At 39.7% G+C, this 127,049-nt stretch overlaps 1 protein-coding gene and 1 long non-coding RNA gene across 3 annotated transcripts; one reads left to right on the top strand and one right to left on the bottom strand.

Moving 5' to 3' along the window:
• Window positions 1–9,191: 9,191 nt before the first annotated feature.
• PDGFC (platelet derived growth factor C) lies at window positions 9,192–107,998 on the bottom strand. Its single transcript, XM_081209047.1, has 6 exons — window positions 106,631–107,998; window positions 51,806–52,001; window positions 32,687–32,867; window positions 17,485–17,686; window positions 12,221–12,438; window positions 9,192–11,059 (listed from the first exon to the last, which is right to left on the bottom strand). Exons 1-6 carry the CDS (start codon window positions 106,746–106,748, stop codon window positions 10,943–10,945), a joined length of 1,032 nt encoding a protein of 343 aa, XP_081065173.1. The 5' UTR covers window positions 106,749–107,998; the 3' UTR covers window positions 9,192–10,942.
• On the top strand, window positions 39,203–54,978 carry LOC308595203. 2 transcript variants are annotated; one of them, XR_014011910.1, is made up of 3 exons: window positions 39,203–39,389; window positions 52,431–52,638; window positions 54,789–54,978. It is a non-coding gene; the product is annotated as an uncharacterized lncRNA (long non-coding RNA). The 2 variants fall into 2 exon arrangements; XR_014011911.1 differs by lacking the exon at window positions 54,789–54,978 and adding an exon at window positions 53,748–53,955.
• Window positions 107,999–127,049: the final 19,051 nt, after the last annotated feature.

The following is a 127,049-nucleotide window of genomic DNA, read 5'->3' as shown; positions in this document are numbered from 1 at the left end:
TCACATATAGTGTTTAAATATAGCTATTTGAATTATTTTAAGGTGGCTAATATTTTGTTCAAGAAGAACCCCGCAAAACTCCTTCAATATTTTCTCCTATGACCTGGCTAGCAGACCCCTCATTATTGCTGACACTACCCTCTGCCCATGTTACAGTTTGTTCAGAACTGGGGGGAAATATTCCAGATGAGATCTGACCAGGTAAATAAGGCCAGAATTGTTAACATTTTAACAATCAATCAATCAATCTTTATTTCAGTCAAAGACCATACAGCAAAGTTAACAACAACAACACATGCCCTATCCACATGAAGAAGCAGATGCAAGTACAGTCATACCTTGGTTTTCAAACAGCTTATTTCTCCAACGTTTTGGATCCCAAATGCTGCAAACCCGGAAGTTTTGTGAACTATTTTTGGAAGCCAAATGTCCGACGGGGCTTCTGCAGCTTCCGATTGGCTGCAGGAGCTTCCTGTAGCCAATCAGAAGTTGTGCTTTGATTTCCGAACGTTTTGGAAGTCAAATGGACTTCCGGAATGGATTCTGTTCATCTTCCAAGGTACTCTAAAATCTGGAGAGAAATGCAAACATGCTCTCCCTCTGCTTACGTAACTTGATACGTATACACTGCTAGAAATAAGTGCATTTCTAAATAAGTCCAAATATCTTTAGCGGATATTTTAACATGCATCAGCCTTTCAGAACTTTTCTTGAAGCATGAATGCTATTCGGATGGAATGAGGACCAAACACATTAGAAGAGATGGCTGACCACAGCCCTTGACCATCCATCATGGCTTTACAGTAATTTCTCCCCCTCCCTTTTGTTTCACAAGCTATTCTACTTTTCACAATATATATTTTGTTATAAAGAGAAGAAACATAGGTGGGGTTTGACAGATCAAAGCCATGCCCAAACCTTGAGTTAATGCTTGTTGGATTTATGGATTTGCTTTGGTAATCTTTACTTTCTAGGCCAAAAAAAAAGCGGCCAGGTGTTGTAAGAACTATATCATTTATAGCAATTAGATTACAGGTGGTTTTTCATTGTTCATTCTTCACTAATAATCACCACGAGATATAATACATTGAAAGACAGAATGACTTTCTTTGACTGTGATCTTAAGCACACGTACTTAAAAGTCAATTCCATGGAAACAAATGGGATTTACTGCCAATTAAGAATCAAGGTAGCAGCTGTAATCTTCAAACCATTTACCCAAGGTAGCCCCATTAAATTAACCCAGAGTAAATGGTTTCAGGGCAACAGCTCTGAGCAAGTCCCAAATTAATGGGCTCTTAGCTGAGACTTAGCTGAGGCTTGGAAATATTTTTGAGACAACCATGTTACTCCTAGTGTTTGTAACAAAATATAATATTACTTTAGTTCACGTTATATGTTAGATATAGCCATGTACTCTGGCTTAATTTAATGGGGCTACTTTGAAGTTTACAGCTGTTATCTTGCAGCATCCCTGTTTTTCCAATATTCTTGTAGAGTGTGCATATTATTGTACCTAATAATACAGCACGCTCTACAGCTTTCTCACACTCATGACATTTGTAGGTGATGAACCTGATGAGATTATTTAGTCTCTCTTCAGGGAATGGAACTGAAATAGCTTCAGGCCCTAAGAATGCAGTGGCAGCAGAAAGGCAAATGGTGGTGGCCCTCCAGATGTTGTTGAACTTCCATCATACCCAATCATTGACCATGCAGCCTGGGGCTGGTGGGAGTTGACAACATCTAGAGTGCCACAGATTTCCCATCCCGACAGCTGAAAGTTGCCCATCGTACCCTTTTTGCACACTGTGGACCTTTGCGCTCATCACCTGCAGTGATCAACTTTCATCCTAACAGTATACCCAAGCCTGGTGTTTCAGTGTCCTTCTTTCCCTCCAAGGTAAATTCCTCCCCTACATGATACAAACAACACCTTAGTCTTTCATGGGATCTTTTCTAGCCTGGTTTGTGTTAATCCTAGTCAGCTCTTCTGCCCTTCCAGCCTTCTCTTCCCCTGGTATTCCACACCTCCCTTCTGTCTCTGTTATTTTTATTTATTTTTTATGTTTCAGTTAAGGTGTTAGGGGAATGTACAGCCTTGTAGCCTCCCCAAAGCCTCTACTTAGGAAAGCATTTTATGGCTTAAGGCTCCAGCGATGTGCAGCATTCCACAGGTCCCCGTGTTACTATCACAAACAACTAAGCCAATCTATCAGCATACTCCCTTGAAGAATCATTTCCCCCACTTTTCTTTAGGAGAAGTAATATCTGCAGTTTGGTTTTCTCTTTCCTACTCTGTTTTGGTCTCTCTAATTCCCCGAGAAAGGTAGCCATATGTGATGAAGGGGCGGGTGAAATGAGCTCCTGGGTTCCCTTAGTGTTCAAAGAATCAATTTAATAAGCGGCTTTCTAAGTAGAAAATGCACCAAACATTAAACTGATAAGAACAGTTCAATTAAGAAAAGTGTTTCATGTTACAAGTTTACAAAACGCCCATGCAGCAGTAGCTACAATTACATATAGAGCAACAATTGCAGACTTTGATCATTATAGATCAGAGTCTTAGTTCCATGTACAGTGGTACCTCGCAAGACGAATGCCTCGCAAGACAAAAAACTCGCTAGACGAAAGGTTTTTCCATTTTCAATTTGCCTCGCAAGACGAAATTTCCCTATGGGCTTGCTTCGCAAGACGAAAACGTCTTGCGGCTTTGTTTCCTTTGTCTAAAAACAAAGACATGTTTTGTTTATAAAGTTAATTTATTTTCCCTTCAATTTTTGAACTGCTCTTTACAGTATGTGTGACTGTAAAGAGCAGTTAATAAACTGTTGTTGTACCAAATTTGGCTTTGTTTCGACTTTTTTCGACCATAGGAACGCATTAATTGATTTTCAATGCATTCCTATGGGATTTCGTGCTTCGCAAGACGAAAAATTCGCTAGACGACAAAAATTGCGGAACGAATTAATTTTGTCTTGCGGGGCACCACTGTACAGATACACCATAAGCTACAAGCATGAATTTGTAAGCCCAAGTCCAGGCTCAGAGAAGAAGAAAACCAGCAGGACCCGAAGCTCAAGTATTCTAACATACTGTAAAATATGAATGTAGACAAATAATATTCAACCAGAATGCTTGGCGTGCTCATTTTAGGTTAAAAAGAAAATGCTCCCTAATTCTATTACAGTGTCAACAGTAGTAATATTAGGAAAACAGAAAGGCTTTTTATTCCACACAACTCTGGCCTAGTTTATCATGGGCGCTTTGGGACTGGACCCTTGACGTGAACTTTTACATCACTCCAAAAGTCAGGCAGCCCAAGCTAATCCATGTAGGCTTCAGTTAAGCTCTGTTACAAAACCGATATCCATTGGCCCAGAAAACTCATACGCTATCTTATCTCCAGTGCTGATTAATATCTACATGAAGCCACTGGGAGCAGTCATTAAGAGTTGGGAGGCAAGCTGCCATCAGGATTCTGATGACACTCAGTTCTCTTTCTCCATAACTTCTGAATCAGGAGAGGCTGTGCAGTCCCTGGGCCATAGCTTGGATGCAGTGGTGAGATGGATGAGGAAAAACAAGCTGAGCTTGAATCCTGGAAAGACAGTGACACTGTGGGTGAGTAATTCCCCTGTCCAAGAAATTGGTCAACTGCCTACCCTGAATGGTGCTGCACGCCCCCTAAGGGACAAGGTTTGCAGCGTGCTGGTGTTTCTGTATCCAGCTCTGACACTGGAGCCTTAGATAACCTCAGTGGCTAGACGTGCTTTTGACCAACAGCAATTGGTTTGACAGGTATGGCAATTACTGAACCAGTAAAGCTTGGTCTCAGTAGTTCTTGCATTGGTTTCCTCAAGACTAGAATAGTGCAATGTGCTTCCCTTGCATTTGATCTGGAAGTGTTGCAGTTAGTACTGAAGGCTGCAGCATGATTGCTGACAGGATTGAGGCCTGTGCTCAAGAGATATGCACTGGCTGCCGATCTTCTACCATGCCAAGTTCAAGGCATTACTATTAGTATATAAAGCCCTTAACAACGGGGCCAGTTTACCTACAAGATTGCCCACATTTATGCCCACTTGACTGCTTTGATTGGCAAAGCGCATACAGGTACCACAAAATACCCGTTCTGCATTTGTAAGAACTCAATCTTTTAGCATGGCAGCACCTTCACTTTGGAACTCCCCAACTATTGAAATTATACAGACACCTTTGCTGCACTCTTTGCAATGCAGGCGTTTAGATATACCTACCCAGATGTCATTGGGTTGTTGTTTTTATTTTGGTTATATATATTGTGGTTTTTAGGTTGATCTTTTCTGTGAACCACCCTGAGACATCCGGGTATATGGTGGTATATAAATTCAATAATGATGATGATGATGGTGGTGTTTTAAAAAATAATGCAAATGTTTAATTTTCTTAGTCTATTGTTATTTTAACTTTTTCAAAATCTCGTTGTTAATATTTCTTATTTGATTGCTTTATGGTTTTTGTAAAACGCTTGAGGATTTTTACAATCAAGCAGTGTATTTCATGAAATAAATGAATAAAACATACATTGATAAATACTGTTTTTATGACGCACTAAAGGTACATTAAATTGATGCAATTGTGTCATTGATCTTCATGAACCATAGATTTTGCTCATGACAAACTGGACTATCCTACTGTACATCAAATCATTCTTCCAATGGTCATTTCTGTGAGTAGCATGTTGATAATTATGAAAATTCAGCTAACTGGTTACCATTTCCCAAATCATCATAAGCTCCAACTCCTGACTTCTGAATGAAAACCAAAAGACTTAAGTGTGCAATCCTTACCCTTTGAAGTAAATAAAAATACAATTGAGCAACACTGTTTTGAATTGCACCCTATATTTTCTTTGTTTTCTGTGTTCTTATTTTCCATTTTGGAGCAGAATTGCATGGAAGTCATTGGCAACAGTTCAAATACTATCTTTCCTTCTAGAAACCTGAGCCAGGTTGAAAAATAAAGGTGTGATTTCACAAAGGATTATTTTTCTAGGCACAGGTCTTTTACTATCATGTGGCCGCCCTGTAATCTCACATTCTTATCTTTAAGTTTTAACTCTAGAGTAATGATTAACAAAGCAGATACACAGAACAGAAGGATATTGCAAGCAAAACTGAAGAAAAGCCTTCTGCAGCTATCAGATCACAAACATTACCAGGTAACTGAATACTCAAATTCTGTCGTCGCCCCCCCCCCCCAGTTAAGGAACAAAAAAGAAAGAAAATAATTTCCAGTACTAATTCATAACCCCTTTAAAGTTTATTTATTTCATGGCATAAAGCTGCAAATTCATTTTTTTGCAAGTCAATAATATTCAAAAGTGTGCAGATCATTTGCAACATTGTTGACCTATTCAAAAACTTGTTCTTACCTGATAACTGTTATAAGAGCTTTCTCTTGCAATTCTGCATTCACTGGCTGTTAAGCTTATGTATTGCTAATGTAGATAATTGATTTACATTTGAGCAATTCCCCCCACCCCCAAAAAATATTTCAAATAAAGCTAAGTACTATGATGCTAAATATGTTGTGTCATGAACTGGCAGCACAACAGGGAGGAGGAAGAGGTTCCCGGCGAGGGGTGTAGCTAGGACTGGGAAACACCAGAGCAAGCAGGGGATGGCGAAGGAAGTACTCACAGGGTGATGGATGTTGGCGAGGGGATGGAGGTCAGTGCACAGGAACCAGAGAAGCAGGACCCATCAGCAGAACCAGTGGCATCCCTGTCCCCACAGCGGGCTCTGAGGTGCAGGGAGCAGCGACAGTGGCACTCTAAGAGGCTGAGGCAAGCAAAGGTCCAGAGCCCAGCTCTCTAGCTGGCCAGGTGGACCTTGCTAGCTCTAGGAGGAGAGGTGTGATTCCTCAGCTGGAGGAGGCTTGGAACAGGTGAGGGTCACATGTCTCATCAAGCCCAGATGCTGGAATCCCCAATGCCAAGTACAAAAGGGAAGCAGAGCTGAGGTGCTGTGTTAATGGACCTTGGCTTGGATGCTCCTGGACCTCTAAGGGATTAGGTTTGGCTCTGGACTGTATTTAGTCTGCTGAACTTCTGACTTGGCTACTTGGATTGACCCTGGACTGTGTTTCCTGACCTCTGGACTTCGCTTGTGTGACTTGACCCCCAGACTTGGACTTTGGTCTTGACACCTTGACTTGCTGCTAGGTAGGCCAGGGATTCAGGACATGCTGTGTTACACTGTACCATGTTTTGCACACATGCAGATGCTTAATCCTGAATATGTACGTAATTGGCAAGCTTTTTGAAATCTGCTTCCTAAAAAAGTGGAATAAGCAGCATTTAATTACTGGACTGCTTTAACTACTGCATTTCTCTGGAATATTTTGATACAGTTAAGTTTTACTGCCTTTCATAAACAACAGATACAGTGCAAGAATAATTGTTTCTTTCTCATTTTTGTAGTTTTCTCAAACCATGGGAAAAGCTGTATGCTGTGGCCTTCATGATTAGGGAAGGAAAGGGAGGGCACAAGTACAAGGACAATAAGAGATGAGACCTCAATGATAAGCTAAAAATGTAGATGTTCTCAAGGGAAAAATGTTTAATCCATTCAAAGAGTATATAAAGTTGTCTTCTATGCTATCTTGGAGATCACAAAGTAGCATTTTTAGAAGAAATAATCTCATTTTAGAACTCCTCTTCTTTTCACAATGACATTCCCAAAGAAGTCTATCAACTTTACTAAATAGATAGGGTGCTTGAATAAATTGTTAATTACCAAATGTGAAATTGTGATGATGCTGCAGAAATGTTTCACTGTATTGCAGGCAGTTATATCAGTGCAGGTCTTCAAAACTGCAAACAAATCTTTTGCAGATCCAGTAGAATTGGTACATTTGCATGCATCACTTCTTAGCAGCGTTTAATACCTAAACATCATTTTTAAAAGAATCTTTAATACTTAACTGCCATTCACTTTTAAAAATATATATTCAAAATGAACGGGTACAAGTCTAGCTCCAGTGAAGTCAGGAAAACTGAACTGCTCCAGTGAAGTCAGTAAAACTGAACTGCTTTTAATGCATTTAAGCAAGGTGTGGATTTTAAGTTCTGTAACAACTGAATCCTATACAATTCTACTCAGAAGAAAGACTTATTAAATTACATGGAATTTACCCTTAGGTAAACGTGTGCTCAGGATTTTAACCAAGTATTTAACCAATATAAATATCACTGTAGCTTAAAGTTTTGGGAATGAAAGCAGTAAACCTTCCTGAACACATTGGTACTTCCTTTCACGTAAAAATGCAATTGATTGTACTGCAATTGTGCCTTCATATAATCTGTCTATGATGGTTTGCACAATTATATTTTGATAATTGGCATAGGTTTTGAAGATAGGAAAGCTGAAAGCCCACTGTGATGGCCATGCATTCATCTTGGTGCAGAAAACAGAGCAACAAAAATCTCCTACACATATTTCAAAACATTTCAGTATCGTATTTCTCCATATCAGCTGGATTGTGACTCATCAAATCTGGAAAATAAATGGGAATAGTTTCCCATGATATTTTAAAGCTAAATCATATATATTACTTGCATATTGACACTGGGATGATTTAAATTATCAATCAATTCATCACAGGCCACTGGAACAATGAAAGCACAACTCGTCAATCCTAAACAACACATCATTAATGGGAATAGCATCTGGACCACATCTTTCTTTTTTCTTTAAAATAACCCTCCAGACTCCACTGGCATTACTAACATGTGCTCCAGATTTCTGATTTGGGTGAATTCTACGTTTTGACAAAGGCACCTTATAGCTGCATGGAGATATAAAATATTGAACCAAGAGCCCATTGTTGATCCTTTTTTGGACAAATGTTCAGCCCTCCTAAAATAACAAGAACAGAATGAAAAAGAGTGAAAATACTGAGGTCTGCAGAACATATCAAGAATACCAGATTCTAGCTAATTCTAATACAAAACATCACTCAGAGAGGAAGGCTAGATATATGATTACCACAAGGACCAAATAACCTGCACTCCACACAGTTAGCATCTGAACACAGGAACTCTTTTCACTCCTTGGGTGAGAGAACTCTCTTCACTTCTTAGGCTGAATTTCAATATGGACAACTTTCTGGGGGTAACAAGCCAGGAATGTGGGTGAGTACTTCATATAAGTATAGGGAATGGGTAAAATTTACTGCATGAACACCCTTTTATTCCATCAGCTTTGGGGAAAACTTTTTTTTTAAAAAAAGCTGAAGCCCATGGAGCAAAGGGCCAAAGTCCATGCATGTTCCCAAGCCAGATATATTTTGTCACCAGCAAAAAGGTGAGCAGGAAAATAGAACTCATTACACAACAATATACTGCATGGAGACTGGTGGGGAGGTGGTTTGGTATGCACGCTAAAATGTCAAACATTTAAGGGCCCAAAACTGTAAAATACTAAAGATTTCTACTTGATGTTTTGTCTTCTTGAAAAGTTATAATTTCACTGAGGCTAAAATTAAGATGCAACAATAAACTATAAAAGCAGCAGAAGCAGCAGCAGCAACCTTCAGTGTGTTTCCATGAAGGAATTTGTACCATTGGTAAATATCTAAATGAGTACTTTGTATAAGTACAGGGAATGGGTGAAATCTGTGGCATAAACTCCTTTGCATTCAATCAACTTTGGAAACAACATTATTTTAAGCTGAAGGCTCACCTAGCACATGGAGCAAAAGCAAATGTTTGTGCAATTATGAAGAGTCTAAGAGTACCATGTCTTAATTTTATAATGCTAATCTGATACCCATTTATTAGCACAGCAATAGCCACTGTTATGCCCTCCATATGATGTTGGACTACAACTCCCATCAGACTCTGCTAGCATGGCTAATGATCAGGAAAGATGGAGGGTAGCACACTGGGGCTGCCCCTGTATTAGGCCACAATTCCATGAGAACCATACAATGCTGTTCTGTTCCTACAATGTTACTCCGATATCCATTTTTATTCTTTAACAAGCATATGGAAGTTCAGAAGATTGGACTGTTAGATAGTTATTAAATGCCATATAGGGATATGGGAAGTATTTCTTCTGTCTCCCAATAAGCACCGTTACTTTGTAGAATCATTAAATACATAAAACAATAAATAGAAACACAGAACACAGCACTGGACAGTATTGAAGCATTTTACAAGCAAAATATTTTACTGCTTTTTCCTAGTTGGGCAAAGGGTGGGATAAATGTGCTGGTTTACATAAAGACTGTACATCAGCAAAACCACATTTTATCAAAACTGTACTTTACATCATTAAGATATTGGAAGCCCACTGCCCTTTACAAGGAAATAACTGGCATTCATAACATTAAAAAACCCTTACACCTGCAGCAATAAATATGTGCGACTTGTTCATGACCCCATTTTATTATGGGTGCAAGAGCACACTGAAATGTCAGCAGTGGTGGTGCTCTTGTCAAGATCTTTCACCTTCTAATTAAACAGTGAAGTGTTTACTAAGAAGTAAGTGGTCCCATTGAACTGGACATCACTCTGAATTTATCTGTTTAGGGTCTGTCTGTTTTGGATTTATGACTGTTTTGAAGAAACCTACACTGTGATCCATCACTAGTACATGTAAAAAGGACATTTATGCATAAATTATTGCATCAGAATGTGCATTCGAATGCACACAAATATCCAATCCATTGAAAATAATGCAGTATGGACAGGGAACATCTGCCTTATGATGCTTATCAGAATTATGCCACTTGCCCCTGATGCAAAATGTGATATGTATGTATGTGCAACCTTGTTTCTGTGCACATACCTCCTTATTTGGATTGAGGCACTAGGTTATGATGAAGAGAGTTTTAACAGCTATTATATTTACTCTTTTTATCCCAGCATCATGGAGCTAGTAACACACACCTGTAAATTCAGACTAACCTATCTTGTTTATCTTTTTACGTGCAAATGCACCTTTTAGCTCCTTGCTTTGCAGAAAAAGAATTCTATCTTCCTTCCCTCTTTCTATAACTCTGATTCCAAAGCCTTACAAAATGAAAAAGCAGTTTATCTAGGCTGCAATAATAATAAAAAAGAATATTAAATACCTTTGGCAAAAAATAGATATATTTAACAAGATTAGAAAAGCAAATAGTTATGCTGTCAAAAAGAGTATAAAAATGTACACAATAAAAAATATAAACAAACGCAATACTTGCAGGTCATAGTGAGAAGGATAAAGGCACTTCTTGGTTTCTGACCCTTTCCTCTTTTCTCACATATACTGACCATTCAGGTTTTCTAAACAACAGACACTTTACTGGAAGAAACCAAGAGAATGTGTCCGGTCATTTCGACTTGCATCAGTGAAAAATTGAGTTTAACTCAGAGTAAGACAGTCTGTAGGACAATTAACACTTTGATTTGAAATGTACAGGAGTTGCTGAGCCGAGTTAAGAGAGATTCCAGATGTTCTGAACTGTAAGAGAAGTAAGAGACTTGCAGAAGCAAGACCACCAGGAGAGTCCAGGCCCTGCCTAAGCACTGCCTTTTCCTATATTTCTAAAACTTAAACGTTTTAAATTCAATACGAGTAAGAGAGATGATATTATATCTATATATCTATATCTCTATATAGATATAAATATAGCTATAGACATAGGTATAGAATTGGGGTGGGAGAGTAATCCCTCATTGAAGCCTTCTGTTCATCCTTAGTAGTGGGCCTTCAGGTTACTGCTGTTACATTGCATACATCTCAGTTTGATTTCTTCTTTCTTTTTCTCCCCCAGAACTGTCAGTCCTGAACACTGAAGATTCTCAAAAGCAGACAACTGAGATTACAGAAGGAGATTAATGCACAAGCCCCAGAAGAGAATCAGCCACTGAGTGAACGTGCTGTAAAAGAAGCATACGAAGTTCCTTTTATCCTTCTGTATTTCCTTTACATACACAGTCACACTCCTCGTGATGGTCCAAAGGTACATCCGTCAAAGATTTATGCAATCCTTTTACGCCGCTCCTGGGCTTCAGCTGCAGGACCTGCAAAAGGAGGGTTCAATATAATCTTTTAAAAAGCCATGAAGTTCCTTCATTGCTAGACAGAATCTACAGTATTCCTTATTAGTAAACTGGAAGCCATCAGTGCATAACAGACAAACTCATGCTGGCTGCGCAAACTCATGCTGTAACCGTTACATGGTGTGTTACCTATGGGTGTTACACAGGCTGCTTCTAAAGGTGAGAATGTCTCTTGTTCACAGAAACGGGTCTGCTGAATGCTTCTGATATATGTCACATTCTCCAAACAGTGAGGTTTCTTCACTGCTTCTTGCAGTTCTCTATCAAAGCCAAAAATTACAATACAGTGGTACCTCCGGTTACGAACTTAATTCGTTCCGGAGGTCCTTTCTTAAGCCGAAACCGTTCTTAACATAAGGCATGCTTTCGCTAATGGGGCCTCCTGCTGCTGTCACACTGCCAGCGTGTGACTTTTGCACGCATCCAGGGCAAAGTTTGCAACTAGGGGCAACTACTTCCGGGTTAGCAGAGCTCGTTACCAGAAGCAGTCGTAAGGAGGAAGGTACGTAACCTGAGGTTCCACTGGAGCTGTGTAAGGCACAGTTTTTATCCACACAAGTCTGCAAAAGCTTCATCAATGCCATCTTAATATGGAAACAACCTACAAGCTTAAGCTTAACCTGAAGTGAAGCACAATGCAACCATGACTGAACATCCACCAAGGCCCATGGCCCAGCAGGAGGTGTTAGGTGTTACCACTGCTGCTGTTTGCTGTTGCCACATGTTTACACATCTACCCTCTGCACACCTAGAAGGAATGTGCAAATGAGCAGTGACAACAGCAAGGATGAACAGCAACAGTTGTCACCACCACTTACTTTCTGGCTATCTCCCTAGCAAGCAAACAGCATCAAATGAGATCAGAAGTATGAAAGCCCACTAAAGTAGAAGGGTACAAGTTGACAATATCTTGCCTAAAGGTCATGAAAAAATGGAGATGACACTGGCTTAATACCACAGCTGGGCTGAGAGGTCTTTTTCTTATAACCTCTCTGAAGAAGCATTGTTTGTGGCTTGAAATCTCAGGTGCCGCAATGTAAACATTTGTCCTAATAAAATTATTCTGCTAGAATATATGTGTGTGAAATTTTAAACACTTTAAAATAAGAAATAACACTATACCTCATGGTATTTTTTGGTAACCTTGGTAGGGACACACTGGCACTCACTGCAAGCATGCTGACAGCAGCCACAGTTTCCACCACAACGCTTAACCAGCAGGCAAAGTGGCCAAAAGATGGTGTCTGTTCGCTTCAGCTCTTCCCGTAGTGACACTGAGTAGTTGCGTGGAGTACAGCTGTACATTCGTACCTCCTCCTTCAGAAGATTCAGATCTACAACTGAAGCATTTAAAAAGGCAAACATCTTTGTCATTTATTCATCAAGTTTCAACAATAAAAATACCTGCTGCAAGTGAAGAACATCAAGCTGTTTTTAGGAGACAACAACCTGTCCTCAATGCCACCAAACCTTTCATTGAGTTACTGGACTAGTGGATTTCCACTGCAGAGCTTATGAAGTCTAAATTCTGGTAACACAAATGTTTTTTCTAAGTTAAGCTATAATCCTGGTCTATAAAGTCACAATTCTCAGTATTGAGTATATGTTCACTACCTGAAGGCTGAGTAGTTAAGCCTTTTATTGGGATGGATGGAAACCTCCAAATTACTAAGGGCCAACTGCAACTTTTAGAATTAGGAAACAACTTTCCTTCCATTTAAAAATGGCCAGACACTCTCATTGAGTGTTTCAAGATGTTACTTGAATCATGCAGCTTTGGGCCAATGTTAGAAACTGAGATACAAAAGCTAGGAGCTAAATGGCACCTTCAACCTAGGTTATGTGTGCAACAATGGAATGTCTAGGCACTTTTTTATAACAAGAATACAAAGCTCAAAACGAATGAACTGCAGCTAAAATATTATGTTCATTTCCCCCATGGTCTAGTCTTTCCCCTGCCCACCCCCCTAATATTCCTAAGAGGGTCTCTTCTCCAGTCTTCAGAGAGTAGGTGGAAGAGGGGAGGCAGAAAAAGGCCCTCCTTTCCTTCCACTCTGCTCTTTTAATCTAGCTGACACTTGTCTGTCTGACTCTAATTATTCAGCATGACTTTGATTAGATCGCTAGTCATATTCTGAACGTTAAACTAAGCTTTTGGGGCTATGCATTTTATCGAAATTGTAATAACCTTAACAGAGTTTAAACCAATAGACAGACTCTGCATTATACTATTTGTATTTGGAAAACCAGATGACATCACCTTGTCAAAGCACATTATTATAATACAATATGCACCTTTCTATGATACTACACTTTACATGAATAGGTTACCAGCAGTTTCACATTGTGAATGTATAATCAAGTCTTTGAAGTGAAAAAATTCCTGCATCCCTCTTTTCCTTTCCCATATCTGTCTTGCTCAAACTATGCTTTAACACATTGTCGGGCATAAGGCTAGTTGAAAAAGTGTGTGTGTGTGTGTATTCCTTTACAATGTTTACTTAACCAAAAGAAAAGGTTATATGGATCTATTAAGTGAACTGAGCTACAAAACCTATTATAATTTGGAAATTTAAACACCCTTTGAACTGGGCTTCCATTCATTCATCAACTTTGACACAGTAGTCAAAAGAACGTTTCAGAAAAACCTCAGAAAGAACACAGGGTTGTTTGCAATGGCAAAGTAACTGCATGAATCAAAGCTATTACCTGAAAAACAAATCCAACCCAAACAGGGAAATGCTTAGACTGGGTGGCTTCAAATAAAAATGTTTGTCACTAACGCTAATTACTAAAAACAAATTTCTGCAAGTGGAATACATAAAAGCTTTGGCACACAGAAAAAGCTTTAGTAAGAATAAACTAGTAAGATTTGCAATAAGGTTTATTTTTATTTTTTTTGAAATGCCCTTAAAATGGGAAAAAAGAAAAAAAAAAGAAAAATGAAACTTAATTGTAACTAACAGTTGGTATCCACAAGAAAGCTTCTATATGATGGTGCTTTTATTGCCATGCAGGATTCTAGCCTACTGCATATTGTATTTCATAACAAGTGTGGGAAGGAAACAGTTGCATGTTTGTTTGTATTAGAACTTTCTGATTATCCAGTTATTTTCCAATGAAGCCTGGGAATTCGCCTTTACAGGATTTTGCTTTCATTCCAAGGCAGAAAACTTCCTCCTTTCATAATGGGTCAAGGACTGTCTCCCTCATTAAACATGGTAGCTAAATGAAAAACAAGTTACTAATCTACTTCTAAAAGTCATAGATCTTTAAGAGCTCCGCAACTTCCAGAATAATAAAAACAGGAAAAATAAAAACGTATGCATCATGATGACTTCTTAAGAATATGCTAGTCTTGCCATGAAATATACCCCAAGGAGTGATATTCTCACTGGGCAGAGAAAAACTATAATTCAAGGTACAGGAACCACTAAATCCAAAACCCTGTCAGGCTTCTGCTACCAAGGCAGAAGATGGGAAGAGAAGGAAGCAGTTGTTCCTTTGCCTCATTTCCCTTGATGTTTTTTTTAAAAAGATCCCCACTTGGAACACCTTCTTTTTGCCCCCTATGCTGTTGGAACATTCGCAGTGGAAGAGCCATAGTTGCAGACCCTCCTGGGGCAATTGGAGGAGGCTTCCAAAAGCAGGCATCCTGGATTGTGCTCTTAGTACAGCTTGACCATGGCACTCTTCCAGATATAAAGAGGTAACAACTGATCTGTGGCTGGGCACAGGACGTTCCACCTTGATAGGATTTAAAGGATGTAAAGAGTCTGAATCCATGGGCATCTATCTTACAAGTTCCATGGAGTATTGCTGACTTTTGAATTAGACAAAGCATGCAATATCTGAAAGAAAACCATCCCTCCTGTCCCTATCCTAATTTCATTCAAACTGAAAAAGGGGTTGCCTATTAAGGCTAGAATTAAGGTATTTTGATATTAGTATTTATGTGAATTTATATAAATCGTGTCCTCCCTAAAAGAGGGCATGTGTTGCAGTGACACCTGGAGATCGAACTCCAGGGTGGGTAAGATTGGATAGCCACAACACCTGATTGGTAGGTCCCTCAATGTTGGGTTCAATCTGGCCAATGGGGCGCAGTCCAAATGGATCGATGGACCTATATATACCCATGCAAGTGCCCAGAGCTTCCTGTTTTGGCTTGTGCATTCGGAACAGCTAAACAGCGTGTCCTCAGCGTTGCCTGAAAGGTTGCAGGGAGCTAGTTGAACCAGAGCCTATGCAACCACTCACCTTCTGTAATCAAGAAAGATGTGGCCTAAATTCTGCCAAAAACCAAAACTAAAATTTGAGTCAAGTGTGACTTTATTTAGTGGGGAGGTCTCTGGGTCTGAACACAAAACTAGGGAAACACAATGTTGTATGGACCTGAACTTGTTATGGTTTCTGCCAGAAGCATCATAATATAATCCATTGCTTGGATAATAGCAAGTAACAAAATCTACAGCATTTGCAACAAAGATGGGTGCACACACCCAGTATAATTCATCCAGGTTTATTTTCACTGCTGCCAACAATAGTTGTTATAAAATTATTTACTATATCAAACAATAATGTTTAAAGCTGAAGTTGTATTTTCTGTTAAATAACATTTTCCACTTTAGTGAGATTTTTCAAAAAGGCATCACATGGTATTAAAAACCAAACACTGCATTTCTGCAACAATTATGAATGTCTACAGCAAATACCATGTCGTCTCAATGGGACACATTTTCTGCCTTAGGCTGTTGCATACTCTCGTAATGCAATCTGAGGGTGGTCCTTTTAAGATGGATATGACTATACTCAGTATGCGTTTATTTAACAGCAATTCTAATTTAGTGTCCAATTAAAACTCTTTAAAAAGTTTTATGCTGATGGTGTTTTCTTTGTTGGGGTGGGGTGTTCACAGTTTTCCTGGATTTGGTTTTGTGTAGATGCCATCCAATGATGGGATTTTGATTTATCTAAGGTTTTAAAATATATATATTGGGAGGGGACTAGAAAGATGAAAATGAATATTCTAATCCTAATAAATAAATAAACAGAAAATGAATATTCTAATCTTAATAAATCCTATCGCGTGTCCACACATAGGATACTGAAGTTACATTTTACATGCTGCAAGCAAAAAAGGACAGAGGCAGACATCTATGCTGTGTTCTAGGGATCAGATCAAACAAATGAAATAGGTTCTTGAAAGATTCAGCCTAGATCCAGTCTTAGCATATCCTTGCAATTATCAAAACCCTATATTTAACACTATTCAAGCAGTCATAGTTATGCTTGATTATCCTCTATGACAATGCATGAGAAGGGCAGGAATATTGTCTATTCCCTATCATTAAATATCAAATGCATTTAAAATTATAGCAGTTAGTGCCTAACAGCTAAATCAGATTTAGTCTGATACTAAATTCAAAGGGAAGTGAAAGGAAACTCTTTTTCAGTACTGCTCTCATGTAAGAAAACAGGTTCTAACACGAAAATTCAACTCTACTGGTTAAACAATTTAATTGCCCACTATTGTTTTGATAAGATAGAAGAGCAGAACTAAATAAATCTGCCCTTGAGGTTTAATTCAGCTGTTATTTTACCTTTCTCCCTTTCTACCCCCAGAAAGGTTAATTGCTTCACTAGTCAACAGAGCTTTAATTGGCATTTAGGAGCATAAGAGTTGCCTAGTTGGGTCACAGTACAGGAGATTTAGTCCATTCACAGCACAATCACAGTATATGTGGAAGTAAGTGCCACTGAATTCAATGAAGCTTATGCCACAATGTGGGTACAGGATTGCAGTCTACTAGATCTCAACCACAAAATGGTTTTCAACAAGCCATGCAAAGCACTGACCATCACCTATTACAGATTACATAGGAAATGGCAAGAATGCAAATACATTTGCTGACATTCTGAATGAGACAGAACTATGTTCATTAAAGGACCGCTCCTGTTGTTTTCCAAAATGCTCACTTTTTAATCTTATTTTCTACTTGCTACAACAATCACACTAGAAGCTATGAGTGATCATCATAACTAGTCTCTGTTGTGCCTATACAAAACATAGCTCGTCCACCGGTATTTGATATGAGGACAGCCCAGTTTCCCAATCACATTGAGTTACTTTGTTTAACCTCCATTCTAGTAAATGTTGGTGAATCAAGAACACTCAGTTAAAAGAGTAAAATAAGAAGAAATGTAGTTCCAGAAAGTCCACAAAGCAATTTAATACTTGCATGCAATTTAATACTTGCATCAGCTGCTGGGTAACGACTGTGCAACTGTAATCAATACAAATAAAGAATACTTCATGCAAATTCCAACGAAAGAATAACATTAGCATGCCAAAACAAAGCACAAGAGATAAATCCGCTGGTTACCTCTAGATTTTCTTCCATGAATGTATGCTTTTCCAAGGAGCTGCCAGGTTGGTCTGTACAGGTCTTCCAAATCTAATTGCCATCTGTCTGGTTCAAGGTACTTGATAAGTTCCTCCACAGTACTAAATCCAGCAACAGCATTGTTTAGCAGCTCTAATGGTAAAGCTGAAGGTGGTAATATTGTTGGGCTGGCAGATTCTGTCTGATGTTGTAAGGAGAAAAACAAGCATCTTAGGTGCATACAATGATAGTAGTTAATCTCTCTCTCTCTCTCTCTCTCTCTCTCTCTCTCTCTCACACACACACACACACACACACACACACACACACACACCATGATATCTGTTGAGACCAATATACCTTTAATCTATGGAAAAGCCTTCCTAGAGAAGTTTGCCTAGAACCATATTTATGATCTTTTTTGCCCCCAGGTGAAGCCTTATAATTCACCAACACCTTAAAAACTCCTGGGCTTTTCATTCTATGGCTTGCGTTTTGCTATATATCTGCCAGAAATAACATTTGTTATGCTTTTTTATTGTTCTATGTTGTATTTTGGTCTTTAAATTTCTACAAGGCAATCAGACAACATATTTTTTTGGGGGGGGAGTTTTCATACAAACGCTGTCAATAAATGCAAAGTCAAGTGAAAAATAGTGATAATCTAGGACTAGTCTGATCATCTCCATGTTTTCTTAGGCATTTTACTGTTCTCAATGGGGCTTACTCCTAGATAAATCTGCATAAGATTGCAGCATATTTATTTTGCTTATTACATACAGTTTCCTCTTATTTTCATCACACAGTTCACTCTTACCAAAGCTGGGTTATAAAACAAACTATTGTACAACTTTGGCAAATATACTCAATAGACTGACACAAAATGATAAATGGTATGTCAGTAAACAATTAAAGTTAATGGCACTCTGAGGCTTTGAAGGAAAAACATAATTCCATTACATGCAATTAATCCCTGCAAAAATGCCAACACATACATTTGTCATGTATTTAGCATTAGTAAAAGCTGTTTTGATGAGTGAGCAGAATTGGTCTATATATTTTGTTGAGCAATTATATGAAAATACCAGCAGTAAGAGAGACAATATTCTCAGTAATAGAAACCTAGATTGCAATATGCCAACTGTTATGTACTGAAGTTCTCACCCTGGGCCAGCAGGGGAATACTGTAGATAGTTATGCAAATGAAGGATCGAAAGTGACATTCAGTGATTGGATAGTTTTAGAAATTTGCTACAGTTACATTGTTCTGGAGCTCTATATAAGCAGGCTGACTGAGCTCTTCAGTTCAGTTCAGTTCTGTTCTGGCCTCGGAATAAACAAGAGCTGTTTGAAGAATCGCTGTGTTGCCTGATATGTTCACCCACAACTTAACACCAACAATTGAAAGCAACCGTGGCTCGTGGCTATTACAGTTATGAATGATATGCATTCAAGATTCCCCATTCCAGTTTCAAAAGAGCTGTTCAAAATCTATTACTGCCAACAGAAGTAACCATCGGTATAGGCATGGTTCTGGATCACAAGAACTGCTACTTCTACCGTTAGAGCCTGACATCCATTTTTGCCTGGTCAATGGCAGCTTGATTTCTGTACTCCCAGCTCCAGCTCAAGCCCAGCTAAAGGACGATTCTCAATCCCTAACTCCAGGTTGAAGAATACACATGCCATGTCTGAATTCTGGGAAGATTCACCTACACTGAGCCTTGGAAAAAATCCAGTGTTTCTGCTTTCAGGATTCTTAAATATAGAATATTGCTTTGTAAGGATTTTCACATAACTCTATGAAGATATTAAGGGACGCGGGTGGTGCTGTGGGTTAAACCACAGAGCCTAGGACTTGCCGATCAGAAGGTCGGCGGTTCAAATCCCTGCGACTGGGTGAGCTCCCATTGTTCGGTCCCTGCTCCTGCCAACCTAGCAGTTTGAAAGCACGTCAAAGTGCAAGTAGATAAATAGGTACCGCTCCAGCAGGAAGGTAAATGGCATTTCTGTGTGCTGCTCTGGTTCGCCAGAAGCAGCTTAGTCATGCTGGCCACATGAACCAGAAGCTGTACGCCGGCTCCCTCGGCCAATAAAGAGAGATGAGCACCGCAACCCCAGAGTCGGTCACGACTGGACCTAATGGTCAGGGGTCCCTTTACCTTTACCTTTATGAAGATATTGAATATTTGTTTACACACAAACATGCATGCCTTATGTGGGCACCCCTAAATTTCAAAGATCCAGCCTTGCCCAGGAAGATGACCGATTTCTTTCTTTATATTTCACTTTACAGTTTGGGAAATATCTGATCACAATTCTCAGTTCTTGTCATTACTGAAAAGACAGGTAGTGGAAGTCATAGTGAGAAGAAGCTCACTGGATGAGTCAATTCAGTATGTTGTGGGGGCAAAAGAGGCAAAGCCTGTGATAGAAAAGGCTACAGGAGAGCAACTGAAAATAAAGCAGTAGTCAACAGGGCATCCTGATTTTTGCCAATTAGGGCAGGATGCAATAAAAATATATACCCAGAAATCTATTTACATTCATTTAAAACATCTTTAAATACTAGATAGTTCCGAATATTTTATCTCCGCCATAGTACTGTATGGGAATAGGAGAGCAAACTATAAGTCATGTATAAATACTTTAGGTCTGCCGCTGCCTTATAGTGAAGCCAAAAATGACAATTAGTATTGGATCAAGTGGAATTTCCTGTTCTGCTATTTATACGGCATTTTCCTGCACACATTTGAAGCTATCAAAATATAGTTGGCTTCAATGCAGAGAAAACCTTTTCCTGCAAGACCTTTGTGCTTTCATTGAGGGCAATAAAAACTATGCTCTGAAAACCTAAACGGAGCAAAAATATTAAAATAAAGATTGTCTTGATTATTTGTACAGGAAAACCCTTCAGAGCAAATAAAGATTCTGCCATTAGCAGCTTTTAATGAAACAGTCAAAGGACAAGGACATAATTCATTACTCCACCAATTCTGTAAGTCATATTGAAGACACCACCACTATGCTGGAAGACATTATTAGGACAAGGCAACTATGTATCTTGGAAACTTAGTTTTTTATTTCAAAGAGATGCAAGGATGATAATATTCCTGTATTGCAGGAGCCTGGACTCAGTGACCCCCATAGTCCCATCCAACTCTACAATTCTACGATTCAATGACTAGTTTTGTAACACCTCTACAACCCACTCCTCTGCCTTCATTGCATACTCAAGTAGCTGTCTAGTTGAACTTTTTGTATTGCTCAGGTTTTAACATCTAGTCCAGAAAATGGAGTTTTAGATCTCCCTGCGACTCATTTACAAGGCACTTTGAGGTTAAAGTTGCTTGCCTCCCTAACAATCTTGTTGCCATATTTACATTCACTGCAGTCTCCAGTGAGGACTAGCACAGCATCACATTGGAGTAGATCAATGTACTCCATTGTGGGGCTGCCCTCAAGGTTGGCCTAGAAGCTGCAGCTAGTGCAAAATACAGTGGCATAACTGCTCACTGGGACAGACTATTGCCCCTATGTTATGTGACTGCTGAAAGAAGTGCATTGGCTGCCAACTAGCTGCTGAGTTAAGTTCAAGGTGTAGGTGCACAAAGCCCTACAAAGCTTGGGACTAGGGTAGCTAAAAGATGGTCTTGCCCCATATACACCCAGCTGATCACTATACTCTGCAGGAGTCAGCCTTCTACAGATGACATCTCAACAGTAGGTCAGCTTCTTATGATATATGAGCTGAGCCTTTATTGTGGCAGCACCTGCTCTTTGGAACTCCTTGCTATATATCAAACAGGAGGTGTCTCTATTGCTTTTTGGTACCTAATGAAGACCCTCCTTGTTCAACAAGTCTTAAGTGGAGATCTTTATTTCAGCCTGTATCTGTACTGGATTTCATTTCATTTATTTTTACATATGATTTTTAAAAAGGTTTTATGGTTGATATTTTTACTGTGAAATCATGCCAATATATTTTCTCTGCAGCAAATAATAAATGAATGCAATATATTTATAATGGTAAAAATTGGCTTTTCAATCTGGAAAGAACCACTCTGTAGCATACCTAGATGTTGGCAAAGTGTGTACGAAAAGAGTTTCTCAGCATATAATCCTGCAAGCTGAGAATTTGATCTATGTGATCCCAGCTGCTATCCTCACCTGGAAGCAAGTCCCATTGAATTCAATGACGCTCACTTCTCAATAGACATGTATTTAATTTCTCTGTAAGGTGGTAATATGTAGTTCTGAAACTGACACACAAACTAGTGTAAAAAAGATAAAAATAGGAAGCAGTGCTGCCTAAGGTCAAATTTCAGTGGCTTCATTGAAAAGAGATCGATGTGATCATGGCCAAAAATAGACTTGAATAAATATGTCAGTGTTGTAGGAGTGAATTAACAAAGATGCTTCCTGCCATTTTTCATTTAAGCTTTTTATCACCAAGAAGTTCAACAGTAAATTGCAAAAATTAATTACTTAATAAATATATCTTTATTCTTTAATGAAAGAGCCCAATTTTCTATTTGCAGCTAATAATATCTGAATTATTACTGCTTTCAAAACAGTTTTGCTTATCTTCTGGTAAGTACGTGGCCATATATTAGCTATTTTCTTGCCAATATAAATTCAAATATTTCTCATTTACAGTGAGTCGTTCTTTCCCGCTCCAGACGTACACATACTCTTCTCAGAGAATGTAAGTTTACCTTGTGTGTCCTAGCAACACATGCAAAATATTTTAGTCTCTGAACTTCAAAAAGAAAAAAAGCCTCAGCTTTCCTAAGCCAAATATATACAGCAAGTTAAAAACTGATAAGATGGCTTTTCACCCAGCACATAACTCCAGCATGGTTAGTTAGGAATGTTTATTGCGCTTACTGTACTTTTATACAGTAAGAAATATTAATTCAGCATGGCGAGGGGGGGGGAGTGTCTTCCAAGTTCATCTTAATGAAATATATCTATATTCCCATTTAGCTATACCAAAGCTTTATGCATTAATCTGAATGTTAAATATTTTAAGAAGATGGAGAACTGGCATTTCTGGCAGGAACAACATTGCTGGACACACTAATGCCATGGAATAATTTATTTAACATGGGGTTTTTTTATACTCACAACTAACTAAAACATTTCATTTAGAAAAGCTTGCAATAAGGAGTTGCTTTATGCTATTCCTTTTAAGTAAGAGTGATGGAAGGAGGGAAGACTGGATATATGTTGTGCTTTTATAATGGAATATGGAGGATCTTTACAGAAAATGCACACTTATTCTAAGTAACAAAGTGAAAGGATAACCTAGAAATAAAATCTGTGACAAGGTTGAAACTGCAGGAATTTGATGCTTATAAAATGTATCCTAACAAGCCTTGGCACTGTCAAGTACAGTTCACTCAAAGTTCTAAAGAGGTTCCAGTAAATTGTGATCTCATATCTTAAACCAAGCCAGATACCATCTTTTTCATTAGAAATCATTATATATCTATGCATACAACAATTAACATGCAGTTTGAGCACAAAATTCTTATTTCACTTGGGGAGGGGATAAACAGGCTGTTATAGCCATGTAAATCACATCCCATTAAGATGTTGGCGTCAACCTCATAAATAGATTTTAAACAAATTCTGGACTGGTGTCTAAGCAGAAAACTCCAGCTGTCTATGCTCAGGCAATGAAACATATCTAGACAATCACCTCTTAATCCAAACCCATGCAGGAGAATTTTGTTACCAATGTTGTTGGTAAGAAGGCTAACAACCCAAGGAACTAAGGAAAACTAAAAGTAAGTACTTTCTTAAAGTATTTGTAAAGCCATCAACTATTTGCTCAAATAAGAATAATTATAAAGAAGCAAAGTATGGATGGAATAAAAAACAGGATTAATGCCAAATCATCGGGATAAAATGTGCAGCAACTGCACTCAGGAAACATGCCATTTATACACACACATCTCAGGCCCAGAACATATCTTTAGATACCAGCCCCATCTCTATTACCATTAACACATAAATTCTTTTCCCAACATAAACAAGCCATTCAATGCTTCCCTTTCACTTTCCTAGCAGAAAACAAAACTTTTTTTTTCTTTCACAGCTGCCCCTCCTTCTTGCTATAGCAAAAGTTCTCCATCCCAAACATTTCCTAGACTTAATTTATGCTAAGGCTCAATAAACCTCAGCTCAGAAATCTGTTTTCAACATCAGCGCTGAGTTCTGGAATGGGGGGCAGTACTTATGAGCATGTGCAAAGTGCTTTCCACTTTCCTCCAAACTACTGTCTATTGACCCACTTGGCATTTAATAGTCGGTTGTCGTCAAGCTTGTTCTTAGCAGCGGTTTTCATGAAAAGGGGCTGAAGCCACAATAATTCTCCTCAATAATGTAGCACACACTTCAACATCCCGATTCATAAAATAAAGATGCATTTTCTCTCTTTTTAAACATATTTTATTAACATAGTGGAAGGAAGAACTTTCATTTTAAAATGTTCATCGACTAGTAAATTAAGAGAGGTCAAGCAAGGACTTCCCTTTTCTAGACTCCTCTTCCTTCTGTGTACCAGCCCTATAAGTTTCTGCTGCAACTTCCTTCCTTCCCTTTAACCAATTAACAAATCAGTTATCTCTTATCACCTGCCTCTTCCTTGGGTCCCTCCCTTTTTTTTAACAAACTTTGTAAATTTTGAAGAAATAAAGACAATTAGCCAATACTCAATGCACCCATTTTGCATTAAGTACTTTGGGAAGCTTTGGAATGAAAAGTTCAAAGAAGGAGAATTTGACATTTGCTTTTAAAATAACACATTTTATACCAGTCTCAGGGAAGTATATTAAGAATGCAGAGGTTTGTATAGAACTTTTGTAGACAGTGTCTTCATGATGCTAATTCCTGGGCTACAGCTTTAGCTAACATAGGTATGTATTATGAGAGAGAGGGGGGAAAAACATACAGCTGAGGCAGAAAAGTTTATAAATATAAATCTTTATCTCTATTTCACAGAGAACATTTAAAAGCTTACCAGAACAAACAATCCGAGATACCACTTTATTATCCTAAAAGGCTGTACCCAGTAGTAACAAAGTCTTTGCGTACTTATATGATGGGGATGTGGTCAGCCACAATTAAAGGATGCTTTCCTTTCAAGAGCTTTAAAAAAAACTACTCATATGAATCAAAATATGGGAAACTTTATCAAAGCTAAACCAAAAGTAAGTGGCTAGCTGCAATGTGCTTGGAGTCTGAGAACATGTTTGTCTTTCTCAGATTTCACATAGCAGCCTGCTTGTGAACTGATTACTTTGCAGTGCCACTGGGAGAGAGTGATCAATGTATCATATACCACAGGAAGGATGCAGTCATCTCTGAGCACTCATCTCAACATAAAATTGAAAATTAATTGCACTTGGCACATCCTTCTAAGAGAGCCACTATATATCGAGTTAGGCATTAATCAGCTCTAACCGTAAATCTATTTGTGAAATCCACTTCACAGAACTGTATCAGGGAGCAGGTGACAAATAGTTTATGAACTATATGTGATCTTTGGTGTACTTTCTAGAACTACTGAGATTCTTGAAACCACACTTTTATTTGTTTTTGTTTTTAAAATAATGATTGGTTTTCAAGTACTGTATTGTGTGTTACTGTTGCTTTAGGAATGGAATATGTTTGTTGGAAACAACCCTGAGGTAACTCTGTGTGATGAATGGTGGTCTGTTATTTGGTAAATAAATAAATAAAAGTGTAGTGCAGCAGTGCAGGAAAAAAAGCCCTGAAACATTAAAGAGCATCAGCTGATTTCATCCAAAGGCCCTGGATAAAAGGTATGTATTTACTTGGTGGTAGAAGTTAGTCAAAGGGAATTCCATAGCCAGTGGAACTCTCTTCAAGACTTTCATTTCCAGGACAGATAACCATATATATGCCTATTGTACATAACACATGAAAGGAAGAACAGCCTCCTTTTGTTTCAACATCTGCTACTGTGCATTGAGGTTTCACCAAAATGGTTCATAGCCACTGTTAGATCTATCTTCCACAAGTTTGCCTGCTGTTTCCCCCCCCAAAAGCAATCTAAATTACAATGCATTCCATGTATTGAATTCTCCCTCTCTTCTCCTCCTACCAACTCCATTGGCTGATCACAAGTTCCTAGAGTTACATATGATTTAGGAGCGTTTCTCTGTATCCACTCTTTCAATTATCCACTATTAATTTGTCTAATATTTTTTCAGAGCCACATTTGGAACTGAAATCAGAGCACGCAGTGGAAATGAATTTTGTAAGTTTATTCTTCACTCAAGACTCTCTTTTTGCCTCCCTTGAACCTACTACCAATACATTACATGGATAACCTGGATTTCTAGTATAAAAAGCATATATGTAAATCATATGTAATCAAAGCATTTAGCTATCTCCTGTGCCAACTTGCTTCATTTCACACTTATTTTGCACTTTAGCTGCTAAACTAGCAAATCTTATACTAACAGAATTGAAAGACTAACTGGAAAACAATAAAAAAATCAGCTCAGAATTAATGTTATGGGTGATGTAACATAGTGCAGATTAACAATAATATTCAGGAACTCTTAGGCAAGGATATGGGACTTCAGATCAGCCACTGTGTAAAAGCAGGAGAAAAGGTGCAAAGCCCAAGTCTCCTACCCTTCTTCAGCTATCTTTACAGCATGAAAGGACAAGAAGTTTAAAAGGATCTGGGGACTACTGAAAAAGTTTGAAAGGAAACACACGAAGGACTTTGTTTAAAAGATTAATTTGAATGTCATTGTGTTTGCCTTCCTAGGCGGGAAAAGAAAAACGATTTATGAAGTCTTGAGCAATAAGGGTCTGGGTCATGACATATTTTCATTCAGAAACTATTCTTGATCATCGTTCATAGAAGACTTTTTATGTTTGGTCCCTACTCCCTCCCCGTTTGGCTGTAAAAGCCAAATGTTTCTAGTGGTTTGGCAATTAATTCTAAGTATAGTAGTATACCCCTAGTGATATGGCTTCCTATGGCCTACTTCCATGCAACCCGGTATGCGTCTCTCTCCTACACTGAGGCGGGTTAAAACACTGCTTCTAAAAACATACATGTATTTTTCAGATAGTTTAAAACAGTTTTGGATCCTCAGTAGACTAGATGTGTTAATTCACATTATGGATATGCAGTACTCACACGTATTTCACATACCACAGTTGGCCAACACAGCAATACTGTTACCTACTCCCTTCTCTACTGAATCAGTCTCCACTGCACATGGTCACATTAGTTCCCTAGGCTTCTGTTCTCACAGTTGTTTTTTGAGGTTCTGAGAAGCAAGCTCAAATGTTTGTTTCTCCCTACATATTCTCAGACTGGTAGCTGTACTGCTACCCCTGGCAGGAAAAAGATGCTTCATCAAGGCCTACAGTGCCTGCCACCACATACCCCTGTATTGTCCCAATAGAAATTACTTGCAAAGGAAGGCAGTAGAAGACTCTTTGGATTTTTGAAAGTATCTTTATCTAACCACTATTGGGACAGGCCTTGCATGGCATTTGAGCCAATGCTCTCATGACCTAAGTGAGAATGAGACTCCTAAACCAACAAGTCAGTTGGTTTTATAGACTATTTACTATATACTGCTCTGAGGTTTTAATGAACTATCCCTGCTGGTTCTTATTTTTGCCAATAGAGTTGAACAGTGATTGGCCTCGACTAGAAACAAATTATTACCACATATTTTCTGAACAAACTTAGCATTATTATGACCAAAATGAGAAACAAATAACCTGGGTGACGGCTTAAAAAACCCCTCAAAAACAAATGGCAACTGCGTTACAAAATTAACTGATCTATTTCTGGTTATCCTTCTGTCTCAGCTTTCAAGTTAAAACTTTTTTTCCCACCACAAAAATACTTATACATTCAGTATACCCACAGATTTATTCCTAATGACCTTTAAGGCATATGCTCCAAGAGAGTTGGAGACTTTAATGCTAGTGCCATTTCCCCCCATTCAGGTCATAACATGTTCTGTAATGTGTAAAATTTTATAAAGCAATGAGTCGCCTAGTAAAACTTTCTCCTTCACTGAATACCTCAAGGCATACTCCTTCCCTCATCAGTCCCAATATCTGGTCTTGTGTTAGTTGAACCCATTTATTTCTTTAAGGTATTTTTTCTTTTTAATTTTATACAAACCACCTACTGAATTTTTTTTATTAAAGGGGCTTATAAAAGTATTTTAAATAAATAAGTATTTCAACTTCAGAAGTGCCTTAAAGACTTTTAAAAAATAAGTGTATAATTAAATTAATCATAAAATTAATGGTCTAGCAGCATATACAGAACTTGATCAAGGACAAGAAGTAAAAAAGTAAATGTACATAAAATTAAATTAAATTATAAAACTCACACAAAATACACTGAGGAACTGAGCACCTTTACTTGTAACACTAAAGATACAACAATATCTTGCAGAACCAGGCCAAGGGAAGAAATAAGAGACAGGACATCAGTACTGGATGAAATAGGTCACAACTATTATTGATTACAGATTTAAGTAGGCTTTGGCAAAGACACTAGGAATGTATGTGGCATCAATGTATCTGGCTGGTTGATAAAAAAAAAGGCTGGGTCAATCCTGGACTGACACTTGCTCTATGACATACATCAATGGGGCAATCCCATCAGGATCCCATTTGGAAGGATACTATGGCCCATCAGTCCTCATGTGGACTCCTAGAAAGAGACACCCCTTTCTGGGCCCCTTTAGTGGGGTACCCAACAGGCTAAGGATCCAACTCAATTCTTTATCCCCGTCAAGTTGTGACAATTGCTATGAGGTGGGCTAAGACTGGCTAATTTTGATCTTGTTGATCACAGCAGGTAGCACAAAAGCTCAGTAGAGTTAATATTATCTAGAGAAGTAGTTACTAACCTGTGGCCTTCCAGGTATTGTTGGGCTTCAAATTCCACCAGCCCCAGCTATCATGGCCAGTGGTATAGCATTATGGCAGATGTAACCCAGGAACAGCTGGTGGGGGCACAGGTTAGCCACCCCCTTTTTTCTAGGAAGAAAACAATTTTGTTACTACAACTTTTACAAATACCTCTCAATATATTGTAGTAACACAATTGTTTTCTTCCTAAAAGAACGACAGATTTTCATGCCAACAAAGTACTACATTTCAAAAATGAATTGTGTAAAAATAAGCAATTAAAATAATTTCTATTGATTCATATTTCATGTAGAATAATCAGGGAATTACTGAACCAAACAGAAGAGACATTCTTGGCTGAGACATGTCCTTGGAGTTTAAACACTTTTTTTTTTTTGCTTTTTCAAAACACCCTCGTATTTCATAAGAAGAAATCTCTATAATGTGTTATAAAAACATGTTATGAAATATTAATCTATTTTCATAGACAAGTCTGCTAGAGCTACGTAAAAAATATCTGTGTTCAGAGCCATTTTAACAAATATTGAACATGTTCTATTATGCTTACATCCCTGCTCTCAGAGCACTGAACACATAACTCTAAAGTACATCAGGGATGCTTTTTAAAATTCCTAGTAGCCCATCCCCCAATTTTCATTGGGATTACAGTAGTGAGGGATGGTTTAACGCTTTGCTTGTGAACCATAATCCCAACAAATTTATTCCTTCCTTGTTTATTATTAGTCATGGAAAGGGATGCTCCCTTTGGCACTAATTAGAGCTCTTGCCCTTGGGTAATAGCCGTGTGTGTGTGAATTGGACTAGAAATATTATATAATATCAGACTGATACAGCTAATCAACTTATTAAAAAAATGAGGAAAATGCATATACCATGTCTGTGTTTATTAGACTTGGCAAATCACATGAATTCACAATGAATTCACAATGGCATATGGCATATAAACTGATAAAAATGCAAAACTGATAAAAATGCAAATAAAAGTTGTTTAATGAAGAAGTGTATATCTTTAAGGCAAATATTTTCTTTTTATAAAGAAGACAGTTCCACTGCCTTAAGTTCTAGTAGTAAGGAGTGACTAATTAGCTTTATACTGAATATCTGCATTAAACTACAGCTCCAGTTGCCTCAGGCTGAGAAATGTTTCTTAAGCCAATAATAACAACCCAGCGCAAATTGCTATCTTTCTAAGTGAATGTCTGGTACATATACAAAGCTCAAAACATTTCAGAAAATACATTTCAAACTTGGTTGGTCATTCAGAAGCTTCTTGGATTTCCATCTTCCATCTCAGCTTCCATGCAAGAGGGGTAAAGTGAGTTTCTTGTAAAGAAAATTTGGCATGATCTTGAATGACAAATGACATACTACCAGGTGCCAAGATAGACTGGGGGGGGGGATATAGCCACCCCCCCCAACTTCAGCTTCAACTGGAGCTGCTTTGTTCTCAGTGCCCCGAATAATTAATAACTCCTTTGGCAATCAGTCATGCATTCCTTAATGGCACTTCAGGCATCAAGTGTCCCATTCACCCGCTCCCCCCCACCCAAGTAACAATAGACTTTACTACACTGGGTGGGTGTTCTATGCCAAGCTTGTAACTGACATAATTTAAACTAAACAAGTCGATAGAAGGAATATTACCCAGACCCAAATTGGAATTTTTTATCACGTCTGTTTACATAGCATACTGTTGCTATGTAAATCATATCAGTATCGAAGAGACTTGGGCTAGACTTTCTTAATGTAATTTTTTGGCAAGTCACTTCCTTCCTTGCATACCGAGGGAACCTATGTACACTAATGCTATTATGTACCCCAAGACTTAAAATGATTGCGTGGATCCAAAGATGGGTAATATGTCACCATATTTTTTGTCAGTATATAAAATACTGTTTCCAAAGACCTTTATATTCGAAGTGATGTTTTCAGGAATGCATTACCAATGAAATGCTAGGATGAGCTTGTGGTAGAAAATAAAACGTTTCTATTTCTCATTTATTCACAATATTATTATGAATGTTAATATTCTTAGATCAGGTGGGTTTCCTTATAAGTGTAAATGCTTAGAGGAGAAAGCAATGAAATATTGTTGCAAAATAATGACCAAAATTTAGTGACCTCTGCTCTGCTCATTTTCCTTCTGTCTGCACTAAGTTGGCTGATTTACCAATTATCCTTCAGATGCTTAATGGACTTAGAAGTTGTTCTTCAAGAACAGTTTACTAAAATTAAAAATATTGTAGCAGATACTTTTCTTTTTTTAAAAAACCCACACTTTCCAGTTCTGAAAGTGGTGGAAGATGTTCTTTTCACTGTGTGTGGTCTCCAATAACAAATAAAAATGCACACTGTTCAATTTCATTTTTCTTAGTTTGTCTTTAGTCTATTTTCTCTCAATCTATTCTGTCTTTTCATCTTCAAGAATTTAAGCAGGAAGTGATGTTTTACCAGTTAGGGACAATTCATTAAAATGTGTTTCTTTTTTTAAAAAAATGTTATTGACATATTTATGTTATGTTTATGTTATAAATATGTTATGTTTAACATTTCAAAATAAACATTTTACATAATATCATATAATCAATGACTTCCCTCATTCCCCTTCCATGGTTCATTTTGTTTGTCTATTACACCTGCATATTTTAATATGACAATTTTAGTCAGTTCTCCAATCGTACAACACTCAAATATTAATTACACAGTAGGATTTATCTTAATGCTGCCAGCATTTTCAACTGTGTACAGTTATTTTCCACATACTCAACAAAAGATTCCCACTCCTCTTTAAATACATGTTCTTCTTGCTCTCTTATTCTGTACGCTAGACCTGCTAGTTCCGTATATTCTATCATCTTAAGTGGCCAGTCCTCCTTACAAGGGACCTCCTGCACTTCCCATTTTTGGGCTAACAAAACTAGAGCCACTATTGTTACATACATAAATAAGTTTTTCTAACACCTGGGAACTTCTGCCTGAACTAATCCTAACAATAACGCCTCTGGGCTTTTTGGGAAAGTTATATTAAACATTTTTTTAATCTCATCATAAATCATTTCCCAATACTCTTTAACCTTTTTATATGACCAACACAAAATATGTTTCAAACACTTTATAATGTGGTGAAGAAAATGTTGAAGATTCATTTTGTGAGAAAACCAGAAACTTTTCTTTTAGGTATAATGGGTGGGGATGTACCTACTGAATGGGGGGGGGGGTTGTTTATGTATGCTACCACAGCTGCTTGAATGATTTCTGCCCAAAGATGGAAGGAAGAAACAGTTCCGATTAAGGAAGATTGGCAGCTAATGGAATATGCAGAAATGGCAAAACTCATCGGAAGAATAAGAAATCAAGAAGAAAGACTTTTAAAAATAGAATGGGGAAAGTTTATTTATTATTTAAGGACATACTGTAAACAAATTAAAACATTAGCAGGATTGATATAATCATTAAATTTGAAATGATTTTGTTCTTTTTGTCTAAAATGTTTGTAAAAATTGAAAATGAAAAAATGTTTCAAACACACTTCAGCTCTCTTTCATCATAATTCTGTGGTTCCTGTGTGGGATGCATATCCCAGAGGCCATAGGATCCATCAGAACCTCCTCTCAGAGAGAGAGGGGTGTGTCCTCTGAAATGGAGATCCAGTGTAAGATGCCTGCTATGTGAAGCTATAGAAAGGTCCATCACCAGTTCCCCTCTACTGTTGGAGGTCTGACTTTGGACAGGGTGAAGAGAACAAAGAGGGTGCGTTCCAGAGCCATGCCTAGAGAAAGATTCATAGCTCTCCCTGGAATGGGGAGCATAGAATGCGAGGCTGGAGATACTGTAGTTTACACCCTTTCAGTGAAACTGGCTCTCAAAAAAATAAAAACCTAGACTGCAGAGCATCACACACACACAACCTAATTTTTTGCTCTGCTAACATGAGTCTAGCAGGGGACAGGAAAAGGTTTGCCTGCCATTCATTTTCCCTCCTCCTGTCATTTTTGATTGCTCTGCTCTTAACAATTTTATCTTTACAGCAGTTCTCAAATGTTGTTGTTTTTTCCATTCAAGTCCCTCCTTGTAAACTTACTCATGCTTCTGCCCCATTCCTGAGGCAGAAGCACTTCTAAGCGGATTACAAGAAACATTATACAGCATATAACGTATTGTTACACTTATTATTATTTTTCTTTATCATTACATCTTGGAAGTCTAAGAGCTAGAAATACAAGAGGGTAGAAATACTTACTGGTACGAGGAGAGTATAATGGATACAGAATCCAGGTTCAGAAGGAAAATATTCATCAGAAACGAATCGTATTCTGATCTGGTTTCCTTTGGAAATCTGTTTTCCTGGAACGGTAGTGGAGCCACACCACCGTCCTAAAATAGTGCCATCGCTGGGCTCTTCAACTTCTACAAAGTCATATCTACAATGAAAAAATAGACACTGTTCACTTGGTGATTTACTTTCTATAGAATCTTTATACGACAGAATTATATAAGAAGAAATACATAAGCTAACAATAAAACACACTACTCACTTTTCCTGGGAAAGTTGAATCTTATCTCACCAGAGTCATACAGAAGTAGAGAAGAAGAGTTTGGATTTGATATCCCGCTTTATCACTACCCTAAGGAGTCTCAAAGCGGCTAACATTCTCCTTTCCCTTCCCCCCCACAACAAACACTCTGTGAGGTGAGTGAGGCTGAGATACTTCAAAGAAGTGTGACTGGCCCAAGGTCACCCAGCAGCTGCATGTGGTGGAGCGGAGATGCAAACCCAGTTCCCCAGATTACGAGACTACCGCTCTTAACCACTACACCACACTGGCTTTAATCACCATACAGGCTTTAATCACCTCCATGCTTTATTACTGTGTGGTCCTAGCTACTGTAGGGTCCACTACTGAAAAGTGTCCATAAACTTGGAACTTGTACATATTTCTGCTGCCAAGTTGTTGGCTAGAGCTGCTTGGTTGGGTTAGAGCACATCAGCCCATTTCTTGTTGTTGTTGTTGTTGTTCTACATTAGCTACCTACTTGTTTCAGGTTTCCATTAAAGGGCCTTAGATGGCTTGGGACACCTCATTGCATCACCTCATGCCCTGCTTTCAACACTAGAAATCTTGCTACAGGTGCATCCTCCAGATGTGCAATGATGTCCACAGGATTTGTGTTCAACTACTACACAGTTTTTAGGGACACGGGTGGCTCTGTGGGTTAAACCACAGAGCCTAGGACTTGCTGATCAGAAGGTCGGCAGTTCGAATCCCCATGATGGGGTGAGCTTCCATTGCTTGGTCCCTGCTCCTGCTAACCTAGCAGTTCGAAAGCAGGTCAAAGTGCAAGTAGATAAATAGGTACCGCTCCGGCGGGAAGGTAAATGGTGTTTCCGTGCACTATTCTGGTTCACCAGAGGCGGCTTAGTCATGCTGGCCACATGACCCGGAAGCTGTACACCGGCTCCCTCAGCCAATAAAGCGAGATGAGCGCCACAACCCCAGAGTCGGTCACAACTGGACCTAATGGTCAGGGGTCCCTTTACTTTACTTTACTACACAGTTTTAGTACCAGATGAAATGCTGACACTTTTGGGTGACTGTTAAACTGAATTTGCTTCTGTCTTTAGTTTAGCCTTGTTTTTGTTATGGCTATCATTATGGATATTTACCCTGTTATTCATTCTTGCTTTTTTTTTTTTTTTTTTGCTTATGTTTGTAGTTTATCTTTTCCTCCGCTGATTGTAGCTTATATTCTTTTAATTGATTTGTTCTTGGTTGTTTTAATATTTGTATTTTGTAAACTGCCTTGAGTTATTTTTAAAAACTTAGTAAGCAAAGCTGTAATTTTGTTTTTAAACAACTCTGAATAAATAAAATGCAACTAAACTGAGGATTCCATTTTTGTGTTTTCTCTCTTCCAAAGAGAGGAAAAAGACTTGCAGAACAGTTCTCCTGTCTACTTGGATGGGGCTGGGAATAATATTAGATAAGACAAAGGAATTCTGCCACAGCATGTGGGGATGGTCGAGTAGATACTTTGCATACTCAAAGTTCTAGGCTGAATTTACACAACTCCACCTGGAAAAGAATATCAGGTAGTGGGACTGGAAATACCTCCACCTGAATTAGAGTAGTTGACTACATAGACAATAATCTGACTTGGTATAAAGCAGTTTCCTATGTTCCTAGTTCCTTTGCAATTAACGTGGAATGAAAAGCAATAGCAATCAGCAATTATTAGTTGTGCCTCACACCCTGCAATTTCAAGAGACTTGCCCTTCTCACCCTTTGCATTTTGCAAAGGATGCAATGTAGAGAAGGCACAAGAGCTGCTTCCCAGAGTTCTAGGAATCAGAAGTACTTAGTAAATCTTTTTAACTCCATTTTTAAAAAAGTATTATTTTGGATTTAATAAATGACACCAGTATTTTCAAAATAGTGGTAGTTCTGAGGGCTACAGAAGGTGGGGTACAATGACTTGAAAACACACCTTTGTTCCCTATATACATAGGACACAGTAGCTTTGGTCCTCACTTTTATTCCACAAATAGAATAGGGTTCACATTTGTGCCTTCTACATACGCCAAAAATCTACTCCTGAATATTGGAAGGTCCTTGGGAATCATTTTAGCTATGAAGAGGGGGTACAGCTGGTGGAAATCACCCCTACCCTTTACGTGAACAAAGGAGAACTCTGAATCCTAGCAAGTTAATATAATATTTCTTCAAAGATTGCAGATGTCTGGCAAAAGTTTTCTTTTGAAAATTGCAAGAAAATGAATGTATTGATTTGAAAATAGTGATTAACTAAAATATTGTAAATATAGATTAATGTTATGCCTGACAAATGTGCCTCTCATTATACTATTAACACTATTTATTTCAACAATACAGATTACAGGACATAAAAGATGAATAACTCAAATAAGAAAAGACAGCAAAGTATATTGTCAAGCAAAATGAAAGTTGAGAACTGTTAAATATGCAAAACTGGCTCATGAGCTAGTCTTTGCCTGACTTACAACACTACTGGCAAAAATAGTTTTTGATTATCCATGTAAATTATTGTTCTTTATTCATTGCAAATCTGCTTTTCAAAGTAGCATGTAGAGATCAAACACACATTGAATCAATAAAAGTCCAGGGAAATGGAAAAGTGATATGACAGAACACCTGACACACAAAGTGAAATGAACTATCACTGACAAGAGAACCCCACATGTCCCCAGGTGATCATTTCAGAGACTTTGTAATCCCTGTAATATACCCACTGGTATTGTATTGCACAGTCCAAATCAGCATTTAAAGGATTTACTAAACCTGCTTTATTGGCTAATCAAATGTGAGTTTCTCACAGCAACATGATACAGTACATGTATAACTAAGTGGCTTATAATGACTACTTCTCAGACTTATTCTTGGGAACTTACAAAGGATTTATTTTTCTTTCATATTTTACAAACAAGTCTGGTTTTTTTTAAAATTATAAACACAGTGTCTTTTGTCATTAAGCACATTTATGCTTCTGGTTTTGTTTTAATAAAGCTCTAAAAAGATACTGGGCCTACCCTGTCAAAAGTGCCTCCCAGAGTATCCATCAGTTAAGAACAATGAAACAAAAGCATGCTAAGCGGCTGCTTTTGAACTCTTGACAGTTTTTCATCCTGGGGGTACACTACCATGAACTGCAGAATTTTGCAGGGGGAGGGATCATGTTTTTAACGGCCTGGCAAATTTATAAATTTTGGGTTCCTTCGGTTTCTCATTTTCCCAAACTTAAGTTCAGTTCTCAATATTTCATCATGAGTTGTGTGTGTGTGTGTGTGTGTGTGTGTGTGTGTGTGTAGTCCTCATGAACGTTCATCAGTATTTTAGTGCATTTCCCCCTAATTTACACATTTTAATATTTTAAATGCAACTGTTTTCGAATAAGTGCATGCTATTTTTGCCAATTATATGCACTTTAATGCATACTTGACCCTAACATATACCTTCTAGTCCACGTTACTTGGCAGGAGAACTGCACTGCAAAATTCAGAGAAGTACAAAGTTTGAAGAATGGCTGTGGTTTGATTCTCATTGTTTTGGAAAGTGTGAATCAGGTAGATTTGTATTTAAATGCAAACCAAATCAGGTCTCTAACTCATTCCTACAGGTAACCAAACCATACAGCTGAATATTTCTATTTTAAACTCTGTGGTACATAAATTAAAGTGACTTATGCTCCCTGTAACTAACAGTGAGAAAAAAAGAAAAGAATTAAAAGGAAAAAACTTTTGCCTGTGGTAGCTGGCACCTCCAGAAATTCGGATACTACAAGTATCCATCACACCCTTCCATCAGCTCCACCCATTCAAGCCTGATTGGTCCTCAAGACTCAAATGGAGGAACAGACAAGGAATAACTCCTAGAAAACCCACATTGCACAACCTTACTAAAACTCTGGTCCATATGTATCTCCTTAGTAACAACTGAAGGGCAAAAATCTCACAGTAAGGTTTTCAAGATTTTTGCCCTTCAGTGTGGTTAGTGTGCTGCACACACTGAATGATATGATATAAGACATGAACTGTCTATTTCACAAGAAAATGCATTTACAGTATGAAGTGGCACTTTGCCCATTCGCTAAATGTATTTTGACAGCCTGCCAACTGAATCAGATGTCCACCACAACTCTCCTTGTACTGCACATGCTGACTGAAATCTAAGCTGCTGTGAAAGATCATGAAGCAGGTGAAATTGCAAAGGTGCTCAGGTGTTTACAGAAACCCTGTGATGCTGGTTAAAGCACAGCATGGAAGCTAGATATGACTGGTCTGAACAACAGACATAGCCAAAAATATATATACAGTAACCAAGAGACAGAGACTTGTCAATCAGTAGTAAGTGGTAAATTCTTTATTGCAATATCTTGTAGCTTATTTTATATAATGAAAATGTATAGTGAATGCAGGGTTGAGTGCATCAATCAATATATGTTATTGTCTAGTACATATTTTGGAAAGTTGTTTCTTTGTACGTTCACTATGCATTTAGACACAACACATTGTAGCCAAATTTTGAATGAATTTTCCTGAGTTCAAAGAGCAGGTTTTGTCTATGTTTGGATTTAATTTGATATCATTTTGAATCAAGATGGTGGACCGAACCTTTCAAAGCTGCACCGATTTTTTTGGTTTCTTAGAATTCCCTAACAATGCTAGGTATGAGGTTGCTAATATGCTATAGAATAATTTCAAGATAACCACTTTATTTACCCTTCTGCTAAGGGAGACAATATAAGGAGAGCTTCTTATTTTGCATTTGTTGCTGATGAGGAATAGGCTTGCTTGACAGATCACCTGAGAAGAAACTATTTCTCCATAGTATGGAAATTATCAAAAATGCCTCAGTGTCTCTCAAGAACCTTCCTCTGTCTCATAAAACTTAAATCAAATGATGAACCATTAAAAGTACTTTCTTAAGATATAAACTTTCCTCCAACCTTGAATTTTATTTATTTCATTTTTTAAAAGAATGGTTTTCATTTGTTAAATCTGTTGGGACAGACTGCTTACCTTGGCTTGCAGTTCAATACTCATTGTGTAACATTAACCTTCTATGAACTTAAAAAGAAGCTAATGGATATAAAACACAGGAACTCATAATAGTTCCTGTTTACATCCAAAGCTATGTTCAGATAGAACAGAAACTATATTTAGGTTCATCCATCCCAGTTTAATAATTTGAAAACTCTGCCTCAAAGTACTTTGGTGTAATAAAAGGCCATATAATTACTTCATCTAGGTTGCTGTTCCTGGCACACTTCACTAGGACTTCAATGGAATTTACTTCTGAGTAGACATATGTAGCGAAAAAGACAATATGGCCCAACCTATACTTTGTGTAGGACTGCACTATCAGAACTGCCTTGTATATAGTAATATAGAAAGGCAGCATGAAAATCAAAAGTGAAATGAAATGAAATACAGAGCCAATCATTTAGCAGTTGTTGTTGGCATCTCTCTGTATCAAGAAATAATGGAGTGCACCTCTGGGGATGAAGTCAAACTGCTGCACTAGCAGCACCAAAGTAACTTCCCTGAAATGCAAGACTAGGCAGAGCGTACGGAGGTCCTGGGCTGCCCAGATGACAAGGCCTCGCTGATGTGGTCCAAACAGAGCAATACCTCTGGCACCAGCTTGGCTACAATAGTTGCCAAAAGGATGCATAGAAGGCACCACAGTTGCTTTGTTCCTCCCCAGTACTTTTAGTTCAGTGCTATGCAGCAACTAAACCAAGGTTTAGCTTAGCAGTTAAGCGCTCACTTCCTTAACCATAAGCCGTAACCAAGCACAAAACATTAGCCACAACTTATGGTTAGTGAAGGGACGCGGGTGGCGCTGTGGGTAAAAGCCTCAGCGCCTAGGGCTTGCCGATCGAAAGGTCGGCGGTTCGAATCCCCGCGGCGGGGTGTGCTCCCGTTGCTCGGTCCCAGCGCCTGCCAACCTAGCAGTTCGAAAGCACCCCCGGGTGCAAGTAGATAAATAGGGACCGCTTACTGGCGGGAAGGTAAATGGCGTTTCCGTGTGCGGCTCTGGCTCACCAGATGCAGCTTTGTCACGCTGGCCACGTGACCTGGAAGTGTCTCCGGACAGCGCTGGCCCTCGGCCTCTTGAGTGAGATGGGTGCACAACCCTAGAGTCTGTCAAGACTGGCCCGTATGGGCAGGGGTACCTTTACCTTTATGGTTAGTGAGGAACAAGTTTAATAACAAACCTATCATCCTTGACTAAGCTAGTTACAGTTGGTGGGAGTTGAGTTCAGCCATATCTGGAGGGCCACAGGTTCCCCACTATTAAATTAAATGACACATGTTAGGTGGGTCTTCTTGCTAGTGACATCAATTATGGCAGTTAGAAACAGTTAGCTTCCTGACTCTACTATACACCAGTGATATTTTAAAGGTAAGATATCGCAATTTACTATTAAAAATCAAATATTCAGATCTTTTAAAAACACCCTGCTTCATTATCTACAATCTCTGAGGACTTCATATCAGATTCATACTAATAAAATATACCTTAATTAAATTCACTTTCACATAGTTCAAGTCTGGGTAATTTGCCTTAATATCTAATTTACTCAGTTCACGTAATTTGTTTCCTCTGTCTTTGTATAAATGAAATTAAAATGAAACCCAAACTAATTTAGCAGAAACTATTATGTTAGTCATTCATGCAAATAATCTGCCCTTCAGAATGTGATTCATTATCAACCAATCATAAGTATGTAAATACATTATGTAACACCAAATATGAACTCAAAATTCCACTTCATTTTGTCATCTCAAATTGAAATGTTTCAGCACATTCTCTATTCATATTAAAAGAGCTTGGTTTGCACCATTTCAATCTGCTATCTTACCAGTGAGTCTTTCATGGTCCAACAACTGTTAAATTATTGCACTCCCCCTCTCCTCTGTATCCACATGTTTTCTCAAAATTAAGTCCTACTGATTTCAAAGCAATTTACTTCCCAGTAAATATACTTAAAATTGTAGCCTTAAGCAACTGTTTGACACTTCAGCTTTTTTAAAAAAAATATTCATGCAGTGTTAGTGTATTATTTGTTATTTCTGTCTAGTTGCCAAGTAGAGAATTGCCCTCAATACCAATGACACCATCATAATACCCCCCTCCCCATTTTTAAAGCAGCCTTCCAGTTAGCCAGTCACCTGAGGCAAATAATTCCTTTTGGATGAGCATTCTTGGGAGACCCAGCAATCAGAGTGCACTGCAATAAACAGGAACAGGGAAGTAGGCAGGTATAAGGTAAATGTGATTTAGGGTTTGGGAATCTTTTAGTTATGTCCTGCATTACTGCATTAAAAGGAAGATGAAATCTTAACAAGCCATGAGAGAGACCAACACCAGTACAAACAAGGAATGAAAGTGGGAAACGGAATAAAAATGCTTGAGAAGATCAGGATTAAGTAAAATGAACAAACAGGGATGATTTATACGAAGCAGAAGGGTAGGGAACCTGTGGCCCTCCAGTTGTTGGATTCAAACTCCCATCATCCTCAGTCAACACTGGACTGAGAGCAGCAGTCCAACAACATATGGAGGGCCACAGTTTCTCCATCCCCACCTATTTAATGTTGAGGGATATTCATAAATACAATACAGTGGTACCTCTGGTTACGTACTTAATTTGTTCCAGAGGTTTGTTCTTAACCTGAAACTGTTCTTAACCTGAAGCACCACTTTAGCTAATGGGGCCTCCCGCTGCCACCGCTGCGCAATTTCTCTTCTCATCCTGAAGCAAAGTTCTTAACCTGAAGCTCTATTTCTGGGGTAGCGGAGTCTGTAACCTGAAGCGTCTGTAACCTGAAGCGTATGTAACCCAAGGTACCACTGTACCAGATAGTGAGGATGAAATCGGCTCCAAATGACAAATTCCTTCACTCTATTACACCAAAGGCAAAAAGGTACTATCCAAGAAAGCCTGGGGCAATAATGTCACCCTTATTCTGGGTTGCTAGTGTACAACACCTCTGTCTCTCATCTGGATTAAAGTTCAGCTTCTTTGCCCTCATCAGCTCCAAAACTGACCAGACACCCATTCAGGGGGGAACCATCTAAAGGTATTCTGCCCCTCTATGGCTGTCTTTAATGGAAAGGAACTGCCACCCAGAAACCACAAATCTTACTTCCTTCAAATCCCTCAATCCCAGAAAGTCTTTTGAACAACCACATATACCCAATTCCGTTGTAAATAAGCCAAAGTCAGTTTTAAAAGTCACATATTCTTCTTCTGTTTACTGTAGTTTCCTTGTACGTATATGCTTTTAGACTGCATTCCCCTTGGAGCAAGAACATTACACCATGTAAAGCAACATGTACCTTGCAAAGCACCAGGTACGTAAACAGCAGCATCCAACCACCACCAACACCATCTTGCTTTTACAGATGCTGAGACAACCTGAAGGACATGTTTTGAGTTTAGACATTCTAAATATTATTTTATTAAGTACATAAATTCATACAGACTCCTCTGTGGAATAAAATAAAAATGATTCGACAGCACCAAACCCTTACTCCATATTGAACAGATTTTCTATTTACACAATATTCTGCCCCCATAGCATAGCAGCCTTAGAAAATATTTTAAAATCAAATAAATCTAGCTACTGTTATTTTCTTAGATTACTTAACCTGAGTTTAAGAGGAAAAATAACACAGAAATCTAATATGCCACTGCATCTTCTTAGCTCCTTATGGTGTACTCTTGCACCCACAAGTACCAAAAATGGCCACAAAATAAGACGGCCTAAACATTCCATATATTAAATCAATATTTAATTCATCGTGCAATGGGGGTTAAGAGCGTAAAAGGGCTCTGCTGAATCACACTAACAGTCAAATCCATCATCTTTCTGACAGAGGCCAAGAACTCTCATGTCCAAAGTGAGAATTGTGCCCAGTCTTCTTCAATCTCATGCCTTCCAAATGCTTTGGATTATAATTTATCCCTACTGTTGGCCATGCTACTTGGGGCTGATGGGAGTTGGGCCCAAAACATCCAGAAAGCACCAGGTTGGGGGGAAGGCTGTTATTGAAATCTGATGTTGAATATATCGTACTATTTGGTGCAAAATTTAACATTCCAGACTGGAACTTTTTTTTATGACTAAACTAGTTCCTGGCTTTATGCCATGCAGACACATATTAAATAAACCTTTAAAAGACATTCATATGGGGGAAATTTCCAGTGCAAACAGGGGCCCTCAAAAGCAAACAACTCCATATTAATTTTTAGTTAAGGATATCTCCATGTTTCATTATGAAAGATCATCATTACTAGCATCCAAATTATTTTACTCCTGCCCCAGTATAGTCACTATATTGAGATGACAGCAATGATAGTTCTATGCAACTAGATAAGCAGTGCTGAATATTGGAAAAAAGAGAAGTGTTTGTAAGAAATGAAAAGTAAGGGGGGGACCTGGGAATGGGACAGGAAACAACTGTCTCTAGGACTAGGTGCCTGCTGTTTATGCTAATTAAACAGCAGAACAAACTTACTTCTAGAGGTAAATCTGCTATTGGTAGGACATTTATACTATAATGAAAATATCGTGCCCAATATGTGCATAAATTGTGTCTAGAGCCCATACATAGTGCGCTTTTATTATGGCTCTTTCTATAAAACTGCTTGCTTTTAACTCTTTTCTTCACCATTTACGAATTCACACAGAAGGACCTGAATTCTTGGTTACAGACCTACGTGTTCAGGTTTGCAGTGTACAACTAAAATACATAACCCAGAATAGAGTGTGGGCTTTTGTCCCTTTGCTGCACTCGTGCTACTTTTAGTAACGAAGAAAGAAAATGCTCTATCAACATTAATTTTCCCCAGAATCCACTTGACAGAAACAAGATCTGAGAGTGCACCAGTCATTTCAAAGGGAAAATAACCCTATTAAAAACAAAGTCAGCAAAAGTAACATGAAACAATTTTAGAAGCAATACAGTTTGGATTAGGTTCATTTAGCAAAATATTTTGATACTGAAAACTAGTTTACTTCATTTGAATGGGCTGTTCAGCAGAGAACACCCGAGTGATGTGTTTTAAGAAATATAAAACATTATCCAAACCAGATCTGCAGATACAGATCCTGCAGATACTATAAAAGAAATAAAACACTAACAGTACAATCCTATTCATGTCTACTCAGAAGTACACTGCTTCCAAACCTACACGGTGAAGAGCAGGATACAATTTTTAAAAATAAGAAATAAGGGGGGGGGACCCTACTAAGTTCAGAGGGACTTGCTCTCAGGTAAATAAGTACAGAACTGCAGCCTATCATAGTATAACCCTTGCTGACCTAGATGCTAACCTTACATTGGCTGTGAGAACAGTTGTTCAAATAAATAAGGCACAGCTGTGAGCAGCAAGCTTTTAAATATTGACAGTGACGTAAGTGGGTCACTAATATGTTTCTCTAAAATTAACCTTTCTGAAAATGTAAGTGATCTTTTCTTTAAGTTACAATTCTGTTTATAGACATTTTTAATATTGCTTGTTTGTTTATGAATTGGAAAGTTGATTACGTTATGAAGACTGCATTACAAATCAGCACAAAATTGACTGGTCTAAAAATTAACTAATGACAAAGGTAGGGGCCTGGATACGTAGGAAATATTTTCTGTCTCGTTCCCAGAACCCCATTAGGGCTCACCATCTAGAATCCCAATCTCCAATCTATCAGGCTGTGCCAAACTCACGCCCACCTGAGAGGTGATGGAACTGAGTTCCAGTGAGTTCCAGATGCAAAAAAGCCCTGCTCAGGGTTTCCAAACTTGAGTCTCCAGCTGTTTTTGGACTACAACCCCTATCTTCCCTAGCTAGCAGAACCAATAGTCAGGGATGATGGGAAAACAGCTGGAGATCCAAGTTTGGGAAACCCTGCGTGATCTCCCATTTTTTAGGCATATGTTACCACTTCAAACCTGGTTCACAGCTTGCAAAGTATGAAACCTCTGTGTACAACTTGATTCATAGGACCTACCAAATAAATCTAACCCCCAAACTAAACATCTTCATCCAGAAGATTCTAAAAACATCTAAGGGACTCTTTTGAAATCTGAACAGTGATTAGGTAAAGGTTAAAGATAAAGGACTCCTGGACGGTTAAGTCCAGTCAAAGGTGATTATCAGGTGCAGCGTTCATGTCGCTTCAGGCTGAGGGAGACGGCCTTTGCCCACGGACAGCTTTCCAGGTCATGTGTCCAACATGACTAAACCGCTTCTGGCACAACGGAACACCGTGACGGAAGCCAGAGCACATGGAAACGCCATTTACCTTCCCACCACAGTGGTAACTATTTATCTGTTTGCACTGGTATGCTTTCAAATTGCTAGGTTAGCAGAATACAGTGATTAAACACCAACAACATGGAGGAAGGCTGTCTGAAACTGTATCTTTTTTAAAAAACAACAACTTTAAAAAGCAGTATATGGAAAGTTGGTTATAAACCCCCTCATCTTTTCCTAGGCATTGTAGGGCCACTTCATTCATGACAATCCCAACAAGAGATCTTCTGAAAATCATTTCTCAAAGGCATATGTAATACTCTTACTACACTTTGAGGCTTCATTATAATCAAGCAGTAGTTTATTGTTTAAATATTCCCACACATTAAAATAGACATTCTATGAAGTGTTCATTAAATATAACAAAATATTAGATGAATGAACTCAATCTAAATATTGGACTGGCACTCATGTAATCCATTCTAATCAGGTATTATACATATGTAGCTACCAAAAAAATTGTCCTTTGTTTCCTTGGCTGTGCTTTCAAACTAACCCTAATCTAATCTTACTTTTATTTGCATATGACTAGGAAAATCATACAAGGGGGTGGGGGAGAAACACCACTTCGAAGCAGACACATGGTATTCTCCAAATCCCAGGATAGTTGGTCCCTAAATCTAATAAAATGTCTTGGTAGCTGCTGGTATAAAACATCAATCAAGACAGCATATGCTATAAGTGGCTAATAAATGTTATAACCCTACATGGAGCACTGCCACATGAAAGCAGTTTTTGGCAGACTTCATATGGAGAATATAATACATGAAACAGCCCTTTTTCCATTTTAAAAATCCAGATAAAAATCAAAATTAAAGAATTAGAGCTGGATGGGTCTAGGAGACAATCAAACAGAGACCTATGACAGAATACATTGAGAAATACCTTCCTAACTTTTTGGGAATCTTCAAAGAAGTGAATTCCATAATCTCCTTGAGCATCTTATTCTATTACTAAACTACTATTGTAATCAGGACACATTCTTTAATCCTTAATATATGTCTACATCCTGCACTCTAAATATCATTGCTTTATTTTCTTTTATCCATGGATAAAGGCACTCACTCTCTGGAATCCTTTTCAGTAACTGAAAGCTGGCAGTATGTTAACACTTAATCTTTTCTTCAGGCAAAGAATATTCACTTTCATCACTCTTGGCTATGAGCATCTCCTATTATGACTTTTATACATTTTATCAGATGTGTAATTAGCTCTTCACCTACACACCTGGGACATACAGCAATTGCCACAGATGAGATGTAGACAACGGAGCCCATAGTTGAAAAGGCTACCACAGCATATGGCTTTGATAGTTTTTTGCTAGTTTTAACTGGGATTATTTATTCACAGCAATGTCTGGTAGGGATGTACAATTTCGATCAAGAAACCTGAATTTCCCAGTCCAGAGGATTGGCTTTAGAAAAACAGAAGCACTTGGGATTCAACTAAACATGCACACACACACACACATTGATACGCAATATATTGCCAGGTCAAAAATTATGAAACCAATATTACGATATGGACTTCAAACCAGTTTTGGATGATATATCGATATAGCACCCAGCCCTAGTGCTTGCACTGATGGAATGATTATAATAGTGTTGTGCTGAATATTCTTCCCTAGAAAAGCAAATCATGGATCTACTCCTTCAAAATACAGGAAACAAAAAAGTGTGCTAAGGGAGAAATCAGAGACTGCAGAAGCCTAACTTAACTTTCTCAAGAAGGGATTTGAGGAACTGAGGCAAATAATGATGGTGAGAGACAAATTACAAAAAATAACAAATCACTGGGTCCAGATAGCACCCGAGAGTTCTTAAAGATAGTTGTCAAATTTGAACTTTTTGTACTTCTAAGGGCTGCTCCACATGAACTGTTTATTCTGTGTTCACCCTGATTTTCTTGCACAAAGCTAACATGGGGGTTCAACTAACTAACATTTCTCCTGATTTTTTTATTTTTTTTTACAGGGCAGTAGTATCCTGATTTGCTTGTGGTGCGTTTACATGTTTTCTGGTTATTGACCTGTTTCAATACATTTTACTTTCACTTTCTAAACTGCCCAAAGTTGTCTTCTTCTTCTTCTTGGATTTGTTGTGCTATGGTAACAGTGCTTATATCCACTTTAATTGTTTAAACCTAAAGTTTTCGTATGTGCATGAATATTGACAATCTGAAGATACACCCCCCAAAAAAAAATTGTCCCTAAAATCAATCTCCGTCTCTCATGACTGGAAAGTAGCTAATGCAACATCATTTTTTTAATTTAAAAAAAAACTGATCTAAGGGTGACCCAGGAAATCACAAGTTGGTTGGCTTAACATCTGTTCAGGGAAAATAATAGAATTCTCAAGCACGTAGAATAACTGGTTTTGCTGCAGCACAGCTAGGATGCCTCCTGCAAGGGTAAGTCCTATCTTACTGACCTATTAAAATTATTTGAGAGTATAAACAAGCATATAGAGAGAGGTTATCCAATTGATATTGCATACTTAAGGGACGTGGGTGGCGCTGTGGTCTAAACCACTGTGCCTAATAATTGCCGATCAGGAAGGTCGCCGACTCGAATCCCCGTGACAGGGTGAGCTCCTGTTGCTCAGTCCCAGCTCCTGCCAACCTAGCAGTTCGAAAGCACATCAAGTGCAAGTAGATAAATAGGTACCACTCTGGCAGGAAGACAAACGGCATTTCCGTGTGCTGCTCTGGTTTCGCCAGAAGCGGCTTAGTCATGCTGGCCACATGACCCAGAAAAACTGTCTGCGGACAAACGTCGGCTCCCTTGGCCAGTAAAGCGAGATGAGCGCTGCAATCCCAGAGTCATTCGCGACTGGACTTAACTGGACTTAACTTTACCTTTACCTTTACTGAAGACTTTCAAAAAGCTTGATGACGTAGCTTACCAAAGGCTTTTCCTTTACAGCCATTTTTCTTCTTTTAAGTAGCAGAGAGGAGGTGCAAATATGACTTCACTGTTCAGCAACAATGAATGCCTCCTAACAAATTGTTAAGAGGGGTTTTTTTTTGGGGGGGGAGTAAGCTATATGCCTTGGCCCCAGATTTGATTCCTGGAATAGCTAGACAAGCTTCCTGGTAAGGTAATGGCCTAAGTATGGGTTGTTAAGTAGGTCTGTGCCACAGTGGGCCCACCTCCCTCAACCACCTGGTACTTAGAAAGCCAAAGCCAGAGCTGAGTTGTGTGAGCTAGAAGGTGAGCTGGCAGGCAGCGGGCTGTGCAGCTGGGAGACAGAACCATGCCTGATTCCTGTTTGAAGGCTATGGCTATGGGAGAAGCAAGACCCACGTGGGGTGTTAATGCTGTGAATCCCTCCATTGTAGGCTCAGGTTGTCAATATGTGTAAATAAACTATATATCATAAAGATACCGCAGTCTCCACTGCATCTGATTCCACATACCCTGTGTAAGTGCCTGGAACCCCTGGTGTCTTGCACTGCTCAGAGGTTGAGATGGCTTATACTTAGCAAAACACCAAGTAGACTCCAGCTACCTCATCCTTCCTTATTCCTGCTTGTGGTGGAACCATAAGAGAGATAACTTAAGAGGGACTCCAGAAAGCTGTGTCTCACATGCATGTAAAAGATGCCACACCCCGGAAAATAGGTGGGAAATAATAGATAGGGGTTACTAACTTTGCTCAATCAACAAGAAGAGAGAACTCTGGCTTTCCAGTTTGAGATCTTGTTAAGATTCTCAGATATACACTGATGTATTCAGCATGAAAGGCTTAGCTCATATGTTTTTTATAATCCTTTGCTACAGTGAGCCCTCAGATATCCCAATGTTTAGTCTATTTATTATGTTTATCATAACTCACAACTCCATAGTACTCATTCAATGAACTCCATAGCTAAGCAAATAACTTTCCACTGTGTAAGTACATACTTCAAAGGAAAGCAAAGTAGTTGCTATTGTTTCTGTCTGAAATATTTGTATCACTATTCAGGGATGAGAAGCAGCTCCAGAAGCACTCTTGATCATTTTCTAAACCAATTATTAAAATGAATTGGTAATAAGGTGACGTAATTTCTAAAATGACCGTTTCATGACTGCCAGAAAAAGGAATAAATGACTCTCTCTTTCCCAACGACAGGTTATTCAAAATGCTCAATGCAAATATTTTTCCTGCAGCTCTTTTGCATCATCTGAATTTTCTACATTAGTGCTTTCTAATTTCCTTTATGCTGCAATATCTCATTTTTTTAAAGTCAAGACTCTCTACACATCTTAGACCCCATTATTATATAGCTCTGGTAGCTGCAATGGCATCCTCTGCTGGGCAAACAGGCAAATCCATCAGACAACATGCACTGTTATTGCAATGGCCAGTGCAGTAGTGCTGAATGCAACATTGCACCAGCAAAATAAGCTTAAGGCACAGAGCATTTGAGCCACTGGTCTACTCCAATACTACTCTTAGCTGCTAGCCATTCACTTGACCTCCTGCCATTGAACTTATTCCTTGTGCTCAGTGATTTTTTTCCAGCGGGTACTCAAGGGTATACAGTACTGGCACCTCTTTTTGTTGTTAAAAAGTGTGGTATGTACTGTAACAACTTCATGGTGAATACCAGCACCTATTTTTCTAGTGGAAAAAAGCACTGCTTGTACTATTGTTAAACAAGCTAAACTCTCTCTCTCTCTCTCTCTCTCTCTCTCTCTCTCTCTCTTTACTGGTAGAAAAACCTTTATAAGCCAGTCCACCTGCATCATTTTCTATCAGCCATCTTCTCCTACATATTGATTTGGTTACCCAATGATTCTAACCCATTTCTTTCGCTGAGGTTATCTTTTCCAGGTATCACTTGTTTTCAGTGGAACACACAAATCAATAATCAATTCCAAAATATATCATGTTTTTCTTAGTCAATTATCCAAACATCTTGTACTTTTAATTGCATTCAGTCTCATTTTCCTCACATGGAGAGTTACAGAAAAAGAAAACTGAAGACAGTGAATGAGTTTCAGGCATGCTCCTGGAACTAGAAGGGGAAAATTCAAGCCTACAAAAAGAATGTGATGATTACAGTGACTATAATATGACTGATTTTATATTGTGCTTCTATAAAGTGACCAACGTAATCTATGGGAGAGGTTTATCAGCATTTTAAATTTTAAAAAAGGGGGGGGAACTTAATAAAATGGAATCTTCCATACTGTACTGACTTCAAAGATATTATTGTGGATATTGATGTCATTCACTGGACCAATCTTCCAACTTTGGTTTTATTACATGTCTTTACAAAAATTGGCTAAGGACCACAAAACACTCTTTGAAGTAGCATCAAAGAGGGGAATTTTCCTAGACTCAAAGTCTGAAATAATTTCCTTAACTCTCATGTGCTCTGTGTCTTACTGAATGTGGCTCAGTGGGAAGAAAGAAGTGCGGTGCACCTGCTTCAATCCCATCTTGACTCATGGTGACAAGTGATCAAGAATCTATATAATTTTTACATTAACCAAGAACTTTCACTCACAGTTGATAGGAACATATTTTCACTAAATTCCAAGATGCATATGGGAATGCTGCCTTGGGCAGCCAACTGGGACCCCCAGATTGAAATGTCCACTCAAACTAGAGGCTCACTGTGTGATCTTGGGCTCGTCAACAGCTCAGAGTCTAATTAGGATTGTTGTGAAGATAAAGAGCACTTTGAACTCATTAGAGTAAATGTGGACTATAAATGCAAATAAAATAAATAAACCACTTCTGATCTATCAAGGGAATCTATATTTGTCCTTTTTTCAGTTTTTCCATTCCTTTTCTGGCCTACCCTATTATGAGAACACACTTATGCAGTTTGATTGGGAAAGGAAGCATTAGTGACCACTTTTTCCACCCTAATGATGCAGAAATGAAGTGGAACAAGAAGACCATTTTGCGGAATTTTCACTTGATATTCTGCACCATCTGTGTATGTGTGACCACCACACCATGTCCCATCAACTCACAAGCAATGCCCCCAGAACAAAATCGAGGTCTGCTGCATAACAGTGAATGCAAAATGGCAGTTGGACTGCTAACCCAGTTGCTATTGCTGTCACTTGCAGCAGAAGCACAACAGAAAAAGAAGACAAAAAACAGAAAGAAAAAACAGTGGGCCCCATCCACAAGAAACTGTTGAATTATACCCCTCTCCCCCCAAATTAAGTGAAATGGTCCTCCCAATTTTTCTGTGCAGTATTAGGGTGAAGATTTTGTGCACAGCTGTCCTTTGAGATGAATTCATGATATGCACTACCAATGTCCCATGTTAAACAGATTTTGAATTATGCCAGATCTATGTAAGTGCAGCCCATAACTCCAGCTGCAAACTGTCAAATTATTCATAAGGTGCTTACCCTATGAAACAGATGCCTTCTCTCACAAGGGGCCTCAGTACCCTCTGTTTTTATACTTAGGCACATTGTAAATATGAGCAGTGACTGACTTTCGGGGTGGAGAATTAAAGGTGTAATCAGATTATTATTATTTTTAAGCTTTTCCCCCATTACATTGGGCATGCAGAGTCTTAGATTACAGTGCATTTGTACAGCGTATTTCAGTCCTAACCACTGGTTTACTGATTCAAACCTAAGACAGTGTGTGTGTGTGAAAGAAAGAAAACATTAACCCATATTTATCTGCATCCTTTTCTGATTAAATGATTCAGGTACAATATGCACAAATCCATTAAAGGTGGTGCATGATTTAGTAACCTTGATATAAATGGAATTGATATGTATATAATTCTTTTTGAATTGCACCCAGTTGCAAGTCTCTTTCATATATAAGCTGTGGATATTTCATCAAAGGCCATTTAGCAATTTATAGATTTACTTATAAACAGGTGTGTAAACAATACAGGAGAACCCATTTTCTTGCATCAGGGATAATCTGAAAATATGGATGATGTGAATTCATTGTGTCTGTAGCACACAGTCATCTGAATTATATATCAGTCACTCTTCCGGTTATCTAAATTTTTAACTATTCAGAGGTTTTATGTACCTACTGTGTAATGTGATGCACTACAGAACTTTCTCAAAGGTGTTAATTATTTCTTCAGCAATAATTTAATTTTAATGGTACACAGCCATCTGAAATAACACTGATGAGTAATCTCATTAAACCAGCAGGTCTGCTGAATAATCAGGTTATGCCCTGAAATACTTAACATATTTAACTCTTTGACTTCACGCATTCTGCAAGAAAGGATTATTGTATACGTAAGCAATTTTAACTCCATTGTGAAGGTTATATCAATGCTTTGCAGAATTGAAAGTTACCCACAAATACCAACAGATATTATTGTGTTGGTTTTTTTAAAAAAAATATGGCACCGGGTTTATATACATAAAGGTTTGTAGATGCTATGCAGGGTGCAGAGGTCTAATTAAAAATCTGAAATGACAGACCATTGTTGAGGGCAAAGTTTGTAGTACGTCATCCATCACCACTTCTAATAGGCTTATATGAACTCAGCAATAGTAACTTACTTGCATATGTCATCTTCTGGGTCCTCAAGCCCAAACCTTTCATCAAAAGTGAGCTGTATCAACACATTCTCCTCAACTGCTACTAATCGCCACACCAGTACTGTGTTACGGGGATAAGTATATGGGAACTTTGGGCTGTGAATACTTCCATTAGCAGACACTGTAATAATCTTCTCATGTTGTGGTTCTTGTACTCCTATAACAAAAAGAAATACACAAAAAATAGAAGCATCAATGATTTGTACAATGAAGAATACACTGAACAAGATGATCCAGAAAACTACTTTAGATGCACTTAATGGGATTTTGAATTTTCCTTTTCACTTGTAGACACCAAACCATATCAATTTCCCACTTTCAAAATAGGTTTAAGATGCTTCTTGAGAATTAAGTCCAAATTTCTCCTGGATGTTCAGAACATGTCCCACTGTTTTTAGAATTAAAGATGGCATTACCACATATAAAATAGACAGAAATAGAAAACTTCTCCCTTTGTTTCTTAAAAGATGGGGATATATTACCGAAAACATAAATGCAAATACTAATATTTACATGATAAAGGAACTATAATACTCAGATAACAGTGCTGATCATCAAATAAATTATGTTTCCTGTCTCTACTCAGATAATTTAGTAGTACGAAGAAATTCTAAGCAATTTAGGTTATTTGAGAGAACATTTGTTTCCATGTCAACCTGCTGTTCTGTTCCATGGAGATGCCCACCACTACAGATGGGTGATGGCCAAAGCAGCAAGGAGGTCAACAGTCCTAAGGATCCAGGCAGTCAGGGTGGTGAGGCAAAGCAGGATCAGCACTTTGGAGAGAGACCAAGGTAAGGATTTCAGGACCACGGTTAGTGAGCTTGCAGCTGAGACAGAACATGCAAGTTGTCTCAGTGGTGTCTCAGTGGTATCCTTTCTTATCACAGCTCTACATGGGACAGATTAGGGAATGGATCCATCTCCAGCTGCCTTAATTGTTGGACTGCACCTGAGGATTCCTGGTCTGTGGCCATGATACTGCAGCTATTTTAATTTCCTATGTATGACCTACACAGCAAGACACAGTAATGTTAGGGTTCCTTAGAATATGAAGTCAGGATCAGATGACATAGCTTCTTCCTGGCCAACAAGATATATCAGAATGGGATTGTTACATCTGAGCTGATCCAGTGATACTTGGTGTCAGGAACAGTAATTATTTGTTTCAGTGGTTATTGGTATCAGGAATAGTCAATTTAAGAATTCTTAACTCTGGCATTTAGTTATAACATTGTCAACCTCCAATCTCTAACCACAGCACTCTCTCAAAAAGGGTTATCGTACTCTCACTTGACAATAGCAGAATGCAGTGTTTTACTTACCTTTCATTATTTTATTTTTTTAGTTAACATGAAGCATAAAATTACACTGAGAGAAATAAAAAGCAACATCTCTACTGATTTATATATCTGCCTCAGCTGACATAACATGTCAGCATATTTATGTTACTTGGTTACAGATAATCTATAACAAAAAGGCAGTCATTCCTAGGTCAGAAATCCAAGGAGCTACTTTACCTCTTGGTCAGAAAAATGCAGCATCAAATTCATCTTTTGCCAGCTCAATGATTGAACAGTCTTACAATAGCTTTGATGGCATACTTATGGCTGTGAATTAGCCCCAGGCCACAACTTTATCCAGGATGATAGAATAATAGGTCAGGCTTGTCATCACAGGTAATACACATCTGGGTGTTTTGAAACCATCTGGGGTTATCAGAAATAATTGTGAGGAGTGTAGCCTGACCATTAGAACTTGTATGGCATAGAACACATTTACAGAGGATTATATGCAACTTAAGTATATTAGTAATGCTAAAACCTTAAAGTGAAACTCAGGAAAACTAATAAAGCTAAACTTGTTTCTGTATTAAGTACTAATTTAGTATTAATTTTTCCAGAAATGAAACATTAATTGAGAAAATGTATATAGGATTTGTTGACCCCTGCACAAACTACCGGCAATATTTCTTGGAACACATCATACGAAAATTGTCTGATGCAAATTAAGAATGCTGAGTTTTTAATTTCTTGGCTCAGAATACAGACTTGGTAACTAATACAATGAAAAGATATTAAGCCTCCAAGTGGACTCCAATACAAGAATTATTTTCCCCACCTTAATAATAATAATGTGTGCAAGGAAAGAGGAAAAACTCCTCTGTGTACGCCAAGTACCCTGGAAAAGCTACATTTCCTAGACCTTCTGGTGCCAGGAATGTTTTCTTACAGGATTCTAGGTGCCAGGAAGAAGGAAAGAGGGAGACATACACACATGAAGACCTCCCTCCTGTATGAACAACCATCACTAGTTAAAGATATAATATAGGGGCTCATCAACTATAAAACCAATTTACAAGTCTCAATGAAAATGAGAACTTCTTCCTAAGCATTCTCTGCTTTTAGTTGTAATTACTCATGTCAATCTCAACTGATCCTGGGGCAGTTCACCTGTCACTATTGCATATATATCCTTGGTTAACCTAAGTAGTATCAAGGTCCTGTTCATACAGGCATGCCATCAAATGGTGATGAATTTACATCCACATGTGAAGGAGCCTTTAGAAAGAAAGCTCAGTGAGCAGCAATTCAGTAAGCCAACACAAGGTTTCCCTTTAAGATACTCTGGTATAATTATAACTAGGGCAAAATGTGGGGGCCACAGAGGTTATGAGAGTTATAGACAAAACACATACAAGTTCCATTTTAACAGAATTTCACTGGTTGCCAGTTTTCTGTGCCCATTGAAGATCCTTACATTGATGCTTAGAGCTCTGGTACCAACCTGCCCCCATGCCTTAAGGTCTGCGGAGAAGCCCAACTAAGGGTCCTTGAGTAGGATGAAAAGTATAGGTGCCCTTTTTAGTGGTGGTTCTAGTTCTATGGAATGTTCTCCCTACTGTGGTGTACCTAGCCACATCATTGTTTTGTTTTGGAAACAGGTGAAGATTCATGTCTTCCAGCATGCTGCTGGAAGAAGGAAACTGTGACTGAGTAATTTATGGATAGTTTTGATGCTGCTGCTTTTATTATGAGCTGTACTAAAATGTTTTTGTTTTGTTTTTTAAGTTCTTGTGTTCTGCCCTTTGCTGTTTATTATGTTGTAATCCAACTTTGTGGTCTTTTGGTGAAGGGGGCATATAAGTTCTTAATAAATAAATAGAAATTAAATAAATAAATAACAGATCATATTTGCATGTGTGATCCAACCTCAGTTTCACTGAAGTAGTGTGGATATATGAAAAAGAAAATAAACCACTAAGGCCCCTGTGGAAATAAATTACTTCAGGATTGTAGCGCAAGGCTGGTATTAAGTGTGTTGTTCAGCATGTCATCATCAATTCCATTAGGAACAAGTCTGAGACACAGGTAAACACAAATCCATCAAGAGTTTTCCAGAATGCTCATATAATCTGTTATTCTATTGCAATTGGAGCCAGTATTTAATGTGGAAATATTAGCTTAAATATCTTCTGAAGAAATGTTTGACAAATTTGACAGGTACAAAGCAAATGAGGTACCTAAATTAAGAATCTCCTCCTTGTACTCTGTTTTTGCTTCATAGGCAATATTATTTTAGTTGTTTAGCTTAAGGCCATCTGTGTGCATGCTGAGAAAACCAATTCTTTAGGTAGAAAACACTTCTTAACCTGAAAGCAGCACAAAAAATAAGGTTGCCACATGTCCTCTTTTTCTAGGACACGTCCTCTTTTTCATGGGTATGTAAAATGAGAGTCATCATAGTGATCCATTGTTAAAAGTAGAATGGCAAATGTGTCCTCTTTTTCGCTCTTCAGAATATGGCAACCCTGTAAAAATGATCCTTAGAGTTCTAGCAAATATCTTAGTGACCTATTTTAATGTAATCAAGGTATCTGGTTTCGGCATTTCAACACTTGTCCTGTACATACTGGTAAACAAGCACACAAACACAACACACCTGCGAGCACTAAGTATGCTTGGGGAAAGGCCTTAGAGCAGTGGTGGCACATCTGATTTGCATGCAGAATGTCATAAGTCCAATCACCAGCAGCTCCAGGTAGGGAAAAACGCTACGTCTGAAACCCTAGAGAGCCACTAGCAGTCTGTGCAGACTATACAGAGCTAGATAGACAAATAGTATTACTCAGTTTGAGATACACTGAAGATTAATGCTGCAATCTTATGCATACTTCTCTGACAATAAGCCCCGCTGAAAACAGTGGGCCTTACTTTAAACGAGCATGCATAAAATTACACTGGTAAGAAAGGAATGAAATATTTGAAAACTGAAAGGCAGATATATTATGCCAATATAAATCCTGAGATGGAGGGGGGAAATGCAGTGATGCCATTTCTACTGGTGACTAGACTGAAAGGAAACCTACTTTCCATCCAAATAGCAGCTTTTCTTTTCAGAACAAGTGACAAGGGGACTTTTGTAGGTACAGCATATATCACTGAAACCACTTTGGAATTTCTTTAAAGCACTATTACACATTGGCTCCATAACCAAGCAAAGAAAACTGGAATCATGTCAGGTAACAGAATTAGATAAGCCTTGCTATCGTAAACAAAAGCTGAAAACCTTAACTGGGCAAGTATAGTCATGTCAATCTCAAAGTAGGTCTCTTCCCCCTTAGGCACCATTTATTTCAGAAAGAACAGGCCTCATATTTGGAAAGACAAACAGCCATTGTCATCCTATATAATCATTATAATCCTCATTATAATTCTATGAGGATTATGGTGACAACTCCTGAAAGTATATCAACCCTGTTATGAAGCTAAGGTTGAATTTGTGAGAATATAAGATGGAAAAGATACTTCACAGTATGAAAGTGGATATATTAATGAATATGCATTTTAAAGTATTTTAGAGCATTTCTGAACTGGATTTTTTTTTAAATGGCAAAACACAGGCTAATATTTATGTTTTGTGGTATAAAAGTGACGATTTGGATTTTTACATCGTACAATAACTCCAACAAGGAATGGTCAGGAATTACAAGAATGTTCCTTATCTTATCTTAATTCAAATAAGAGTATTTGTGTACTGTTCCTAAGAAACAGTTCATGTGGATGTGGCAAACCATTTCTATGTCATGACCTGCAATTTTATGTGGATGTGGCAAACCATTTCTATGTCATGACCTGCAATTTTACCACCACACTGCACCGCTCTGTGTGTGCGTTGATAAACTGTGGCACAGTTAAAGATTCAATGACCCCATGAGAGATCTTCACACATTACAATCAGTGTGCAATGCTGTACAATTAAACTTTATCTGATGTGTTGGGTGCCAAGGCAAACATAGATACAACATGTGTAGAGTATTTATCCCACATCCACCAGCAAACAACAGATTTTCTCCCTTATTTCCAAAATAGAAACTGTTTGTATAATTTGTTGAGAAATCTATCCCTAGAAGAATTCTATATAGAAGAATGCAGTCCATAATGAACAAGAATTTTAACATCACCCTAGCCACGGATACAGACATGTTATGCCATATACCCTATCCAAATATGATGAGGGCATAATTTCAAATCTCAGCGCTATGTATGTTTTCCTCAATGCACCAACTTAATTCAAAAAAGTAATATGGAAGACCAGAATCAGATTTCATTCTAAGTAGATACGCATGCACCCATTGGCTGAGGCACACTGGCTGTCATTCCATCCACTTTTAATGAAATAGTGGAAAGAGGATCCTGGTTGCCCCCTGTGGGGACAGATCTTCTGCTGTGACTTCCCTTTCTCAAATGTGTGACTTCCTAAGTCAATGATAAGATTGTCTCCGTTTCCTATTCTGAATCTGAAGCAAACTCTGGACAATACATGGAAGGGAAACACTTTTTTAAAAATATCCTTAGCTAAAAAGTGTGTTTTCACTTGCTACAGAGGCTCACCTTTGACAACCCCTTGATTTAGATCATGCTTATTACTAGAAAAACAAACAACTTGCCTTTTGATTCCAGGTAGTAAAATTAACCAAAATGAGCCTAAAATGTGCAACTTTTAAATGTGTTGCCAACTTTCACCTTATTTTCTGGCTTTCCCTCAAAGAAAAGGAGGGCAATCAAAACAGGGTTTCATAACAGTCCTCCAATAAAGTAACAGCTCAAGGTGATTCCAAACCAAATTCTTTTGAAAAACTATTCTTTTGAAAAACTATTTCAGCCCAAAGGTCCCCAACATTTCCCCCCTTAGATAATACATAATATTTGCTACATTTAGGCATTTTGTGTGCATGTGATGTGGCACATTATACACAACTAGAGCAACCATGGCTTAGCAATGAAAAAGCAAACATGAAAGCTATCAGAGAAAAACACAGCCACTTTGCTCCTCCACTTAAATGCAGCAAAGCACACACCCCAGCCAGCCGGGTTGGATGGCTGTAGGTGTGACGCAGGCCGGCACTCCCAATGACACCGGGGGCTTGTCATGCCCCCACTACACGTGGGAGAGTGTGGGGCCAGTCCACAACCCCACCGTCCTGTGAAGGAGAGCAGCTTTCTCTCATGCTCCCCCTAGGCTAGTGATTTCCCAAGACTGATTTTAGGTTAATCACTTGCCCACATCTGTAAAATGGGACCAATGTCCTCCAGATTATACAAATGCAATATACTCCATACATGTTTTGTATGTATTTTAGTACAGACTACACTGACTTTATCTGCTGTGCCCCTCTTCATCTTTAATTTTCTACATTTTGTTTTTAATGGTGTTGTGTTTTTGACCTACTAGAAACTATCCTGAGCATTGTATACATTCAGGCAGGCAGGCATTTTCCTTGCACCTTTCCTCATATTGAGTCATCTGCTTGCTGCCAGTTTTATCAGTCACTTTCTGCTTGTTGGCTCCATCACTGTTTGCCAAGACAAACTGCTCACAAACAGGGCAGTCTCTCTCAATTTTCATTTGTGACGTTTGAGTGAATGCTGCAATAAGCATGCCATAGAAACAAGACAATCCATACAATAATTCTAGACGGGTTTGCAAAAGACTGGCATCATTTTAGTGTACTTAGTTCTCAATGCAACAGCTGTTTATTAATGTTGCTTATTAGTTAACAACTGTAATGCATTTTCTGCAAGAAGAACATTATTAGTATATAAGTTATAACCATTTTGTTTAACTGACTAGTAATTCATTTTATTGTATCAATGGAAGGAGGGAATCCACCATCTTTCCTGCATTACAGCTGACATCTCTTTATGCCAGCTGCTTTAATCTCAATTAGTTTTTAATGACAGATCTGTCAAACGGGATTACGGTAACAGGACACACAAATTCTGAAATCAATGACTGCTTCATTGTTTCTCTCTAGAGAGCTGTATAAATATAAAACAATTGCCTCAAATTTCAACAATGTGTGTTCCAAATCAGCTATGGGTTGTCACTTTAAATATGAATGTGGAAAAGCTGGAAAGGCCTCATTTGTCCATATTAAAAGTGGCCATCTACATATATACAGCAACAGTGCAAGCTTCACAAGCTGCTTCTGCCATTTCCAGACAATGACTGGTTACCAATTAGTTGATGCTGACATATTCTAGACTAGAGCTGCAAATAAGTCCTCAGAAAATACTAGCCCACAGTTTTCCCTAGCCTGCTGGTATATTATATAGAAGTGTTAGGTCTTTCATAGTCCTCGTGTAACAACTGCTGCTGCTACTACTTTTGGAAAGTTTAACTTGTTTTCTGGAAGCAACTTGTTATTACTGTCAGTGACCAGAAATGTGACTGTTTACAAGCTTACTTAGAATATAATGAAATGAACACAGTTTAGTTCTGCATTCAACCAGAAGTGGATTGTTTTGGTCCTCTCTCTCATGTGTACTGGCTGTATTGACATAACAATAAGTTAAGAGCATTGTGCAATAAACTTTGCCAGTGCATGCAACCCCATTGTTCCTCCTTCTGCATGAATTGCTAAAAAAGCCAGAAAGTGGATAGCTTAAAATGATGTTTGCACCCAGGATCACAAAATGAAACACACACTCCTCTTTATCCTGGCTTTTGACAGGTGAGATGCGTATCTTTAGGATTCACCTGATTCCTGCGATTGTAAGTTGTTTGACACTGTTTTCAACATAAGAGTTTTAATAGTTGTAATCCACTCCGCAACATTAAGATCAGGCTTCCTCAACCTCAGCCCTCCAGATGTTTTGAGACTACAGTTCCCATCATCCCTGACCACTGGTCCTGCTAGCTAGGGATCATGGGAGTTGTAGGCCAAAAACATATGGAAAGCCGAGGTTGAGGAAGCCTGATTAAGATGAAGAGAGGCTAAAGAATGATGATGATGATGAGTCTATCTTAAACTAAGAATCAGTTTTGTCTTATGAATCCTGCCCTTTTAGGGAGAAACATACCATAATCCCAAGTACTTGGCTTGTGTGACTGCAGCCAGTGGCAACCCTAAAGCACAGCACAACAAGTAGCATTTATAGAAAGAGAGCAAGCAAGGTAGCTGCACATCATTCTTGTATTTGATTACCAACCTTCTGCAGCAGAATGCAACCCTTTTATCATAACGGGAGAGGATGTGGGTGAGGAAGGAGGGACTGAATCACCCTTAGAACACAAGCATCTAATAAACTTTTATACCTTACTTTTGTTTACACAATCCACCATGGCACTGCATGAAAGAATCCCGGGCATTTCAAAATATTTAAGAGCAGATCTGAAACAATTATTAGGTTGCGTACATAACTGAACCAAACATTTTATTTCCAAAATACCACAAAGTCAGTTTCATTTTAAAAAATAAAATGAAAATCAGAGAGCTAAAAGCTATAACAGCTGTTTAAAGTAGGAGGCTTCAAGAAGGGATTGTAATATGCCACATTAAAGCAAGGTATTATCTATACTTCAAAGCACTGCTGTCAAGAAAGAAATATGAAGTGCTGGATGCCAAATCTACTCTGTCTGAATCATAAATTGGGGGCAGGAACTAGACTGCCCAAGCAAAAGGTTTGTTAATGGCAGTTTTTAAAAAATTAAACAATGTATTTGCATTAAAACCAAATGAAAATATACATAACCTCCTGGGCTCTAATATAAGGGGAAAGCTCTAGTAAACATTGTTGTAAAGTTTATTTTTGTCCCCATTTGCTTTTACTCTTTTTCACAATAATTTCAGAGAAAGGTTTTTATTGTTGTTGTTTATTGTATTTCTTTTGTAAAATAGAAAACAGAAAATACAAATCATTTCTAACAGATACTTTTGTAAACAAATAAGTACACTGTATATTTATGAACACAGGTGGCGTTGCCGATCAAAAGGTCGGCGCTTCAAATCCCCGCGACGGTGTGAGCTCCCGTTGCTCAGTCCCAGCTCCTGCCAACCTAGCAGTTTGAAAGCATGAAGTGCAAGTAGATAAATAGGTACCACTCCGGCGGGAAGGTAAATAGTGTTTCTGTGTTCTGCTCTGGTTCACCAGAAGTGGCATAGTCATGTTGGCCACATGACCCGGAAGCTGTATGCCGACTCCCTCGGCCAGTAAAGCGAGATGAGATGAGTGTCGCAACCCCAGAGTCATTCGCGATTGGACTTAACTGTCGGGGGTACTTTACTTATATTTATGACTATCCTAAGATATTTGAAAAATGACATTTTATTGAAGCAACGATTTCCCCCACAACAATCAATTGTAAACTTTCAAATCAGTACCCATATTTTTGTACTTGTCAATTTAGCCATAAGAGTCAAAGACCACATATTGGCTAGCCATTCTCTTCCTGGTGATACTTTTGGATTCTTTTTGATAAAGTGTTACTTTGTTTCACTTACATGATATTTTTGTTTCACTTACATGAGATTTAGAAGGACTGAATATTAGACATTTATATACACAAATCCATATTTTATAGCCATCTACAGATATATGGAGATACACACATGGTATCCTGAGCCCTGTCTGATTTGATTTCCTTGCTACAGTTGAAGGGATAAACATGGATATTTTAATAATTATTAATCTTTTCCTACAAAAAGTATGGCTCCTTTATTTATTTATTGCATCAATATCACTGCTTATTCAGGCAGTTCACCCTTCCATTTTTATTGAAATATATTGTTTTATTTTTCTCCAAACAATTTCAAACTGTTTGGTTCATACAGCCAACTCCTGATCTGAATTGAAAACTTGCTGCATGACTTGCTGTTGTGTTCCCTGGTTGTCAGTTTAGGATCCGTTTAGAGTATCTATGTCTCTGAGCAGGGAACAGTACAACAGGCAGATGAATAAAATGCTCTTTGATTTTAATACTACCACTACCCAAAAGCAGCTTTTTTATTAAAAAAAAGTTTCCCCAAGCAGATTTTATACAGCCTGTATTTGGTTTTGGGTTTTTTTGAGGGTTGTGTATGTATGTAACTTCAAAGTTTTTTGTTTTTTTTTTTAAAGCAAACCCAACCCTTATCCCTAGTACCTACCAGGCCAACTGCTCTTAGGGCCTCTTGACGCATATATTAATGCTCAAACAGGCTCATAGGTTTGTAGGCCTATATAATAAAATAAGTCATAGCAGCAGGCTGCTTTGCTCTCTACTCTGCCTGACTCTTTGGTGGCTACAGTAAGGTATTGGTAATTTAATCAACATTTGCCCCTTGCAAAGTGCTATTTCCTCTTGGCAAAGACAGATAATCCACCTATATTTGCACCTAGGCAAGTAAAGCAATGCATATTAGGAAACCAGGAACAGGCAAACTAACACCCTTCCTGAGGCATGGATTAATCTCTACCCCAATCATGAAAGAAAATCTTATTTGAGGAAACCACCCAGTTCCTAATAGGAAACTGACTAGTATGGAGTAAACCCCAGCCCGCCTTCTAGATGACTGGAGAAAGCCTTGTCCTACTGTACAATACAGGGACTTTGGCCACTTCTTCTCCACTGGAGAAGGCCACCTTACTTGCAAGGAGATGGGACCAGGAAGTGCTAAGGTAAAGAATTTCATTGCCTAGCTGTATTCCTAACTTGGAGTAACTGCATGGCACAGTTGAGGATCACACAAAAACCTTAAAAACAAAATTCCTCGCTCACACTGTTGGTTCTTCCCAACATGCACACAACACTGCTTCAAAAGCATGTCCAAACACAGGATAGGAAATGTTATACTCTATTCTATCTCCTCCTAAACATCTGTTCAGGGTTTTAGCAGCTTAGCTCTACCTACCTTTTCTACTATCTAGAAAACTGGTATCTAAAATGCCTCCTGCATAGTGATCAGACCATACATTATTACATTTCTCTCTCACACACACACTGACCAAACACCCTTCACTCCCTCTTTAGAACATCTACCCTCCCAGTCATTCATTTTCACAGACTGACACACAAAGCTTTCTCACACAGACCACACACAGAGACCTCTCTCCTCCCCCTCTGCCCAAGTGCATCTCTCTCCCACCCCTTTCATATAAGCACACACCTCCCTCCTCTCTCTGTAAGTACCCCATCTTTACATGGAAACCAGTTTGGTGGCATAACAAACAAAAAGCAGTAGATGCAAACCTCAAGAAGGAAGGAAGGAAGGAAGGAAGGAAGGAAGGAAGGAAGGAAGGAATCTAATGATGCATTGACCACTGCCAATATTCATACTGCAAATCCAGCCTTGACTGATTTCATTGCCAGGAAAGACAAGCATCTAAGGGAGAAGATGGTAGGCCTCCAGCCTCCAGGAAGCATTTCATTTTGTGCAACCTGAGGAGGCTGACAAGTATCTTTGACAAGACCAGAAGGTGTCATGGCTACATACATCTCTAGCTCTATTTTCCAAGTAACAGCAGATATGAACAATTACAAAACACAATACAAATTTGTCAGAGTAGGTCTTTGGGGGTAAGCCTCTTCCCACCCAAATTCTCTTAATGACCAAGCATAAATTTGGTCTTTCATTCCTACAGAGGGTAGAGACAATTTGTAACTCAAACTTGAGCACAGAGTGATATCTTCATAACAAGAGTCATGAACAGCCCCAAATCATGTTTCCCAGTTTTAGTACAGAATACTTTTGCTAGGCAGGGAACTACTATATAATTTGTACATCTGAGAATGATGGTTACAGCGGGTAGAAGTGTGCATGTATGCAGAAATGAAATATGTTTAATGAGATATTCTAAGGATCTAGGAGAAAGGAACAAGATTGTGAACAAATGTGTCAGCTGCTCCTGCCTGCCTTGTTGATTGTGTGTCATGCCATTAGGTAAAGGTAAAGGGACCCCTGACCATTAGGTCCAGTTGTGGCTGACTCTGGGGTTGCGGAGCTCATCTCGCTTTATTGGCCGAGGGAGCTGGTGTACAGCTTCTGGGTCATGTGGCCAGCATTACTAAGCCACTTCTGGCGAACCAGAGCAGCGCACAGAAACGCCATTTACCTTCCCGCCGGAGCGGTACCTATTTATCTACTTGCACTTTGACATGCTTTCAAACTGCTAGGTTGGCAGGAGCAGGGACCAAGCAACGAGAGCTCATCCCGTCACGGGGATTTGAACCGCAGACCTTCTGATTGGCAAGTTCTAGGCTCTGTGATTTAACCCACAGCACCACCCGTGTCCCATCATGCCACTACTATGTTTTAAATAACACATAATTGAAAAGGGGAGGGGTGAAGGGGAGCATGAACAAGATCTTATTAGAGTGTGCTGGCTGAAGTCTCTGAAACACATTACTCAGTAACTGCTTATGATTTTCATCCACATTTTGTACAAGAGGTCTAGATAGGGAGGGAATTATAAAACGCCAAGATAACCATTGTACAGTTAAAACATTACCAATTAACGGTGGAGCAGATGCAAACCTGGACTCTTTAGAGTGGCATTTTCCCACCAGAAATTCCCATCACAACAAGAGGAAAACACCACTGTAGCCTTCATAACACTACATATTTATTTTGTTGTAGTTTAGTTGGCTTTGAAATTGTTCTGTGGGCTGCTATGGGAGCCTTTGGCAAGGAAGCATCTCAAAAATAGTGTCAGGTAAACTGTTGTAGTCACAGATAAAGCAAGTGTCCACAGAGATTCCTTTCAACTCTGTGAGTTTAATGGTTATTTACCTCTGAAGAAAGGAAAGCTTGAAAAATTAATTGAAGATTGAAACTATCACCCACTCTTCTGAAATTCCTATGTACACTGCCCATGAGTTCACAATCTGCCTGGGCTTGCAGATATTTATTAAAACAATAAATAATTAGCGAAATAATAGTTCTAGCCTACAGAGCTATTTCCCTATCAATACCTGAATGTTTAGGCTAGCCTCATAAGTTTGATGACACAACTTACTGGAATCCCTCTCATCTGCCATTGTTTTCTTTTATTCCATTTACACTACAGCTGGTACTGTGGATGCATTCCAGATGTCACATAAAACACAGCTGCAAAAACTGGCCTGTGTCTGTTCAAAGTCTCAAAGCATACTCCTCAGCAAAGGAGTGTATTAATTCTATATATGGTAAATTAAAAGAAAACTGATAACAAGGGTCAATTTTAAAAGGACACACAGGTTGTATGTAATGTGATATTAAGGCAGTAACCTAACTCAAGATTTAATTTAAATTGCATACATTGGATGCAAGGAGAAAAGTAAACACAGGATCTAAACCTGTGTCCACAGTTTGCAAAATGCTGAAAAATACCCTTTAAGAGCTAAATACTGCTATAGCTCTGGCTCCAGTTAGTAAACCCAGCTGAATTAAATCCAAGTATTCAAATTTTATGGAGAGGATATAGTAGTCTGTAGGGATGCTGACAGTTAAGGAGCTCAGGTGGTTTCAGTGACAAGAAAGGGAATCCTACAAAGAGTAGGTGGGATTTTCCCACCCAAATATAAATCTAGATGACTGCCCGAGTTGGTGATAAGGCCCCCAGTATTATCTTGGGCCAAAGGAATGCCAAGACACTTGGATGACCTTAAAGGTTTACATGAAAGTTGCATCAGGGATGCCTATGAACAAAATCTACATAGTGCATAACACAGAAAAACGTAGACCTATCTTTTTTGTATTGGGGAAGGGGACAAAACAGCAACACATTCTTACATCATATGAAATAAATGCTTATTACACGCATCCAACTTGAGGCTAGGAAAAATTAAGACATTTTTCATTAGACCTGCTCAACATCCACCATTCATCTTTACATGAATCAAATTTCAAATTTTGGACACTGCTGCATAATCCCATAGCTGCCCATACCACATATTGCCCTCCTTGCAGTATTTTACAAAATTCTAGCTGCTACAATCCCAGCAGTCAGCAAAAAGTTGACAGTGTAATTCAATACATGTCTGATTTAATGGAACCTACTCCTAGATAAGTATAAACTGCAGCCTAGCATAACATCGTGATCATCCTATAGAGATACAAATAAGTTATTAGTAGTATTAATGGCAGAACAAACCTATGATAATGGTGGGAGCAAAACCATAGTGGAGATATGACCACTTGCTAGCTCTTTGCAGCTGAATGTGTGACTGTTTTCCCCCTCCCTTCTCCATATTTTTATTTTTAAATTCATCCCATTGACATGGCTGGAGGAACTATACTAGTCCCAGGACTGGTGTAGTTAGTAGCCATTTTGAGGTGTATGGATTCAAGACTGCCTCTGACATTACCTTTTCCCTCACTTCTGGCTCTTGAAGGGTTTGTGATGGTGGTGGGGTGCTCCTCAGGGATGTATGTGAACCTCATCAGCAAAGTCTTGTGTCTTCCAAGTTATTTAACATCTTTATGAAGCCATTTTGCAAGGCCATCAGGAGGCTTGGACTAAGACATCACCAATATGCTGATGACGTGCAACTCTGTTTCTCTTTGCTACGTGAATCAGGCTGCTCAGGAGCTAGGCTAATGCTTAAATCTGGTAATTCACTAGATGAGAGACAATAAGCTGAAGTGAATCCTGTCAAGACAGAAGCATCAATCCTCTGACATTCCTTAGAAACAATCATACATGGAACGCTCTTGGGACTGTATCTTGGTTCCAAAATGCACAACTATTTTAACTATGTGGGTGTGCTTGTACATTAATTCCTGCTTCTCAACAAAATATTTTTTTTAATCTTGAAAGAGATCAGAGAGAATAGAAAACGAAAGAACAGATGTGTAAACCCTGAATTATTTTTTCTGTATTCAATGATGTTTTTATAAGTGCCGTGCAGAAAAGGTCTACATTTTTTCACATTCTCCATCAATAACTGAGAGAAGTTGTTGCATCTGAAAATATCACAGGTTTCTGAGGTTCTGCATCATGTCTGTGTGCCAACGCAGGTGTACAAATGGATTTCCTCCTTGTATACCCCCTGCCAACGCTGACAGTGACCAATAATGTAGACATGGTAAGGCTAAAGGAAGACTTTAAATTCCTGAATGAATTTAAATGCTGAATGAACAGCAGGCACAATTAATTTTTAAAAAATATTTCATCTTTCACCCTGTTGGGAAAAAGAGAGGCAATTACCCTTCAAACCTCTGACTCAACCATTCTGTTGATAAATATCAACAGAATTTCTTATTCTGTCTTACTTATCATGATCCCCCCCTCCACATCAGATATTGAGGATGCACAATGTCTGGCTTTGATTGTGTGTAATTTGTATTCAAATCCAGAGAATAGACAAGTGATTCTGCAGGTGTGATATCTCCCAACTGCCCAAGTGATTTCCTGTTTGAGCTGGTAGGGATAAATTTGGATGTTGTGTTACAGGGTTGATCATTCTGTATAAGTTAGGTTGATCATTCTGTATAAGTTCAATATTTATCTCTAGACACCTTGCATGGCACAGCTCAGAACTTTATAGGAGTCCCCCATCCAAGGTTGAATTGGGCTCTGCACATGTTAAAAGGATATGCTCTGGGCTTGCTTTTTTGTACAGGTTGGATTCTGGAATTCCAGTAGTTGGTGAGTATTGATACAGGTAAATCGATGTCATGGTTACATCATCCAAACTCCTTACAGCTTCTGAAAATGGTTTTCATGTCTCTGTTATCTCTCTCCCTATCCTTGAGTTTTTTAACTTTTTATGATGCTCTGCATTAAATGAAATTGTATTGTCTAGACCTTAGAAAATACCTCTTTAGGGTCATTTGCTAGCTCCCTCTGAGCTTTGCCCAAGGATTAAACAAAAACAGTATTAAACTAAAAACACATTCTGCACATGTGCAGGATCTCATTTTTCATTCCAAGCTGTAGAAGAACTAAGGGCAATTATATGTTATTAATTATACATGCAGACATTACAAGACAGGCAGATCTGTATTCCCAGTGCAGGCAATTGCCAGGTTTGACAGAATGATCTTCCTCTCTAAAAGCTAACAGTCCTCTGCTAAAATGCCATGGCTTGCCATGCTCTGAATTACACCTCCATCCAAATTACCCACATTTTCAGAGTTAAGGATAAATTCTGATGCAGACTATGATCTGGGAGACCAGGGTTCAAATCCCCGCTCTGCCAGAAAGCTCACTGGCTGACCTTGAGCCAGTCATTATCACTCAGCCTAACCTACCTCACAGGGTTGTTGTGAGGATCAAATGAGGAGGAGGAACCATGTATGCCGTCTTAAGCTCCTTGGAGGAAAAGCTGGATATGGATCTTGACCAATCTGTGCAATTAACTATTTTTGACATAGATTGATATAGTTCCGATAGCATCCTTTTACTAGTTGATTAATAATCATTTCAAATTTCTTCTCAGTTCCTAAAATGCTTTTTACTTATCAGATACCTTTATTTCCATAATGAAAATGATGTTTCATGCCGTTACATATTTCTGAGATCAGTACAGTGGTACCTTGGGTTACAGACGCTTCAATTACAGACTCCGCTAACCCAGAAATAGTACCTCGGGTTAAGAACTTTGCTTCAGGATGAGAACAGAAATCGTGCTCTGGCGGCACAGCAGCAGTGGGATACCCCATTAGCTAAAGTGGTGCTTCAGGTTAAGAACAGTTTCAGATTAAGAACGGACCTCCAGAACAAATTAAGTACTTAACCCGAGGTACCACTGTACTTTTAAGCGGATGTAGAACATTATGTCACTTTTTTCCTATGTATCTAATAAAGACTTACCTAATTTGAACTGACACCAACCTACTCTGAGCACTATCTGTAATTATATAAAATTAATGGCCCCGTTAACCTATGCCTTTTTAGAGCCTAATACTATGCATGTCTAACTAGAAGGAAGTCCCATTGAGTTCAACATGGGACTCCCATCTAAGTACATAAATGACTGAAATTTTTAAAAAGTGGCAAGTTGCAGTTTTTAAATCTATTTGTCTTATGGGGGGTGAACTTTATCTTTAAACTTAAAAGCAAAGCAACACTTACTACTAGCTCCACTATTCTATGCTGAGTTTATGAACACCTTTAAATAAGGTAAAAGTGAAAGCTGAAAAGAAAACCTATTGCTATTTTCTAACACTCAATATTTATATCATTGGGAAGCTGTTAACTGCAATATAAGGTCTGCATATTGGCCTGTGGCCTACAACTGCCAGAGTGCAGACATTTTGATATCCATTTTGGGAGCTTAAACTCGGTTTGACTTTTCCCCTGTATAATGTAGTTCACAGAACAAGCAATTACTTTGAAGAGAGACTCAAATAAGCAGCAGAAAAACACACCTAACTGTGCTGAAGAAATGGGGGTGGCAATAAAAGGCTTTGTTCTCCGAAGCAAAATTGTACTGTGAAACAAACACATGAACCAACTTGCTCATCAACAGACCTTTAAATTATATTGACATAAACAATGCAATTCATCAAATGGAGCTTTATATGAGGAACAGAAGAAAAATTCTCAAATAAAATGTTGCTTAAATCTCTGTTTATTTTTTTCTCTCACAGACACACCCCTCAAGAGTTTAAAACGTTCAAGTTCTTAATCTGTCCTCTTCTCCAAATATACAACCAAATAGTGAGCTTAAGATCTAACATTATAGGACAGTTAAGGGAATCACAATGGCATATAATTAATACTGTGCTAATAACTGCTTTCCTCTCTCTCGTACTAAAAAAAAATAAAATCTAGAGTAGGAGCTGTGTTAGTTTTCTGCTGCAAAATCACAGCATCTTGTGGCATGTCTTAAAAGGTGTTTTTAAGGTTCCAGAGGACTTTGTGTTGTGTTACTTCTTGTTCAGTGCAATGATGTAATAAGTCACCCAAGGCAATTTGCTCCTGAATGGCAGACTATAACTTTAACACTTGGGAGTGCCACCTTCTTCTTCTTTCCATTTCCTACGCCATCCGATTCCCACCCCCAAAATATAACCAAAACACACTTCTGCCACCATCCATCATATTAAATGTACACTCACTCACAAATGGGGAAAACATATTTTGATGACAGAATTGTACCGTCTGACAAAATGATAGACATGTTGCATATTGTCGGTCTCTGGTAAGAAAGGGTAGTTTGCAGCTGTTGTGATCAAAAAGCCATAGTCACTGAAACTACTGTAAACACATTCATCAGATGCTGACAGCTGGAAGATGAGTTCCATGTTAAAATGTTCCATTCACTGCAAAGGCTGTGCAAATATTTCATTATAAGACCAAGTTACCATAAGTGCAACATTTATGTTGGAGAGTCAAATCACCCTTCTGCGTGCAAATGTCCAAGCTCCTATTCAAGACAACATCATTATATCAACTGGGGAAGTGTTTTGGTTTGTTTTTTTAAAAAAACAACAACTGCAAGCATATTTGCAAAAGAAAGAAGGGTCTGAAATGGTTTGAAATTGAATGGGGCACCGTGTGTTGAGATTCCAATTCTACAATTCTGGATTCTATGATTTCCACCACTGTCTTGCTACTACGGTGGTACCTCGGGTTACATACGCTTCAGATTACATACGCTTCAGGTTACAGACTCTGCTAACCCAGAAATATTACCTCGGGTTAATAACTTTGCTTCAGGATATCGTGCTCCGGCAGCGCAGCAGCAGCAGGAAACCCCATTAGCTAAAGTGGTGCTTCAGGTTAAGAACAGTTTCAGCTTAAGAACGGACCTCCGGAACGAATTAAGTACTTAACCAGAGGTACCACTGTTCTTCAGTTTGGCAAAATGATCCAGTAATGAAACTAAGTGCATTTATTTACATAAACTTTTAATTGCACATTTATAGCAAGTTCTTATAGTGAAAGCTATAGGTAGGTTAGCTACCACCATTGGTTTCAGTGTCACAATCATTGATGTGGACTAAAGTCAGACACTCCACTAATAAGCATCCATAAATACCCTGGCTGTATGGATGAACAGGTAAGCAGAATGTGTTAGCATCTGCATGTCATTCTGAACATTTTCAACTACATTAAAAAAATAAAACAGTGCTGACCCTTTTGTCACATCTTTTTGTCGCACTGTGCATTACAATCCTACAACAACAAAGTTGTTGAATATTAAAAAGTACACTATTCTTCCTATCTCTTATCATGCTCAAATTCATATGCTAATACTTTGTAATGGAGCCAAACGTAAATTTGCTGGTACAAAGCTAAACAAAATGAACAACAGGAAATTACAAAGTCTGAGGTTACTTTATAATGAACCACTGACCACTCTGCAAAGTAGACAAAACAAAACTTCTTAGACCTGTAGTCGCTGCAACCATGCCCCATTAAACATGGGAGAACAGAAATGTTCTTCAATCAGCTTCACTTAGATTTTATTTCCCTGAAATCCAATTAGTGGTTAAATAAACACACATTTTGAAGGTTACTGTATGCATAACAGCTATGAGTGTGAACTACAGTTCTACTTTGTGTTAGGAACTGTGTTATGCTGCTCAGTTTGTATCATTTTATTGAAATTGTCTTTTGTTTTTTTCTGTTTGTAATGTTCTATGATATTTGTAAACTACTTTGAGAGTTGCCAAAAATATAAAGTGGTATGCAAATTAAATAAGTAAAATAGCAAAATTCAAAGAAGTGTGTCACCCCACTGGTAGCTGCATTCTGAACATAAATTTAAGACTGGCATATAAGGCCAGTTGACTTTAAAATGTGGACTAAACAGATTTCTCCTATGTCCCTGTTTATAACTCTTCTTATTGAGATGCACAGGGAGACTAGCAAAGACATTGGCAGAACATACCCTTACACAATTCTTCATACTCCTCTCACTCTGAAAGCAATATATTTAGCTGAAATGAGCATGAAAGAAGAGTAGATACGTTTAAATAGATTTGTCTTCTACTTAAATGATGATAATGACGACAGCACATATAAAAATTTCTAGAGAATCATGTACATAATTTAACACTGATCAATATACATAAACTGCTTAATGTGCCTAGCATCAAATATTTGTAAACCACAATATTTGGAGATTTAAAAAATCATCAGCACCGCTTTGCTACCATACTACTTTTCCAAAGTTTCAGTGTATGAATATAGCCTCTCATTTTCCAGTGTCAGTTTAGATTATGAAGCATGTCATTTTACACTTTCAGAAGATTAATTACATGACAGTTGCTGAAATGGGACCTTTTCCTACATTAAACTAATTATGTATTTGATCTGTAAATGAAAGCATATTTTTCTCATAGATGTACTTCATTCTTTGTAAGCCTGGCTATTTCTTAATATTTTGCCATTCTTAGTACTTTCCCAACAAATCTGTGAGATACTCATCATGCAACTCTGATTACTAAAAGGTCATAATAAGCATGCTTTAATCTGATCAATCTTTCCATAGAGCTTAGTCCTGATAATTCAGTGTTCCTTCTCTCTTCTCCCTTCATACACTTATGGGCAAGCCCAAAATGAGCAACTCAGGCAGAAAATGTTTCTGTATGGCTTACAATGCCAATATAACAAAACTACATGCAAAAAAAGATGTTAGTTTTGACATATTGATATCCATTTTGAAAACTTTACGGTATGCATGTGTTTGAAATCATACATTTTGATTCTTGTGTTTGGAGATAAAATACTTAAAAATATATCTGAACATCCCTTGTGGGCCAATTGTCAATTACATCTGAATAAATCCCTGTCTCTTTCACTAAGTTACTAGGTATACTTTTCCACATAGGCCACAAGCCAGATAACTTCTTTTTAAGGTGTTGTACAAGACTGATGCTTTTGGCATTTCTTGGAAAATGTTCCGACCGTATTAGTATTAATGACCAGCTTATGGAGCTGCTTAGTATGGTGCTTCCAGGGCCTAGCAGGTGCCACCTGCTAAACACTGAGCAGTGATGGTAGATGCTCACATGCCTACAGCTTCTCTTCATGGGAAGATGGTTTTGCCTCTCTTCACGACAACTTGGGTGAAGGAGTTGGGTGAGGTGGCCTAGAAGCAGGAAGTTGATTTTCTGCCTGCTAGCACAAGGTTACGCCTGTCCACATTTCCATTTGATTTGGTTCAAGTCTTCCTTGTTATGTTTTAATAGATGTATCATTGATATGTATCCCTGCCTCAATTCTTCTTTCTTTGTATGGGGCAAGAAACTGCCTAGAAAATGAAATAAACCAAAATACCGGTAGTTTTTAAAAACCAGCATCTGCTATGGAAAGCAAGTTTAACAAGGTCATATCATGAGAGCTTATCTTGTTTATAGCAGGGGTGAGGAAATATACTGTGGCTCTAAAAGTGAACCACAATTTCCAAGTGGTGCAAATTGTTCATAACAAGGGTTGGCAACCATTTCAGGTTAAAGGCTATATTCAATGCTAGCATTCCAAGGGCTGCAGTCTACACACATTCTACACACATACAAGAATGCTACATTCATCCCCTTCACAGTGCTAGGCTGAGAGCCCAGTGCTACAACATAGAGGAAAGTAGACACCTCTCAAGAGCAGAGGCCAGTATGTCACTGGGAGGAAAAAGATTGTGGCTGGTGGGCTGCCCTGACCTAGCATTCATGGTCGGCTTGTTCCTGTTTGTATACAACAGTCATCTGTTCCCAAGCTTGAAGCAAATTCATAGTTTGAGGGGATGCTGGTACGGTGGTACCTCGGGTTACTACGCTTCAGGTTACATACGCTTCAGGTTACAGACTTCACTAACTCAGAAATCGTGCTTCAGGTAAAGAACTTTGCTTCAGGATGAGAAGAGAAATCGTGCTCCAGCGGCGCAGCGGCAGCGAGAGGCCCCATTAGCTAAAGTGGTGCTTTAGGTTAAGAACAGTTTCAGGTTAAGTACAGACCTCTGGAACGAATTAAGTACTTAACCCAAGGTACCACTGTATAGCTAGCTAGCTTCAACAGTATGGTGTCAAGCTTAAAATGTTTCTCACATGTCCAAAAACATCCAACATGTGAATCAACCCCCAAATAATCCAGTATTGAAGCATAATCCTCAATCATAGGAAACATACTTTAGGAAGGACTTGGAAAGGAGTCAGAGAACAAGTCATTTGGGACAGTCCCGGGTCATCATGGTGTGCTACTTTGCTCCTTTCCTGTATGTTAAAATGATCAGTCCAAAAATATGCAAAATTGGTCAAAAGCTGACAACCACCAAGTAACACTGGTACTTGAATAAACATGTCCAATTACACCAAGTCCAACAAGACATATGACAAAGTTTCTGTGAATATGGATGAGCACAGCCAATGCATAAAACAGGGAGTGTGTGTCTCCAGAGGTACGTGTGATTTAACACTTACCTCACTCAAACATGTCTCTAGCATAATTAAAATAACATTTTTAGAATCACAAAAATGTCTTCAAGCATAAAGAAAATAACTTCCAAATGCAATCTAAATTCAAACCAGTCATCAGTCATATTAGCACATGAAAGTGTAACTGCAAGCCCATGTTGGAAGAGAATAATTTGGAATATGTGTTACACTACAGGGGAAACAAGCTATGTTTGGTATACATTTTATAAACTGCATGTTGCCCTTGATACTCAACATTTACAGAACAGCATTTAGACAAACTAAAGTGATACATTTGTTGAAAATGGGAACAAAAAATTACTGTAGGATGAAGAAACAAATAATTGGATCTGTGAATACTAATATCCACAATTACTCAGCATTAAGTTGAATGTATTACTACTCAAGACATTCTACTCTAAACTAGGTTGTAATTTCAGTTTCGGCCAATATGATTTATACCCAAGTCCGGCAGCTCTTGACCTGCACATTTTTCAGTTCGCTCTATAACCTGAAACTACATTTTTAGAAAGAGATTTTGCTCAGTAATTTCAACTGCAGGAAACATTTAGTATACTACTCATTAACATATGCCCTAGACCACAAAAAGCAGAGGAAAACCATCACTTTCTAATTAGATACCACATTTATATGCCATTTTGTGAACCATGCCATTAGCTTTGCCCGGTGCAGCTTATCCTTCTCATCAAGTCAAACACATCAAGTGGAATCTTTTCATTCCCCTCTAGCACATTTTATTGGGTACAGCTATAACATGGCTGGCCTGTTTGGATGGGGAAAGAAGCCTAACATTTCAGTAACCCTTTATAAGACCAGAAGAGCTTTATGTTCAAGTAATTAATGCTTATAGTCAAGTTATGCAACTGCATCTCACTCTCTCACACATTTTGCTGCGTGAACACAAAGGTCATTCAGGGAGCCTCCTGATCCCAGATCGCACCAGCCTCAGTCTGTCACAACACCCTAACAGCCATATTGCCCTGCCTTTATTACTACTGTCACCCAGTAAGCTCAGTGGTTGAATGGGAATTTAAACTAAGGTCTCCCCAGTCCTAGTCTGACACTCAAGCCACTATACAACACTGGTTCTTGAAACTGCATCACCAGTAGCACTTTAGGTGCTTCTTTGCTACAGAAAGATGCTTCACTAAAGTGCCTAAATCAGGGAACAAGGATAGGGCCAGTCAGCAGCGGAGCAAGCCGATTGGGCACCTGGGGTGGCACTCATGCCCTGCACCCAGGGGTGGGGCCAGCTGCCTGCGGGATGGGGCAAGCCAGAGCAGGACGTTCCGCAGGGCCTCCGATGAGTCTGCCTGCCTCCTCCCACTCAGCCACCCTGCTGCTGAGGGGGAGGCAGCAGGAGGACCGTTTGGGTTAGTAGGGAGCCTGCGGGCGCACAAGCCACCACATCACTCCCAGGAGAGATGTGTGGCTTGGGCACGCTGCAGGCCCTGCGGTGAGTGCTGCCCGCCATTTTGTCACCCCCCTCAGTGATGACACCCGGGGTGGCTTGCACCCACCACACACCCCTTCCTCTGCCCCTGGGGCCAGTCCTGTCATTAGATAGACTTAGCCAGTTTCCTTAGGCAACACATTATGGAAACAGTGATAGCACCCTCAAAAAAAATGAGGGAGAGGTCTAAAAGAATAGCGTAGTGGCTTTTTTCATTACAAAAATGCTGAGTGAGTGTTTTTCACTAATAAAGTACTCACTGGCACAAGCAAATTAATTATTATTAGCATGCTGGTGGTTATTTGGCTGTGTTTCCTCTGTTTAAAAGAAGTTTCAGAATCAGCCAGGTAACCCCCGGCATGGATACACAAATTGATTCATTTTATGTGATAAAGGAACACTACTAGCTAAAAAAGAACTACAGAAGGAGGTCGTAATACAAGAGCAAACTATTTGAATTGGTGGAGAGAGTAGAGATTTAGATGAGAATATAATCTAGTTTAAGATTTAGAACACCAACTGCGCTCAGCAGTAATGTTTATCCGGAGAATTTCTGATTTATTGCTAAGATTAAATAAGTCATTTAAGGAACTTTTAGTCACTGTTACTTTGGGGGAGATCAGAAACTGAACAGAATGTGGTGGGTCTCTGGTGGGGAATGTGGGGGAGGAGAAAAAATATAGTTGATATGTTGGGGTCAGTGCAGATTAGTAAGGGAGCAACCAGAATACCCTGCCATTTTTCACTACTCCATTCCTCTTTAAAAAGCTAACAAAAATTCAGCAAGGCTTTAAACCAAGATGAGCTGTGCAATTATTATGCAAGTTTACTCAAGCGAGTCTCACTGTGCATGAGGTTCAATGAGGCTTAGTGTCAGACAAGTGGGCCTGTGATAGAAGGCTCAGCACTGTTCCAGAAGAATTTAATTCAATATACTGTATATAGCAGGGGTAGGCAACCTAAGGCCCGTGGGCCAGATGTGGCCCAATCACCTTCTCAATCCAGCCCACGGACAGTCCGGGAATCAGCATGTTTTTACATGAGTAGAATGTGTACTTTTATTTAAAATGCATCTCTGGGTTATTTGTGGAGCATAGGAATTCATTCATCTCCCCCCCCCAAAAAAAATAATATAGTCCAGCCCACTACATGGGCTGAGGGACGGTGGACCGGCCCACAGCTGAAAAACATTGCTGACCCCTGGTATATTTTCATCAGTTCAAATTATATTGAAAATAAAAGGGAATAAGAGTAGGTTTCACAAAGAAATTAGCCAGCAAAAGTCACGCAAAACAATGTGCAAGCGATATTATGAATGAGAGCTTCTGAGTTTCACAAAGAACTCACTAAGTTATAGTACACAGAGTACAAAAATACAATATTAATATTGTATCATTGTAGCTTTATAAGAAGTTTGGGTAGTTACCCAGGCCTTGACATGTTCAGGCTATAAAAGAGAGTAGCTTTGTTTCAGTTTCAGGGCTGCCTTGTTCTATAATAAGAATGAATTAAGAATGAACAGTAAGACTAATACCAGCAGTTGGAATATCTAGGAGGCTGGGAAAGAGGACTTGTTACTGCCCCCCCCCAGCACTTTATTTTGTCTCTGTCCATCATGCTTTGGAGGTGAGATGAAGGAGCCAGTTGTGAACCATCTATCATGGCAATAAAACTCTTGAATTGTATTTATAGCACCTTAGAGTGCAGCAAGACTAAGAATTAGGAGTATATATTTGTTTTTATTTAATTATTGACCAAATTTAGCTCTGGTATTTGTGTCTGTGTGTGTGTGTGTCATTGTAATACTGAACATATCCTATGTTTATTGAATTGCTGATTTTGTCTTATTTGAATTTATGGATATGTTTTGTTACAATTTTGTTTTCAGACGTTAGGTATTTTGATGTTCCTTAGGCATAATGCATTGCAAGTAAATTACTCCGGCATAATGCACTGCAAGAAAATGTCCAAAAGAGAAAACCCAAGTTAAGAAGAAGCGGTGTTGCAATAACCAATGGGGTGAATTACAACTGGCAAATGTTTGCTTTCACATTCAACCTTGATTAGATAGCTTTGATCATATTCTCCATTTCAAAAGGCCATGCAGGTGTTAGAAAATCTATTGTGACACACACTGTCATTATTCAACAAGGAGCTTTCTACCACTCCACACCAAAGGCCAAGCTTTTCATGACTGATCAGAGAGTTTAAGCAATGTTCAAAAACATTATCTTCAAAATATATAACAGCTGTCCTGTACAACTGAACTGGTTTGTTTCATAGAATCTTAAAAATGCAAGGCATTAAAAGTCCATAGCCCAGTTTCTTGGAGGGAAATGGGTCATACAACCTCTTGCCACAATCAATCAATAAAATCTAATATTACACTAACAACAGAAATACACCAACATCACCGGATTAACTAAATCATTCCAAAAAATTGAGAGAACTTATGTTTCATGCTGCTGCCAATGCTTTCACTTAAATGGGAGGAGACACCCGATGATAATACAAACCCTTTAACTTTGAAATCCAATCTTCTGACTTTTCCTTTGTCACTGTGGCCAGTTTCATTTTCACAGATATTTCCTAAACAAGACCTAATCTGTCTGAATCAAAGCAAAAGCACTTCAACGACTAAGTTTGATCCTTTGCAATTTGATCTAGGCAAGCCTACCATCGCACTGAGCACAAACATTGCTGATCCTAATCACTTCCTGGCGAACCTCAGTCACACCCATTAAAAAGGGGATTCTAGAATTATTTAACAGATATCAGACTCTAAAGATTACATAAACAAAGAAGTTGTTTTGTTTTGTTTTGTTTTATAGAGTGGGTGGGTGTTTCTGGGAGGGGGGTTGTGGGGAAGGATTAAAAAAGTGAGAATTTTGGAAAACCAGGAATTTGCTTATCACATTTTGAAATGGATAGCAAGCAGTTTAAAGGGAATGAGCAACTGCATAAGTTTCTTAATGTGTAACTAATGCACTGATTATTTAAATGGCACGAACTATATTATATGAGACAGTTCATGTTTCTGGACCCTTGTTCCAAACCATTAGCTTGAGGTGGGGCTGTTCCACCCCAATGAAAAAGAAAGTCCTGTGCAGCTTTCATCTGAGGGGAGGGGGCATTTGGTTCCTGACCACATGGTAGGTTTTGGCTAATGGGCTTGGAGGAGGCTTGCTCCTCCTGAGTTTTCCTCCTGATTCGCAGCAACATCTCTTGGAATGCTGTGTTATTACTGAGTGCAACCACTGGAAAGTATGGCATCACATTTCGGTAGCTTTGGCCTGTGCCTTGGCCTGTGCTTCCTCACTTTCCTTCACTGATGTTTTGTGTATTTAGAGAAGCCCAGCATTAAGGTGTGGCAACACACTGGTTTCTGGCTTTTGTGCTCCCTGCACTGCTGATTCTTACACAGCACAGTGTTCTTGAGATCCTTATTTTGTGAACCAGTGGTTTGGCTTTTGCCTTCCCCATGTAGCTGCAGGTCTGCAGAGGCATGTTGAGCCTGGAATCTTCTAGTTTTATGTTCTTCACATCAAGCTCATTGGGGAGGTAGGATACATAGTGTGGCCATTTTGAGGCCCTTAGTGGGCTCTGCACTGTGGACGTTGGTGCAACTGTTGGAAAGTGCAGGAACATAGTTGGAGCTGCATGGGCCTGCATCTTCCATGCTTCCTTTCTTCCCCTAGTCATTAGATTGCATTCAAGAGAATGAATTTACAGTGGTGCCCCGCAAGACGAATGCCTCGCAAGACGGAAAACCCGCTAGACGAAAGGGTTTTCTGTTTTTGAGCTGCTTTGCAAGACGGTTTTCCCTATGGGCTTGCTTTGCAAGATGAAAACGTCTTGCGAGTGTTCCGATTTTTTCCTGCTTCCCCCCCCTTTTTCTAAGCCGCTAAGCCGCTAATAGCCTTTTAGCCGCTAATCTGCTTAGCCTTTAATAGCCACTAAGCCTTTAATAGCCGCTAAACCGCTAATAGCGCTAATCCGCTAATAGGGTTGCTTCGCAAGACGAAAAAACCGCTAGACGAAGAGACTCACGGAACGGATTAATTTCGTCTTGCGAGGCACCACGGTATGATTATAAAGGGGGGAGATTTACATTTCATTCCTTTTTGACTTGATTGCTTGAGTTGATCAGTGGGTATGCTGGGGAAATAAATGAATTTATATTTATAAATCAATCAATGCATATTTATAAATGAATAAATTTCTATTTGATATCTTTTGAATTAATTAATTGGATTGATCAATGGGTATATTCGGAAAATAAATAAATGATGCATTATTTATACATAGATTCATGTTTCACAGCTTTTGAAATAAATTATTTCAGTTGTTGATTAGTGGGGATACTTTGGGGAAATAATTAAATGAATTTTTGCTGCTTGATTTTAGCACATTTGTTCTGCTGTATGAGTCCTGCATTGCTGTAGCTTGCCTGAAGCAGTGCTGCAGTGTAGAGAGATTGTGCTTTAATAATTTGTTTTTCTCTCAACTTTCTCCCAGACTTCTGGGTATGCCTAGTTTTGCAATGCTTCCCCCCAAAAAGTCAAGCAAAGGGCAGGAGAAGATTTTACATCCACCTGCTAAGAAGCCACCCCCTACTGTTCTTTCTTCAGATGAAGAAAATTATGTTCCTGGTGTTAGAGCTATTGTTTCAAGGCTCAATGCGATTGAAAAAGATTGGAATGGATCCTGAGACCCAGGGAAAAGACAGGGGGCAAGGTTCCCATTCAAAGGCTGAATTTTTACATTTCCTCAGCTCAGATCCTGGTATAGGAGAGTGAGCCCCTGCCCATCATGTCTGCCACTGCCCCACCACTGGGGGTGGCTGAAAGACCCACCACTGCCAATCCCAGTGCCATAGGTTCTTGCTCCATCAGTGGAGATATCTCCTGTGGCATCAGATGGTGAGTCTCTTTCTCTTGAGGTCATGGGATTCTCAGGGGGTACCTGGGTCATAACTGGGTGTTTTGGTTCAGCTGCCTGAGGCTGCCTAACAGGGAATGTGCTCTCTGCTGCTGGCCCTGCAGGTTCCTGAAGTGTCTGCCACTCCCCAGCCGGCATAACTTGCCCATCTGCCACCTCAACCTTGGTTGTTTTTGCCCCTCCAGTGCAGCATTCCTGCAGCCTTAGTAGCACCAGTGACTTGCCAAATATCTCCAGCCTGGAGGTAGTGTAAAGAAAGCTCAAGAGCTGCCCATCCCACTGACCACTTGGAGACAATCTGTTCCCAGTGATTAAGGATAAGACATGGAGCAAAGAATTTATAGATTTATTCTCCTTGTTATTTTGTGAATCTAAAGTGAAGACAACGGAGAAAGGGCAGGAAGACTCGTAGGGAAAGAACAATTTATGGTGTATGGCCCAATTGGCTCAATGCTTATGCAATCAATATGGTAGTGATGATGGAAATGTACCCTAGTAGGACTGCATCTATGACAAAGTACAGTGGTGCCTCGCAAGACGAAATTAATCCGTTCCGCGAGTCTCTTTGTCTAGCGGTTTTTTCGTCTTGCGAAGCAACCCTATTAGCAGATTAGCGCTATTAGCGGTTTAGCGGCTATTAAAGGCTTAGCGGCAATTAAAGGCTTAGCGGATTAACGGCTAAAAGGCTATTAGCGGCTTAGCAGCTTAGAAAAAGGGGGGAAAGCGAAAAAAAATCGGAACACTCGCAAGACGTTTTCGTCTTACAAAGCAAGGCCATAGGGGAAATCATCTTGCGAAGCAGCTCAAAAACGGAAAACCCTTTCGTCTAGCGGGTTTTCCGTCTTGCGAGGCATTCGTCTTGCGGGGCACCACTGTACCCTGTTCTCAGTCTTCGTTTTGTTTTAGGGGTGGAGCAACTTTCCATGTTTCTTGCAGAAATTTCGGCTTTTCCAAGTTTATATATCAGCTACAACATATTAACATATCATAAATGGTTCTGAAAAGTCTGAGACGCTGAAGTATGTAAGCTGAGCATGCAGATCATCAAAATATTACTCAGCATTAAAATGTACAAAAATGCTTTTCTATTTCAAGTGCAAAGCACTGGGCAATCAAAACACTAAGCAATCTAACATTCCAAATGTAGGAATGTGACCTAGCCACAACAGTAATACAAAAAAACCCACACCTTTCAAGGCTCTTCATTACACAATAGAGTACAATAATTGTTGGAAAGAAAATTTCCCTGTGCAGAGAAATCTAAATAATCATATCATGCTACCAAGGCTATTATACTCCACCAATGTCACCTCCAAAAATTAACACACTCAGAGTTTTCTTGACAACCTCAGAGACTTTGGGAGTTTCATGTCTGAAAAGAGTCATTTCTCCAGCTCCCTAAGTACACCAAAGTGATCAAAATAAGTTAGTAGCTGAAAGGGTAAGCTCTTCATTTGTTTTTAATTCCATTCTTAAGACAAAAACATTCAGTTTTCAGAGGCCTTTACTATTTCCAGCTCCAGAAAAAACCCAAAAATAGTTTCAAAGCCAAAAACTGATTTCTCTCTCTTTCTCTCCCCAACAATGAAAAATGTGGGTGGCTTCTTTTACTCATTTTGTAAAATGCTCAGAAGAAATATTGTTAGAGTAAATTCAACTAGTAAATGTTCTTAAGAACAAACCCAGTTATGAAATAAAATACAGCTACATATAACTTCATATTGTAATTTATGCTGTAAAGATTATGTACTATACGGCATTTCACTGGTGTATTCTCATCCAAGCAACAACACTGTTAGGACCATTAAAAAGACAGATAATGAAACTGAGCAATAAATAGGGAGAACTGAAGTCAAGTGAGAAATGAAAACATAATCACCATTACCTTAAATACACTATAATCACACCTCTGTTAAACAAGATACATTATTCAAAAGCAAAACTACATACTTATTATTAATGAAGAATTACCACTGTCAATTCCTATCGTTTCATTACCATCAGAGCAATAATTTTGATTTAAAAAGTTACATACATTATCTGCAAACTGAGAACTCAGTTCCTTCAGGGGTTTATTTATTTAAAAAATCAGTTTCATATTTGTTTTTGTGTAACATTTAACATACAAAGATATACCACACATGCCAACTATAAACAAAAAAAGCAGAATTTATATATCACAAGTTTTAAGTTAGTGCTAAAATAATTATAAAAACCTACTGGCAATTGTTACAGACACAAACATAGCTGCTTTTCTTGCAATTGGTGTTCAATTGTATCGTGTTTTCAGCCATGACACTAATAGCCTTTGAGCCCTTTGTAAGCTATTTGTGTGCATCTTTGAACATTAATAAAATGCAGAAAGAGAATGAATCATTTGTAAAACCAATATTGCCAATGTAGGTTTTATACTTGAATTACAGGTGCACAGCGTCTGCATTCATTGCTGCAGTTCCGTTTGCACAACAGACTTGCAGACTCTTTTAGCACTTACAGTATTTACTTTCTGGGCCTGGCATTACCTACCACCCAAAATTCTGTGAAGGAGTCTGGACATCTTAAAATTTCTAGTTTATTTAATTCTATTACTTTTTTGAAAACCAAAGCTACTCTCAGCATGCAGATCTCTGTCCCATCTTTAAGGACTGTATCCAGAATATCCAGATGTCCCATCTTAGCACAAAAGATTTCAAGCATTCTCATTTGAACTAACAATTGCTCTCTCTCCGAATATCTTTGTCACATGCATTTTCTGGCTATAGCTCTTTGGGCCCTTTGACCCAGTATCATGCCCTGTAGTGCTGACAAGTTTCACCACAGTTCCATTTGAATGAAGTAAAGTATTTTACATCCACGGGGCAAGATTATTTTTTTCTTTGCACAAATGTACCAGCAACTTGGTTCACTAACAGTGTTAATTAGCTGCTGCTGCTGCACAGAGGTAGGCCAGCTTGACCCTACCTGGTGTGCTTCAGGATGGGGAGAGATAAAGCCAGGAAAGCTGTAAGCGATGACAATGAACAAACTTGGGAGCAAGGGAAGGGTGTGTTAGCTGGGTTATCAAGCAAAACAAACTCCAGACACCTTACTCCCTGTCCTTCATAACAGAAGCTATTTTCTATGACCACTTAACTTTCTATTCTAATTCATGATAGTAATCTGGTGCATGGGGCAGTATTAAATAGTTGCTCCTACATAAGGGGAAAAGGTAAAGGGACCCCTGACCATTAGGTCCAGTCGTGGCCGACTCTGGGATTGCGGCGCTCATCTCGCTTTATTGGCCGAGGGAGCTGGCGTACAGCTTCCGGGTCATGTGGCCAGCATGACTAAGCCGCTTCTGGCGAACCAGACCAGCACATGGAAACGCTGTTTACCTTCCTGCTGGAGCGGTACCTATTTATCTACTTGCACTTTGACATGTTTTTGAACTGCTAGGTTGGCAGGAGTGCTCCTACATAGAGGCAAACAAACTGGTCTCTACCCACACTCAGGATGTTTCAGGATGGAAAGGGAGAAGCTGGACAAGGTGTAGGCAGTGATAGGTCAATGACGGGGAGTGGGTCACCTTGAGGGGGAGTCATCACAGGGAATTGCTACTTCAGTGTCTCTCCTTCTGGGATGCCATTAGGGGGCCTATAAAAAAGTGACAGATAGATAGTAGAAAGACATTGTGAGGTGGGAAGGGGACATCTTTCAGGGTGTGACTGGGAGAGTAAAGGAACCCTCCCAAGTGAGAGATGGGAGGGCCTGTCATTTCCAGGGTGACGGGTGTTAATAGCTAGCTTTGTATACTATAAAGGAAAATACACTGCTTCTGTATTTTATGTATCCCCTTGCTGATTTTTCCCTCCCTTATTTTTCAGGACGTTGCTGTAGTTATATATGCATCATGTTTTAATCTTGCACCCATGAAAAGTAGGTGATAAATTATGACTTTGTATTTTACAAGCATTATGGAACTTATTTCTGGGATGAGATTGTGTATAATGTTGATATTGCAGCATCATATGCATTCATTATGTTCATTATGTATTGCATATTATTTATTACTACATATTACTTATTATGACTTGTATTTAAATAATCATTTTGTTTGTTCCATATGGATACTATGTTTTGAATTGACATATATTGTTTATTATGTTCTGTGTTGTAAACTGCCTTGTGGTCTTTTGATGAAGACCACATATATTCATTTTATTTAACAAAGGTTAAGTAGAACTTAATGGTAAGAAAACATCTAAGCGGTTTAAATTAAATATTAGAATTATCAATCAAAACAGCTAAAGCAATTGCAAGCATCTAAAATGCCATTAAAAACAGCAGTAAAAGGAATTAAAGCAGGTCAATGTCTATGAGTGTGAATAGGCTTGTCTAAACAAAAATGTTTTAGGCAGGTGCCAAAAAGAACATAGCAAAGGTATCTGCCTGATATAAACTGGCACGTGTTTTTGAAAGTGTAGGTGCTGCCACACTAAAATAATGTTGTCTTACAAGTGTGGAAAGAGTTTGGTGTTGCTCCTTTAACAGGCCATTTATCCATTTCTCTGACATACATATAAATGTTATAAATAAATCTTCAACCTTAGGGATGATTCATACCAAACTGGATGCTTCCCAGCTCCTTTTCTTCAAAGGTCAAGCTGCTCTACAACTATTGCTAACATTAAGGCATCAACGGTCTAATTCCATTTCCGTTAATGTTGAGCCTACCCCTTTTATATAGGCTCAGCTTATGCCAAAATATTCCATTTTACCCAACAAATCTAAAACTATTCTCCCTGACACAAGTCTCACCACCTGCCTTGCTGATCCTGTACATAAAAAAGCTCATACTGCTGAGAATGCTTGTGTATCCTAGATTTTAACATCTAGCAACTCAATGTTTCTTTGAGGACTTCGCATATGCATTTCTTGTTATTGCTGCCCAAATGCATATGATCGTCGTTTCCTAGCTAATGTGACCTGCCCATCTGCCCAAAGGATTTGCAGTGTCTGAAACCTTAACAGCATGCAGGAACATCATCAACATGAGCACAGTCCCAGTAGCACTTGTCATTGACAAATTATAGGTTATTTTTATGGGATGAAGCATATGCTCTGTCACATTTTGACATTTGGTGAATGAATCTGGGCTTTGTACTCACTTCTCCCTCACCTCTTCCCTGGAAAAACCTTTGGTGTCCATGCTTACGTGGAGCAGCTTCGCTGACACAGTAGGACCTTCCTCTTCTCCCCCATGTAGCCACCCGTGTGCCCCCAACATTTGATCTGGAGGGTTGGGGATGCTCCCGAAGAGATTTGAGCTTTTATCTTCCAAGCAAAGCACAGGGGATGCAGATGGGAGGAGAGGAAGAGGAAGTCCCATTGAGAAATCAGAACGCTTATGCAACATTGGCTTCAATCCAATATGTTTCATAAAGAATATTGCTGTAAGAGAAGTGGAAGTATTACCAAATTACTAAGGTATTTTCCATCAATAAGTGTCTGGTACCTGAATCAATCAGTCCTTCACATAGCAAAGCATTTTTTTTAAGCTGCAAATATTCATACTATGTATATATTTAATACCTTCCAAATTCCACCCCTCCAGGGCCTTTGGGGCTTATGAAGGGTTCAAGCGTGCTCAAGTTACCTTCCATTGGATGTACATGCACACACCACCATCACCACCAAGCCAGTTTTAGAGACTGTTACAGAGAGAATGCTGGCAAAGAACCGTGATGAAGCAGTTACAGGATACATCATGTTTCCTCCAGTTAATGCTGCATTTGTCCCTATATTGCCATATTTTGTGAATATAACTGAACCACAGAAAATACCCAGAGTCACTTCTTTGAACTTGTATAAACTAAGCATGGCTGTCTGTTTTATATCCCATTTTAATACCCCACATTGTTTTATTACCGTTGCAGAGGAAAAGCAGCCATTAGTAAATTAAAGGATTATCATATGTTCTCTCTAACACTGCATATCTGCAAAGTCTTTCCTTTTATACAAATTGCAGCTAGCCACCCACTAATCCTTTATCTTTTTGAAGCCTTTAAGATCCCTGCTGCCTTCTCACCTAGTTAACTGCCTTTTCAAGCAGGCTCTGTAACTGATTTATTAACAAACAGATACAAATGCATTTTCTCAGCAGGATTAGTTACATAAGTAGCTAGTTTTGCAATTGGCACATACACAAAATGCTATATTTTTCCTTCATCCATTTTCCCTTCCATATAGGTTGCCAAAGCACACATATATTAAAATGCTTCAAGAAAAGTTTATCTTGGTATCATATCATATCCATAGATAACCTAACAGAAAAAAGAAAAGTCTTGACCTGAGAGCAAACTGTGCACCTACCAACTACAAAATTAATTTTAGAATTTTTAAAAAATATTCTGGAGGACAGGCAAGAGCAGAATTCTGGATGGAGCAAAGCTACAGAACACTAATTGAATGGATTGGGAAATATCAGTTTATCCCTAGCTATATGCCCTGGAAAGAGGTATTTCACAACTTTAATCAAGTGCTCTCTTTATAATACTATTACTCCTAGCTACTGCAAAAATACTGCTAGACTGTCAAATCTATGTAAACAAATGGGGGGGGGGGACATTTGTTTTATATCCTTTGATATAAAAGCAGCTGAACTTATTCCTGCTACAACAGCAACTTAAGAATCCTGCTAGAAATGTAAGATTCAGCCAAACACATGTTTAGTTGGCTTGGCTTGCAATTAGCCTGGGTCACGTTGCCTGCTTCATGTGTTTAATACATACCTCACTTCTTGACCCAAACCCACAAAATTATATTCTTTGAAATATTTGCTGTGTTATTTTATTTTTTATCTATTCACAAATGCAAAGAGGCTGATCTAAATGCATGACAGACTTTATTTCTGAGAGTTGCCTAAAGCTGCAGAACAAATGTGTTGGCATGCCTTCCTCTTCCTCTTCTACAATTAAGGAGAATTAACATTTTCCCGAAACATTTCTGCTAGCCTAATACATATACAGTGGTACCTCGAGTTACAAACACCTCAGGTTACAAACACTTCAGGTTACAAACTCCGCTAACCTGGAAGAGTTACCTCAAGTTGAGAACTTTGCCCCAGGATGAGAACAGAAATCATGTGCCGACAGCGCAGTGGCAGCAAGAGGCCCCATTAGCGAAAGCACGCCTCTAGTTAAGAACAGTTTCAGGTTAAGAACGGACCTCCGGAATGAATTAAGTTCGTAACTAGAGGTACCACTGTATTTAACCATTTCAATTAATGACATACAGTCTACCTTTTAGAATAACTTTGTACAAAATAAAGGCCAATACAAGAAGAAAATAGATATAAATGAATACATATTCACTGAGTCATTAAATTATCTACAGGTTATTTGCAACTTATCCACATTCAGCTTTATGCACTTGGCAAAAACATAAATAAATAAAAAGGGAGCAGGTGTCTTGGGGGGGTGGCTTTGGCAATCCTACCCACCATTGGAACCAATGTGTTTTTATACATGATTTTTGCTTTAAGCGCTACCCCTGGAATGTATCTCCAGCCTAAGCTGACAGTTGCCTGTATATCCCATCTTCCCAATGAATGATACTCAAGGAAGCTAAAACCATCTGCTGATAAACCAATTCTAATTAAACTATTCAAAATAATAATAATACAACCAACAGAAGATCAAAACTAGACAGCTAAACAAACAGCAACGATAAAAGAAAACAACTTTCTTGAAAAGCTGCATTGTTGTCACTCATTATAACACAAGCATCATAATGGAAAGAGAACTTTCCATAGGGAAGATGTTGTGCAGCAATCAGAAAACAATGCTGAAATTATAAAGTACCAGCGTGGGTTTCTAAAGAATATGTCATGCCAGACCAACCTTATCTTCTTTTTTTAACAGTTAGTAGCTGGGTAGAGCAGGGGAATGCTGCAGACATAGTATATCTTGATTTCAGCCGAGATTTCATCCATGTTCTCTGCTGAACTTCAGCCGCAGTATGGCAGATTTTAAGATAATGGTACTGCAGCTACCAGCTCACTTAGAGTCAGCTGACACAAGATGTCAAAAGGATTCCAATGTGGCTTGTTAAAGCCAAAACTTTATGTATTGGTAGCTTAGCATGAGCAATTCAATACTATGGCAAAATGTCAGTCCCTGCATATAAGAACATATTAGCCACCCCCTGAGCTCAGAACGGGGATCATGCTGAAGGGAGATTATGGTGTCAGTCTGTCAGTCAGGAAGGTGATGGCTGGGTGTGTTGCTGCCTCTCCCTCATCAGTTGTGGGCTGCAGACAGTATGGGCTTCAGCTGTGTTGTTGTCAAGCCCCTGATTAGCTACCAGGAGTCCCATTTTTCTGCCTCCTGCATTATATGGTGACACTTGTTAATCTGGTCTTTTGGATCATAGGTAGCAGGACATGCAGTTAGGTGGTGAAAGGTTGGTTGGAATGCCATGGCAGGCACCCAAGAAATAGGTACTGTAGTTGGTGAAGGACTGTCACCAACCTGTACCACTGCTAGCCAGCTTGAGAAAAGTGGGAGGGTACTAACCCTTGGGAACCACCTAATTCCCTTCATTAAACATCAGGCAGCACAAACAGGATGGGCAAGCAGTGCCTCCCCAGTTCACACTTGTGAAGAGGCAGTTCACAATTTGGCTGGCTGAGCCAGGTGGGTTTCTTCAGAAATGTTGATGGCTGAGGTAAGAGGCCTCCAGAGCTAACAGCCCGTGTTTTTATGCATGAGTTGCAGTTATGTCTCATGTTCTTATTCTGGGGTAGGGTGGGAGACAAACTGGGTTCTTGAACTTACCATCTTGGCATTTTGTTTGACATATTGCCAGCTTTCCATTTCACCACCAGGCTGCCAGTTCTTACATAGCCATATACAGTGGTGCCCCGCAAGACAAATGCCTCGCAAGACGAAAAACTCGCTAGACGAAAGGGTTTTTCGGTTTTGCGTTGCTTCGCTAGACGAATTTACCTATGGGCTTGCTTCACAAGATGAAAACGTCTTGCACTTTTTTCTTAAAGCCGCTTGAAGAGGCGCAGTTGCAACGGACCGTGCTTCGCAAGACGAAAAGCATCGCAAGACGAAAAGACTCGCGAAATGAATTATTTTCGTCTTGCGAGGCACCACTGTATAGAGGTCAGCACAGAGGACTGTTTTTAGCAGCCTTCATATGTAGGCATTAGTGTGCAAATTAGCCCTAAAACCACTAATTAGACCTTATTCTTATCTTTATCATAAGTTAGTAATGCTCCTACTACAGCTATTTTTAAAAATATTGCTTTACAGATACACACAACATAATAAACCAAAAGTTGTACATGTGAAAAAGCATCCATGCAATTTCTAAGGGAGAAGAAATATAGTCAAGTTCTGTTTAGATCCTATTTTTAGAAATAGAAACAATGATTCAACTCAAATAAGCAGCAACAAAGAACCAGAGCCTTATTTTTAGAATATGCTCGTTGTTAGAGCAAAGTCTATTCAAACAGGAAGGAAGATAACAGGGAAAAATTTAATAGTGCTCCTAGTCTTTTTTTACATTTTATGTTACATTCATTAAAAAATACAAATTAAATTAAATTAAACAGCATACTTGATCTGGTTTCATCAGTAACCACCACAAATATAGAGGGGAACACTCCAATACTGACCATAAAAGGTCAATGTGCATGTTTTAAAGTGGAGAGAAACAGAGAATTTACAAATGTATAAATACATGCCATTCTTTTGTGCTCATATGCCCTCTTGAAAATGAGCCAGAAAAAGCAAGGGAAAGCAGACAAGGTCAAAAACAATAAATTTATAACGTATCCACACAGATTAGTATTTTATCAACATGTGTTTTCATATCATGCCACTTTAATTCTAACAAAATGTAAGCATACTGTTTAAAACATGTTGATCAGAAATTATAATACTTGAGTTGCAGTAAATTATTATGTGGGAGTACAGCTTTGCCCACTAGAGATATATATTTCCTTCACTGGCCATATTTGTATGCAATGATAAACCATGGTTTAATGCTACATGCAATGATAAACCATGGTTTAATGCTACATGCATCAGCAGGAAGAAGCCTCTATGAGCCTCAGACTTCTTTGCTCTCTACAATGGTCTTCTCCTCCCACATATGCAATACAAGTGAAACTACAGCGGAGTTTAGTTTCACTTTCTATAAAAATTGGCTTGTTATTATGCACAATCCAGAGGCCATGATTTAAAACAAACTGATTAGTTAAACAAGCCAGCTTCACAGCCTACACAGAAGAAGGGAGAAGCATGTGACTCACAGTGGCTCTATCCTGTTTATGCCCATAGTGCTAAACAATGATTTAGCATGGATGTGCTAAGTAAACCACTGTACATTACAAGAGAATGATACAAGCCATAATCTAGAGAGAGGTGTGCAGATCTATTTTTGTAATGAATTCCTGATGTTTCCATAGAACCAAAGTCTTGTGTATTCAAAAAGCAATTTAATAATAATAATAATAATAATAATAATAATAATAATAATAATAATAATAATAATATATTATTATTATTTGTACCCCGCCCATCTGGCTGGGTTTCCCCAGCCACTCTGGGCGGCTTCCATAGAAACCAAAAATACACTAAAATATCACAGATTAAAAACTTCCCTGAACAGGGCTGCCTTAAGATGTCTTCTGAATGTCAGGTAGTTATTTATCGCTTTGACATCTGATGGGAGAGCGTTCCACAGGGCGGGCGCCACTACCGAGAAGGCCCTCTGCCTGGTTCCCTGTAGCTTTGCTTCTCGCAATGAGGGAACCGCCAGAAGGCCCTCGGCGCTGGACCTCAGTGTCCGGGCAGAACGATGGGGGTGGAGACGCTCCTTCAGGTATACTGGGCCGAGGCCGTTTAGGGCTTTAAAGGTCAACACCAGCACTTTGAATTGTGCTCGGAAACGTACTTTAAGAAATTTGTGCAAGAGCTTTTAAAAAGGAAAAGTGAAACTGATACAAAGATATTATGTCCCCACAATTACTAGGGACGAAGAATGGAAATGGAGGAATGGAAATGAACTATTCTGGTTTGGTATTCATTGAATTATTAGGAGCCAAGTCAAGACCAATAAAATGTTTTGCCCCAGTTTAGAATGGCTCATTATCAAACTTCTCATATACCAGTTGCCCCGCCCCGCTGCTACCATCTTTTCCACTTTCAGACACGTACCAAGTTGAAATGGGGATGAGCAGGGAGAGAGAAAACAGCAGCTTAGGCTAAAGCTGAGGGATGACATCAACTCTGGTAAATGTTGAAAGACCAAAAAATAACCCCAACCTCTGGTAAATGTTGGGTTTTTTCCCTCCTGACTCAGTGACTAGCAGACATCGGCGTGTGCCACAGTTAAGCAGAGCACTGTTTTCTAAGCAGTTTCTCACTCTGCAATTAAGTTTTTTGAGCATGCTCAAAGCCTGCATTGCAAACTCTGGGAAATGCAGTTTCTATTCTTCCTGACTCATTTACTAATAAAAACTACAATTTCTAGAATTCCTGTTGACATTCAACCACACTAAAAAAAAGTCCTCACTGTAAACTTTAAGACACAACCCTTGGCTTCTGCAGTTTCCCCCTTGTACACCTTCTCCAGCTGCAAGTTTGAAAAGTTTGGGAAAGTAAAGGGAGGGAGGGAGGGAGGGAAAAGAAGGAAGGAAGATGGCAGACAAGAAGGTGAACAATGGAAGAGGAGCTACCTAGGCTAAGGTAATTCCAAGTTTGGAATATCTTCATTAAAGCCAGCACATTTTCCTAAAGCATTTTCCAAAAACGCTCAGAGAAAACTACCAAACTCCTTCAACCATTCCTCATAAGGCTTGGTTTCCAGACTGTTCATAATCTCCTTTGCACATGTTCCAGCTTGTCAATATCATTCAAAGCAGAATAGTGTGATACTATTACTTCTGTTTATCTGGACAGTACTGTTGATGCAACCTAGAACTGCATTAGCTTCTCTCTCTTTTTGCTACTGCAAGTCTGTGAAGGAGTCAGTGGGCTTTCAAGCCATGAAAAGGTAGGGTCCATCCCATTAGGAAGGCACAAGTTGAATGCAAGGCTTATGAAAGTTGAATAGAAGCTGCCTTATAAGCTCTGCTTATCTTGAGGTAAGAAGGGGAACTACATCAAGGTCATAAGGCAGCTACCCCTTGTCTGTTGATAATGCCTCCTAAGGAACATAAATCTGCCCCATTAGCATCCTGTCTGATTCCACTGAACCCTTGAAAACGTATCGAAAAACTTTGAAGCCAGCTTCTTTCATGGCAAATCAGAACCAACAAAATTGCCTATGGAGAGACAGCAGGAGGACTAAAAATCACGTTCCATCTCCTAACGGGCTGGCTACAATATCATCAATTAAATGAGGTTTTTAAGATAGACAGGGAAAAGGGTTTTGCAATGGAAGAATCAAAAATAGACAAAGAATTAATACAAAATAAGAAAAGAGTAATATCCAGAATGTACAGGCTTCTTTTAGAGTGGGAGGTAAAAGATGAAGAGGTGAAAGAAATAATGATTAAGTGTGCAAAAGATTTTGGTAAAAAATATCCAATTATCGGCATGGGAAAGATTATGGAATAAAGAATGGAAATTTACGGCCTGTTATACACTAAAGGAAAATTTAGTGAAGATAGTTCTGTAGGTGGTATATAACTCCCAACAACTGGCCAATATATATAAAACAAAAATCTAACATTTGCTGGCAGAAGGGATACTGTTTCATATGTGGTGGGGCTACAAAAAATTTAAGAGTTTCTGGGATATTGTTTATGAGGAACTGAAAAAAAATGTTCAAGCAAACCTTCATAAAGAAACCAGAAGCCTTCCTCTTGGGCATCTTAGACTCAGATATCCCAAATGAAAAAAGGAGAATATTCTTATATGCCTCAACTGCAGCAAGAGTATTAATTGCTAGAAAATGGAAAGGAGAATTAGGACCAACAAAAGAGGAATGGCAGGATAAATTATTTGAATATCTTGAACTGGCAAAAATGGCAGAGACAATTAGCAGACAGCCAAACTAAAGATTCAAAAAAGAGTGGGAAACCTATAAAGAATATCTAAAAAAACCTGTGTCCTCAAGTCAAACCCTGGACATGCTTCAATTAAGTTTTCACAAATTACAAGAAAGATTGTAAGTATAGCATTCAGAAAATAAAAGAAATGGGGAAATGGTCAAAGAAGCAATATAACAAAAAGATAAGACAGATTCGCTTTGAGGAAGATGGAAGTCTATTGAGAAAGATAAGTAAATGGGAACTAAGAATATGGTGGTGTAAGTTTTCTTGTAAGAACTTACGGATTTATGGAATGATGTATGTTTTTCTTTATGCTTTCACTTTATCATTTTTGTTAATTTTTTGTGTGTGTTTGTTAAGTAAGAAAACTAAGAAAAAGCATACTAAAAATCACGTTACACCAATAAAGCTAATGTGTTGGTTTTTTAAAATCCGTCCTACCACACCATTTGCAAATAGTCCAGTTCACTGCATTCTGGAACCAGATGGCCTGAGCATAACAGAGCATGGGCCAAAGGAACATGATAAAAAGTCAATGTACCAGAAATGAGATTTCTCATTTAATTGTTGGTTACTACTGTCCTAGAGACTAAATGTTTGATTCCTTCTTCCCCGCTTCCTGATAATTACTCTCTAGATGTGGTTGGGTGTTACAAGACAAAACTTTTTTAAAAAACCAAAACATATTGCATAACACTTTTTCCGAGCATTTGAGATTTTGCTTCGCTTTCTCAGAAAGTGTAACTCTGTATGTCAGGTTTCTGATATTACTAAGCCATCAGTCATAAATGGCTTATTTTCCAACTTTGTGCAGGCACAATAAATTCCTCACTTTGCTTGTTGTCAAGGCCTTGTTTTCCCCTCTTGACTAATTTACAGTGTTACAACATACCAACCTAGAAACTAAACACTGAATTCAAATACATTTCTCATTATACCCTCTTTATCCTTGAATACTTTTAATGCATGTTGTGGCCAGATAAAGTAGGAGACCTAGGATGCTACAAATGACAATGTTCTTTCAGTCATTTTCAGCCACAATTCTGCTTAACTTTACAGAACTCTCCACTCCCCACCAACCTTGCTCTTTAAGGCTTCCCAGGAAGGCATTTACTCTATTTTCAGTTTACTTTTCCATCAACTAATATCCTTATTTACTCCTGATGATGTCAAGGGGATATGTTTTCAGACACTTTTAATGACTCTTTCAGTTAGTGTTCATTAAGCAAACAAATTGCTTCAGTTTAACTAGTTCACCAGTTTAGCAAATACTTATGCATCCTACTTTTTTCGGGTCAATAATTTCAGGAGAATAAAGTTCCCACAGAAGGAAAATCATTCTGGTACAAAGTAAAGGAAGGGTATTAAAATAGACTTTATGACAGTGATGGCAAACCTGTGGAAGACTGCAGCTGGAAATGGAGCCCAGAACATCTGGAAGGCTCCAGGTGTACCTTCCCTGCTTTATAATCTGGCACATTAATAGAAATCAAGGCAGCCAAATTGCCATAGAATTAAAAGAAGACCCTTCACAAATGGCAACAGCGTTAAAGTAAAAAACAAAGGAAGAACACTGAGAGAAAGCATTTAACTCTAGGTCAATCAACCACTATTATCAAATATTCAATAGCTTATTGACCCAATTTTTCTACTAACCATTGCAAGTCTGAGAGCTTGAATGCCAGGGCCCTGTGACCCACAGTCCCCTAGTGGATAATAAACACACAGACATGAGTATTAGGTTTATGGGTTCAAATAGGCCATAAATTTATTGGTTACAGATGTGAGTGGTTTGGTTTAGGCATTGGGTGAAGCCAGGCTATATCTCGACTCCCATCTGTCTGCAGGGAGTCCATCTAAGGGTAAGCCACCAATAGGGGGAGCCCTATGACTTACATCAAATAGGGGCACTGTGAGAGGTCCCTGTTGAGGCTGTGGCATTGCCCTAGCCCATATTTGGGCATCAGACAAAATCCACACCCCCGGATCCCTTTAACAGGATACCCTTAATGAGGAGGGGTGGGCGGAGGCTACAACCTCCCCTCCATTCAAACACTTACCCAATGCCTAACCTCACAAAGTTGTGATGATTGTTACAAGGTAAGCGAAAACCAAATGGATGGTGCCAATTTGCCAAGTGGAATTAATTCCTACCTGGCCCCAACAATGTGGCAGCTGACATTTGTCCATAGAAAAGTCATGTCATAGCAAAGCATTAAAAAAGAGGGTGGGTGGGTTTAGGAGATACAGTGATGGACAAGAGAGGAGGGGGCCCCAGCCATGCCATGGTTTAAATTCCCCATGGCCAGGCCCCTACTGTCACTGATTAGTCAGCGGGGCCACCCCTGGCCGTGGTCCTGCCCAGTGCTGGTAACGCAGCCAGGATAGCACGAGAGGAGCATCAATCTCCCCACCCCCATCACTGCAGGGGCCCGGGTGCCTGGCTGAACAGTTGAACAGACTTCTAGAACATGACTGTGTATGTGCTATATTTGGTCTTCCAGTTCTAAGAAATTTCTTCTAATCAAAGGTGATTCTCATTCCAAAGAGAATCCCATGAACTGAATAGCTACTGTCTACTGAATCATAATCCACATCTCAAAACCAAGGCTTCAGTTTAGGTCCCCCCTCCCCTTTCTTCCTGGAATTCATAATCCTCCCATAATTTATCTCTTTAGAACTGTTAAAGAAAACCCCAAGAAAATGACTAATATGTTTGCCACAATAGTTAAGTTTTAGCACAATGGGAAATGAAATATTACCACAATTTCATAATAATGCAGTTTGTCACTCTTCATCTAAATAAAATGACTAAAAGAAAATTATGTCATGCCTCATTTTACAGGTGAAATATAATCAAGATAGCTGTAAAATAACCCAGACTCTTGAGTTTGGATTTCATATCCATCACTTAAACGTCTAGTAAATGACCCAATTTGTTTACACAACCCTGCAACTTTTTATAGTTTTTCCATAAAGAAGTTATTGCATCCATTCCTTTTATTTTGTTTTAGAGTGTTTGAATGAGGTCCATAACCACAAGCAAGTTGAACAAGCTCTTTCCTGATGGAAGTGGCCTCATATAAATTCACCACCACTGGTGAAATGTTTGGAACAATGCTTGCACATGGTTTTTGGTATTTTGTAGATGAAAACACCATATAGAAACACACACAAAACATTTCCTGTGCTTTGTCATTCAGAGAACTCATCATATCTACTGGGGGCTGCTTTCTGTTGAAATCCTATGTCTGGAATTCAAGTGCCCATGTTAGGTGGGAAGGGGGATTCAGCTCTCCATTTAATGGCAGTCCCTGTTAAAGCCACCCAAAGGTCAGAGAACCCTCCAGAGCAGCATTTCATTAGACTTGTTAGGCTGCCAGGAAGGGAAAATCAGTACACTCCTTCCCGGCTCATATCCCAGACTTCACTGGATTGAAGCCATTGAGAATGCAATCCATACTAATTTAGGAAACAATACACTCACATTATAAACTTCTCTCTTTTGACTTCAATGAAATTACATCAGTGTAAGAGATCACCCAAGAGCTGTCTCGTTAGGTGTGCCAAGAAACTGGTAGAATGCATTGTTTCTTAGGAGAGAGTTAAGAAAAGCAATTTCTATGAATGATTTGACTCTAAACATGATCTTACTGAATATGGGTGTAGCAAAACTATTTTAGTACATCCGAATAATTGTACCTAACCAAAGTACACACTTAGAACTATTGATGACCAAGAAACAAAAGATGCATTTCAAATGTGGTCACGCCATCCCTTCTTGCATTTGTCACACTTTAATCCCAAGAAACTATGTGGTCCTCAATGTCCTCTGTCCATAAACAGAGCTGCCAGGGAGATTTAACCACAAAGGATCATTGGGGGAAGTCTTGTACAAATGTATCTAGACACTACACATTGCACATTCATGAACGTGCTTTGCAATAAGAGGGATTATTGGGCTAATGTTAAATATGGCTGTAGTGCAACATATAGTCTGGCTCTTCATTGTCCACAAATGATGATACTGAAAGCATTTGCAATGATAAAAGATTAGCATTTTTATTGCCCTTGTTTATTAATGGTGTCTCAATGTGATGTTTATGATCAGTCTTCAACAAAACTTCCTCTGGAATAATCATGACTTTGATTTTACCTGTTCTGTGAAGTAAACACAATGGGAAATGAAGGTTTACTTTTGCTTGTGAAATGTCAACACTAATTCCAAAGGCGTGGAGAAAGATGAAGCAGAGCCAGTTACTTTGCTGGTAAATGCTTTGTCAGGATCTATACCTCCAGGTACAGGGTGGTATATAAATTCAATAAATAATAATATCTACACTTAGTATCTGGAGCAAGCAAATAACCCCAATTAAAAGCAAAGCTTGGGGAATGAAAGATGGAGCCTGATGCTCTGCAACCATTATGATATAATCAGATTATAAGACTAGGATTCACTCTACCCTTTCCCAGAGTTCCTCTCTCTCTCTCTCCACTCTAAAAATGGCACCCTATTTCTCTCTAGAAAATGGAGTAATAACAACCCCAAGGTATCAATTTACTTCTTCCTTGTGAGAAATGTATTTTGTGGTGTGGCTACTGAAGTATTTCTGAATAATATCATACCCTTCATTAACTGTAGAATTACAACTTCCACCACCACCAGAAATATGTCAGGGATATGAGCTGTAGTCTAACAACATCTGGAGTGTGCCACACTAGTTTACTGGCCCTAGAGGCTCCCTGCCCCTTTTCTTGTAAGACCAGTGACTCACTATAGTAATAATACTGACCGAACTGCCAAATTAATAAAGATTTAACATTTGCCTTGTATAACAATATACTGCATTGCTAAGCATTTTCTGTAGATTTAGCCAAGTAAAAACACGCCCTCCTGTAAAATATTTTATAGATGGTGCAACAAAATGTATTGAGCTGGTCAAAAAAGCAAGAATGAAGAGAACTATAGGGCTGTATACAAACTGTACCTTTGAAGCACATTCAAAGCAGATTTTCCCTCCTAAGCACTGTGGTTTGTTAGGGGTCGCGCTCTAAAAGTGTGGTGTGTATGCAGCCTACGTTTTGCACTATTTATTCTTCTTTTGACACCACATATTCCAATCTCTTTATGAACATAGAATGAAGAGCATGCCACCCACTATGAATCACTGACGTTGTTGGCAAGATGTGGATTTACAGTGCTTATAGTGCTCTTAGTTAGCATTCAACTTTCAACAACTACATTCCTTACATTTTTATTCCATTACGTTTCTTTGAATGGATATGATAAACAAAGAATGCATTGCTCTTTCCCTGCTTTGAAGTTTTTGATGATATACTAGAGTCAGTGACCATTCACCAAATAACCTCAATGTAGGTATAAAAGTTATCATTAAACAGAGAGATACACTTTCATTCTTACTCTTCAAGTTCACTCGCTCTTTTCAACAACATTTCTACTCTATCCAGAAGGAACAGCTAGCGAGTCATTGCTGATATAGACACTTTAATGTATTAATTAGGGATCAGCTGAAATGGCCTCCGCTCTCAACTTTATCAGCCAACTTGTGAGTTACAAAAAAGTAATACGCTTTTTGAACTCTCTTTTTTTTTGGGGGGGGGGAGAGGAGAGCACTGAAAACAGAGCTAAAGTGTTTGCTACACTTAGGCTGTGTATACACCATACATTAAAAACACATTGAAAACACGTTTCCCTACACCCACTACCCAAGAATCTGGGGAACTGTAGCTTAAAGGTGCTGGAAATTGTATCCAGTAGCACCTTAAAGACCAACTAAGTTAGTTCTTGGTATGAGCTTTTGTGTGCATGCACACTTCTTCAGATACACACTTCAGTGTATCTGAAGAAGTGTGCATGCACACGAAAGCTCATACCAAGAACTAACTTAGTTGGTCTTTAAGGTGCTACTGGAAGGAATTTTTTTATTTTGACTATGGCAGACCAACACGGCTACCTATCTACTACTGGAAATTGTAGTTCTCAGAGAGGCGAAATACAATTTCAGGAGTTTTGGGGGTGGTGAATGCTTTCCAAGTGCTATAAATGTATGTTGTGTGGCCTTGTTGTCATGCCAATAGTTCTCCCTCTTGCTGGTTGACACCATTTTCTCTTGATGAGTCAGGAAGATGCAACAGAACAAAGTAACGACTTTGGGCTACAAATGATGGTGTTTGCAATCATTACCAGTGCTGCAACAATGTTTCCTGCTTTCACTGGCATTTGAGAAAAAAAATGTAGGGGGAAAAACAGCATAGTACACAATGTTAGAATCATGCCAGGATCACAAACAGGCAACAAAAGGAAGTGAAAATGTGAGCAATGAGGATTTTCAAGAAAAAGAAAAACTTTTGCCCAATAACTTTTGGTTCAGTTCTAGGAAACAAAGTGTTCCACTGAACACTTTCCATGTACGGATTATTAACAATTGTTAATTTATTTTTAAATTTCTTCTAGAAAAGAAAAAGGAATGCATAAAAATTTGACTGGATGATACAAAATACCTGTGTACTTTCCTACTGGGCAGAAATTGTTAGGTATTTTTTTTCATATCTCAGTGAAAAGAAAATGGCTACGTTCACACATAATGTTGAATCATGGTTTAGCAATACATGGGCAAGCAAGAATGAACCCAAGCAAAGAAGGGCCTTGACAGTAAGTTTCATTTTTACAAATCCACGGTTGCTATTTCAAACCAGGGACCCCAGTTTAAAAAATACTCTTTCATAACAAGCCAGCTTCAAAGCATGGGTTATGAAGTAGGCTTGTTGAACTAACCAGTTTCTTGTAAACCAGGATTGCTGGTTTACATTAACCATAACCCAGGAACCTGTAAAAGTGAAACCAATCTCTTTTGAAGTCCTCCTCCTAGTCGTGTGGGTGGAAACAGAAGGCAGAATGTGCAAGCATAATGCTTCATTCTGACTTGTCCACACAACACTAAACCATGGTTTAGCATTATGTGTATGTGTGGCCTCTAGGCTATAGTCATGATTTTTCTGCCCAATACGAGGACAAAGGTAAGAAAAATATCAAAGAAAAATAGGAATATATCAAATAAACTGCTTTAAGTAATTGAAAATATCAAATAAACTGCTTTAAGTAATTCAGTCTTTCTTCTTAACACATTTATCTGTTCATCCATTCCAAGGTACCCACATGTAAGCCTTATTGGTTTCTATGGAAGATAGTTGGAAGTGTTAATATTCTGTTTAGCGAACTTCTATTGGAATCAATGGAACTTACAACTGCTCGATTTAGCTTGAATTATAGCGTCACACTTGAACCTCTCATGATGGATATGATTTAAACAGTAGCAGCAGAAACAGCACAATGGTTATAAACCTGATGACCTGCTTCAGGCAGACTTCTCTTTTAAGATATTTAAGGAATAACTTATTTCAGATATTTTAAATTTGTATTTCAAAATCATGAAGTCCCCTATTAATATTGTGATACTTTAAGCAGAAACTGAATGATCAAAATGTTTGAGCTGAAAGCAATAAAAGTTCTGACATGTAAAATTTCACATAAATGTTTTCTTCTTGTTTGTGGCATCATTTGTTGCAAAAGATAAAGTTCCCACAATAAAGCTATACTGTATTTGTTTTATAAGGAAACCCAGCTTTACTGACCTCAAAACACCTATCAGTTTGAATTCCTGGGAGGCAATGGAAAATGCATGCTTCTCATAACACAGCTAATTATATGGAGAGAGAAGGGGAAGAACACCAGACTTGGAAGTTGCTATGAAAAATATTTTTCTTTATGTGTAATGCAAGGCTTTGAAAGTAATATTACAGTAATGATTTAGATACTTGAAGCAAGGACCTTATTCCTCAAAGGCACTCAAGTGCCCTTATTTAATATACAGGTAGAAAGTTTAGAACAAAAAAAGAATTTGAAAATCTGGAGCAACATTTACTGCAGCCATTTCACTGGTTAAAAGTCAGAGGGACTTGTAGCAGTTGACATGATGTAATGGCTAGTCTAAAGAACCATATAAAATATTGTTATGTAATAGACCAGGGGTCCCCAAACTAAGGCTCGTGGGCTGGATAAGGCCCGAGGGACTCATTTATCCGGCCCGCAGCTACCCCCACTGCCCTCTACTGCCGCCCGCTCTTACCAGCGCTACGCTGCACGGCTGCCCACTTCCAGGTCGAAGGAGCACTGGAAATAGCTTGTGTGCATGCGCAAGCGTTATTTCTGGTGCACATCCGAGTCGGAGGAGGCCCATGCACATGCACACAAGCTATTTCCGGTGCTCCTCCAACCCAGAAGTGCGCCGGAAATAGTGTGTGTGCATGCGTATGGGCACATGCTCCCCCGCCCTCCGGCCTGCCACGTGATCAGTGCTGGAGACACCGGCCCAAGGCGCAGTAAGTTTGCTGACCCCTGTAATAGACAGTGGCCACAATTTAGGAGGCAGTGGTAGAACATATGCATTGCATTCAGAAGCCCCCAGGGCAATTTCTGGCATCTCCAGTTAAAAGTATCTGATAGCAGGTGATGTGAAAGACTTGAAACCCTAAACCATAAAATTCAATGCCAGTCCACATACTAGGCTGGATAGGCAAATATCTGACCAGATACAACGCAACATCCTATGTTCCCTTAGAGAACAAATGTATAGAATTAGGATCAGACTGTGACACTGCAATCCTATGTGCACTTCCTTGGAAATGAATCTCATTGAACTCAGTAGAACGTGCTTTGAAGTAAAACATGCTATCAAGCTAGCAGACAACCCCCCCCCAAAAAAAAAACCACCCTTGATAGTACTGTTAAGACGGTATATGTAATAATGCCATGAGAACAGCTACATTACAATGGCAACTTCAAGTAGTTTTACTTGCTTCAGGTAGCTTAATCTAACAGGCACAAAGCGTTTTAAGTCGCAGGAGGGTGCAAAAATCACTCTAATTATGGTAAGTTAAAATAGTCCAACCAGAATTAACGGGTTAATAAATAATAAATAATGTGATAAGAACGTTAAGTGGAGGTTTAGGCTAATTTTTACATTACAATCCATGCTGCACTACCAAAGTAGAGACTATAAATCAACGTAGCCTGCAGTTCAGATATATAAACAGACTTAAGACAGTATAATTACAAAAAGGGGTGTTTTGTGGTTCATTTATTTACTTAAGGTTCACTTAAGACCCAGTGATGCCACTAGTATATCTCATTCCATGCCAGGTGGAACTTGGGTACTGAAGTAAAAAAAATGCAATTATCAAAACTCTATGAAGTGTAGTATAGAAAGTGCTACTATTCTAGTAATTTCTCTACTCTATTACTTTGCTTACGAGTTTACATATGAACCAACCCAGACCCTTCAATCGTCATCTGAGGCCTTTCTTCGTGTGCCTCGTCCAAGAGCAGCAACATGAGATTGGGCCTTTTCTGTGGCAGCTCCATGGTTGTGGAATGCTCTCCCCAGAGAAGCTCGCCTGTCACCTTTGTTGCATATCTTTATGGAGGTGCCAGGCAAAAACAGTCCTCTTCTTCTAGGCCTTTGGTTAATTAAACAATACCCCTCTTTTAAAGGGGTATTTGTCTGTTACTATGTTGTGCATTTTTGTGTTTTAATATTGTAAACCACCCTGTGATCCCCAAATAAATGTCCTGTGTGAGTTTCTGGAGGCGGTTGGAGGATGGATGGCAGCTAATGGATTGAGGTTGAATCCCGACAAGACAGAAATACTGTTTTTTTGGGGGGGATAGGGGGCAAGTGGGTGTCGGGGACTCCCTGGTCCCGAATGGGGAAACTGTGCTCCTGAAGGAGCAGGTGTGCAGCCTGGGAGTCATTTTGTACTCACAGCTGTCTATAGAGGCACAGGTCAATTCTGTGTCCAGGGCACCTATTTAGCAGCTCCAACTGATATGCTGGCTGAGACCATACCTGCCTGTAGTCTGTTTCACCAGAGTGGTGCATTTTCTGGTTATCTCCTGCTTGGACTCCTGCAGTGCACTCTGCACGGGGCTACCTTTGAAGCTGATTTGGAAACTACAACTAATCCAGTATGCGGCAGCTAGACTGGTGACTGGGAGCAGCCACTGGGATCATATAACACTGGTCCTAAAAGATCTCCACTGGCTCCCAGTATGTTTCCAAGCACAATTCAAAGTGTTGGCTAGTTGGGCTGGGGGGGGGGGACTCCTGAGACAGCAAATACCAAGATCATATAACACTGGTCCTGAAAGACCTACATTGGCTCGCAGTACATTTCCGAGCACAATTCAGAGTATTGGTGCTGACCTTTAAAGCACTAAACGGCCCTGACCCAGTATACCTGAAGGAGCATTTCCACACCCATCACTCAGCCCAGACTCTGAAGTCCTGGTCTGAGGGTCTTATGGCAGTTTCATCACTGCGAGAAGTGAAGTTACAGGGTACCAGGCAGATGGTCTTCTCAGTAGTGGCACCCTCCCTGTGGAATGCCCTCCCATCAGATGTCAAGGTGATAAAGAACTACACAACTTTTGGAAGACATCTGAAGACAGCCCTGGAATGGGAAGTTTTTAATGTTTGACATTTTACTATGTTCTTATATGTGCTGTAAGCAGCCCAGAGTGGCTGGGGAAACCCAGCCAGATGGGTGGGGTATAAATTATAAAAGTGTTGTTGTTGTTGTTGTTGTTGTTGTTAAACTCAGGCATATTGTCATACAAATATATCTTTAAGGGACCTTATTGAAATTGCCTCCTTCAGTTGAAAAGACAAGATGTGGAGGTATTCATCGCCAAACTCCTAGGGGAAATACAGTTTACACATTTAACCAACAAACAGGGGGCCCTGTTTTGTCTCAACTAAGGATGAAAGGGTAATTTTGATCTCTTCAGCCCACATCCCATGTGATTACAGAGGCAGTGCAATCCACAAGCAACATTCAGCCACCATGTTCATTCTCTCACAAAGCTAAACCTGTTCAAGAGGAAATGTTCCCATTGAAACGGTTAGCAGAATCATGGTATAATATAGGTTTTCTGTTCATTGGTTATCACAGAATCCTGTGAAACCCTGAAACCTCCACCCCACTGAGGAACTGGAGGGCAATGAAGATGAAGAAATCTCTACTGTTATGAAAGGTAGATGCTTTCCTTAGCTTCAAATACAAAGGTTGGTGTGATCAGTTTTCTGTGGATGTAGAGTTGGGCTTCTGACTCTTTTGATCATATTCCCATGGCCCTCTGCAGTCACTCTGATCCCTGGGCTGTTCTTTGATCAGTAGCTCTAGCACTATGCAGGTGCCATATGTCATCATATTAGAAACCAACAGCAATACGAATCCCTCTTGCTGAATTTAATAGTGCAAGGCACATTCTACAAATTCATATAACAGTGGGGGACTATTTGGTTCTCTGTTAACTTCGTAACAAAAAATCCCTCACGCAATATATATGGAGGAAGACCAATTTTCAAGGAACACAAGGGATTTTCACTGGTCTGCACTGACATCTTCAAAGTTGATATGTCATTCAATACTACATTCACTTTTTCCTACTGCAAGTTTAAGATCTCTCTCTTCCCCCCATCCCCCGCCGCCTTCTTACTGATGCCTGTTTGGCTAGTTTGCATCCTGATGAAATCACATCTTTCTAGCTAGCAAGGAAACTACTAAAACATTTTCCCCTTACATTAGCACACACCACTGGAAAACAGGGTGTTTAACAGCCTAAATTTAGGCAGCCTACATTCGTGGTGCGGTTTCATATGGCGTATAACATTTCTGTTTGCAAAGTATTCCTTTAAATGGCTTTGTAATAGAAGATCAAGGGGGGAAGGCCTTCAAAAATCTGAATAATGTAAATCATATGGAGTTCGGAGGCTAAGCAAATTACACACACTGAAGCTGCCCTCTCTATGAAAGGAGCCTTTCTCCAGGTCTGCTCAACCCCAGCCCAAAGGAACTTGCATTTGAGAGTTTTCTAAACATTTCAGGTACACTTGAAAGCTTAAAAAAGTTACTCTCATTTCCTATGCAGCAGATTAGCTTGTTTCCAGCACGTGCAAAGGAAGAGGTCATTCTCCAGGAACCCACACTATACAGAGGCATATTGGGGGGTGGTACAAAAAAAGGTAATTAGAACAGGCACACCAACCAATTCACAGAGAGCACTTTCAAGGAGGGAGGGAGGGAGGAAGAGTTAATAAGTTCCCTATCTTCTAGAGCGCTTAATTGGTGCCCTTTTTACCTATCCTGCTCTAGTTAACGAGGTTGACAAGTTTCCTGGAGCGACAAACACGCCGTGAAGTCCGACCTGCCAAGTCTCATTCATTTTGGCTTCAGTCTTTCCAGGCTCACTCTGGCATAGGGCGATGTTTTCCCTCCCAGTGTGCGAGTTTCAAAAGAGATCTTTACAGCCTCGCTGGAAACAGTAGGGAGGGCTTCTTGTTTCCAGCGTGAAAACACAGGCGCCCTTTAAAAAGTTGTCACCCAGCCGCTCCACGACAGCCCAACCCCTGAGGCTCTTTTTTCTTCTTCTTTTTTTGCAGAAGCAGCAAGAAGAAGGGAATGCAAAAAAACAAAAAAACAGAAACCCTTCCCTGCCCCGGCGACTCCTCCTTCTCCCCCAGCGTGTGTTGCTCGCTGCAACTACACTTTTATTATGCCTTCTCTCTAGACACAACAAAATCACGCACGCAAAAGAGAGCGAGATCTCGGGTGATGTGGGGGTTTCCTTACCGTTTTGTTCCTTGGCGCTGGAGAACTGGAACTTGCTGCTGAGGTTCGACTCGCCTTGGGCTCCCTGTCTTGGGCTGACCAGGGCAGATGTCAGCAAGAAGAACCCGAAGAGGAGCATTTGGCAGGCTGGGGGGGTTGAAGCTCTTCGCAGGCACACAACGCAAGCCAGGCACTTGCCGAGAGATCAGGTCCTTTTCACCACCTCCACCAGCCCGCGAAGCCTGCAGCGCTGGCGAGAAAGGAGCAGCAGCAGCACTGAGCCTGCTCGAGCAGCCGAGAAGAGCGGGGTAGTTTCCACATAATCCCATCCAAAACTTTTCTCTCCCTCGGCAGCCTTTTCCCCTCCGCGTCTCCAGGGTTCAACCCCCACCCTTCTTCTCCTTCTCCTTCTTTTCCTCCTTCTTCTAAGGTTCACAAATCAGCTTCCTAAGGAGGACGCAACAATCCTGGAAAATAGTTGCTGGGGGAAGCAGAAGCAGAAGAAAAGGGGGCGCCAGAAGGCACTGCTGGATCGGAGGAGCACCTGTCAGCTTCGGGAACAAGAAACTACCCAACAAACCGAGGGAAAGGGGTGGGGAAAAGAGCTCCCTTTGGGAGGAAAGGAAGCGGGGAGGGGGACACCACACACACACACACACACACACACACACACACACCACCTTCTCGCCTTCTCTTTCTCTCTCCCCGCGACTAAGCAGCCACGACGCTGCCAGGCGAGCCAGCTTCTTTCAGCCCCTGGCTGTGAGTCCCGGGTTTTTTTCTCTCCTCGCCTTCACGTGTTTCTGCCATTCCCCCTCATCGCTCCTGAGGAGAAGGAGGGAGGGGGCGGAGGCTCGGAATGGGTGGGAAAGGAAAATAAAAGTGAGCAGCAAGCCACGACCCAGGCAGGCAGGGAAGGGGGGAGGGAGGAGAGAAGGAGGATAAGCAAGGAAGCGAGCGAGCCTTTCCCAAGGAGCAGCACCTGGTTTCAGTTTTGCGCCCCAGAAGTTTTGCTTGGAAGGAGTTGAAAAAAACGCGAGAGTCCCCTGAAAAGCAACCTTTTTCTTTCTTTCTTTTAACCTCAGAGCTACTTTCTGTCACACACGCGCGCGCACACGAGCGCGCGCGCGGCGTCTTGGTCTGCTCCACCCCGAATTCTTGCGCGCCCTCCCTTCTCGCGCCAACTCTCCTCCTCGCAGAGCCTTCTATGGTCTTATCACAGGCCAGTTCTGGAGTCTCCTTCGAACTACCCAAAGATCCTCCTTTCTTCCCCTCCACTCGCAGCTGGCGGCCCCAACCTGCCCCGCTGTCGCCTCCTCCTCTTCCTCCTCCTCCAGGTCTGGCGGGAAAAGGTGGTTGTGGTGAGAAGGAATCCTCCCCCCGCCTCCCGCCGCCACTGCAGGAAGGGCCGCCGCCGCCGCAACAGCAGCAGCAGCAGGAGCGCGCAGGAAGCCCAGGCAGGAGCGGCCAGTCAGTCAGGCGTGCCCGGCTGCGGCGCAGGGTGACGTTCGCTCTTGTTCAGCAGGCGGCGGCGGCGGCACCAGCAACCGAAAAGTCGTGCAAAGTTCAAGCGAGCTGCTGCTGGACTCCCGTGCGCGCTCCGTCTTTCTCGACGGCTGCCAACTGGCCGCGTAAGAACAGGTGCTGTAAAGGAGGAAAGAGCAGCGGATGATAAGGCGCGTTGTTGGGCCAAGGGTTCCACCGCTGACTGCTGCTGCTGCGGTTTCTGAAGCTGCACAGGAGCGCTGTGTCTCTGGGCGTACGCAGAGTGCATTTTCTCCCGCAGCGATCCCACCCTCCCCGCATGGGAGGTTAGGAGCTTCCATGTACCCTCGCATCTTCCTTTTTAGAAATCAACTATGTATTAGAATGGCCACTCGGTTTAGCTTCCTTATGCAAACAGGGGGAATGTTTTGAAGCAAAGGAAAAAGGAGGGGGGCGTGGTAGATGTCCCCCCCCCCCACGTCAAGTTCAGCTCAGTGGGCTCTCTTGCACTTAACAAAGCTGACTTGGTAAACTATGGTTTGGTGTGAGCTTTTCCACCAACACACACTGTCCTCACCCCTCTTTGCTCCTCCCCAGCTCTTTTCACATACTAGGATTGGTGTGTGGGTGTGTGAACCCTGTTCTCCTTTGGGTCCTGAAGTTCCCTGGGTGACCTTGGGCCAGTTACTATCTGTCAGACTAATCTACCTCACAGAGTTTTTGTGAGGTTAGGGAAACCAGGGAAACCACCATAACCTCCTTGGTGAAAAGGTAGGATGTAAAACAAGTAAATAATTAAGCTTTGGCAATTCTAGTCCTGGTTTGTTCAATCCAGAGTTCCCTGTTAATGTCTGAAGTGAGAAACTCTGGGTTTGCTATAGATTTGCTAAAACGTATTTAAGCCAGTGCTATTTTTCTAGAAAAAGAGATGCCGAAACTCACCATGAACACCTCCCTCGTTCAATGCGGCTCACCTGAGAGGTCCCATAACCCACTTGAGAGGAGCCGGAAGTGAGTTCCTGTGAGTTCCCCCTGGTAGGAAGCCCTGATTTAAGCCAAGATCAAATCTCAGACTATGTAGTACAGTTTGGCCCTTTGTATGAAATCTCGCCTCACTGCTTTGTTGGCCATCGTTGCCCCTTAAGATTGCTGAGGTGACAATAGAAGTCACAGATTGTGGAATTGCTCTTTTCAGGGACACTGGCAACTGCAGTTCTTGGATTGGCTAGCAAGACCAGTGAAAAATTGTTGACTAGTAAGGCTAGTTAGAGGAAGGGGAAGATGCTGCTCCCAAGCCTGATAGAAAACTTCCAGAGGCCTGCTATGCTTTGCCCATCTCTGTTCCAGGGTCTAATGGAGCCCCCTACCTGCCACCAGGTAATTTTGGGTAAGAAAGGAGAAGTAAAGGATTGAATGCCAGGCTGAATCATTTCATTTGAGTTCCCTCTGCATCAAGTGTCTGAAGCTCCACTGTTATGAGTCCAGTCCTACTAATTACTCTGTAAACAAGCCTCTACCGACCTGGTGCCCTCCAGATGGACTGGAACTGTTGTCACATGCTGATGAGAGTTGTCATTCCAAAACATCTAGATGACACAAGGTTGGTGAGGTCTGCTTTAAACAAAATATTGAAGCACAAAAATAAGCAACCCACTGTATAGGAACATACACAAATAGGGGTGGGGAGATGGGTTCAAGCCAGTACACAAAGACACAATATATGGCAAGCAGAGTGCAACGAATGTGTTCGTCACAATATACTCGCTACTACAAGGCATACAGGGACACGGGTGGTTTTTTGGGTTAAACCACAGAGCCTAGGGCTTTCTGCTCAGAAGGTCGGCGGTTCGAAGCCCCGCGATGGGGTGAGCTCCCGTTGCTCTGTCCCTGCTCCTGCCAACCTAGCAGTTCGAAAGCACATCAAAGTACAAGTAGATAAATAGGTAATGCTCCAGCGGGAAGGCAAACGGCGTTTCCGTGCGCTGCTCTGGTTCGCCAGAAGCGGCTTAGTCATGCTGGCCCCATGACCCGGAAGCTGTACGCCGGCTCCCTCGGCCAGTAAAGCGAGATGAGCGCCGCAACCCCAGAGTCGGTCACGACTGGACCTAATGGTCAGGGGTCCGGTTACCTTTACAAGGCATACAGTATGTGCAAGCAGTACTCCAGAACCATCAAAATAAATAAAATATTGCAATGAATGACATATTTTCATTATCTTGGATGCAAGGAAATTATTGGGAGCAGTGGGGCAGCTGTAGCAAACAGGACTGGAGCCCGGGGACCCCAGTTACAAAGAGAAACTCCTTCAGCCTGTGAAGTTAACAAGGTCCCACACTGGGTACGAGTAGAGGCAACTGCTGTGTGCTGGCCAGAGCACAATAAGTTAAAACCAAAACGGCAACATTTTGATACTTGCAATCCAACAGCCACCCTCTCTGCTTCTGCTATACCAATGTGCATTGCATTAATATATTATTACAGTTTTATTATTTGATATACAGTTTTGAAATAATCACAGTTAAAGACTAATGAAAACAAAAGTATGTTCATACATGTGAGGCCATTAGGAATATATCCTATACAGAGTTTAAATATGCAACCTATAATAAATAAACCAACCTTAACTGTGATCTAAAGAGTTTGTAAATCAGGTATAGATGCTTTTTAGCAAGGGCAATAAAATTTAATTATACATTCCTGCCAAGTATGTTCCAACAGCAATTCGTTTCAGTCTAATTCTAGTGTATAATTTATATAGTAGACGAGCCCAGGTCCTAGGTATTATATAGCATACTAGCTGTCACTCCCAGAGTCAGAAATAAAAAAGGAATGCGCTGTTCCTAAGTAAAAAATGTATATGATCATAAATTATTAGTAAATGTAAGCTGCCAGACTATTTTAGGACAGTATGGTTTCAATAAGTTTATCTTCATTTTTTAAAAAAATAATAATCTACAATAGAAAGCTCGTTCTGTTTTAGAATGTGCATTTTCAGTAGAACAATCCCACTAAGGATTATACCAATTTACATCATTTGATAATTTGAACCATCTGGATTAGCTTCTATAAAGTATGTGTAGATTCAAAAGCCTGCAGCTTTTGTCTGCTTTTTCCATTCTTAAGATATAAAGTTTTAAATACGATCAGTTTCAGTTTGTGGTGCTGGAAGGTAAAGTCACTCCGCTATGGCTTTGAAATAAACAAGCCACAAAGAAACTGTAAGAGACTTCTGGAGCAGAAGCAATGTCTCAACATCATCTTTAGCACGGAGGGAAGTTCTAAAATTAAGCTGTATTACCTAAGGTTGTTTATTTAATATGTACTTCACATTAAATCCTTATGTAGTCATGTCCTGCAGATTAAAGAAACTAACTTAGCTTTAACTCTTTCTTCTACAATATTGCATCAAGAGAGGCTGTTTCTAATATGTTTTTGGAGGGCCTGTCATGTAGAGTTAGGAATATATTAAGTTGTCAGAGTTACATAAAATCCTCTATAAATTTGTGCCTTTCAGTGGCCAAAGTTGCTTCAGTTTCTAATAGGTCAAGATGCATGTGACTAACTACTGCTTACTTCTGGTTTATGTTTCTCATAACCCCAGACAGTATCAGTGCCTCCAGATGTTTACTGGCAACTCGATTCAGTGAATGTGTATTACCACTAGGACAAGTCTGAACTTGCCTGGTCTATTAATCTATCAGGGAAGGATCTTGTAGTTCCCTGAGCCTGTTAATAGCCCAATCTTCTTATAAAGATAGCACCAGATTAATTGTTAAAAGCTTGGAATTAGGTCAGGTGAGGGAGAAGTTGGATTCCATGAAGTGGCCCCTTTCAAGACATTTTTTTTTTTTAACAAGCAAAGGATGTGAGAGATTCTCCTCAGCTTCTCATGAATTCTCCCCTCCCTGTGAACTTGCACTGCCCTCCACTTATACCCTTTTAATTTTGCTTCGCCCAATTTCCCTTGCTTCCCGCTAGACTCTGTGATTTAGGATTTGCCATCCTTTCTGAAGCAAAACCTGTACCTATACAACCCATAAGGCTTCATTAGGTCTGTTAACCCTACCTCAATTTGACTCCCATCTCCAAGCCTTCTGCTAGCTGCTTTCCCTCCCCAAGAGGAAGAACTCTCCTTAGCAAAGGTAACAGTGGCACCAGTTGGCATGAGGCTACAACAAAGACGAGAGAGGCCTAATTGGTCTCCATGATCACCTGCTTTCCTGCTGGCAGAGGTGGATTAGGGGAGCACGACTGGTTTGGTCGCACTGGGTGAGGAGCCTCGAGGATGCCACAACAACAATTTACAATGGAGCATGAAAGGCAGAGGGGGAGCCAAATTTTGGTGTTGCACAGGACACCGCTGAAATTTGAGACCCCAAGATCCACCACTGCTGCTGGAAATTGCTGAGTTTTTAGTTTAGTCCCATGATTCTTGGGTATAAATAAGACTAGCAATATTAGTTACCTAAACGGTGAGGGGCTCTCTCACCCTTTTTTAAAATACAAATTTTCAATTAGCTGCTACCAAATTTGCTCTAACCACAGGAACACACAAACACATACACAGAGAGAGGGGAGAGAGAGAAAGAGATGTGCAAAAGGTAGTATGCAGCTGAGAGCTTGAACGTTCAAAGGGCCCCACTGATTTTGGAGGGGAGGGAAAGTTACAGACTGCTTGCCCATTCCTAATGGTTGCAGTTGTGACTGTCATCCCACATTTCTCACATGGGACTCACACACATCTGGATAGGTTTCCTCAGGCAATATCCCAATCAGGTGCAGACCTGCTTAGTTTCAGCAAGCTTACATTGTGATGAGCCTTCAGACCAAAGGCTAGGATACCATAGTTGTGCCACCTTTTAAAATTTTCCAGTTCTTCCTGTTAGCTATTCTGTTACCTTTATGCAAAAGAATGCTGCCGGTATAGAGTGGTATAAACAAAATGCTGGCAGGATTTATATCCATGTCTATTTGCCAGTCAGACTTGGAATATCAACAAGCCAGAAAGAATGTCTGACTTGCAAATAGACATTTTTTTTCATCAAAGAAATTATTTATGGTGCCTTTACATGGGTCAAATGAGTAAAGTTTCAAGCAGCCTCGACTCTTAAGACTGGCCAAGATTTGTTACATTTGCAAAAGGTAGCACAATATAAGAAATGAGCTAATTCCATATACATGGGTGCCCACATTCCTTGGTAAGCTTAAAGGTAAAGGGACCCCTGACTGTTAAGTCCAGGTGTGGGGTTGCAGCGCTCATCTCATTTTACTGGCCGAAGGAGCCGGCGTTTGTCCGCAGACAGTCACTTCTGGTGAACCAGAGCATGGAAACACTGTTTACCTTCCCACCAGAGCAGTACCTATTTATCTACTTGCACTTTGATGTGCTTTCGAACTGCTAGTTGGCAGCAGCAGGGACCGAGCAATGGGAGCTCACACTGTCGCAGGGATTCGAACTGCCAACCTTCTGATTGGCACGCCCTAGACTCTGTGGTTTAGACCACAGCGCCACCTGCATCACCACCGCTTGGAGGGTCCCCAATTACAAATGAGGGAAATGAAGTTTAAGACTGAAAATATGTCATTGTGGTCAGCTGCGGAACTGAAATGTCATTTTCCCCCTAAATAGTGTTGGAGCAACACCTTTTAGAGTGCTCCAGACAGTGGCGGAGCTTCATGCTCTGGCACTGGGGGCGGAGAGCAGGCGGGGGTGGGGTGCGCCGCCTGCTGGGCGAAGCACCCAGCGCAGGGGGGGGGCAGTCACAATGGCACCCCACTGGGATCGTGCTGCCGGGGGCGGTGCGCTCCCCCCGCACTCCTCTTCCTCCGCCAGTGGCTCCAGAACAGAGTTTGGAATAGGGGTAATATGTCAGCTTAAGTTTGGCCGCTGCAAGTTCTGCCAGCTTCCTGTCCTTAGGATTGCTTTGTTAGTATATGTACCTTACACTGCAATCCAGTATACACATTTACTTATAGTAAGTACCATTGAAGTCAGTTGGACTTACTTCTGTTTGAGATGGCATGCATGGGATTGCAGTATTAATAAGCAAATTTGAACCATAGCTTCCTAATTTGTAGCTCACCACAATATTACACTGCTCTCTGGTGTACACAAGCTGAATAAAAAACTTACAACAAATTAGTTGAATAATTAATAATGTAAATGAAGTAAAAAGTAAAACTGCATAACAATATTCATATCACTACTTCCAGTTTGGCTGAGATGTATTCAAAACCAGGACATTTAACTCTGTCTAACATATCTTTGGCTGCCGAAACCATCTCTCTTGGTGCATGTACCAACTCTTCCCTAAGACCCTTGTTTTGCCGGCTGTCACAATATCCAGTAACACACTGCGCTATCTATAATTCTTCAGTTTTAATGACAGAATGGAGCAGCATTTTTCCATATATACCCCAGAGGTGCCCCACATTTATGTCCTGGGTTTTGTAGTCATCCTGTCTCATTTGATGCAGTATATCTGGAAAATATATATTGTTTCACTAGCAGCTTTGATATTTCAAGACCTCTTTCCCATGCTATTAACAAAAGTGGGTTCTTGTTTTTTTCCATCCAGTCATTTGGAAGCTTTATGGAAAAGGAATTTATAAAAGTGCAATAAGACAATATCTGATATTTTCAATTGCCAAGAACTGCTTGCTTGAATACCATATTTGCTTGTGAATATCTTCCATTCTGTCAGTAGAAGTAGAACTGACATCTTCAAGATCCAAATAATTTCTGCTGGGTTAAAGGAGCCCTGCCAACACTGGATGTTTGTGGAAATTCAGCACATAGGGCTAGAATAGTTTCTAGATCTGAGGTTGGAAAAGGTGGATCTGTTTTCAGAGATCTGCAGCATAAACAATCAAAGGATCTATGATTTATGTGAACCTGCTGTCAGATTCCCATGTCCATGTCCCAAAATGATAATTCAAGGGACATTTGGAGAGAACCTGATTGATTCTTTGTGAGTTGGAGAGGACATTTGCTCATTTATAACGGGAGCAGCAAAGGTAAAATCTTTCAACTGAAATGAAACACCATTGTGAAAGAATGCAGAAAACACTGGCTTGTAGACATGTGGGATTAATAAGAATGAGAATAAGAAGATATATGTTCTCTGTGTTAGGTCAGGTCCAGATGGCTCTAATTTGGGGGATTGTGTACACTGTCTCACCACTTCAGGTCCTTCCAGTCCAGATGGCTGGGAACTTCAGTCCATCCTTGACCATCCATTAGCTTGAATGGGTGGTAGGAGCCCACATTAACTGTGCACTCTTCATGGCTTAGCCTCAGAGAGTAAGCATGGGAATGCCCCCCCCCACCCCAAGGAAAAGGTATTTTTCTAGAGACTTTCCACACTGCATGAGTACATGACTTGAATGCATGAACTGCCCGGCACCTCAGCCGAGACCATCTTTTTAATATGATGGGTGTAATTCAGCATTGTGCTAAGGTAAACATTCCATCAGTGCAGGGAATTCTGCTTGTGCATTCTCTCCCTCTCCTCTGCCATATGCCTCCTAAACCTGTTCTAAGAGTTCCCTCAACCCTTGGGGGTTGATTTGGGGCAGACATGGGAGTGCATATGGAGGGAGGAAAGCCCCATTGTGCAAGTGGAAATCCTGGCACTGGTGGGACTCATTGTCGTAAAGAAGACAGCTGCCTTTTTCCAGGGAAAGGCTATTGCTGCAAGGAAATCACATTTTCTCATTGCTGAAATCTCAATATGCTGACCCTGGGGAAATGCAGTTTATCCTCCAGCTTTTGCATCTCTTGCTAGTGCTGAGTAGAATGCCGGGATAGAAGAGGAACTTATTCAGTTCACATCAGAAAGCCAACCTACCTAATTTGCACTTCCTGAATCAATACACAATCCGAAACCCAGCTATCCTTTGAAATTCACAGTTGTCTGAATTTTCTGGTGTATTTCTCCAACCAAAGAATGTGCATGTATATTATGGGAAAGTGTGCACAAAATTAAGAATAATAGTAAAAATATGATGCATTTGCAGTTGCAAAAATGTATATATTAGGAGGAAATGCACACAGAAAGGCATACAAATTTTCAAGATTTTTTTTAAATTTTAAGTTCACACAGTGGTGTAGAAATGGGGCAATTTGAAGCTATGATAGATAAAATGAGAAGTCAAAATTGATAGATTCATTCATCCCCATTAGAATGTGATTGTACTAGGATCACAGCAATAGTGTGGCATTACTAGTTACAAGCCGTGTATCCATACAGCCCATGCCGATTTGTGAACGTTTAAGAAGTGTGTTTTAGATATATCCCTGAGCGGTAGTTACAGGGAGTATATCTTCCCTTCTTTTTTTGCTTAAAATGGCAAATGCAAGCCTTTCTCATTCATTTATGTAGAAGATAAATATATGGAATAGTCTCTTCAAAGAGACTTGCAGAGATATGGTAAGGCTAATGTTTTATAGGGTTGTGTTTCCTTTAATCATGCTAAGACGCCCCAGGGTTATATGAAGAGTAATATGGTGTGAATTCAGAATTGAGCCTGTGTTCCCTGTTTGAACAGAAGTAGGTAGCATTTAATAGTTGTTGTAGCACTTAATAACCACCCAACCCAATAAATAGCCACCATCTGTCTCTAAAATTCCTGTGACTTCCTTGCAAATAGTAAGTCATTTCTATGTGAAACCTGGATAACTGGCAGGTCTGGAAGTAGCAGCAGCTGTGTCCAATATGAGTTCAGATTGTTAGCATTTCCAATATAAATCTAGTTTTTCAGGAGTTTATAACCAACATCATAAAAACTTGCTTCAGGCTAGACTTGGCATGCATAAGAACAATTTTAAATGGGAATATGAGTAATATCTAAATATTAGCCACTGTGCATGATGCCCCATAACTTCTTTTCTCTAGCATTATGAGCCAGTAATGATGTTGTAAAGGTCCGAGAACACAGATGTGGTGCCCTCTCCTGGCCCTAGGTTTGAGTATCTGCCATCTATCGCACATTTCTTGAAGAAAGTAGCTTACAGCATATTAAATTAACCTATGATTAAATGTCCTCATGTGAAAAACCTTCTTAAAATGTGGTTTGTGTTTGTAAACAAGACATTGTACAACAAGTCATTGTGAAATTAGAAGTGTTAGAAGATACTAATGTTAAACTTAAAAAAACCCACACCTCATAACAGCACCTAAAGCAGGGGTGGGTTCATGAAAGTTTATAAATGTATACTTATAAAAAGTTGTTAGTCTTTGAGATGCTAACTACGGTAAGTGCAAAGCAAGACTTTTTTCTGGATGTGAAAGACTAGCACAGCTACCTCTCTGCAAATAAATAAATGGCATAATTTTTGTAACTGGTATGACACGATAATCCATTGTGCATGTTTTGGAGGTCAGATTTTTCTTCCAGAATCTTCAGTAAGTATATATAATGCTTTCATTCTTTGTTTACTTTATTCTCTCAAGATCAGTGGCTCAGAAAGCTTATTTACTTATAACCTTAGACCCAGACTGTTGTTGTCCCCCCCCCCGACTGGTTTTAAGTTGGACTGTGCATGGGCTCCAGCCAAATACTGGATTCCCCAGCTGAACCGATAATCAGCTGGAGAGAGTTGAGGAATCCCTGGGTTCAATTGGGTCCACTTAAAGCCACCCAGCTCTGTCAAAAGGAAGGTGGTCAGGTGGCAAGGAAAGGAAGAACAAGGACTGAATTTACTTCTGCCTGCATGCATCTCTTCCCTGCTCCCTCGACCACATATTTAATTACAGTTTAAAACCCTAATTAAACACTGTGCAAGACCTCAGATTGAGTTCATGGCCTGAGTCCAGGTTGAGTCAGATCAAGGCCACTCCAAAGTTCTAGATCAAGCCCCAAATTTGATGTACAGTCCTAGTTTTATGCTATTTTACTGCTTGGTGTTTCTTTTTAATTGTGTTGACTTCTTTGATAAGGTTCATTTATATTGCTGTGTTTTATTATAATTTTTATCCTTTTGTAATGTGCCCAGGGAACCTGTTGAATGGTGATGTATAAATCAAAGAAAACCTGCCTTTTTGTCTTCTGCAATGTTTCCTCTTTTATCAAATCTATTCGTGTTTCAACAAAGAACCAGCAAATAAATAAATCAGATATTTTGCCCTACTGTTAAGTTTTCCATTCTTTTGTCAGTCACTTTTCACATGGAGGCTACGGAAAGGAAGCTAACAAAAGCCTACCAAGAAAATTGCACTCTTCTTATATCCTGTGAACTTTGAATGTACACCTGGGAATTGTTAGACTCCTGTGTAGCTTCATGTCCATTCCATGACTACGAAATGAAAAACTTTATTAGAAGTTTCTGTAGCCAAGATAAATTATAAAAAATAAGCTGTAACTCTTTCCAGCAGGTGAAGGAAGTGTCTTCATTTGCATAAGAACTCCTTGCATGTTTTGGGATTTTGCAAAGCATGGTAAACCCTGTTCTTTTTTCTCCCTCTCCAACCTTCTCACCCAAAATCTCCTGTCTCTCTAGTGATGATAGAGGCTCATTCAACCCTGCACATGTTTACTTGGAGGTAACTTCCACTGGATGCCAATGAGTCTTATTGCTGTGTACATGAGTATGACCTTTGCCCTGTGTGAGTTTACTGGAAAGTAAGCCACATTAATTTTAATTTAACTGCACATAATGGTGACCAGTAGTCCAAGTGGAAGAAGAAAGAGAAGCTACTTCGGTGTCCTCCCCTTACCCTGGTGCACACCTCAACAGTTGCTGCCATCTTTGCAAATGATGCCGTGGACAAATGAAAATGACTTCTTTGCAAAGTTAAGCACAACTGCTGAGAATCTGACAGTGATGGGGTGATGGCAATCCTGTGTACGCTTACATGGAAGCAAGCCCCACTGAAAGCTTTTGCACTCACATAGGCTGTGACTGTAACCAACACTCTTACATTCACACACGGAGTCACACTCTGTCTGGCTTCCTTTCCCCCAGCACTGAGATGTGGCTTCTACCACAAGTGTCATACAGGACACTACACAGATGCAAACATGTATTACTGAGCATAAATCAAAACCAGTCTATATGTTTGTACCCACCCAGTTTATTGAAAGTCTGGGGCTTGTTTCATTTGGTTTCTTTGCAGAGAGTTTGTCCACAAAAATAAGGATAAGCAGATAGAGCTGGGAAGTTTTTAAAGATTTTGTGACTAACTAGAGACCTGGTTGCTTGCTAAGCAGAGCTTGTAGCAGGTATACAGTGCTGGCATAAAGCACCTACAAACTCTTTCAGTTCCCCTTCCAGTTACCTACTCTGTTTCCTTCCTTAGCTTTTTCTCTACCTTCCAGGTCAGCCCTGTCTTTCCTGCCATGCCTTTTCCACTTTTACTTAACTAACCTAGGCATGCCCTAAACTAGAAAAAATGGATTTTTGCATTTTTTTGAGAGGGACAATTTAGGCAATACAAGATGCATTGCATATAGACCCTACCTATCACTAGATGTGTAGTTCTTGGGCATTTTTATAAACCAGCAACAACATCTTCTTCAGCTTGAGACCTCATCCTTTCTTTCATCGCCTGAAATCAACAGGTGGGTGAGTCAGCTTTGCCATTATCATGCTCTTTACTAATTTGGCCAAGGAAATTCTTACCCATGTTTAACAGAGCCAGTTAGGGCTAGGGCCAGTTAAAAGTTCCACAATTCAGCCATTGGAAAGCAAAAGTATGCTTTTTATCCCGGTGTCTTACCCGGTGTAATGGTTAGAGACACAGAGTCATCATGATCCAACAGTTCCTTGTGGGTGTTCTGGTGCAACCAGAGAGCTTCCTGACCTTAATGGCTTCCCTGTTAAATTCAGCGAAGAGGACAGCTGGGCACAAGGGTGTGCACTGCAAAGATTCAGAACCAGTGAATTAGCTGGCTATATAAGTTGAACTTGAAAGCTTAAACATTCCACTTTTAGAAACAAATACAGTATGGATTGCTGTTATTTATTGACTTCTAGTACTTGAGGAACTGTGGAAAGGCCTAATCAACTCTGCTTTGTGCTTTAAAATACATCTGAAGAAAAAAGCCTGCTCTTGTTTCTGTTAAGAATGGATGGGAATTTTCTGTCTCAGACTGTCTGGGTGAAGATCAAACAAGCTCTCACAGTCTCTTTAGTTTCTTGTGCGTTGGAAGGTCATTACTAAGCTAATATCTCCCTGAGAAATAGGCTTGTGATGGCAGCTTGCGATCGATTCTTAGGATTAAATGAAGTTTGAAATTAAATTTTACGTTTGTATAAAGGCTGACACATGAAACCTTTTAAGATTGTTAGATGCTTTGGTGAAAACCATTTTTTTGGGGGGGAGCAGTATATAGACATTGTTATAGAGTGTCTTGTTTTATTCTTTGTTCACATGTGTCATCAGAGGAAAGCCTTGCCTGACATTTGGAAGTTTGAGTTGGTGAGCGCTCTCTCTCTCTCTCTACATATATATATTTGTTATTTGGTTGCTTTCAGTTCATAATACATTCCTGGCACAGTGGCATACAATAGAAAAGAATAAGAATGTTGATGAAAGAAGTGGCACCAGAGGGATCCTTGTTATTCTTGGCTGCAGACACTTCCAGCCTCAACAATAGCTTGTTCTCTTCCTCTGTTTCACCACCATCATATTGTCAGTTATTCAGGGCAGGAATTTCATTACATTTCTGATGTGTGGAAAAGCAGCAATCAGATGTATGTGGCAGGTAGGCAGGAAATTTACCATAGATTATGAAAGCTCAAGAGCCAGGAGACACTTTAGGTCAAAAGGCAACAAAGCAGCTTCTGTCTTGTGAAGTGTTACTTTAAAACAGAACAAAACATACACACACAAAATGGGTTATCGTGTGCTGGTCAGCGCTGGTCAAGGCTTGCTCTGTAGCCATAGTCATCATAGTGATGGAAGGGAATGAGGGCCTGAACCTATCTAAAACTCTAATCGCATTAATACTGTTCTTTGCAATGGGCCAAGAATTGGTACAAGAGTTTTGGTTTGTTTGTTTAAATGCAATATCAATAAAAGGTAAAGGTAAAGGGAACCCTGACCATTAGGTCCAGTTGTGACCGACTCTGGGGTTGCGGCACTCATCTTGCTTTATTGACCAAGGGAGGCAGCGTACAGCTTCTGGGTCATATGGCCAGCATGACTAAGCCACTTCTGGCGAACCAGAGCAGCGCATGGAAACGCCGTTAACCTTCCCGCCGGAGCGGTACCTATTTATCTACTTGCACTTTGATGTGCTTTCGAACTGCTATGTTGGCAGGAGCAGGGACCGAGCAATGGGAGCTCACCCCGTCGCGGGGATTTGAACCGCCGACCTTCTGATTGGCAAGTCCTAGGCTCTGCGGTTTAACCCACAGCGCCACCCGCGTCCTTGCAATATCAATAGGTATCATCATAAAAACAGAGATACTGTGACCCAGTGGGCCACCACTGGCTGGCTAACCCCATTGGGTTGTCTCTGAAAGGACTATGTCAAAGTATGTCTCTCCTTGGAGAGCCTAACTTTGAGAATGCAGGTGAGGGCACCACTCCCCCCCCCCACTTTTTGCTGGAATATTTCTGGTATTGTATTGGTGTCTGGCCCACTGGCAGATCAACTCTTTGTTACAAAGATGTCTGCAAATGTGTCATGAAGGCTGACAGCGTCAACCCCACTGCGTGGGAATCCATTGCAGATGAGCACAGTGCCTGGAGACAATCAGTTCATGTATCCACAGCAGTGACCAGAGGAGGAACGACCACTGGGAGGAGCACAAAAAGAGGAAACACCAAGGTACACCTGCCTTCATCCACCCCAGCTGCAACATGTTTCTCTTGTATCAGTCTCTACAGCCACAGCAGATGCTGTAACTCTCCAATGGTTTGACTTCACTCCCAAAGGCACACTCTTCCATTATCTCCTGAGACAGATGGATGCCAACTAATAATCACGAAAGTTTCTGAGCATAAGAAAAAACATATAGTAGATAAAGTAAAAAAGAAAACTCATTAAAATGCCCATTGGAATCAAAAGGTCTGTGTCAAGTGGCTGAAGTTCAATGGGGGTGGGGGGGGTGCTGTCTGAACTCAGTCAAGAGGGAGTTCCAGAAAAGCAGTGTCACAATCCTAAATGCAGAGGTTCTGGCAGAGAAGAGCCCAGGGGACCTTTGTGACTAGGAGTGCTTAGGAGTGTTATGCCAGCTATGGATGTTCCTGAACTGTGATAGCCCAGCCAGAGTAATCCCTGCATTGTTAATCTCAAGACTAGGTTTCTGCAGTGCACTCTGTATGGAGTTGCCCTTTGGCCTGGTCCAGAAGCTCCAGCTAGTGCAGAATGCAGTGACTAGACCACTGATGAAGGCAGATGGCCAACAGCATGTGACACTTCTGCTAAGATAAGCCTGCTTATATCCTAACAGGCTAGGTTCAAGGCTCTTGCACTAACACACAAAGCCCTGAGCACCTTGTATCAATGATACCTTCAGGACCTAAGTCCTTATATCTCAGCTCAACCACTGAGATCATCCAGAGGAGTGCTAATAGATGTCCTCTGTGTTTTAGAAGCCCATCTGTCTCCAACCAGAAGTTGTTCATTTAGTCTTGTTGTTTCCACGTTGTAGAGTACTCTTCTAGCAGGTGTCCTTGCTACTTATTTTCAGATGTCTCTTGAATACTTTTTTTTATACTGATAGGCCTATTGTGGGGTTGTTGTTGTTTTATACATTTTCAAGATCAGCCAGTCTTTTTATGATTATTTTGTGTTGTTTTCATGGTACTTGATGTTTTATTGCATTGCATATTTTGTTGCATGCCAACTTGATGGTTCCCCCCCCTTTTGATAAGACAGTTTATTTAAAAATAAAATAAAATGTTGTAGGGGGCCAGGTCACACATGCATGTCCAACTCAGCCAGACCTACAGGAGCCACCTAGCATATGAGACATATCTGAATCCATTGGACAATATTTACTAAACCAGTATTTGCAAATTTATCAGAATTATAAAGATAAAAAAAGGAAAGCAGACTTCTTATTTTCTTTTCTGTAGAAGAGCCACAAAAGTTCACACAATCTTGTTTTTTTGCTTAAAGTTTTCCAAATCAACATACCCCATATCCTTAGAGTTCAGAGTTATTGCTCACTTACTGCCTAAAAAGCTAGACTAGTTTGGGAACGCAATCGTATCCTGGTAAAGTATTAAAATATTCATCGTGCATTTAAACTAATGTACAGTTTGGCCCTGTCTGAGAAACAGGTGACAATTTTGGACAAGAATTACCAGTCTGCTGCATGTGTTGTGGAAAAAAGTATATTATTAGATGCATACTTCCTAACTAGCTAAATTTATCACCCAGATGATTTCTTTCTTTAAAATCATTCTAAGAATAATAGAACAAAAATGGGAACAAATAAATTATTATAGCAAAAATAAAATAAAAACACCATTCATAATTGAAATGTCATTGGAATCAATGCTGCCATTGATAGAGATCTCAAGATCTGGAAATCTCATCATCTGGGAACTCAGCCTAGACAATGTTAAGCTTTTCTTCTTGGATGAGCGATCTCCAGTCAAGAACTATTTTCTGTAGACTGATACTCAAACCTGAAGTTAGAAGACTCCTGTTGCACAAGCAACTTTAAACTCCCCATTTGTTGGCTGATGATACATCTTTTCATTATAGTGACAACCGATGGACAAACGTATCTTAATCTAATGGCTTTGATCCATGGGATGCTCTTGGCAAACTCTGTAAAGTGCTGTTTCTCAGCAGCTCTTTAAAATTCAGTTTCATGGAATCTTGTGGTCTTTCTCTCATCAGTTTTAACAAGCAAGGAAATCCTATGTGTCCTGCAAAAGCAAAACAAAATGATAGTCCGCTTTGCTTCAATAAATCATGTTGTATCTGCAGACAATAAATAAAAAGAATTCCCATGAATAATGTTTAAATCATCTGTGACACAAAGAAACAGATAATCTTTGTGTCTGCAAAATTCATTTTCCAGGTTCTGTGCATAAAGTATTTGTCTCTGGGTGTATCAGATTTCATATTGTGATCCCATAGGGTCAAAAAAGTTAGTTCATTCACTGTTTACTTCACTTGTCACTGCTGATGCTCTCATGGGTGGCAGAGGTAGTTATTGTAAGTTTTTTTTTTATTTAACTTATTAGTCACTCGTCACCCAAAGGTTGTTGTTATTTAGTCATTTAGTCGTGTCCGACTCTTCGCGACCCCATGGACCAGAGCACGCCAGGCACTCCTGTCTACCACTGCCTCCCGCAGTTTAGTCAGACCCATGTTTGTGGCTTCGAGAACACTGTCTAATCATCTCATCCTCTGTCGTCCCCTTCTCCTTGTGCCCTCCATTTTCCCCAACATCAGGGTCTTTTCCAGGGAATCTTCTCTTCTCATGAGGTGGCCACAGTATTGGAGCCTCAACTTCAGGATCTGTCCTTCCAGTGAGCACTCAGGGCTGATTTCCTTCAGAATGGATAGGTTTAATCTTCTTGCAGTCCGTGAGACTCGCAAGAGTCTCCTCCAGCACCATAATTCAAAAGCATAAATTCTTTGGCGATCAGCCTTCTTTATGGTCCAGCTCTCACTTCCATACATCACTACTGGGAAAACCATAGCTTTAACTATATGGACCTTTGTTGGCAAGGTGATGTCTCCAAGTTTAAAGAAATAAATGTGGAAATCCATTATACCACAGAAAAGGGAGGTAATCATATAATACAAAGAGAGAAAAGCATAATCTATAGAATGTATGATGTATGGAATTATCTAAGTAAAATGCCCCTCTGATGTCATCCAACCTATATCCTATATCACCAAAACAGGGTGGGAATCAATCATATAGAAACAGCAATTCTGTTGCTGGAGTTAAGTGATTTTCAAACTCTGGAGTGGGTAACATTTGGGAGGAGCTGTGAAATTTCAGGGATGGACCCTGAAGCAGATGGCAAATTCCTTCCACACTAGTCCTGGGTAAATAGAATGTCCTCTAGTTATAGACCCATGCTGCTCTATGCTGGATTTGTGTATTACGGTATTTATACCCCGCCCATCTGGCTGGGTACCCCCAGCCACTCCTATTGCTTCAGCTTACTACCAAACAATGTAAGGAGGTGGATTTGATCATACTCAACACTAAAGCATGATAGCAGACCCTGTAGCTGTAGCCTTCATCCGTACATCTATCTTAAGAGACCCATCGTACCCTTGCATTGGGGCGGGGGGTGGGGAGTTGTAGTTCCTTTTCCAAAAGGTGCTATTTTGCCTAGGAAATATAAGCTGCATGGAGGCTTGACTTCAAAGGACAAATCTGGGTGGATGCATATGTTTCCTGCTGAAAACTACTGGCTGGTTGGGCTGGGGAAACTCCTGAGATGGCAAATACCGAGACCATATAACACCAGTCCTGAAAGACCTACATAGGCTCCCAGTACATTTCTGAGCACAATTCAAAGTTTTGATGCTGACATTTAAAGCTCTAAATGGCCTTGGCCCAGCATACCTGAAGGAGCATCTCCACCCCCATCATTCAGCCCAGACACTAAGGTCCAGTGCTGAGGGCCTTCTGGCGGTTCACTCACTGTGAGAAGTGAAGTTACAGGGAACCAGGCAGAGGGCCTTCTCGGTAGTGGCGCCTACCCCGTGGAACGCCCTCCCATCAGATGTCAATGAAATAAACAACTATCTGACTTTTAGAAGACATCTGAAGGCAGCCCTGTTTAGGGAAGTTTTTAATGTTTGATGTTTTATTGTGCTTTTAATATTTTATTGGGAACCGCCCAGAGTGGCTGGGGAAACCCAGCCAAATGGGTAAGGTATAAATATATTATTATTATTATTATTATTATTATTATTATTATTATTATTATTATTATTATTATTTACCCAAACCTCCCTCCTGTCCTAATCTAATGGAGCCCCAAGCTGTATTCAGGGATTTTTTCTCTCCACATGACTCCCTGCCCCCCTAAATGATCACAATATGGGTTGAACAATTAGGTCTTCCTTGGGAACCTCATTGCTGTTTGCTATATTTTTTCTCAAAAAAGTTTCCATTTTCTGAGACTTTTTTATTTTGTTTCTGTTGCCTTCCCATGTTATTTGCACTGACGCCCAGCTCATTTCCAGGAGTTATTCAAAATGTTGGTTCATAACTGCAAAGCCCTTAATATTTCAGTAGGATATGTGAAGGAGCTGTTTTTCCTGTACAACACTACAGAAGCATAATGCATTGGACACAACACAGATTTTTTTCTGTTATGATACTCAAGTTGTAGGACTCTCCCTAGGAAAGCCTGGCTGGTTCATTCTATCTTAAGCTTCAGACAGACTGCAAAGAACTTTTCATTTTGCTGAGCTTTTTTAGTATGGATTAAAGTTCAGCATCCCTGTTTCAATGCAGAATTATTTTATCATGTTCTTGGTTTTATTGTATACAACCGATTTTAGTAATTTGGAGTGGTTTGCTATATTTTATGCATTTTACATTTGTGTGTGTGTGTGTGTGTGTGTGTGTGTGTGTGTAAGCTGCTTTATTTTATAAAGAAAATTAGTATATGTTGCTTTTAAAAAAATAAATAAAGGAATGCTAGAAATCTGTCATATAGTCAGCTGCTGTTCCTTAATGGGACTGAATTCTTAGAAGATTGCTTTGGCAAACACGGCTTTAACCATTTTCTCTATTTTGTGGCCCCAGTCTAGATTGGGGACCCAACTCCAACACTTTGCATTGCATGCACAAACACACACACACACACACACACACAGAGAGAGAGAGAGAGAGAGAGAGAGAGAGAGAGAGAGAGAGAGAGAGAGATAGAGAGATCCCATTCATTTTAATGGGACTTTTGTTCCTTACATTGTAAATTGTGTGAGTGCAAGGATGTGATCTGGATCAAGACAACCTCCTCTCCTGCCGCAGAATCAGATGCATGGAAAAATTGATCTGGAGCAG

Source organism: Podarcis bocagei, assembly GCF_964188305.1.
Source record: "Podarcis bocagei genome assembly, chromosome: 9".
NCBI classification, from domain to species: Eukaryota; Metazoa; Chordata; class Lepidosauria; order Squamata; family Lacertidae; genus Podarcis; species Podarcis bocagei.
This window is presented reverse-complemented; position numbering and strand designations above follow the sequence as displayed.

Bases quoted from the DNA above. Each gene is read 5' to 3' on its own strand.
- PDGFC (XM_081209047.1), bottom strand. From the start codon at position 106,748: ATGCTCCTCTTCGGGTTCTTCTTGCTGACATCTGCCCTGGTCAGCCCA. The intron at 32,868-51,805 runs GTAAGTTACTAT...TTTTCATTGTAG, and splicing joins CCAGAAGATGACATATGCAA to ATATGACTTTGTAGAAGTTG. The intron at 17,687-32,686 runs GTAAGTATTTCT...TTACAACATCAG, and splicing joins ATTATACTCTCCTCGTACCA to ACAGAATCTGCCAGCCCAAC.